At 42.0% G+C, this 144,179-nt stretch overlaps 7 protein-coding genes across 16 annotated transcripts in view; all 7 read right to left on the reverse strand.

Annotated features, from left to right (window-relative positions):
• Positions 1–4,957, reverse strand: part of LOC133599350 (uncharacterized) — a 10,721-nt gene extending 5,764 nt beyond the window's left edge. Inside the window, exons 1-2 of one of the 2 annotated variants that reach the window (XM_061952148.2) lie at positions 4,710–4,957; positions 3,852–3,977 (exon numbers count right to left, since the gene is read on the reverse strand). In XM_061952148.2, the coding sequence (XP_061808132.1) occupies positions 3,852–3,968 (117 nt within the window). In that variant the 5' untranslated portion in view covers positions 3,969–3,977; positions 4,710–4,957. Of the gene's footprint in view, positions 1–3,851; positions 3,978–4,649; positions 4,669–4,709 lie in introns of those variants that run through there. The other variant, XM_072912993.1, reaches the window with a different exon arrangement.
• A 712-nt stretch (positions 4,958–5,669) lies between these two features.
• On the reverse strand, positions 5,670–8,210 carry LOC133599394 (uncharacterized). Its single transcript, XM_061952185.1, has 2 exons — positions 7,977–8,210; positions 5,670–7,653 (listed from the first exon to the last, which is right to left on the reverse strand). Exon 2 carries the CDS (start codon positions 7,601–7,603, stop codon positions 6,116–6,118), a length of 1,488 nt encoding a protein of 495 aa, XP_061808169.1. The 5' UTR covers positions 7,604–7,653; positions 7,977–8,210; the 3' UTR covers positions 5,670–6,115.
• A 1,271-nt stretch (positions 8,211–9,481) lies between these two features.
• Positions 9,482–29,355, reverse strand: LOC133599363 (uncharacterized). The gene is made up of 2 exons (XM_061952156.1): positions 29,141–29,355; positions 9,482–13,192 (listed from the first exon to the last, which is right to left on the reverse strand). The coding sequence occupies exon 2, from the start codon at positions 13,154–13,156 to the stop codon at positions 9,812–9,814; it is 3,345 nt and encodes a 1,114-aa protein (XP_061808140.1). The 5' UTR covers positions 13,157–13,192; positions 29,141–29,355; the 3' UTR covers positions 9,482–9,811.
• Positions 29,356–46,843: 17,488 nt separating this feature from the next.
• znf1035 (zinc finger protein 1035) lies at positions 46,844–81,896 on the reverse strand. Of its 7 annotated transcripts, none has more exons than XM_072912996.1 (5): positions 81,450–81,896; positions 80,715–80,806; positions 75,866–75,975; positions 55,930–55,991; positions 46,844–55,855 (listed from the first exon to the last, which is right to left on the reverse strand). In XM_072912996.1, the coding sequence occupies exon 5, from the start codon at positions 55,818–55,820 to the stop codon at positions 47,298–47,300; it is 8,523 nt and encodes a 2,840-aa protein (XP_072769097.1). In that variant the 5' UTR covers positions 55,821–55,855; positions 55,930–55,991; positions 75,866–75,975; positions 80,715–80,806; positions 81,450–81,896; the 3' UTR covers positions 46,844–47,297. The 7 variants fall into 7 exon arrangements, with proteins under 7 accessions (XP_072769097.1, XP_061808125.1, XP_072769095.1 ...); XM_061952141.1 differs by having other exon boundaries at positions 80,711–80,806; XM_072912994.1 differs by having other exon boundaries at positions 80,715–80,822.
• Positions 81,897–103,314: 21,418 nt separating this feature from the next.
• On the reverse strand, positions 103,315–113,213 carry LOC133599374 (E3 SUMO-protein ligase ZBED1-like). The gene is made up of 2 exons (XM_061952165.2): positions 105,722–113,213; positions 103,315–105,223 (listed from the first exon to the last, which is right to left on the reverse strand). The coding sequence occupies exons 1-2, from the start codon at positions 106,204–106,206 to the stop codon at positions 103,573–103,575; spliced, it is 2,136 nt and encodes a 711-aa protein (XP_061808149.1). The 5' UTR covers positions 106,207–113,213; the 3' UTR covers positions 103,315–103,572.
• A 7,953-nt stretch (positions 113,214–121,166) lies between these two features.
• On the reverse strand, positions 121,167–126,731 carry LOC133599426 (chemerin-like receptor 1). 3 transcript variants are annotated; one of them, XM_061952236.1, is made up of 2 exons: positions 126,712–126,731; positions 121,167–122,503 (listed from the first exon to the last, which is right to left on the reverse strand). In XM_061952236.1, the coding sequence occupies exon 2, from the start codon at positions 122,488–122,490 to the stop codon at positions 121,378–121,380; it is 1,113 nt and encodes a 370-aa protein (XP_061808220.1). In that variant the 5' UTR covers positions 122,491–122,503; positions 126,712–126,731; the 3' UTR covers positions 121,167–121,377. The 3 variants fall into 3 exon arrangements, with proteins under 3 accessions (XP_061808220.1, XP_061808204.1, XP_061808212.1); XM_061952220.1 differs by lacking the exon at positions 126,712–126,731 and adding an exon at positions 124,414–124,454 and having other exon boundaries at positions 121,167–122,500; XM_061952228.1 differs by lacking the exon at positions 126,712–126,731 and adding an exon at positions 124,414–124,440.
• A 5,030-nt stretch (positions 126,732–131,761) lies between these two features.
• Positions 131,762–136,254, reverse strand: LOC133599416 (chemerin-like receptor 1). Its single transcript, XM_061952208.1, has 2 exons — positions 136,210–136,254; positions 131,762–133,196 (listed from the first exon to the last, which is right to left on the reverse strand). The coding sequence occupies exon 2, from the start codon at positions 133,183–133,185 to the stop codon at positions 132,043–132,045; it is 1,143 nt and encodes a 380-aa protein (XP_061808192.1). The 5' UTR covers positions 133,186–133,196; positions 136,210–136,254; the 3' UTR covers positions 131,762–132,042.
• Positions 136,255–144,179: the final 7,925 nt, after the last annotated feature.

Genomic DNA, 144,179 nt, shown 5'->3' on the forward strand with positions numbered 1-144,179 from the left:
TTTTTTTCGCTACACAGCAGAGCGTTCATTGTGACATAACAACATTCGTTTGACCCAAAATAACACTTCAGTTTGCATTGACTAAAGCAAGCAATAACAGACTACTTCAACAACCCCTATCACATCAGACCCTGACGACAATGCAATATAAAGTATAAACGATAAACCATTGAATATTAAAAGTATGTGAAAGTTTGACGCTTACCTTGTTTACTTCCCTGACGACCTCCGAATCATACCAAGCAGCTAAAATGCGCCACACATTGGGAAGTGCTGAAAGAGTGTTTAGCATCTCACCCATCATGCACTTTAATGGATGTATATATGTGTAGTTTTTAGATATACGTGTTTAATAATGTCTACAAAGTTCAATGAGCAGGAGGTGTGTTATATTATTTACTTTTTAAATTCGATCTCAACTCTGGACACTGCTGCTGGAATTTTAATTTTCCTGAGGGAACTCTCCTGAAGGAATCAATAAAGTACTATCCATCTATCTATCTATATGAGACCGTGTGTTGACTTTATTTGTTGGTTATAGTTCATTTACACCATGAGTGGGGAAAGTTGTTTGGATTGGGTCATACATATTGATGCTCTGTTCAAGTCACTTTAAAAGGAAATTTGTGGTCATTGACCATTGCTTCTATTTTCACCCTCAAGATGGCGGCAATGTCACTCCAATTCAATCCAGAGTGAACTAAATTTAAACAAAAACACGCCATGGGACAATCTTCATGTTGGGATGTCTCACGAGCAACACTAAAGACTCCGGCGGGCCGCACTTGCTCCGAAGGCCATAGTTTGGACACCCCTGGTCTAGGTGCATCGATTTAACCGTTGCAGATTACCGTAACCTGAGGACTATACAGACACATTTTTGTACTTTCTGACTCCAACAATAGTTTAATTAGATGCATAATTTGGAGTAATCCAAATACAAGGCAAATGAATTGTTCAATAATTAATCATTTAGTACAAAATAACAGAATCAATTTTTTTTTAACAGAAAACTTTCCTGCGTAATTTAACACTTTTTCTTTTTTTTTTTACATCTTTCTTAAACAGACATATGTCCTGCTTAAGTTAAAAAACAGTATCAATTCAGTGTCCAGTTTATTTATGATAGAGTAGGTCTCCAACTTTCATCACTTTGATAATAAAAAATACAATGTGTTTAATTTATACAATATGTAAGACTTGCAACATTTAAATAGTTTTTGTTTTATGAACTTTATAAAGCATTTCTTATATATTCTTATTTTTTCACCTTAATTTTAAGAGGTTACTGTTAAGGGTAGAATTGTGTTTACATTGATGGATTGTTTGTTCACATATACAGTGTCATGAAAATGTATTTGTTCCCTTCTCAAATTGTTGCAGTTTCCTCATTTTAATGTTTAAGATCATCAAATAAATGTAATTATCAAACAAAGATAACCCAAGTAAACATGAAATGCAGTTTTTAAATAGTGATTTTATCTAGCAAGGAAAAAAATGACTCAAAAGTAACTAGTCCTGTGTGAAAAAGTAATTGCCCCTTTAACCTAATAACTGGATGTCGTTCACATCTATCTTCGTAGAGATTTTTGGCCCACTCTTCCTTGCATTATTGTTTAAATTCAGCAACACTGGAGGGTTTTTGAGCATGAATACCAATTTTAAGGTCATGCCACACCATTTCAATGGGATTCGTGTCCGGACTTTGACTAGAGCACTCCAAAACCATCATTTTGGTTTTTTGAAGCCATTCAGAAGTTGACTTGCTGGTGTATTTTGAGTTATTGTTCTGCTGCACAATGTAGGTGTGCTTCAGCTTGACTTCACAAAATAATGGCCGAAAATTCTCCTTCAGGATTTTCTGGTAAAGAGCAGAATTCATGGTTCCATCGATCCCCGCAAGTGGCCCAGGTCCTGAAGCAACAAAGTAGCCCCAAACCATCACACTACCACCACCACGTTTGACTGTTGGTGCGATGTTATTGTTCTAAAATGTTGTTACATTTATGACAAACGTAACGAGACATGCACCTTCCAAAAAATTTAACTTTTTTCTCGTCAGTCCATAGAACATTTTCCCAAAATTTTTTTTTTTTTGCAAAAGTAAGACAAGCCTTTATGTTCTTTTTGGTCAGAAGTGGTTTTCGCCTTGGAACTCTGCCATAAATGGCATTTTTGCCCAGTCCCTTCTTTATGGTTGAGTTGAGATGCCCTGAGGGCCTTTGTGACCTTCTAATTGAGTCGTCACTGTGCTCTTGGGGTAATTTTTGTAGGCCGGCCACTTCTAAAAAGGTTTACCACTGTTCCATGTTTTCTCCATTTGTGGACAATGGCTCTCACCGTGGTTCGCTGGAGTCCTAAAGCTTTAAAAATGGTTCTGTAACACTTTCCAGACTAATAAGGCCAATTACTTTATTTCTCATCTGTTTTTGAATTTCTTTGGATCGTGACATTTTGTTGCAGCTTTTTAAAAACCTTTGGCCGACTTAAATTTTGTCAGAGTTTATTTTTTTATGTGATTTCTTGATTAAACAGGTCTGGAGGTAATTAAGTTTGACTGTAGTCAGTGAAAGTAAACTGAGATATGCAGAAAATTTAATTGGCCACAGTAAATTTATGATTTTACAAGAAGGGCAAATATTTTTACAGGTCGGGCCAGGTAGGTTTGGATAGCTTTTTTCCCTTACAACATTAAATAATTTAAAAACTGCACTTTGTGTTTGCTTTGGTTTTCTGTGCCTAATATTTAAATTTAAAACATTTAGTGGGGAATATTTTTATTTTTATTTTGAGTAAGGGAAAGGGGGTAAATATTTTTTTTACAGCAGTGTAGTAGCTCCCAAAAATGAGTACACACCTCACATTTCCGAAACTATTTCACAATTATAAATGTTTCCCTCTTAGTATTAGAGCAGTCAGTGTACAGTTTATGTAGCAGCATTGCATTATTGTCTACTGACAATGACTCAACACACCATTATTGTCTATATTGCTCGTAACACAAGTGAGTACCAAAATTATGTCCGATTGACAACGAAACATCACAGTGGTAGCATCAATATACAGGGTTATATGAGCGCTTTCAACACCGGGGACCTGCGAATCAGTTCATTGAAACTATGGAATTCTCTTTAAAATTAGATAAAAGACTGTAAAAATATATTGCAATTGAAAAAAATATATAAAGACAGAACAGTAAGATCATATGGACAGCCATAAGTGTTTACATTTTGCTTAATATTTATTAATTTACTTGTTTTTTTTGTCTGGTTTTGTATTTGTTTTGTATCATCCCGTGAGGTGTATATTGACTTTTTTTTGTTCGGTTTGTACTTCATGAAGTTTTGCACTTGTGTTTTTTTTGTTTGTTTTCATTATATTTGGATATATTTGTTTGGTTTGTATGATATCCATTGAATAAGACTATGTATTATGTTGAAGGGGCAGGAAAATATAAGATTTTTCTTCATCCTACTCCTTCTCAGGCATTGGTGTGTAAATGTGTGTTTAGTTTCTGTTCTGGGGTTTAATTGTCTATCGATCAAAGATGCACATCAATGAAGGAGATAAATAAAAAAATGAAATGAAAAATGAAATGTGAATTCTATTGTTATTGTTAATTCTGTTGTTAGTTTGTGCAGGCTTAGTATGATGGATTATTTCTTCGGCCAATGGTCAACAAAATAAACAAACAGTTTTACATAAACAAACAGTTGTACATTCATAAATTTAAAAATGTTGCAGACCGAAAGGGTTTAGGCTAAAGTTGAACACTTTTTAGGCTGAAGTTGAACACTTCAATGGATGGATAACAGGCGGACAAATGGACACATATCCTACACACTAGCTACCTGTTTGCTGTCTGTTGGTACTTGAAAGGAGCTTCGAGGACGCGATGTCACAGGTGTCAACTCAGAGACTGTGTATTGCTCACTGCTTCTTCTGCTGAAGGAAATTTTACTCCCCATGTCAGGAGTCTGTGAATTAGACAGTGTATATTACAAAGTTGCGCGTCATAAAAATATATACTGAACTAACTTTAGATATCATATAAAGATATGCCTTGCGGGTACCTGTTACAAATACAAAGATCGTTTAGTCATTTGGAAATAGGTTAACAATGATAGCAGTCTAATAAATTTGAACGTTTTATTTCAAAACATCCTTCACTGCGTTGATATTATACAGGACAAAAGGTAGCAACCCATGCTTGGCGGAGTGTTTGCACAATCTACTTGATTGATTGATTGAGACTTTTATTAGTAGATTGCACAGTACAGTACATATTCCGTACAATTGGCCACTAAATGGTAACACCCGAATACGTTTTTCAACTTGTTTAAGTCGGGGTCCACGTTAATCAATTCATGGTAAATTATTGGTACTGAAATGAATGCTAAAAGTATTTGTATTGACTATGTCAAATGGAGCTGGTTAAAGTATCGCGTTTGTTGACTTACTTTGGTCCACCTTACAACTTCATGCATTAACATAATAATTGCAGCCGTTTTTCTAACAATTGCAAGGTTTTGTTATGCATTTTTCCACCCTAAATTAGCATTAATAATGGCGTTCTCAACGTAGGCCAGCTAGCAAAAAATACGAACAATCGAAGTAAGCACAAAAACCGTCACGTTGAAAACGCTCACCATATTCGCTGATATTGTTTAACGACTGTAGATGAAACAGAAATAAATAAAAGTGCTTGCCTGAGCGGAAGAGAGTCAATATTTGTTCCTTCGTGCTAATGCTGCACTGACCACTGCTTAGCTAGCTAGTACTAGCTAGCTCAAAGCAACCATGAGAAATGTTGCATCGTGGCTGTTTTACTAACATGTAACCACGTTAATTACTCTGACAATTATGTTTACAGAGTAAACCACACTTTGTCATCTTTTACTGACTTTTAAGAAGCCGTGTGTAAAAAAATTTGATGGTACAAAGCACCACGGGAGACTGCCAATCACGACCCGCATTGAATGTGTGTACTTCACGTGCCGTTGGAATTTGCGATTGCGTTGAAACTTTTCGAAGCGTAACGAAGGAGCTTTATTAATCACATAAAAGTGATGTGTATACCAGTTATGTTCAAATATGTTTTAATTCAACTGCATGTGTCCGCTGGAGTATCTCTTGCACAGTACACTAAAACGTGGATTTGTGACTCTTTTGAATGACAACCTCCTTGTGGCGTAGTATTTGCTTAACTTCTAAATGGTGCGTTTGTAAACGACGCCCTCTGCTGCACAGATGAGACACCAACAATTACAACGGGGCAAGACTTGACCAGTTACTATTATTCTTTAATGACGTTAACGTGACACTGTAAAAAATAAAATGCCATTTGTTTAACGCTACTCTATATTGCAGGAAATATCTGCTGTTTTAAATACCTACTGCATAAAAGGCTGGTCAAAGATCCTCCCTTGCAATTTCGTTGTACAATGACAACAAAGATCTATTATATTCTAAATTTAATCTGATGCAAAAACGTATGTTGCTCCCAAGTTTAGAGTTAAACTCCCAAAACAGACTGTCAATCTGGTGCTGGATAGGTATATTTAAGAGTATCAAAGACCATTACACTTTAATGATAAACACATTGGATAACATGGAAAGTGTGTTGAAAAGCTTGATTGTTACAGTAAATATAAAAAAAAAAAACCTGAGAATTTGAAAATATATTTTAATACATGTTTATTTGAAATACAACAGAGGGAAGTAGTATGCCATGGAGGTGAATTCATACAACCTAACACATTCGGATAACGCTAAAACATATTTAGGAAAGAAAAGAACAAGAAAACTATTATACATTGCCTTGCTGCTGTATTGAAACATGGTGCAACCACACACATTTTGATCACATAATCCATCATCATCATAACTTGAAAGTATAAATACACTGGTAAATATACATAACTTTTTTTGGTGGATGTTTGTCTTAGTGTGGGTCCAGCAAATTTAAAATGCATATTTAGTTCTATCCAATCTACACGCATACAAGGATTTTTAAAAGTTCAAAAAGTGTCAGAAAACAGGATATTCCTTTGGAATGGACACAACCAGATGATATTTGGGCCAATAATAGCTCAATGTTGGACATGTATACTGGTCAAGTTTTAATTGGGACAGATGAGGTAACCTGGTAGATCACTTCAGCAGGTTTCTCTGGTTGGCTTTCCACAATGTAACAATCGTCTTCCAGATCCCCTCCTGCGTCCGCATCAGCAGCACCTTCCCCCTTGTCGGCGCTGACCTGTTCTTTCGTGCCGCCGACTGGGAACGTGCAATTTCTCTCACCGTTGACCTGAGTGACGTCAGGATTAGGAACCGGCATCACGTTGACGCGCCTGGGCTTGATGAGCTTGCCGAGCCGCCCGTGTTTGGCCATGAACTCCTTGGCTTTGGCACACTTGTGCCTCTGGAGCTGCATGGTGCTTTCGAAGGGGATGTAACACACTCGACATTTGAACTCATTTCCATCTGAGGGGGTTTGCATTGGTTGGCTGAGGAAGCTCATCGCTGCAGATGTGGAAGAATGCTTCCAATTGCTTTTGATGGACGCATATGTGTTATGAGGCGCGTTGACGAGAGAATTCTGCTTTTTCATCTGCTGGGACATAGAGGCGTGAGGTCCCTGAGCGGATCTGCTGTATGTTCGGACGTTTAGATTTTTCAACTGCAGAGCTGAAGTGACTTGAAGCACCTGGCTGCTTTTGTTCCTGTTGACGGCGGACGTCAGGTGATGCCTCGGCGACTCCTGAGTCAGGTCGATTGACGGAATAGGGCTCTTGTAATTGAGCGGCCTGGCCGTGACAAGTTTCAATTTGGTCTGAGTGATGGGGGAGTTACAATCATGGAAGCGAGGCACTAACTTTCTGCTGCAAAGCAGCATCCCACATCCAATACAGCCGGAAACTTTATCCGTGACGTGGATGCTAGCGTGAGAAATAAGCGTGCGCTTAGTGATGAAGCCCTCGCCGCATTTAGCGCAAGTGTACGGCTTCCACTTGTTAAACTTGCGGACTGTCTGCACCAACACCACAGGTTGGTATAGTGTCCAAAGATCCACTGTTGGTGAGCCTACCCCGGAAAACATGTTTTTCATGTCTATTCCTTTTTGGCGAGGCTTTGAGAACAAGGATGACGACGGATTCAAGGCAGGCACTTGGGAAATCTGCGCGGGGCGCTTGGGATTTGGAAGCAAGGAAGCGGATGCCCCAGGTGCTTGTAGTGATCGCTGCCCCAAAGAAGTTGTGGGACCACCATCCGCTTTTTGTGAATTCCAGACGACTTGACCTGACTTGAATCGTTTCAGCTTCTCCTCTTCTTCAATGTGCTTCTGAAATCTGCGCTTTCTTATCGTTTCGTGATCCAGCACCTGCTGTCCCGGTTCGTGAGTACTGTTGTGGATCAGCATATCGGCATATTTGCTGAACTCGGTCCCGCAGGAGCAGATGTGATTTGCAGAGGGGCAGATGTGCTCCTCCAAAAATGTCCGACTGGAAAAGATCTGCTCACAGCAAAAGCAGATCCCGCCAGTGCTTAAACCGACGCCCGGGCTGGATTTCAGAGGCTTTGGACGATATTTTTGATCCATAATGAAACCGAGAATGGATGTTCACTTCAGCGTGGACCCTTCTGTGGCACCTGTCAGAGACATTCAATATCAAAAATAGAATGATTTGAGCACTCTTACTTTCAGGGGGGGGGCTCAATAATTGTGATGTTCATATTAGCATAGCTAAGTACGCTAGTGAGCTGGGAGCAGCTAGTTCAACATAAACCACCATACGCACAAATCAAAACTTGCAATAAGAGGTAACAGTGGTTACACGATGATAATGCAAGGTAATACATTTTGAGCACATTAGTTTGATTGATAGGCGAGAACGTTATTCGGATGGACCGTCAGCATGCTAAAAATGCTAAGTAGAGCCGTGGCCGGCTAGCTCACAACAGCGCTGTCTTACCTTGCTTTGATATCGACAGTACCGCCGAGTTGAGACTTTACTTTGTCACCCTTTCCACGAATGGGGCACAAACGAACCGATGTCTTTTACGGGGCAAGCTGCAATGCCGTGCTTTTTGGCACAGATAGCGTCTGACCACACCATGAAAGAGGAGTTTCTGCTTCTTCGACGAATGGCGCGCTTTGGTCCCGCACATCCGGTGTTTACTGGCTTATACTGCCCCCTACTGACGGAAGGCTGCAAGTACCTTTGATGATCATTTTTACCTTCGGAAATACCGATGATTGTGTGCATGAGGAATGTTGTCTTATGTTTAAATTGATTTTATAGAAACGTTTATTTATTGATAGGTGTTTACTTGTGAGTAGAGCTGAATGTTATTGTAATTATTGATGTTATTTTCTTGTCAAACGCCTGTGTGACGATGCTTCTTAAAGACGCATGCATATCCAATTTGAGCAGGGATCTTCAAAGCGTGAGGTATGACGTGGGAGGGACCAGGAGACTTCCAGAGAAAATTAAAGCCAAACTTTTTGTATAAATGTATGAATGTTTAGCTCCGACAGCGAGAATACACAGAGTTATATGACCCTGAGATGACTGGCTGCAAAATTAACATTTAGCACACTAATATCAGCTGTCATATAAGTTAAAGTACCAATGATTGTCACACACACTAGGTGTGGTGAAATGTGTCCTCTGCATTTGACCCATCCCCTTGTTCACAGCAGCGGTGTCGCGCCCGGGAATCATTTTTGGTGATTTAATCCCAAATTCCAACCCTTGATGCTGAGTACCAAGCAGGGAGGTAATGGGTCCCATTTTTATAGTCTTTGGTATGACTCGGCCGGGGTTTGAACCACTAAGCCACTGAGTCGGTGACACGCACAAGTGTATGACTGAGGTGTATAAATGCAAAATTAGCTTTTAAAAAAAGTAAGCATGCTAATAGCTAACATATACACATGTTTCTAATGGCCTGACGCATCAAGACTTTATGGTGAATGGAAAACAAAATGGGGGATCGGGTAGGCCCTAATCATATAAATCCAACAGCGAGAATACAGTTATATAACCCTGAGGTGACTAGCTGCAAAATTAACAACATTTAGCACACTAATATCAGCTGTCATATGACACACACAAGTATATGCCTGCAAAATTAGCTTTAAAAAAAAGTAAGCATGCTAATAGCTAACATATACACGTTTCTAATGCCCTGACGCATCGTGCCTTTATTGTGATGGAAAACAAAATGGGGGATGGGGTAGGCCCTATCCATCCATCCATTTTCTACCGCTTGTGCCTTTCGGGGTTACGGGGGGTGCTGGAGCCTGTCTCAGCTGCATTCGGGCAAGGCGGGGTACACCCTGGACAAGTCGCCACCTCATCGCTGGGCCAACACAGAAGGCCCTAATCATATAATATTCTATGTGGTGTTGCTCACTATGCCACTCTTTGAAACCCCCCTGCTTCCAAGTAGTACATAAATAAATATGCAAAGCTTTAATCAATTGGTATATTTAATAACACCCAGAACAAGCTAGCTACATTACAACTATTGGATAAAATTTGATCTCTAATTATTTACAACCTTTAACCTGAAATACCGTACAGTACTTGACAAAATGGTTGTACACACATGGAACATTTCATTTTACGACAGAAATCTGCTATAAAGCCTAACATGTTTCTCCATTTCATTCTAAAAAAAACCCAACACAAACATCACCGTCAATGTTAATCTATTTACATTTGATACAAGTACAATGCAAAAAGTGGTATTTTCTGAAATACACCACATCCATGTTACAAATTAGTAGCAAAAAATTTAATTAAGTCAATAATTCTTGCGACTGGTGCGTAACGTTTGTAGCCATGATGCGATGGATCCTCCTGCGATGGTTTTTCAGTGATTTCAGACTTGGGTATGTTCCGTTACAAATATCACAGCGGTGTGATTCTGACTGTTTGTGAGTCAGGAGGTGCCTTTGCAGAGTGTCGACTGTTCCAAACCAGCGGAGGCAAACGGGGCAACGCACAGGCTTGATGGCAGGTTTGCAGGCGCCGCTCCTCTGGTGAAATAGAAGACTGACCATGTTGGGGAATTCAGAGCTGCAGCGGGAGCATCGATAGGTTTTGGGCACAGTTTGAGGCCGGCTGCCTTTGCATCGGTTCCATGCCAAGTGCCTTCGAAGGGAACATCTGGAGGCAAATGAATTCCCGCATCGCGCGCATACGGACCGTTGCTTTTTCCCCACACTCGCCCGCACAGGAACTGGTTGTTTTTGTGGGGGCTGATGCACAAGAGGAGTTGGGGGCTGATGCACAGGAGGAGTTGGGGGCTGTTGTTGAGGGGGCTGTTGTTGGATCCGTAATACAAGGGGCTGTGACCGCTGTGTATGTATCCCCTTCAGCAGTTGGTGGTGAGGATGCATGTGGATCTGCAGGTGAACTTCATAGTCGGACCAGGAATTGACAGTCTCGCCACAAGTTGGACAAGTGTAGGATTCCTGTGCATGCTTTTGTAGATGCTCCAGAAGCAATCTTGGAGATGTAAATCCGACCCCACACTCGCAGGTCACTCTCCTTGGCAGCACAGAGGGGAGGGACATGATGCCCCAGTTGTTTGCATCATTATCCGAGCTGTCTTTAGCACCACCTGACAAAATGGGCTGTACCAGCTGTTGGTTTGTGTGCTGTTGCAACTGACATTTTCGCCTGTGTGCCATCATATTGTCTTTTCGGTTGAAGGTTCTTCCGCAGACAAAACAAGGATACATTGGCTTGGTGCCACTGTTTTGTGAAGCCATCCACTGACCACCACCACTACTCGGTGATACAGTCCCAGGACCCTGAGGCCTCGACCCGCAGAGGAGTAAATGCCTTTCCAGGGTAGAAAGCCGACTGTAAGTTTTTTGACATCTGTGACACGGGTAACGTTGGACACCATCACTGACAATATAACTCTGATTAGCCATCGCATCAGACTCAGACTCCCCCGGATTAAGGTCGTTAAAAGCGTTCATTGAGGGACTAAGGAGTTCGGCTTCATCATCCAAAGGCATTGTCCACTGGCCTTCATTGCTGCTGTCATTATGAACTGACGCTGCATCCAAATGACTGTTTTCCATGACACTATGCTGATCCCTCATTGAATGCGTGGGCATAAACGGTGGGAAGCTTTTGGCAAAACCAGACCAGGCCATATCAGAAATATACGACTGTTCAGAAGTGGTAGACGTCACCTCTACTTTAATCGGACCGGGTACATCAGTGCTAACACACATGTTTCTGGAAAGTTGAAAGCGATCGTCCCTCAGTGGTACTGCTTTACTGCTTGATCTTAAGGCTAGCATTCTATCAGTGGTGCAGTTAGATACCTGGATTGGGGCTGTTTTCGGACCCTGACACTTATGCTTCTTCAGGTTGTACCTGCGGGCATAGTTGTGCTTGCACACCGGACAATAGAAGGATTTTTTTGTATTGTTTAAGCCATGGAATGGCATTATTTTTGGAGCTAGTGGCAACGTGCTGGACAACTGATCAGACTTTTTCCCAGATGGAGTGCATACATGATTGTCAGTGAAAGGCAGCTTCCCAATGATGAGTTGTTTGCAGCGACGACAACATTTAATCCTCTCCTTTTTGTGCAAGAAGTGATGCTCGGTTAGTCGGTCTGAGTTTGGAAATGTGCGACGACAGCGGCCGCATTGATATTTCCCAAAGAGGCCATTGTTGCTAGAATCTCTGAGCTTCTGACGGGTTTCTAGAACCACAACGGGTGAGAGCACTTTTGTCAGAGAGACTATCTTCTTCCTGCTGCAATCGATAATTTTGCTAATAGTTGGCGCTTTGGTCTTGATGCCTGGCTCTGCGAGCAATCGCCTCATTTTTGCCACAGAGAGATCATTGATAGGTTCAGGTTGGGGTCCAGGTATTTGGACTGGTGTGATATCAGTAATATCAACTGGGATGGCTTCTTGTTTGAGGGTTATAAACTCATTATTCTCATTTGGACATGGAGACACTGAGTTGCACTTCATGTATGCAGATGCTAGTAATTTCATTACTTTGTCTTTTGAGGCCAAATTCCCCTCGTCACCACTGACAACAGGCTTCTGCATGTCCTGGCTCTTCTCTTCTTCGACATTTTCGACTTTCGCATTGATTGGGTCACTTGTTGCCAATGTTTGGTCACATTGTTCACCAATTTCTGGCGCTGTTTGATATTCCTGTAGAGGATTTTCGACTTTCGCATTGATGGTGTCACTTTTTGCCAATGTTTGGTCACATTGTTCACCAATTGCTGGCGCTGTTTGATATTCCTGTAGAGGATTTTCAACTTTCGCATTGATTGAGTCACTTGTTGCCAATGTTTGGTAATATTGTTCACCAATTTCTGGCGCTGTTTGATATTCTAGTGGAGGATTTTCGACTTTCGTATTGATTGGGTCACTTGTTGCCAATGTTTGGTCACATTGTTCACCAATTTTTGGCGCTGTTTGATATTCCTGTGGAGGAGTTCCTGGAACTGCATCTCTTTCTTCCAGTCTTTCATTTGCTGTATGCTCTTCTTGAACAAGAGAGGAACCTAAAGTAGATGGACAGCTCGGGACAAATTCTTGTTGAACAAGAGAGGACCCTGAAGTAGACGAACAGCTCGGGACAAATTCTTCTTGAACAAGAGAGGACCCTATAGTAGATAGACAGCTTGAAACAGGTTCTCTTTGAACAAGTGAGGACTCAGAAGTAGACTGAGTGCTCGGGACAAAATCTATCTTTGGGCTTGGTGTTACATTCTCAGTAAGACCATTATCAGCCTCTAATGCACCTGGGAGGACTGTCCCGTCTGGCGTCTGGGGTCGCTGTGCTTGAGAGACATGCAATTGCTTATGTTCAAGCATAAGACTGAAGTCATGAAATTCCTTGCCACAATCACAGATATAGAGAGATACTGGTGGACTGTGCGCCTCACTGGAAGAGTTTTGGCTGGCCGTCAGAGTGTCGTGCGGGCTCATGTCAGGCTGTGTTGTAGTGGGAGTGTTGACCTTAGGGAGCGTGTTGGCATGGGTTGCTTGGTGCACGAGCAAAGAGGCCAGACCACTGAAGGAAGCCGAACATGCCACGCAATGGTAAATTTTGGACGGTGATGAATTTCCCTGGAGTCCAAGCATCATGGCAGTCAAGAGGGACTGTTCATGTACTGTAATTTCCTGTAGAAAACACAAAGTCATGTTAGTTATTGCATAGTCATAACACGTTGCTTAAAAAAATTATCTCTAAACTTGAATAAAACCAAATGTTGCTTGGAAATTGTAAATCAAAAATAATGTTAAGATGGAAATAAATAACACAGATTGACAGAACATATGAATGGAATTTTTTTAGGATGCTGTATTGGATCGCAAGTCTGCTGGACACCTCACATAAAGTATCTGATTGGTAAAATTGCAAAAAGCATTGACATTTTAGGCAAACAAACAAAACATTGCACACTATTTTTTATATTTTTATTGCCATATCCCAATTACTGCTTGGAAGTCCGAGGTGCACCCAAGGTTGTACAGTATACCGGTACTAACAAAATATGTAAGAAAGGCATAAACAGAAACAGTGTGGAGAGGAAGAATTGCAAAAAATGGTAATTCTCCTGGTTAATAAAGAGGGGGCGCAAAGGTCAATATGGAGGTGTTTTGGCTTAAAAACTAACGATAAAGGTGAAGCCATAAACAGGGAAGCGCCGCGCTGCAAGCAGTGCTTTAAAAAATGCCTTGCCTAAAGTGGCAATACTTTAAACCAGGGATGTCCAAACTTTTTGACGAGAGGACTTAAAGAATTTGGCCGGAGGCCGAAAGCCGACTGCATGCAAAGTAACTATATTTATGTATGTATCCGTTTTAGGATTATAATATGTAATATACACACATATACATACACACACACACACACACACACACACACACACACATAGATATATATAGATCTATATGTATATATATATATATATATAGATATATCTGTATAGATCTATGATTATATTATATATATATATATATATATATATATATATATATAGATGTATATATATATATCTACATATATATATATATATATATATAGATGTATATATATATCTACATATATATATACAAACACAAAACCAGTGAAGTTCGCACGTTGTCCATCTGTCCATCCATCCATCCATTTTCTACCGCTTGTCCCTTTTGGGGTTGCGGGGGGTGCTGGAGCCTATCCGTGTAAATTGTAAATAAAAACAGAACACATTGATTTGCAAATCCTTTTCAACCTATATTCAATTGAATAGACTGCAAAGGCAAGATACTTAAGTTCGAACCGGTAAACTTTGTTATTTTTTGCAAATATTAGCTCATTTGAAATTTGATGCCTGCAACATGTTTCAAAAAGCTGGCACAAGTGGCAAAAAAGACTGACAAAGTTGAGGAATGCTCATCAAACACTTATTTGGACCATACCACAGGCTAATTGGGAACAGGTGGGTGCCATGATTGGGTATAAAAGCAGCTTTCATGAAATGTTTAGTCATTCACCAACAAGGATTGGGCGAGGGTCGCCACTTTGTGAACAAATGCGTGACAAAATTGTCGAACAGTTTAAGACCAACATTTCTCAACGAGCTATTGCAAGGCATTTAGGGATTTCACCATCTACGGTCCGTAATATCAAAAGGTTCAGAGAATCTGGACAAATAACTGGACGTAAGCGGCAAGGCTGAAAACCAACATTGAATGCCCGTGATCTTCGATCCCTCAGGAACAAACTTTGCACCGTGCAGTTATTTGTTCCACACCTGTTGCCGCAAAACCAAAGTACTGACAACACTTTTCTTTGAAACAAACGTCTCCTTCTCGTTAGCAATGTTTTGCTATATGAGCCGCTAAGGAAGTAAGGGCACGGCGCAAGCTGGAGAAGCGCCTGAGGGGCAAAAAATATACTGGAGCAAGAGGAGAAAAAAATTGATTTAAATGTTTTTAAATCATCTGCATCACAAAACTCGAATATCTCAATAAAATCAATATATCAACCAGGTCTATTGTAATGGATTTAAATGGGTGGAGTTTAGATTTTTTAATGCTGATTTGATGTTTTTATAATATCCACAAAGTTCAATGAGCAGCATGTGTTATGTGTGACCATGTTGTGTTATGTGTGACCATGTTTGTAGAATTGTTGTGCTGGTTGAATTTTTTTTTTCTGCACCATGACTAGGGAAGGTTGTTTGGATTAGGTCATTCAAGTAAATGCTGTACACAAGTTTACACTGATGTACAATTAATGGCCACTGACTTGAGTTACTTAAGTTGGCCACCAGATAGTGACAAAATGGCAGCCATCAAACCACTGACTATTTGTATATTATATGAATATGGAAACGTCTGGCCAAATTGCTTATTGGACTTGTGCCGTCTTGCAGGCTTATTGAAGACGCCGGCGTGCTGCATTTGGCCCGCGGACTATAATTTGAACACCCCTGCTTTAAACTAAGGTAAATATATAAAGGACGTCCAGACATCCACAGAGAGTTTAAAAAGCGACAGGTAATGTGGTTAACATGCTCCCCTGTTGTGCCCATGTAGATACATAGATGTGCATACAGGTTGACCCGTTGCCAATTAGCAAATTCAAATTCCGACAATTTAATTTGTGTTTTATGTTCAACAATGTGTGTTTTACCTGCACCATGTCATACGTGTAGTTGTAGTGATAGTATTGTTCTTGGTATTTACTAATTATTGTATTTGTCTTAAAGTACAGACCAAGAGTGGCAACAATAAATCATGTAGCATTTAATGAAATGTCAATAAAACTGTCTATTCTAATCCATCCTAATTCTAGATTATGGCAGGCTATAGGTACAAACTCTGTTTCCATATGAGTTGGGAAATTGTGTTAGATGTAAATGTAAAAACGGAATACAATGATTTGCAAATCCTTTTCAACCCATATTCACGGCGTGGCGCAGTGGAAGAATGGCCGTGCGTGACTCGAGGGTCCCTGGTTCAATCCCCACCTAGTACAACCTCGTCATGTCCGTTGTGTCCTGAGCAAGACACTTCACCCTTGCTCCTGATGGGTGCTGGTTAGCGCCTTGCATGGCAGCTCCCTCCATCAGTGTGTGAATGTGTGTGTGAATGGGTAAATGTGGAAGTAGTGTCAAAGCGCTTTGAGTACCTTGAAGGTAGAAAAGCGCTATACAAGTACAACCCATATTCAATTGAATGCACTACAAAGACAAGATATTTGATGTTCAAACTCATAAACTTTATTTTTTTTGCAAATAATAATTAACTTAGAATTTCATGGCTACAACATGTGCCAAAGTAGTTGGGAAAGGTCATGTTCACCACTGTGTTACACCACCTTCACCTTTTCTTTTAACAACACCCAATAAACGATTGGGAACTGAGGAAACTAATTGTTGAAGCTTTGAAAGTGGAATTCTTTCCCATTCTTGTTTTATGTAGAGCTTTAGTCGTTCAACAGTCCGGGGTCTCCGCTGTCGTATTTTACGCTTCATAATGCGCCACACATTTTCGATGGGAGACTGCAGGTGGGCCAGGAAAGTACCCGCACTCTTTATTTACGAAGCCACGCTGTTGTAACACGTGCTGAATGTGGCTTGGCATTGCCTTGCTGAAATAAGCAGGGGTGTCCATGAAAAAGACGGCGCTTAGATGGCAGCATATGTTGTTCCAAAACCTGTATGTACCTTTCAGCATTGATGGTGCCTTCACAGATGTGTAAGTTACCCATGTCTTGGGCACTAATGCACCCCCATACCATCACAGATGCTGGCTTTTGAACTTTGCGTCGATAACAGTCTGGATGGTTCGCTTCCCCTTTGGTCCGGATGACACAATGTCGAATATTTCCAAAAACAATTTGAAATATGGACTCGTCAGACCACAGAACACTTTTCCACTTTGCATGAGTCCATCTTAGATGATCTCGGGCCCAGAGAAGCCTGCGGCGTTTCTGGATGTTGTTGATAAATGGCTTTTGCTTTGCATAATAGAGCTTTAACTTGTACTTACAGATGTAGCGACAAACTGTATTTAGTGACAGGGGTTTTCTGAAGTGTTCCTGAGCCCATGTGGTGATATCCTTTAGAGATTGATGTCGGTTTTTGATACAGTGCCGTCTGAGGGATCGAAGGTCACGGTCATTCAATGTTGGTTTCCAGCCATGCCGCTTATGTGGAGTGATTTCTCCAGATTCTCTGAACCTTTTGATGATATTATGGACCGTAGATGTTGAAATCCCTAAATGTCTTGCAATTGCACTTTGAGAAACGTTGTTCTTAAACTGTTTGACTATTTGCTCACGCAGTTGTGGACAAAGGGGTGTACCTCGCTCCATCCTTTCTTGTGAAAGACTGAGCATATTTTGGGAAGCTGTTTTTATACCCAATCATGGCACCAACCTGTTCCCAATTAGCCTGCACACCTGTGGGATGTTCCAAATAAGTGTTTGATGAGCATTCCTCAACTTTATCAGTATTTATTGCCACCTTTCCCAACTTCTTTGTCACGTGTTGCTGGCATCAAATTCTAAAGTTAATGATTATTTGCAACAAAAAAAAAAGTTTATCAGTTTGAACATCAAATATGTTGTCTTTGTAGCATATTCAACTAAATATGGGTTGAAAATGATTTGCAAATCATTGTATTCCGTTGATATTTACATCCAACACAATTTCCAAACTCATATGGAAACGGGGTTTGTAATATGTAAAATAAGTGCAATAAAAAAATCCCAAATAGTTCAATACCTGTTCATTTTCATTTCAATCTTCTAAAACTGTTTTTGAGCGCAATAAGAAACATGTTTCATGTACCGTAAGATTTTCTGTTAAAATAAAATCGATAGACATTTTTTGTGGTCCCCTTCATTTTGAAAAGTATCGAAATACTGTACATATTGGTACCAACACCGGTACCAAAATGTTTGTATCAGGACGACCCTAATTTTACAAAAGTAACACCCATTAAAAAATAGCACTGAGGACAGTAAACAAATGCACAGTTTATAAAATCACAAATTATCAAATTTAGGGATCTGGTGAAATTTAAAACCCAACAGGTAATATTTAAAGTCAGGCTGCAACGATTATTTTAATAGTCGGCTAGCAAGCGATTATTTTTTTTGATAGTCGATTATTGCTTACTGCTGTACGTGTTTGAGTTTGACGTTGAGTCCAGGACTTGATTTTACCTCCTTTTTATTACAGTAAATACTAAATAATACTAAAAACACTGACAACTGAATGCTTTACCTTATTCCACAAAGTTTATATAATCACAGTGAAACATAGAACAGACTTAAAGTGCAAGATATCCTGTAAACATGACATTCAGAGGAAACATTTTTATTCAATACTGTTAGGGTTATTTAGCTGCATTTTTTTTAACTAAAAGGAATAAAAGTGTAAACTTAAACATTCCTGGATCTCTATCAATTAAAATTGTATTAAGCAACTTAATACAATTAACAATAATAATAATTAATAACAATAACAAATCTTTGAATGGTAATAAGTGTCATTGTCGATTTTGTTGACCAATCATTGCAGCCCTAATTCCAAGCAATAAATAATCTGCTCCCACCAAACGTTCAAAAAATGTTGACAGAAATGGAAAATTTTATTCAGAGGTAAATATAATTTAGCCTAATGCACACACTACTCTTAAACGCATACATATCGGTAGGTAGGATGAGTGTGGAATCAATCTAACAAAGCAACATCATAAAACAGTTTTTTTTAAAGTAGGAGGGAAACATATCTTGTGTGTGTAGTTTATGTACTCCAATTTTTTAAATATTTGTGAAATAATGGGCGAGTATGTAAATGTGAGCAGATGACGATGAAACTAAATATGATTGTGTATCATGTCATACACAACACATTGTTATATATCAGGTAATTTAATCTTAATTGTAATTTAATTATGAGTCACATTATGTATAAAAACTAAGGTAAATATGTTTAAGATTGAGATCATTTTAATTCGAGCAATGCTTCTTCCTGCTCCTTTTTGGACACACTACTTGTTTTATTTTGTTTTGTTTATTATTATGGGTCAAGATATAAGTAATGTTTTGTTTGAATTTATCTTGATATAGCTCATTTTTGATAGTTATTTTCAAAACGAATGTATTAAATTGAAGAAGATAGCTTTCAGTCCCTTAGTGAACCTTCAAATGTATTACTACAATGTACAGTGTGTTTAGTTTTTTCTTATTAATTTTGGATGGGTGGGGGTGACAGAAAAGGAAAACCGTATAATAAACAGAATACAAAATGTACGTATTAATCACACCACTAGGTGACAGTATCACCCTGCAAACACCTTTCTGTATCATCACCACTGTGTCTGTCAGGCATCTTTAAATGGTGAGTAGTTTTATAATACAGTGATGAACTACTTTTTATACTTGTATGCCAGGAGTGTTATAATGTTACTTAAAACATTGTATTGTTAAAAAATGCCTCATGACAACAGTGCAATATATGATTTTTTATGGAAAAAAAAGTTTTTCTATTACGACAGTCAATCAGTATCACAGAGCAGATTGTGTTTGATTTTTAAGGTTCCATTCTAAAAAGCGTTATGTTCTTTTGGCTCATGTTGTGCTATTTATTAGAACTACAATCCAAAACATCGAAAACAGACCACCTTGAGGTCGTCACAATCATGCAGAACTGTAACAGTTTTGTAAAACGTAAAGATCTAAAAATGAATCCTGTTCGTTGCAGGTGTGATCTGAAACTACAGGAAACATTTGGTTGAATTAATTGCTTCCAAAGTAGGATCAACTAGTTCTTAAATACATGGTTTCACTTGCTTTACACCTCCCTGTCTTGTGTTTAAATAGATAGATAGATAGTACTTTATTGACTCCTTCAGGAGAGTTCCCTCAGGAAAATTAAAAATGTTACGGTCAATACAAATATGTAAACATAATTGTTTGTGTGGTATTAGTATAAGCAGATTGTGTTCATTCTTGTGATGTATACCATTTTGTACAAAAAATGTAAGACGTTTTAGAGGGTTCACATTAGGGATGGGCGATATCGCCTAAAATCTTTATCGCAATATACAGTATATTGAAGCCTCCTGGAATAACAATACATACCACAATATAATATTAGGTATGTAAATGATAGAGGTGGGGGAAATAATCGATTTTTATATGCATTGCAATTTGGACACGGACGATTATAAAATCAAAAAGTAAACGTTAATAATCGATTTATTTATTGTAAGTTAAGTATTGCAGGCAGTTCTAAAATTTGGCTGAATGCAGCGAGGTACCCCACCGAGAGATCCGACCAGCTCCTTTATTATAGGGCATTTAGGGTCCAGTTTTGCACATTTTCATTCATTTAATAAATGTGGGAATTAATTTAACTGTTTCTTATTACAAAATAATAGTTTTTTTTAAGTTGCAAGTACCGGTAGTAAATGCTTATTTAGTGAAACAAAAATAAATGTAAAACTGCATCAATATACATAAATTAAAGATGAATCGATAATCGATTTTTTTATCGAATCATAGCTCCTGAATCGTAATCGTCCTCGAATCATGAGGTGCCCAAAGATTACCACCTCTCGTAAATGATAATAGAACCATTTCAAAACGGGTTACAGAGGATCCTAATTTGGCTGCTGATATATGGTAATATATTGAGTCCTTTACAGTTGTATTATTTTGTCAGAACTATTATTAATCTACTTGCTAATTTACAATTAATTTCTTGTTTCTTTCACTTCAGGTAAAATGTAATAAAAACGTATTATTCTATTGCCTGGATACTTTACATTAGTTTTGGGTGATAATACAAATGCAGATATCGATCCAATACTAAGGTGCAGTATTGGTCATACTAATACTTAGAATTTTCAAGATCATTGAATGCTTAAATTTTTTATCTCAATTATATAATCAGACAAAAACGTAATATGTCGGTGTAAAAATATCTAAATATTTACATAATGCTCTACTATTGGCTCTGATTTAAATCCTTCCGTTTTTGCCCTTAAAGTCCTCCTGTGTCCACATACTTATTTCCTCAGTTTGTAAACAATAACAAAAACAACAAAATATTTTTAATAAAAAAATCCTGATCTGACCTTTGTAGTATGAAACATATACTGATAGTATACTTGGTGTCGTTACAGTCGATATTTATATCAATCCACCCACCTTTGTTTACTTTCAAGAGCTCTAGCTTAGCGGGCAGCATGGTTTATTGCAGGGGTCGGAAACCTTTTTGGCTGAGAGAGCCATGAAAGCCAAATATTTTAAAATGTATTTCCGTAAGAGCCATATAATATTTTTTTAACACTGAATACAACTAAGTGCGTTTATTTTTAAGTAAGACCAACATTTTTAGAGTATAATAAGTCTCTTTTTCTTTTTAATAACATTGTTATTCTTAAGCTAACCAATAATAGATAAAATACTTCTTACCATTAATGCGACTTCTTGAACAGGTGCAGTAGAAAACGGATGGATGGATTAAAATGCATGAGAATGTTTTATATTTTGAACGTTATTTTTAACACTGATTACCAGCGAAATTATTCATGACTTATCGTGTTACGCAATGTCAGCTAAGATTTATCTGAGAACCAGATGCAGCCATCAAAAGAGCCACATCTGGCTCGAGAGCCAAAGGTTCCCTACCCCTGGTTTATTGTATCCCACGGTTTGTAGTTTAGCACGTTTTGTTATTCTTCGTCATCCAGGGATAACATTTGGAAGAAATGTTGTTTTATTTGCCGCCATGGAGGCGAGTATTGCGGACTGAGAAGTGGCTTTTGTGTTGAGGATGCGTTTGTTCACTGTCAAATTTGGGGGATTTCATCAACATACATTATCATGAAATAATGATAGTATTAAAAGCTCTTTCGTCAAATTAACAGCATTTATATCATACATCATATGAACCAGAGTTTATACTTTTCCTCCCACTGTATAGTGTAGCTACCCTCATGGCACGTGTGACGTTAGTTCTGTTTAGTAAAACTTTGTGAAGCTGTGACCGTGTCAGGATGGGCCTGCTTGTGTGTGTTGACACCTGGCATTTTGACATTAACTGTACAAAACCCCCCAAAAAACAAGCAAATCAGTTGATTTAAAGTTATAGTTTTTCTATTATTCTGCTTGATACATTCTTGCTGATAATTGTGTTCAATAAGGCGATTGATGATCACCTCATCAATTTATAGCGTCTGATAAATAATACAGTATCTATGTATTTTCTATTAATATATTGAAGTGACAGGGAGCGGTCACATTTTAGGGTTGCTCCTTCCAGACCGCACATTTTAGATGAAGGCGAGTAGTGACAGACAGACATCTAGGGGAAGAATGCGGCCAGAATCCACGCAGCTTGCTCCCTCTTACGTGCATGGCTCCAGCCCAAGACTCAACCTCCACCACACGTACAATCACTTATTAAAAGTGAAAGGTTTTATTTTTTACATTTTATTTTTAAATTGTAATTACCGGTGAATAACTTATATTTACACTTATTTGAAGCCCTCACATTTATTAAAACCAGTGGTCATATTTACATGACAGAAATCCTAATGTCAACACTAATGTTGCCTGTACAGAAAATAAAAAAGGTGATTTCTACTAATATTACATCCTATGGGAAACATATTTTGAAATATAAACAAATCAGAGGCATGACCAGTGGCATGAAATAAATGATTACCTTTAAAGGGTAACTGAACTTTTTATGGAATTTTGCCTATCGTTATAAAAGACATGGCGACAGATGTTTTTTTAATGCATTATAAATAATAAATAAATGTAAATAAAAGTCTGCTTACAGCGGAGCCAATGGGAGCTCCACTATTTCGCCCATAAAATCCAATAAATAACTATTCAAAAACTGCCAACAATACTACATTTACATTTTGTGATCTGTATATTAACCAAGTATTAGTGATATTGTTGTTATAAGCGCTAACGCCGTGATCATCAAGTGGTCTGCTGCTTCCTTGCTTCTTGTAAGTTTATTCTAGATCATAAGTCATGCATCTCACCTGGACTGAAGAAGTCTGGATAGGTATTCCGACAAGTTGGTACCCTTTGACATCCATTTAGGACCCGAAAATGGCCAGAACGATACGAAAAAACGCTTGGTCCCCCCACCCAGCCCTGTTTCCTCGTGGGGATTATAAGACATTCTTTATTTTAATGGGAATATATGAGCATCCCAGCAGTCGCCATCCTAATGACAGCAGACCTACTACAGTAAGTGATATTTTGTTGTTAGTTTGTTAGCTCTCATGAAGTCTGCAGTTTGTAATAATCAGTGACGAAAAAAAAAAAACGTTTTCGAAATTAATGCGCCGCGTATGCTTAAAATTATCAAAATATGTGAATATTAAATGTTATTATAAACGTGCCCGTTACTACATTACATATATACTTATATCATGTGTATAAAACTTCAATGGAGGTGTTTGATGTTTAAAAGGCTTTGTAGGCGGAATTGCGCAGCTCCTTTAGGCTCCATTGTAAGCAGACTTTTGATTGCATTTATTTAATATTTAGAATGCAAAAAAAAACATACATCGTCATGTCTTTCATGATTGTGAATGATAGGCAAAATTCCAAAAACAGTGCAGTTCTCCTTTAAGGTTCCACTATGTGCAATGCCTCCTCTCTGAGCTGCCACCTTACCGTGGTAGAGGAGTTTGCGTGTCCCAATGATCCTAGGAGCTATGTTGTCCGGGGGTTTTTATGCCCCCTGGTAGGGTCTCCCAAGGCAAACTGGTCCTAGGTGAGGGATCAGACAAAGAGCAGCTCGAAGACCTCGATGAAGAACACAAACCAAGGACCCAGATTTCCCTCGCCCGGACGCGGGTCACCGGGGCCCCCCTCTGGAGCCAGGCCCGGAGGTGGGGCACGATGGCGAGCGCCTGGTGGCCGGGCCTGTCCCCATGGGGCCCGGCCGGGCACAGCCCGAAGAGGCAACGTGGGTCCCCCCTCCAATGGGCTCACCACCCATAGCAGGGGCCATAGAGGTCGGGTGCAGTGTGAGCTGGGCGGAAGCCGAGGGCAGGGCACTTGGCGGTCCGATCCTCGGCTACATAAGCTGGCTCTTGGGACGTGGAACGTCACTTCGCTGGGGGGGAAGGAGCCTGAGCTAGTGCGTGAGGTGGAGAAGTTCCGGCTAGATATAGTCGGACTCACTTCGACGCACAGCAAGGGCTCTGGAACCACTTCTCTTGAGAAGGGCTGGACTCTCTTCCACTCTGGCGTTGCCGGCAGTGAGAGGCGACGGGCTGGGGTGGCAATTCTTGTTGCCCCTCGGCTCAAAGCCTGCACGTTGGAGTTCAACCCGGTGGACGAGAGGGTAGCTTCCCTCCGCCTTCGGGTGGGGGGACGGGTCCTGACTGTTGTTTGCGTTTACGCGCCAAACAGCAGCTCAGAGTACCCACCCTTTTTGGATTCACTCGAGGGAGTACTGGAGAGTGCTCCCCCGGGTGATTCCCTCGTTCTACTGGGGGACTTCAACGCTCATGTTGGCAGCGACAGTGAAACCTGGAGAGGTGTGATTGGGAAGAATGGCCGCCCGGATCTGAACCCGAGTGGTGTTCTGTTATTGGACTTTTGTGCTCGTCACAGATTGTCGATAACAAACACCATGTTCAAACATAAGGGTGTCCATATGTGCACTTGGCACCAGGACACCCTAGGCCGCAGTTCCATGATCGACTTTGTAGTTGTGTCATCGGATTTGCGGCCTCATGTTTTGGACACTCGGGTGAAGAGAGGGGCGGAGCTTTCTACCGATCACCACCTGGTGGTGAGTTGGCTGCGATGGTGGGGGAGGATGCCGGACAGACCTGGCAGGCCCAAACGCATTGTGAGGGTTTGCTGGGAACGCCTGGCAGAGTCTCCTGTCAGAGAGAGTTTCAATTCCCACCTCCGGAAGAACTTTGAACATGTCACGAGGGAGGTGCTGGACATTGAGTCCGAGTGGACAATGTTCCGTACCTCTATTGTCGAGGCGGCCGATTGGAGCTGTGGCCGCAGGGTGGTTGGTGCCTGTCGTGGCGGTAATCCTAGAACCCGTTGGTGGACGCCGGCGGTGAGGGATGCCGTCAGGCTGAAGAAGGAGTCCTATCGGGTTCTTTTGGCTCATGGGACTCCTGAGGCAGCAGACAGGTACCGACAGGCCAAGCGGTGTGCGGCTTCAGCGGTCGCGGAGGCAAAAACTCGGACATGGGAGGAGTTCGGGGAGGCCATGGAAAAAGACTTCCGGACGGCTTCGAAGCAATTCTGGACCACCATCCGCCGCCTCAGGAAGGGGAAGCAGTGCAGTGTCAACACCGTGTATGGTGGGGATGGTGCTCTGCTGACCTCGACTGCGGATGTTGTGGATCGGTGGAGGGAATACTTCGAAGACCTCCTCAATCCTACCAGCAAGTCTTCCTATAAGGAAGCAGGGCCTGGGGAATCTGTGGTGGGCTCTCCTATTTCTGGGGCTGAGGTTGCCGAGGTAGTTAAAAATCTCCTCGGTGGCAAGGCCCCGGGGGTGGATGAGATCCGCCCGGAGTTCCTTAAGGCTCTGGATGTTGTGGGGCTGTCTTGGTTGACAAGACTCTGCAACATCGCGTGGACATCGGGGGCGGTACCTCTGGATTGGCAGACCGGGGTGGTGGTTCCTCTCTTTAAGAAGGGGAACCGGAGGGTGTGTTCCAACTATCGTGGGATCACACTCCTCAGCCTTCCCGGTAAGGTCTATTCAGGTGTACTGGAGAGGAGGCTACGCCGGATAGTCGAACCTCTGATTCAGGAGGAACAGTGTGGTTTTCGTTCTGGTCGTGGAACTGCGGACCAGCTCTATACTCTCGGCAGGGTCCTTGAGGGTGCATGGGAGTTTGCCCAACCAGTCTACATGTGCTTTGTGGACTTGGAGAAGGCATTCGACCGTGTACCCCGGGAAGTCCTGTGGGGAGTGCTCAGAGAGTATGGGGTAACGGACTGTCTTATTGTGGCAGTTCGCTCCCTGTATAATCAGTGTCAGAGCTTGGTCCGCATTGCCGGCAGTAAGTCGGACACGTTTCCAGTGAGGGTTGGACTCCGCCAAGGCTGCCCTTTGTCACCGATTCTGTTCATAACCTTTATGGACAGAATTTCTAGGCGCAGTCAGGGCGTTGAGGGGATCTGGTTTGGTGGCTGCAGGATTAGGTCACTGCTATTTGCAGATGATGTGGTCCTGATGGCTTCCTCCGGCCAAGATCTTCAGCTCTCACTGGATCGGTTCGCAGCCGAGTGTGAAGCGACTGGGATGGGAATCAGCACCTCCAAGTCCGAGTCCATGGTTCTCTCCCGGAAAAGGGTGGAGTGCCATCTCCGGGTTGGGGAGGAGATCTTGCCCCAAGTGGAGGAGTTCAAGTACCTCGGAGTCTTGTTCACGAGTGGGGGAAGAGTGGATCGTGAGATCGACAGGCGGATCGGTGCGGCGTCTTCAGTAATGCGGACGCTGTATCGATCCGTTGTGGTGAAGAAGGAGCTGAGCCGGAAGGCAAAGCTCTAGATTTACCGGTCGATTTACGTTCCCATCCTCACCTATGGTCATGAGCTTTGGGTCATGACCGAAAGGACAAGATCACGGGTACAAGCGGCCGAAATGAGTTTCCTCCGCCGAGTGGCGGGGCTCTCCCTTAGAGATAGGGTGAGAAGCTCTGTCATTCGGGGGGAGCTCAAAGTAAAGCCGCTGCTCCTCCACATCGAGAGGAGCCAGATGAGGTGGTTCGGGCATCTGGTCAGGATGCCACCCGAACGCCTCCCTAGGAAGGTGTTTCGGGCACGTCCGACCGGTAGGAGGCCACGGGGAAGACCCAGGACACGCTGGGAAGACTATCTCTCCCGGCTGGCCTGGGAACGCCTCGGGATCCCCCGGGAGGAGCTGGACGAAGTGGCTGGGGAGAGGGAAGTCTGGGCTTCCCTGCTTAAGCTGCTGCCCACGCGACCCGACCTCGGATAAGCGGAAGAAGATGGATGGATGGATGGATATGTGCAATGCATTTATTACAATTAATTCTTCTTTCCAGAATGCCATGGATAAAACATTTAACAAGTCACAAACCTGCATAAAAAACACAAATCCTAAAAAGGTGTTAAGGTGGAAATATGCATGATTGTTTTTAACTAGGTTTGATTCTCATTAACAAGTAGGTGTGTTTACTTTTGTTACGAGATGGCAAAGGTGTCCTTTTTCCGACCCATCAGTTCCATCCTTTACTTTGCTGTTGGCCTCCACCCCAGTGGGACTGCAGCTATTAAATATTTTAGTAATTGTGGCATGTATCAATTAATCAAATAAAATATACTTTATAGCCTCAATGAGTTTTTAATAGAACCTAGTTGAACTAAGATTTTTTTTGTTTGCCGTAACCTACATTCTTTTATCATCAATATTAAAATTGCACTTTTAACAAGGGGTACATTAATAAAATGTAAACTCTTCCCTGTTAGCCGTCACACATCACCGCTTTCATGTGCGCTCTATTACAGCGGCCGTGTGGAAACTACGTATGCGTATTTACAGTTCCGGGGACTCCATGCGGATCAGATTTTATACAGTTTACACTGAATTATTATTCGTAGTAGTGATGGGTCCGGCAACACCAATGCATCGGCGCATGCGTTGAGCTCGTAGAGCAAAACCCTGTGTCGGTGCGCGTACTGCTTTTAGAAAGTCACGTGACCGATCATGAGCTGTTTTGGTCACGTGACCGATACGCAAACTGTGTCGCACTGACGCCTCCTCTGTGCCCTGTGAGCGGGTCTTTTCTACAGCCGGAGAAATAATAACTAAGAAGAGAAATCGTCTAAAATTGAATACGTTGGAAAAACAGTTTTTTTTTAAATAAAAATTTGTAAAAAATAAAATAAAATAAAAAAAAATTCCCAGTCCACAAGCATCCTCATTCACAACACGTTCTCTTAAATTTCCATCTTATGATACATGTTCACATTATTTATTGACTGTATCTAAAAAATAAAAAAATATATTTTTATTTAAATGAAGATAGGAAATAATCCTAAATGAAATACAATGACTTGGTTTATATTATTGTATATACTGGGTCATAAAATCAGTGTCAGTTGAGTCGGTCCATAGGTTGCCAGTAGGGATTTTAAATGTCCAGCAGATATCAGTATTTAGTGACACAGTATCGACACAGTATCAATACAGTTTTGCAATGTGTCAAAACGCTTCATGACGCCTCATCGACCCATCACTAATTCGTAGCAACAGACCATAAATCAAAGTGTTTTTTAGTTAAGCTATTTGAATCACTTTTAGTCATTCTAACGCTTTATACTTATTGTTTTACTGCACAGGCCACTAAAGAACAATCAAAAGTATTGCAACCTCTCCAATGTCAACAATAAAACACAGCAGGTGGCATAAAATGCGCGATGTAAGTATTTTATGCATGTGGACTTGGCATGGTGCCTGGTGATCGCCTACCTTTGTTCTTCAAAAAAGGTTTGGTTTGCTGTTCTGCTTCTTAAATAATAATGCATTTAATGGATTGTAGGCTAGCATAACTTGCATTTGATTTGCATTTGTTTACTATCGGGGATTGTGTGATGGCGTTTGAAGTGCAAACACACACACATATATGCACGCTACTACACATATATGCACGCTACTGTACTATTATTGTTATTGCGCATTATTTGAATGCATTTCTTTAAGGGCGAAGTTTGGAAAGCACGACGTGCAAATATGCACGTGTGTAGACATCATATAGCTAAAAAAATGCCGGAAAAAAATATAATATGCACGCTAGGCTAACACCACTTAAGGCTGGTAAATGCTGCTAACATAGCAATGCTAGTGTTCAATGCTAAATTGAACGCACTGTACGTCGTGTCGAGCTTTAACCATTTAACAAGGATTTCGTATTTAAAACGTCTTTGTTAGCCAGTATAAGGTGCGCATGTGGAAGCTAAGCGAGGGGAGGTGGCTGGCAACCCTCCCGGGAGAGGCCACACACACAACGGATATTAGCACGGCGAGCTACCGCCATTTATTGCACCACAACCAGAAGACTCATTCACAGACTCACCCTTCACGCGAGCATGGAGGTTACAAGTCTTTTGACGATCGATTCACTCCACGCTGGTTCCGGAGACATCTGTTCGCGGAGACGTGCCTCTGCCGCCAACGATCGCAGAATACGTGCTAGCTAGCTACCAAGCAGAAGAAGAGGAGGAGGAAGAGGAGGAAGAGCAACGTCCAGCTGCGAGGTTGAAAAGCAAGGATCCGATACAGCGCATGCGCGACCGACGCGCTCCTGCAGTGCTGGCTGCCTGTCCTCTTGCTGCTGCTGTTCCTGTTCCTGGGCAGCTGGGGGAAGTCTTGCTCACGTGACTGCCTCAGCCCGCCTCCGGGTGTCCACTGTTCTGAACCGTTGACTGCATTGTCTTTGTATGGGAACACGACTCGGCCATTTTATTTCATAAATTACACCGTTTGGCGACCCCTGCGCCCACTTCACTATAAAAGTGGGTGACATTGTTATCACCAGGAAAGATGAGGTCACCTACCTAGGTTCCATTCTAGAGGCTAATCTTTCCTGTGATAAAATGGCAACCAAGGTAATCAAAAAGGTCAACCAACGAACAAGATTTCTCTACAGAATCTCCTCTCTGGTCAACAAAAGCACCATGAGGATTCTAGCTGGAACTCTCGTTCAACCCTTTATCGAATTCGTATGCACCTCCTGGTACCCTAGCACATCCAAAACCCTCAAATCTAAACTCCAAACATCCCAGAACAAGCTAGTCAGATTACTTCTAGACCTCCACTCCAGATCGCACCTCACTCCTACCCACTTCTCCAAAGTGGGCTGGCTCAGGGTGGAGGACAGAGTAAAACAACTTGCACTGAGCCTAGTCTATAAAATCCGCTACACCTCCCTGATACCGAAGTACATGTCAAACTACTTCCTTAACGTGACCGCCATAACCACAACACCAGGGGGAGCTCCACTAACCACGTTAAACCCAGATTCCGATCTAACAAAGGTCTTAACTCATTCTCTTTCTATGCCACATCAATGTGGAATGCGCTCCCAACAGGTATAAAAGAAAGGGCATCTCTACCCTCCTTCAAAACCGCAATAAAAGTACACCTCCAGGCAACTTCAACCCTAAACGAATACCCTCCCCGGATTGTTAACAATCAAATGTAGATTCTTGTTCTTATGCCCTCTGATCTCTCTCTATGTCCACTACTTGCTGTACATAAACAAGTTGAAAAACTTATTCGGGTGTTACCATTTAGTGGTCAATTGTACGGAATATGTACTTCACTGTGCAACCTACTAATAAAAGTCTCAATCAATCAATCAAAAACCCAACCCCACTCCGCCAGGCAGGAGGTTGGTTGTTTTTGCTTCACATGGCAATTGTCAAAATCACAGTCTTACCTACTTAGTGGCTTAGTGGCTAGAGTGTCCGCCCTGAGATCGGTAGGTTGTGAGTTCAAACCCCGGCCGAGTCATACCAAAGCCTATAAAAATGGTACCCATTACCTCCCTGCTTGGCACTCAGCATCAAGGGTTGGAATTGGGGGTTAAATCACCAAAAAGGATTCCCGGGCGTGGCACCGCTGCTGCCCACTGCTCCCCTCACCTCCCAGGGGGTGAACAAGGGGATGGGTCAAATGCAGAGGACACATTTCACCACACCTAGTGTGTGTGTGACAATCATTGGTACTTTAACTTTTAAACTTTTTATCATACACCTGGCTCACTTTCTAGCTGTTGGGCTAACTGACACAGTATGGTAGGTTGGTCAACAAATCATGATGTCTCCCTTGAAACAAACAGTATGTTAGGTTATCTAGTGTCCATGAAGTTTTAGGTCTGGGTTCTCTGTACTGTTGGATTCTACTCGCATTGGATTCTACAGGCACGTCTGCATCAACATGTATTTAAACAGGTTACAAATGAAAATTAAAGTATCGGTCTCATTGAGCAATCCGCTATGAAGAAGCCCCGATCGGTAATTATTCGCTCTTCTTATAGTCCATAGAGCAACAAGTCCTTTGGGTCCTGAAGGACAATGCAAGGCCAAAACGAGTATTCACAAAGGTGGGGGCGAGACCAAGGAATAATAGTCCAGGTGGCTTTGGCACAACAAGGCCATCAGGAAGCGCCTTAGTGAAGCCATTGAAAATCTATGGGATGTGTATTATTTAAATTAATATTAGTTTTAAGTTTACGAGACACAGAGAGTCAACATTCTTACAGTAGTAGGGATAGCCATAACAGCTTCATGGTGTTTTCACAACAAGATGGCCTTGCTAGGAGTTAGGCTGACACATGGAGTGTGTGCTCCAGGCAGAGCAAAGGTCGAATAGGAAGTTTGACAGAGTGAACCTACATATTGTGTATTGAAGTGTACATTTGCTACAATATTTTAACAGTACGCTATTAAGACCATCAACCTAACAGCTTGGCATCCCTAGGTGGAGAGGAAGCTGTCATCGTGCTCGTCGAACCTTCCATCTCTTACACTGCAGACTTCAGGAACAGTTCCACTCACTCACCTGTAAAAGCTCTCAGATGATGACTCTGTCATTGTTGGTCCCTTCTTATATGATAAACAAAGTACTGACCTATGTGGACTGCAGCCTAAAGAAACCATCTTCTGATCAGGGTAGCAAAGATTGTAGTGCCAACCACCCAACCATATCTCTTACACCCCCGCATTTCAGCAACCATTGTATTACTTTATATTTTCAAAGGACAATACTATAGAAATTAGTATAGATATACCATCCATCCATCCATTTTCTACCGCTTGTCCATCCATCCTTTATTTATATTCTACTTTACTCCTTAGGGCCTCAGCACAGGTGGTGTGCAGTTTGCACAGTCTCCCTGTGTGTGTGTTTGCTTTCTCCAGTTTACTCCCACATTTCAAAAATGTGCATGTTAGGTTGACTGGAGATTCTTAATTGGCCATTGATGTGAATGTGAGTGTGAATGATTGTTGTGCCATGCGATTGGCTGGCAACGAGTCTAGGGAGTAACTCGCCTCTCGCCCAAAGTCAACTGGGATAGGCTTTAAGGTAACCCCCACAACCCTAGCGAAAATAAGCGGTATAGAAAACGGATGGATAGATACCCGAGTTTGTGTCTTGCCTTCAGTCATCTGCATGAGTGCAGCTCACACTGGGGAGCTGGAGTCATACTTGCCAACCCTTCCGGATTTTCCGGGAGACTCACGAATTTCAGTGCCTCTCCCGAAAATCTCCCGGGACAACCATTCTCCCGAATTACTCCCGATTTCCAGCCGGACAACTATATTAGGGGCGTGCCTTAAAGGCACTGCCTTTAGCATAGTCTCTCACCTGAAAAGGAGACTATTATATATGTCTCCGTTATCCATAGGTTTATCTATAACCCATAAAGTAGGCAGGCACGGAGCTATTTCTCAGCGTGTGTTTATACCAGCCGGCACGTTAATACACTGACACACAACATCCGGATTCCCATCATGCATTGCTTCAAAACTACGGCAAGTAGTAATGTCCAAAATTTCCAGCCGGACAAACAATATTGGGGGCGTGCCTTAAAGGCACTGCCTTTAGCGTCCTCTCACCTGAAAAGGAGAGTATTATATATGTCTACGTTATCCATAGGTTTATCTATAACCCATAACACGGTATATATAGTCACTCATGAACGTTCAGAGAAGCACAGGGCGGCGACAACGCAGTATTATGGGCCACCTTGCAAGCAACATCCCGTTCTCATTTGCGGATGTTTTCAACAAATTCGTGAAGGATATGTTCCCGGATTCAGAGATCAGCTACTCAAATAATGAAAGGTAAGTGTTTGTTTTTTTAAGTAAGCAGCAAGTACAGTACAGTTAGTAGAACAACTGTGTTTTCATTACTGTGTACTGTACTATATATATATATATATATACTGTAAGAAATACTTTAATTTCAGTGAATTATAGCTATAAATATACTCCTCCCGCCTTAACCCTGCTCCCCGGCCCCACCAACCCCCCAATCTCCCGAATTCGGAGGTCTCAAGGTTGTCAAGTAGGGTTCGAGTTCATTAAAGGGCCCCTCTAATGTTGACAACATTGGCACTTATTTCATAGTTCTGGACCTAAAAATTATGGTTAGGCGTAAAATACTTCCCAAAATAGGCACAGTGGTGATTTTAGGCTTGTTTTCCCAATGAGTTTCAGCATATTTTGGAATGGCCGTTTTTAGATCCAAAATGGGGGTAGGCCTGCATCAGCCTGCTGATGTCTCCTAGAGAAGACTGCAGGAGGCAATATCAAATTGTCTAGTATGTGTTTTGGTAGCATCTTCAACCTGAATCACGATATTTTACCATAGAATTTGAAGAAATCATCAAATATGGTTGTTAAAGAATGGGTCAATCTGCATACCTTTCCAAATGATAGCATTATAAGGAAAGTATGAACCTCTCCAGTCAAATTGATTCACGCAAAATGGGACGGACCAAATGAGAGGAATGTGATATTCATTGTAATGATTCTGACTTCAAAGAAGAGTTTTGGTCAGTCTAGATGGAAAAAATGTAAAAGACTCAAGTCAAATGTGATCCGGAAAATCAAAAGTGAATCAGAACCTGGGGCCATATTGCCAGCTGTTTTAGGGAACTGTCTTTCACAGTAAACTGCTCTCTCTGTACTGAAGAGGTTGGAGTGGAGGGATTGATTACGTGAAGTCCCTACGCCTGGGCCCTCATTACACAGGAGAAATGGATGCAGACAGACATGGCCTTGCGGCAGCTCGTCAACCTTTGAGGTAACATGTTTAGCAACTTGATATTTTGCCAATAAATATCTAGCTTTGTGTGGATAGCCCAGTCTCCCTTGCTTCGTGATTGTCACAAAGTACATTTAAAACACTTCCTTGTGGTCTCCAGACAATGTAATGGTGGTTATATGGTCAAAATGTTGCAAAGATGATGTCTTACAGACCATTTTCAAGTCACTCTCGGACAGTCTCTTCAGGATGTGCCGTTTTGTAGGCGGTCTCATTTACGTGACTCCACTTCGATAACGTCTTCTCCCCCGCCATCCATGTTGTAGTTTTTAGCGCTTCCCTAGCAAGTCTACTGGCAGATTAAGTTCGAACTATACACTCTTTTTATTAGAAATGGCAACAGCGAAGGGTGCACAACTAGAGGCTAGAGAAAAAGAAGGAGCTTATTGACTGCAGTATCAGACTACAATGGTGGACCTGCGCAAAGCACTTTGGGTACATTTTTACCAAATATGGATCATTTGGTGACATCATCGGTGCAAAAAAGGTCACAGGTTTTGCAAATTCCAAACGGCTCGTTTGGCGAAAGGCAAGACTATTTTATAAATATCTCCACACTGCCTCCTTGTTATTTCTTTTATTTTTTTTATGCAGATCCCAAATACACAAGAGCAGGTACCAATGGGCAAGAAATGTTGGTTTTGCATAATAAGGTCCCTTTAACTCAAAAGACTTGTATCTCAAATCAACGCCGCCCCATTGAAATGAATTGAAATCAATTCATTAGGTGCTTGGTCCCCCCAAAGCAGCACCATTTTAACATGCAACATGCTTTAAAAAAACAACTTTTAGACAAGAAATATTGTTTCAAAATCAACACGTTAGAATGTACTACAAATAACTAGTCTTATGAATTAATATAATAAACTACAGCATTTACAAATACCTTAAGAGTATATTGAGATACGAGCGGTCTCTCTGCTTTTTGTTATGCTTTAAATTGCGAACATACTTTGAGTTACTGGTAGTAACTGTCAACAGCCACAGATCAACACACTCTTGCCATCTAACCACCACAAATGAGAATGAGTGTGATGGACGACACCCACTGAATTAGAAATACAAAGCATTAAAAACATGTCCTACTGTGTAGGAGACTCAACAAAGCAGCCTGATTGCAGCACTATCAGGCTGCATCACTCTGAAGCAGAATTTCCCTTCCATGCCAAAACATCCACACAGTTCTCAGTTCCTTATTTTCTTCTTACTCTACAACTGGACTAGCAATCATTATTAGCCTAGCTCACTGGGCCTAATGTGGACTATACATGTCTGTTATGTTTAACTCTGACTTCTCTGGTCCGTCACTCAAAAACATCAGTATGCAACATACCCACCAACCACTCCCGTCCCCAAGTTAAATGCTGTACAAAATGTGATTTTCATACGATAAATCTGCAACCTATCCCGTTATATTTTAAAATTGCAGTATTTTGGTAGGGCCAAGCACCGATTAAAGTGATTTCAATTCATTTCCATTTGAGATTCAAGTGGTTTTAGTAATGAGCTCGATAATGGAATCAATTTAGATCATAGATTGGGGTAGTACTGTATTTAACAATGTCCCTTTAAAAAAAAAAAGATTGTACCCACAAAATAACACAGGCATTAATGACCAAGCTGTTGGCAACAAGAGTACACACCCTTAAATGTAATGTTGTAATTGGACCCAATTAACCATTTTCCTGCCCAATGTAATGTGACTTGTTAGTGTTACAAATAGGGGTGTAACGGTACGTGTATTTGTATTGAACCGTTTCGGTACAGGGGTTTCGGTTCGGTTCGAAGGTGTACCGAACGAGTACACATGCTAGCAGCGACCGGGCTAGGACAACATGTTAAAGTCAGAGCTGGAAGACCCTCCTGCCTCGTTAAGATCTCCCGTTTGGGAACACTTTGGCTGAACGATACAACAATGGAGGACGAAGGTTTGCCGACATTGTTCAGCAGCTGCTTCTGACAACACGTCAAACATGTGTTGCACCTTTCCTGCTTCCGGCTCCCAGACCGTAGTCGAGGGCTGATGTATTCTCGGGGGCAACACCCTTAACTCTACCCGGCAGTGGGTCTCCACAGCTCCGGACTCCAGGGTAAATGACGAGTCCGGCGATTATTGAGGTCTTGCACACAGCCAATCCAACAAAACACTAGCCACTCCCCGCACTCATGCTACCTACCGCTCCCTCACCTCGCTCGCCCACACACTCACCTCACATATTAAAGGGCTACATACACACATACGCTACTCTCATAAAACATGCTAACCCATTTGAAGCGTCACCACCGCATTCAAGCAGCCTCTCCTCGGCGAGTCAGGCAGGGCTAAAGCAATAACAAATGTTTTTATAGCAGCAGATATAAGTCCATATTGCATTAAAAACTAGATTTTGACCCACTTCTATGGTGGAAGAACAATGAGCCCATATATCCTCTTACTGCCAAGTTAGCCAGGCTGGAGCGGGGGAAAGAAAAGTTAATCTGAGGCTGAGTTGACTTGAAACTGTTTAATGTTGCACTTTTTATATGTATAAGAAAAGTTTTGTAATTTTATTTAATCTGAGCAACAACTTCTATCCATCCATCCATCCATCTTCTTCCACTTATCCGAGGTTCGGGTCGCGGGGGCAGCAGCTAAAGCAGGGAAGCCCAGACTTCCCGCTCTCCAGCCACTTCGTCTAGCTCTTCCCGAGAAATCCCGAGGCGTTCCCAGGCTAGCCGGGAGACATAGTATTCCCAACGTGTTCTGGGTCTTCCCGTGGCCTCTTACCGGTCGGAGGTGCCCTATACACCTCCCTAGGGAGGCGTTCGGGTGGCATCCTGACCAGATGCCCGAACCAGCTCATCTGGCTCCTCTCGATGTGGAGGAGTAGCGGTTTTACTTTGAGCTCCTCCCGGAGGACAGAGCTTCTCACCCTATATCTAAGGGAGAGCCCCGCCACCCGGCGGAGGAAACTCATTTCGGCCGCTTGTACCTGTGATCTTGTCCTTTCGGTCATAACCCAAAGCTCATGACCATAGGTGAGGATGGGAACGTAGATCGACCGGTAAATTGAGAGCTTTGTCTTCCGGCTCAGCTCCTTCTCCCACAACGGATCGATACAGCGTCCGCATTACTGAAGACGCCGCACCGATCCGCCTGTCAATCTAACGATCCACTCTTCCCTCACTCGTGAACCATACTCCGAGGTACTTGAACTCCTCCACTTGGGACAGGGTCTCCTCCCCAACCCGGAGATGGCACTCCACCCTTTTCCGGGCGAGAACCATGGACTCGGACTTGGAGGTGCTGATTCTCAAGCAACAACTTGAGGCAGTTTAATGTTGATTAATGTCGACCCCGACTTAAACAAGTTGAAAAACTTATTGGGGTGTTACCATTTAGTGGTCAATTGTACGGAATATGTACTGTACTGTGCAATCTACTAATAAAAGTCTCAATCAATCAATCAAAAAAGCCCTTTATATGTACAAAGGTTTTGTTAAGAAACCATTCTGAGCCTTATCTTATTTAGTTTTTATTTTATATATGTTGACCACATTAACCCTGGAAATGGACCCTGTGTGTATATGTATGTTATGCCATTATTTACAAATTTGGTAAATAAATAACCAAAAAATGTACATTTTGTTGTTTTCTTACTGTACCGAAAATGAACCGAACCGTGACCTCTAAGCCGAGGTATGTACCGAACCGAAATTTTTGTGTACAGTTACACTCCTAGTTACAAAGTCTCAGGTAAATCTGGTGTTATCGCTCTCACACTCTCTCATACTGGTTACTGTAAGTTCAACATAGCACCTCGTGGCAAATAACTTTGTAATAAGACGATTGCCAACATAATGAAACCGAGATGTGGTGGCCAAGACTATGCAGCAGTTTAACAGGATAGTTTACACAGAACAGGCCTCACCTTGGTCCACCAAGTTGGTTGAGTGCACATGCTCAGTGTTAGATCTACAGGTTGTGTTTGGAAAATAGACGTATGAGGGGGGGTCAGCTAAGACCACATGCCACACACTGCATCAAACTGGTCTGCATGCCAAAATAAAGCTTCTAATAAATATGACACCGAAGAAAGCCTACAAACAGTTGGCTGAAAAAAGCAGACTAAGGACATGGATTACTGGAACCATGTCCTATGGTCTGATGGGACCTAGATAATTGTATTTTGTTCAGGCATTGTCAAGGGTATGAAGTGGAAACCAAGAATACAAAAACAAGTGTGTCTTAGCTACAGTTAAGCATGGTGGTGGTAGCTTCATGGTCTGGGACTGCATGAATGCTGCTTTCACTAGGGAGATACATTTAATTGCAGGATACATGAATGCCTACATGTACGGTGACATTCTGAAGTAGAACATTTCCTTCCGGAAACTGTATCGTGGGGCAGTATTTCAAAATGATTAGGAGCCCACACACAACTACAAGAAGACCACTGCCTTGCTAAAGGAACTAAGTATTAAGATGATGGACTAGCGAAGCATGTCCCCAGGCCTAAACCCTATTGATCATCTGTGGGGCATCCTCAAAAAAGAGGAAAGAGCACAAGGTCTCGAACAGCCACCAGCTTGATGGTGTCCTCATAGAGTGGAAGATGACTTTCACTTAGGGGTGTAATCACTTCTGTTTCCAGTGGTTTATACATTCATGGATGTGCATGAGGTGTTTCTGAATTTACACACACTTTCCAAGCTGTTTACCAGTGCTATCTGTTGGCCATCTGAGTAAAGAACAAAACTTGGGGGATACTAACATTTTTGCAGCAAATTCCTAAACACTAAAGCACTCCTTTGTAGAGAGAAACTTGGACAATGGTAAACACATTGACAGATCCTTGCATTGACATTTTAACCTTCGGAAAGTTTAGTGTCTCCTGCTGTGGACACTTGCATTATGAATATCAGGGATGCTTTTTGTGTAAATTGTATTTTTGACTAAACAAACTCCTTTCTGAGCTTCCACCTTATCGTGGTAGAGGAGTTTGCGTGTTCTAATGATCTTAGGAGCTATGTTGTCCAGGGCCTTCTATGCCCCCTGGTAGGGTCTCCCAAGACAAACAGGTCCTAGGTGAGGGATCAGACAAAGAGCAGCTCAAAGACCTTTATGAAAAGTAAAAATCGAGGACCTAGATTTTCCTTGCCTGGACGCAGGTCACAGGGGCTCCCCTCTGGAGCTAGCCCGGAGGTGCGGCACGATGGCGAGTGCCTGGTGGCCGGGCCTGTCCCCATGGGGCCCGGCTGGGCACAGCCTGAAGAGGCAACGTGGGTCCCCCCTCCAATGGGCTCACCATTCATAGGAGAGGCCATAAAGGTCGGGTGCGATGTGAGCTGGGCTGCAGCCAAAGGCAGGGCACTTGGCGGTCCAATCCCTGGCTACATAAGCTAGCTCTTGGGACGTGGAACGTCACCTCGTTGGGAGGGAAGGAACCAGAGCTGGTGCCCGAGGTGGGGAAGTTCCGGCTAGATATAGTCGGACTCACTTCGACGCACAGCAAGGGCTCTGAAACCAGTTCTCTCGAGAGGGGATGGACTCTCTTCCACTCTGATGTTGCATACAGTGAGACAGGCTGGGGTGGCAATTCTTGTTTACTCTCCGGTTCAAAGCCAGCACGTTGGACTTTAACCCAGTAGACGAGAGGGTAGCTTCCCCTCCGCCTTTTGGTGGGGGGGACGGATCCTGACTGTTGTTTGTGCTTACGCACCAACAATCAGCTCAGAGTACCTACTCTTTTTGGATTCCCTTGAGGGAGTACTGGAAGTGCTCCCTCGGGTGATTCCCTTGTTTTGCTGGGGAACTTCAACGCTCATGTTGGCAACGACAGTGAAACCTGGCGAGGCGTGATTGGGAAGAATGGCCGCTCAGATCTGAATCCGATTGGTGTTTTGTTATTGGACTTTTGTGCTCGGCATGGATTATCCATAAACACAATGTTCAAACATAAGGGTGTCCATATGTGCACTTGGCACCAGGACACCCTCGGCCCCAGTTCCATGATCGACTTTGTAGTTGTGTCATCGGATTTGCAGTCTCATGTTTTGGACACTCGGGTGAAGAGAGGGGCAGAGCTTTCGACCAATCACGACCTGGTGGTGAGCTGGCTCCGATGGTGGGGCAGGATGCCGGAGAGACCTGGCAGGCCCAAACGCATTGTGAGGGTCTGCTGAAAACGTCTAGCAGAGTCTTCTGTCAGAGAGAGTTTAAATTCCCACCTCCGGAAGAACTTTGAACATGTCACGAGGGAGGCACTGGATATTGAGTCCGAGTGGACCATGTTCCGTGCCTCTTTTGTCGAGGCGGCTGATTAGAGCTGTGGCCGCAAGGTGATTGGTGTCTGTTGTTGCGGTAATCCTAGAACCTGCTGGTGGACACCAGCAGTGAATATGCAGTCAAGCTAAAGAAAGAGTCCTATCGGGTTCTTTTGGCTCATGCGACTCCAGAGGCAGCTGACAGGCCAAGCGGTGTGCGGCTTCAGCGGTCGCGGAGGCAACAACTTGGACATGGGAGGAGTTCGGGGAAGCCATGGAAAACAACTTTCGGACATCTTTGAAGCGATTATGGACCAGCGTCCGCCGCCTCAGGGGGGGAAGCAGTGCACTGTCAATACCGTGTATGGTGACGATGGTGCTCTGCTGACCTCAACTGCGGATGTTGTGGATCGGTGGAGGGAATACTTCGAAGACCTCCTCAATCCCACCAACACGTCTTCCTCTGAGGAAGCAGTATCTGGCGAATCTGTGGTGGGCTCTCCTATTTCTGGGGCTGAGGTTGCAGAGGTAGTTAAACAGCTCCTTGTTGGCAAGGTCCAGGGGGTGGATGAGATCTGTCCGGAGTTTCTTAAGGCTCTGAATGCTGTGGGGCTGTCTTGGTTGACAAGACTCTGCAACATCGTGTGGACATCGGGGGCGGTACCTCTGGATTCGCAGACGAGGGTGGTGGTTCCTCTCTTTAAGAAAAGGAACCGGAGGGTGGGTTCCAACTATCGTGGGATCACACTCTTCAGCCTTCCCGGTAAGGTTTATTCAGGTGTACTGGAGAAGAGGCCACGCCGTATTGTTGAACCTCGGATTCAGGAGGAGCAGTGTGGTTTTGGTCCTGGTCGTGGAACAGTAGTGCAGCTCTATACTCTTGGCAGGGTCCTTGAGGGTGCATGGGAGTTTTCCCAACCAGTCTACATGTGCTTTGTGGACTTGGAGAAGGCATTCGACAGAGTCCCCCGGTAAGTCCTGTGGGGAGTGCTCAGAGAGTATGGGGTATCGGACTGTCTGGTTGTGGTGGTCCGCTCCCTGTATGATCAGTGTCAGAGCTTGGTCCGCTTCGCCGGCAGTAAGTTAGACCCGTTTCCAGTGAGGGTTGGACTCTGCCAAGGCTGCCCTTTGTCACCGATTCTGTTCAAAACTTTTATGGACAGAATTTCTAGGCGCAGTCAGGGCGTTGAGGGTATCCGGTTTGGTGGCTGCGGGATTAGGTCTCTGCTTTTTGCAGATGATGTGGTCTTGATGGCTTCATCTGGCCAAGATCTTCAGCTCTCACTGGATCGATTCGCAGCCGAGTGTGAAGCAACTGGGATGAGAATCAGCACCTCCAAGTCTGAGTCCATGGTTCTCGCCTGGGAAAGGGTGGAGTGCCATCTCCAAGTTGGGGAGGAGATCTTGCCCCATGTGGAGGAGTTCAAGTACCTCTGAGTCTTGTTCACGAGTGAGGGAAGAATGGATCGTGAGATCGACAGGCGGATCGGTGCGGCGTCTTCAGTAATGCGGACACTGTATCGATCCGTTGTGGTGAAGAAGGAGCTGAGTCGGAAAGCAAAGCTCTCAATTTACCGGTCGATCTACGTTCTCATACTCAACTATGGTCATGAGCTTTGGGTTATGACCGAAATGACAAGATCACGGGTACAAGCTGCCGAAATGAGTTTCCTCCGCCGGGTGGCGGGGCTCTCCCATAGAGATAGGGTGAGAAGCTCTGTCATTCTGGAGGAGTTCAAAGTAAAGTAGCTGCTCCTCCACACCGAGAGGAGCCAGATGAGGTGGTTCGGGCACCTGGTCAGGATGCCACCCAAATGCCCCCGTGACCCGACTTCGGATAAGCGGAAGAAAATGGATGGATGGACTAAACAAACTGACTAAAAACAAATGTCCACTGCATAAAATGCTGATTCTCAAAATAAGACTAATATCAATAAAAGCTTACTTATAAAGTCCTTATTTACAAATGTCTCAAAGGGCTGCACAAGCCACGACATCCTTGGCTCAAATCCCACATCAGAGCAAGAAAAAACTCAACCCAATGAGAACAACGTGAATAGTGAAGAAAAAAAGCCCAGCGCCCCCAGTCCTTAGTTATCTGAAAATGTGGCCCACAGAACAGTTTCGTTAAATAGCCTTGCTGTAAATGGACTACTTTACATTATACCAAAGTATCATTTCAACATTGTTGTCCCCTGAAGAGATACAAAAAAATATTTGTAAAAATGTGAGGGACGTGCTCACCTTTGTGAGGTACTGTACCTGCATATACAAACACTTGACAAACATTTGGCGATATTGTTTTCAATTTCCCATTGCTAGCTCATTACCGGGCTGTCGAGAACATTTATTTTTAAGCTGCACCCATGTAATTTTTTGAACAAATTTCTAGTCTGCAAATGTATTGGTCGCAGGTGTACACGATCAAACAATTATTTACACAGACACTTGACACACAAATTTAAGAAATTACGGTGTCTGTAACACGCGTACAGCCTTCCAGAGAGCGCCGTTTTTGTCCGCCCTTTTGGGGCCTGTTAGTGATGGATTTTTGTTCCGTGCGGCAGATTTTTCCTTTTTTCAATCGGCTTTAGGGTCTGCTGTGTGCTTTTTATTGAGGTTCCAGGGAAAAAAACTTATTTAATCAACCCGGAAGTGATGACACGGATTGGCTGGCAGGGAGAACACAGCGTGGCAGGTAAGCCACGCTGTGTTAGTTTTATTTAATAGTGAGATTGCGTAACTGGTGTTTCTAAAATAATGGCCTTGACTGCAGGGGAGACATGCGAGGGAATAAAAGTCACACGGGAAAATCTATAAATTAGCAGCAACGTTGTTCTAAAGCGCATGGTTTAAAAAGTTGGAAAAAAGTAACGGCTCATAAACAGTCGACCCGAGATTAAGGTAGATACCCCATTTTTTCAAAATAAAACAGCTAAACTTTTTAATTTGACCATTAAACTTAAACATATCCAAAAGGTTTCATAACTGCAGACTATATCTTACTATTGCAAGCCCAGGAATGCAACATTGGTTGACTTTGCCCAGCAGATCTGCTGTGGCAGCATTTGTTTTGCTGACATAAGAGCTCTGCAAAGACAGAAACTTTGTTTTTACGTCTTTTTAGACTTTAGTACAGCTATACAGTGGAAGAAATTAGTATTTGATCTTCTGTTGCTTTTGTATGTTTACCACCTTACAGTGATATGATCAATCCACAATTTTATTGTAGATAAACACAATGAGAAAATATAAACAAATAATTCAGAAAAAATCGTTTGTATTTGATCACAGGGAAATATGTATTAGATCCCCAACCAATCGGTAAACATTCTTACCCCCACAAACTGGTCATGTGGCCATGAAGCAGACTACATAGCCCTTCAGCAAGAAGCTTGTTGAGAAAGCAACCACTGTCTGGAGCGGCTTGCAAGATTTCCCTTCGCTCGGTATGTTTCTGAGAAAGGTTAGGGACCGGCCCAAATTTACACAGGAGGAGTTGGTTATTGAATTCAATTGAGATGGACCCACAGTCACCAAGCTCTTGGAACATCTTCTCCTGGCTCAGCTGGAACCAGTCATAGACACCCAACCTCCAGACGAACGGGCAGGATTCTGTTTTGGATGCAGTACTGTTAAGCAAATCGCAAAACTCAAACGACTTTTGACGACAGCTTTGAGAAATGCAAGAAGGCAGATGTAATCCTGGAGGACCTAACTGCAGCCTATGACGCTATGTGGAACCAGAGCTTGACCTTTAAACTACTTTTGGTCATACCTGATCGCCAACAAGTGCAGTTCATCTAAAACATCATAGTCAACCTCAATATCCTCCTCAAGGACACAGTCTACCAAGTCAAAGTTCTTCTGTGTTAAACTTACTTGACCAACAAAGCTGATTCTGATTCCGAAGACAAGCCATGGCCAATCTAGTCGGCCAAGATGCCTGAGGAACGGAGTCCCCCAAGGCTTCGTACTGGCCCCCATGCAAAATCTACAATAGTAACCTTCCTTTAACAACATCACATAAGTACGGCTACGCTGATAACCTGGCTCTTCTCTACTCTGAACAATGCTGGTCACAAGTAAAAGATGTGCTCGTCAAGGATATGGCACAATTGGCAACATACCTGCAGACACGGAGACTTAAGCGTAGTTGGTCAAAAACCACCAACACAGCCTTCCCCCGCAACATCAACGAAGCTCATCGTCAGCTCCCAGTACCACTCAACGGGTCACCCCTGCCTTAAAACCCCATCCCAACATACCTTGCGTTTAAACTGGATTGGCTACTGACATTCAAATACCATCTTGAGTCTCTAAGAGATGAAGGGTTATCCAGAAACAGCTTCCTTCAAAGCGAGCAGGGTCATCTTTAGTAGCCAACACATGCTCTGATCTACAATGCTGCAGAGCATGCTGTGCCAGTGTGTTGCAGAAATGTGCACACATGTAAGATTGACACCACATTTAATGACACACTGCGGAGTATCCCTGGCTGCCCGCTGCCTACCTCATCAGATTTTCTTCCCTGTACTATCCCATGTCTCACCCAAAGCCTTGTGAACAGAGCCTCACTGGACTCAAGACATCGCCTGCACAATCTTGTCCAGAACACCAAACCGGACCGCTGACGCCTACCTTCTCGCTGTCCTTTCTCCCATCACGCAGCCACTCTAGCGCCGACTTAAACATCCTTGAAGCTTGGAGAGATTGCTGTCAGAAAATCAAGCGCCCCACTAAACTCAGTGTACCCAAACACAATGTTGCCACCTGGCGCCAAGCTAGCCCGGAGGGAATGGCTCATCCGAAATTGAATACTAACTGGTGTTGGGCGCTTCAATCATGTGAGATACTGCGGTTGTGGCCACCAGCAGACCCTGAGGACCCACCGACAAGGCTGCACACAGCACATCATATTTGAGTGCCCCATTCTGAACACACCAGAAAACTCAAGTATCAACCTGAACAACCGAAACTCAGATAGTGTACTGATTGTGAGGACTGAACCAAGCTGTGTAGATGTCAATCAAGCAAGAAGAACCCTAGTTACACCATGCTATGCGCATGCGCAGAGGCTACGTTTTTTTTTTTTAACCTTTATTTATAAACTGCAACATTTACAAACAGCTGAGAAACAATAATCAAAATAATAGGGGTGTAACGGTACGTGTATTTGTATCGAACCGTTTCGGTACGGGGGTTTCGTTTCGGTGCGGAAGTGTACCGAACGAGTTTCCACACGGACATATTAAGTAGCGTACTGCACATTGTGTAAACAATACTCAAAACGCCAGACATTTGAGGCATTTAAGAAACTCCGCCCTGACAGCTACGCAAAAGAGGACATGTCCGGTGAAAAGAGGACGTATGGTCAGTCTATCCTAGCCCGGACGTGAAACCGATCGGGCTAGGTCCTGACCATACGTCCTCTTTTCCCCAGACATGTCCTCTTTTGCGGGGCTGTCGGGCGGTGTTTCTTAAATGCCTCAAATGTCCGGCATTTTGAGTTAGGGTTGCGTGTATATTCAATATACGTTCAGGGTTAAGAAGGTTAAAAACACAACAAATTGTGCGTGCAGCATCATTCGTGAGGGAGGGGCAAAGACAGAGAGAGCGAGAGAGTTATGATAAATGCGCATGCGTTGTCAGGCTCTGCTTTTTATCGATACATTAATCAGAATACATTTTTTATTATCTATGGCAGTGGTGTCAAAAGTGTGCATTTTTGTAACACTTTCCTTGTTTTATTAGGCAAGTTGAAAGAAAATGGCGCCAGTATGCTGTTTTTTTTCCAATAAAATACTGGAAAGGATAGAAATGTAGTTTGTCTCTTTTATCCGATTATTAATCGATTAATCGAAGTAATAATCGACAGATTAATCGACAGATTAATCGATTATCAAATTAATCGTTAGTTGCAGCCCTAAATAACACCATCCCTGCTTGTCAAACAGATCAAAACATTATTTTTGAGTCCTTTGTTGAAAGTACAGGAAGACTTCCATGCATCGAGGGGCTGATGAATGGGGCCATGTACTGTAGAGTCTTTGATGAGAACCTGGCTTCAAAACACCAAAGGGTTGTGGATGGGTCGATCCAGATGAAAATGACCAGAAGCTACAGAAGAAGCCCATTAGGTTTCTGGAGTGGCCTAGCAAGTCTCTAGACCTTAATCCAATAGAAAATATGTTGAGCGAGCTGAAACTTCAAGTTGCCAAGCAACAGCATCAAAACCTTTACAACTTGGGAGTGTATCTGTAAAGTAGACTAAATTCCTGTGCAACCCTGGTAACCAACTGTGGAAAAACATCTGACCTGTGTGCTTTTACTTAAATACTTACCAAAATCACTCAAATGCAAAATCATTTATAGGCTTTGTTTTTTTTAATTGTTGATTTTCTGTTCCTTGTTTTGTTCATCTAATAGTCATGATCTGGATGCATGCTCTGTGTTACGATGCTAAAATTAAATCCCTCTTTAATCTGGGATTAACAGAGTATTAATATTGTTTAACATCCACTATACATTGAACATTTGCATGTTTTATTTGTCATACACTGCAAAAAAGGTTACTTGCCTTCATATCCTCCGACTCACCTAAAAAGGGTCCAACAGCAATCGAAATGTGTATTGGTCAAATGAAACAAGAGTAACATTTATTTTTCCCACCCAAAAGGCAAAAACAAAACATAAGTAGCTTTTGTAATGGATTTAATCAAATGCATTAAAAATTGAATTTGACATCATCTACTGAACAATATGCAGTTTTTCAAATTTGTCAATAGTTTTTTACACTTAACAGAAATAACAAAACTGAAAATCACATGAACCATAAACAAAATACTTGTCATTACCATGTAAGAACAAAAGCAAATATATTTTTAGAACAAGAGGTCATGGTCATCAACGGGATAGACCAAAAACAGGCTCCAAAGTCTGCAAAATAAAGCTTGATCCAGGGCATGATTATTATATACAATTTTACAGTTCAAAAATATTGTACAAGATGTATATGAACAAATAACTTCAAGAACAATTGTGGCCAATATCCATATTTACAAAATCAGTAGACTGTCCCTAAGTGGGTATAACTTGTGGGGAGGTCTATTACAGTTTTTGAAAGGAAATGAGTAGATGTTATACATTTGCTATTGTTTTGAGGGCAGGTGTGTAAGTTGATGTTCCTCCAGTAAGTGAGGAAAAGCGAAAGCTTTGTCACATTCTGTGCATTCATACACAATTTGCCCAACATGACTCTCTTGATGCAGTTCAAGCTGAGCAATGCGTGCAAATGACTTGTAGCACATATCGCAGCGATGCAGCCCTACCTCTGTTTCAGCGTGCTTTCTCATGTGCTGCGACAACTCTTGTGGTGTGTTGAACTTTTGACTGCACTTGGAACATTTTAACAGTTTTGTGTCTGGTGGAGCCATGTTTTGGTCAGGCAGGTTTAAGTGCACCTTTCTCACGTGATTTCGAAGAGAATGCCTCCAAGCAAAGGTCTTCTCACAGTACGTGCATTTGAATTGCTTCTTATGTTGCACATTGCCGTGTTTTGTGTTCTGATGCTCTAATAAAGCACTTTTTGAAGAAAACGGCATTGCGCAGGCTGGGCAGTAGTAATTTTCCTCCACGGTGACGTCAACTTCCTCCTCCTCAACAGGTACCTTGTAGGTAGTTTCAGCACAAGACTGTTGCTGTTGATGGGTACATGGGTGCTGGTGGAGAGCATCACGTTCCAAAAATATCTGATCACAACCTGTGCATTCAAAATTTGCTGCGGATCCACTATGGCTTTGCTCATGTTCCTCAAGCTTACTTGCAGAAGAAAAGGTCATTTTGCACAATTTGCACTTCAGGGTCCCAACGGACTTATGAGAGCTCATGTTCTTGTCTGTTACAGGATGCTCATTTTCATGGGTTTTCAAATGGCTGAGCATTTGGTCAAAGGAGGAACAGGTGGTATTGCAGTGGTTACATACATGTGTATGATCAGGCTGCGACTGTTGATGGATGACTTTGTGCTTTTCCAGGTGAGATGCATGCAGAAAATGTTTATTACAATCTAAACATGGAAATAACCTCTCATTGGATATCCAGCATCCATGCTCTGAGAGATCCTCTGGGTCTTTGAAGCGCTCATTACACAAACCACAGCGATATTTTAGGTTGACTTGTCCCAGTGAACTTTCCGAAGGAGAAGCAGACCTTTTACTTTGCTGCAAAGCAGGTGAAGGTTGCTTGTTTGACACTGGGTGTGTTTTCCTGTGCTCAGCTCTACTACTCTTAGAGAGGAATACTTGATTGCATATGTCACATGGAAAGTTCTCTTCCCGGTGAGTAGACATGTGTTCTGCTAGCTGTGAGGGTCCTGCAAAGCTGAGCTGACACTTGGAGCAACGATGAGGACGACTCTTACCATGACTGTGTTTATGTTTCCGCAGGGCAAAGTGGGACACAAAGCCTCTTCCACACACCTGACACTGCAATTCAGACTTGTGCATTCGTTTATGCTGCTCCAACTGGGACGCCTGGAAAAAACATCTGCCGCATTCTGAACATTCATGAGGTTTTTCACCAAGATGACATTTTTGGTGATCCTCAAGGTTTTCCGAGGTTGGGAATGTCTTTCCACATACATGACATGGGAAGTATGGCGCAGAGTCACTGTTGTCACTATTGCTTCCATCGTTGTCGCTTTCACTGGTTACACTAGCTTTACTGCTGCCCTCAGTGTTCTGAATGTTATTCCGCTCTTTGGGATGACATTCTTTGTAGTGTCTTTGTAGAGACTTTTTGCTTAAGTATGCTTTCTTACAGCAATTACAAGAAAATGTATTTTTGTGATGGTCTTCACCGTAATGGTAGCAGAGGGACTGTTTTGACCAAAACCTCTGACCACAGAGTTTGCAAGGGAATGGTCTTACTGGGTCATGGAATGTTTTGTGGGTATCCAATTCAGATGAAGTGTAAAATGACTTGGGACAGTCAGAGCAGGAGAATTCCTTATGTAGACCATGCATCTTCATGTGTTTATCAAGAATTGCTTGGTTAGAAAACATTCGCCCACACTTTGGACAGGTGTTGAGCTTTTTTGTTTGCTCCTCCCTTCCATGGTCCTCTAGGTGACTGATGAGCATCAGGCCATCAGTGAAACTCAAATCACATTCAGAACATTGGTACTGAACCACTTTTTTCTCATTGTTTCCACTGCTTTGCACCGAAACTTCATTTGGGCTATGTGAGTCAACTTTGCAAGAAAACTTGGTCTGCAAAACGCCAGTCCCTGTTGTTTCTGAATGGTCTTTGAAAACTAGAATTGACTCAGGAACTTCCAGATCAAGATCTGCTTTTAGAGGGCTTTCTATATGCCTTGCAGCGCCATGTCCTTGCCGACATTTCCTGTTATGGTTTCGAAGTAGATTTTTATTCCAAAAGCCTTTCTTGCATATTTTACATTTAAAAAGGCTCTCCTTAGAATGTACACGAGAATGGCCTTTGAGTCCAGCTTTATTTTCAAAGGACATATTGCACACTTGGCAAACCAGTGATTCAGAAACATTGCCAACAATTGCTGTGTCCAGTTTACAAGTCAAATTAATGCCTTTACTGGACTGTTTGTCATCCAATAGCTCTTCGTCAATAATTGGTAGTTTTGACAGATGATGTTGAAGAGGAGTAGGAGACACTGTTGGATCCATTGTTTCCAGTTTGTGTGAACTCAAAAAATGCTCTTGAAGCTGAGAAAACAAAGAAAACTGTGAACTGCAGTATGCACAAGAAAAGCCCTTCAGGCTTTGACTGGTTGCTTCTTCGTTCTGTCCAACTGCTGACAAGTTGGACATTTTAGTGCAGTTCTTTTCATTATCCACAAGTTTGTTTGCGTTTCCCTGTTTCATGGAGCATTTTCGAAAATGACGCTGCAAATAGTCCCGTCTAATGAATCGCAAGCCACAATCACAAGCAAACGGCTTTTCTCCCGTGTGCAGCCGGGTGTGGACCAGCAGCTTTGTGTTGGAATCAAAAGCACGAGGGCAGTAGCTGCAAGTGAAGTTGTGCTTTTTGTTATAATAGGGCTGGAGTTTCTTCTGAAGTCTGCTCTCTTGGAGTGGCTTGATGGAATTTTCTGTTGCTGGAGTTTCCTGTGGAGTAATTGTTTCCTTTGAGAAGTTTCTGCATTTTCTCATCTTCCGATGACTTTTCAGAGATTTTTCATGAGAAAAACCTGCATCACAACATGTGCACTTGAATAATTTCACAGTATGGAACAGTGTCACATGGCGGGAGAGTTTAGATTGAGCTGGGAACCTCTTAGAACAGACGTCACAATCAAATGTGTCTTGTGTAGCCTCATTTTCACTGGGAAACTTGTTTTGCCAGCCCTTGCCAACATCATCTAAGCTTATTTTGGGGATGCAGACTGCTAACCGTAATCGTTTTCCTTTACAATGAGCCTGGTGTACTTTAAGATAATCATATCTTGAAAAGCAGCTGTCACAAGCTTTACATCGATAAGGATTTACCTCATTGTGTGTCAAAATGTGACGTCGCAGGCTCCGTGGCTTAACGAAGGTTTTTGTGCAGAATTTGCATTTCAACTGATTGCCGGCTTTTTCTGGGAATTGCTGCGCTTCCTCTTGGTGAGCCGGCATTTTCAACAGACTTGTCAGAGCAGCACTTTCAGCATTTGACTTTTCCTTCTTGGAAGCAACATTACAGTTCTCTTCATGTCCCAACTGCAAGTGCATTGCTGAAAACCGTTGGCCGCAATGCGTACATGGATACGGCTGAACACCAGTATGTGTCACACTATGTTTAAAAAGTACAGATCTGAACCTAAACCTCCGAGTACAGTAAGGACATCTAAATGGAAACATCCGGGATGCATGGGACTGGGATGCATTTTTATTTGCATTTAGGTTTTTCTCTGTGGCGATTTTGCTGGCGTTACCATTAGAACATGAGCCATTGTTGTGTTCTGACTTTTGTACACATGTCTTCTGATGTTCAATTAATTTGTTTCCTCCGAAGTATGTCCCACAATTTGAGCAGCAACGCAGAGTATTTAACTTGTGGCCCTGGTAATGAGCCAACAGGTATGATTTCTTAGTAAATGATCGGGAACATATGGAACACTGAAAAGTAGACCCCGTGGTAAGGTTTGGTATTTGTTTGAGACTTTGCGTACATTTTTTGATGTGATTTTTCAGGTTCACTTCTCGAATGAAACGTCTTCCACACATTGTACAGGAGTAAGGTTTATTTGCGTCGAAGTGTTTCTCTGGGATGCTTTGGTCGGCATTATCATTAGAAGATGAGCCATTGTTGAGTTCTGACTTCTGTACACATGTCCTTTGATGTTCACCATGTTTATTCAATCCAAAGTACATCCCACAATTTAAACAGGGACGCAGAGTATTCAACTTGTGGCCCTGGTAGTGAGTCAACAGGCGTAATTTCTTTGAAAATTTTCGGGAACAAATGGAACACTGATTAGTAGATCCCCTGACAAGGTTTGGTCTGGGTTTGGGACATAGCGCACACTTCTTGATATGATTTTTCAAGTACACTTCTCGAATGAAACGTCTTCCACAGCCTGTACATGAATAAGGTTTCTCTCCTGTATGTTTGTCCATGTGGTTTAACAAATATCGGCGGGCAATAAATGTCTTATTGCAAAAAGGACATTTACATGATGCCGTTATGTGTTTAAGGCAATGTTTTCTGAGTACATAGACATCGTCAAATTTTTCTTTGCAAAGGGAACACTGTAGATCTTGTTGGTCACTTGGTTCTTGTTGAGATTTCAAAGACTGCAGTGGTTCCTCTTTCAAGAGAGGTGCCTTGTCTTTTGCAGTTTTGTGTGCTTTTAGATGTCTAAGGAGTTCTGCAGCATTCTGAAACTGTTCTTGACAGTCTTCACATGGGAGACTTTTTCCTTTATGATATAAGTTAGCATGCTGGATAAGATGCCTGGAATTCGGAAGGACCTTTTTGCAAAGTGTGCACTCTATTGTCTGATGGACAATTTTGTGACCCAATAGGTGGACACGTTTTTTGAATCCTCTTGCACACTGCAAACAGCGGTATGGTCTTTCACCTCTGTGACAGCTTTCATGTTTCTTTAATGATTGTAATGTGTGGAAGTATTTTTCACAATACTTGCAGGTCAGTGAAAGATCAGCCATTTCTTCTTCTGATTTCACACCATTCTCTTTCTTGCTTTCGTCAGTCTTTGTGCTGCTGGAAGGTGTAAGTTTTGACTTTGTGGACAAAGCAGAAGACTTGTACTTGATAATTTTGCCAGTAATTGCAGACTCATGCCTCTTCATATGTTTGTAGAGTCCAGATACTTGCTGGAAAACTGCTGGACAAAGGTTACATTTGTAGGAGTGTTCATTTTCTAATGTTAAATTTGATTGCACTTTAGTTTGTTTGTTTTCCAAAGGTATTTTTTCCTTTTCATTGTCCTTTGACTTTTTTATTTCCTTAACATTGAGTTTCCCTTTGGATAAACGGGTAATACACTCTCTGAGGCAGAAGGATTTTATGTGCCTGTATCTGTTGCCTGAAGCAGAGAACGTAGCATCACACAGTGGACATCTGTATCTATTACCAATTCTGTTCTTTTTATGACCAACAGCCAATTTGACACAGTGCCGTAAATGTCTAGATCTGTTGTAAGAGTACATGAAAAGTCGTGGGCACAAAGGGCATTGATATTTTCTGTTTTTTGTTTCATTTTTGCAATTGGCTTTTACTATGTGTTTTTCAGTGGCGTTGTCACTGTATTTTACAGTAGGTTTCTCCATGCATTTTTTAGTGGATTTCATGGTACTATGATCTTGCCAAACAGCTGAACTTTTTCCTTTGTGTATCCTGTAAACATGCCTTTTGACTTTCTTTAAAGTTGAGAATATTTTGCCACATTGGACACAGACATGACCTTTGGAGACATCAACCATTTTCACGTGACATTCAGGCAGATTCTCATGTGGTGTCTTTTGTGTTACGACTTGTGGTGGTTGTAATGTAGCGTCATGTTTTTCTGGACTGATAACTTCATGGTCACTTGGTTTTTCATCTGGACTTACTGTTTTTGCAGCCTTGCATCTACCAGGTATGGTTTTGTGTTTTACCAAGCTAGAATTGTGTGAAAAATAAGTGCTACATGTGTTACACTTATAAGGTGTTCCGCCAGTGTGACGCCGCATGTGTTTCAAATACACAGACAATTGTGAAAATGTGAAGTTGCAAAAGCTGCAAAAATAACGCCCTTTCCTTTTAGGCATGTGAGAAGCTGAAACATGTTTAGTTTGTTTAGCTATCTCACCCAAATGTTTGTCTGATTTGTCAGTCATCAGGTATTGATCTGCTGTCCTGGAAAACTGAAAGTTCGGCACTGAATGTTGACAATGGTGATGTTCAATTAAATGATCGACAATATGGGTTTTGTGCTCACAAACTGCACAATGGTACAAAGTAGTCTTTGAAATGACAGGCTCAATTTTTTCAATGATTACAACAGGTTGCAAGCGTTTTCTCATTTGTAAAGAGGATTTTAGAGGAGTACCTTGTTTTTCTGACTCTGCCATGCTGTAACTGTTCAGTCTGAGAATACAGGTTTCCTCTTCTCGCTTTGAGTCACTTGAGACTTCTCTTGACAGATGCTCACTTCCCTTGAATGTGTCCATTCCTTCGAGTGACATATATCCTGCTAGCTTTTCTTGTTCTGTGGTCACAGAACTTTGATGAAGTGACATTTGCTGACATGTTGAGGAGTTTTCATTAGGTCTTCCCGAATCCTTATCCAGGCAGAATAAAGCATCATGGTTTGAGTCGTCTTTCTGTGAGCAGGTGTCTAAATCCTTTGGAATACCATCCTCATTGCACATATCCAGTCTGGAAAAGTTACTTGCAACACATTTGGAGGATGTGCTCACCTTCTCTTGGACACCTATACTTCCCTCTTTGACAAAAAAGTTTGTGTCTGTACTTGAGCAGGGTAGTTGTGGGAAGACGTCTTTACTTGAGTTATTGGAATTTAAAGAGAAATCTGAATTACTACAATAACTCTGCTCATCACTGGCATCATTCAGATGACCATCACTTATTGAGGCCGTGCTCTGAGCGTCATCCAGAACAACTGTTTTAGAATAGTGATTCTTAGATAACTGTAACCCAGAACCAACATATTGACTGTTGCTCTCAAACATACTTGTGCAGTGCGACCCAAGTGGATGTGAGATTTGAGGGCTTTTGGGCTGCAATTGATTATCCTGACCATCTGTCTCAGGCTGTGACAGCATGTTTTCCATTCCCATGTTTCTATCATGAACACTGGAAGATGTGATTTTTGTTTTTCTCTGTACATTGAAGCTTTCTTCACACAGGGACTCTAATTCTTTTTCTTTGTGTTGTAAATGACTTGTTGACTTGTCATCAAGTGTCAAAATTTCTTTTTTCTTATCAATGATTCTCGAATATTCAACTAATGACTGTATTTTTTTTTCTTCCCCTTGTAGGACATCACCACTTGGCTGGTCGCCAAGTGTCATATTTACTTTTTGGGGATCAATGTTACCAGGATTGTCACCCAATGAATCAGGTTCTTGGTCTTCCAGTTGGAGACTGTCACTTCCTGCCAGATCACTTTGTGTGGTATTTATTTTTTGCTGATCAATAGCATTAGGGTTGTCATACCCTTCATTTTCAGTTTTGCATGTCTCCTTGGTTACTGTCGCTAGTTCATCCATATGCTCTTCCATGTTTGCAAATAAGGTTTTTGTACATGCGGGTAGAGTTATCTGCTCATTCATATCATCTGGGTGATTCTCCATGCCAGTCAAGTATTCACTGTCGCTTACTGAGATGTCTGAATAGGGTCCTTCGTTGTGACCTTTCTCTGAATTTTTCGCTTGTTCTTCAATTTGACCTCCCAATTTGTCATCAGCGTCTTTAACTGACCCAATCTCTTTGGTTGAAAAATCAGTTTCTTGTACACATTCACCCATATTTTCTCCAACAGTAAGTTTTGATGAATCTGAGTCCATGGCATTAATTTCATTTGCAAATGTCACACTTTCAGTGTGAGTGAACAGCCATTCAGATGGACTTTGTTTTTTAGTAGAATCAGTTTCAGGCTGTTGAATTGGTATAGTTGAAGGAAACTTACATGAAGGCTGTGTTTCACTGACCTCTGTGTCTGAGCAACTACTAACGTCCGAATAGTCCTCAAGCAGGGATGTAGCTAAAAGTTCACAGTTTTGCTTGAGTCCTTGTAATTCAGTTGAAAACGATGAAGGGAGAGGTCCAGATGACGATAATCCATTTGTAGCTAAATTTTTAATGTCAGCATCTCCACATTTCAACAAGGGATTCTTTGACATGTGTTCTCCATCTGTTTGCCAAGAGGGTTCCTTAAATAAGGTTTCGTAAACACAGTCCGAACTGGAATTTCCAATATTGGAATTTGAGTAATAGTTTGTATCAAATGTCGACTGTTGTATAGGGTCAGCAAGTGAAGCTGTAGAGTTGGGAAACTCTTGCTGTCCAATGAAGTTCTGTATATGATGTGGAAGACTTTCTTCTGGTTCAGATGTCCTAAAAGTCTTTGGCTCTGATGATACAGGTGTAAAGTTTTGAAAATATGAGTCCCACTCATGAGCCATTATCCTCAAGGGTTTAGAGATTGTGTATATTCCCCCTAAAATTAAAAAAGCATGACATTAAAAAACATACAACAAAAATCCTAAAATTAATAAGATTATTAAGTCCCACCTTTTCTTGATTGAAGAAACAATTGGGCTCTTTAGGATAAGGGCGACATCTAATGTAGGGATCTGAAAATTAAAGAAACAACATTTGAAAGAACAACCCAGTAAATATTTAGCAGTCAATCACTTTCTTACACAGAATAGATGATTCCTGCCTAAAGCAGAGTTGTGAAAGACTTCCCCAGAATTGCCCTTGTCTACAGACATCCTGGCGGAAGCAAAAAAAATCTCCCGGAATTTGTCATTAAAACTGTAAAAATAAGAAATAGTGTGAATGATATGGCCCTATAAAATCAGTTTTATTTCTCTCCAAATTATGTTTAGTTATCCACCTTTTACACTTATTGTACTACCATAAAGTGTGTTCTTTTTAAAAATATATATAATAAATAACATTTAATAAAATATATGTTAATTAAATGCAAAAATACACATATGTATTGGTGAAATACCTCACTAAACAATTTTGTACTTTTAAGTCAAAGCATAATAATTTTTTAACACTTATGTACCAATGAGTGCTTATGTAGGGCACTTTTTGAAACCTTTATTTTGTTAGCGCAGTCTGACCGGACAATGTGTATCATAGAGCCCGAGAATTTATCATAACTGTCAGATTCCCAGTTTGTCTGTGTCTTATTTTACAAAAAGCAACATTCTCTTACAACGGGCTCAATCTCTGTGTCTCTCTTTCTTCTGGCAAAATTCAAAACTACTTTTCGCCTCCACAACAGACATCACTTTCCATACTTGTCCCTGAATTCATGCCCTCCAGTCAAGACACTAGCTAGAACCCAAAAGCGTCTATGACAAAAAAAACAAAAAAAAAAGGCATTCAACTGATCAGTAATGTTAAAAGACATTTAGCCTCTCGTCCGAGTAGTTTTCATCAGTTCATGCTCATAGACGTAGCTTGGACAGATCTCGCCTGGGAGCTTGCTGCCAAGGTTCTGACTATTTATCCTCTAACATGAGGAGGAGCGTATGCACAGGAAGGAATGCTTATGTTCTTTTGTAGTGTAAAACAGAATGTGTCCAACAAATGTTAACCATACAATCAAAACATTTATAAACTAAATCGAATCACATCGAATCGTTCATACACTAAATCGAATCACATCGAATAATTCATACACTAAAACGAATAAAATCAATTCATTCCATTTTATAAATACCTTTTTTTTTTGATCACATCTTAACTCATGAATTGTGATTCGAATTGAATCGTCCATCACAAAGAGATTTACATCCCTGATATCTAGATACATGCATCCATCCATCCATCCATCTATTTTCTACCGCTTTTCCTTCTTGGGGTCACAGGGGATGCTGGAGCCTCTCAGCTGCATTCGGGTGGAAGGCAGCTTATAGCCTGGACAAGTCGCCAGAACAATACAATTCAGAAACAATACATTTTAAAAAGATAACAATTGATTCGGTAGAATTTTATGTACCGTATTTTTCGGACTATGAGTCGCAGTTTTTTTTTTCATAGTTTGGCCGGGCTCCAGTGCGACTTATATATATGTTTTTTTCCTTTTTTATTATGCATTTTCGGCAGGCGCGACTTATACTCCGGTGCGACTTAATACTCCGAAAAATACAGTAATCTGATTTGATGCAATATGGTACAGTTCCTTGTTTAGAGTAGACATTCATTTTAAGTTACACATTATCCTAGGTCATTTTTATAAATGTGGCACTGTTTATATTCAAATAAGTATCCTTTGCAGAAAAACAGCTGGGTTTTTTTTACATGACATGCCATACCATGCAGTTGTGTTTATAACTGTAACACACTTCCATTCCAGCACCTTGGAATGCCCCCTCACAATGAAAACAGACTTAATGTTATTTTTACTATTGGAAGAAATTGGTAAAATACTGTCAATTTGGTATCTTGTACCAAGGCTCCAATGGCTATATCATGTCCCTCATTCTCCACAACACTGTACAGCTTCATGTCCTCACCAATGAAGCAGGCTATTGAAGAGGTTAATACCTTTGCTCAAGCGGAGTTCTGGCAAATTCTTGCTTGAAAAAAGCCCCGAATATTCATGTCTCTGAACTAACTGTACTGGCAATCTCACCTGTATGTCATATATGCACTTCTGAGACGTGAGAGTCTTGTTTAGAGTTCAAGTTAAACTAGCCAATTTACAAGATTGCACTTAAAATCTGTTTTTTACGATTAAGTAAAACAAAGAAGAACATTTCATATTTGTAATCAAAACATTTTCCTTAAGTTCAGATCGAATCGAATTTCATCATTATTCAAAAACTTTAAGAATCAAAATCAAAATCGATTTAGGAAATTGGCCATGATACCCAGCCCTAGTGTCAACTAGCTGCCATAAAAGACAGAGACAGAAAATACTCCAAATACCAAAAGTGTAAAACCGAAGTAGATAAACAACCCAATAATAACCTCCAATCACTCCTTTCAACACTCAAAAAGCAATGCAATAAATTAAGAAATAAGTCAACCAACCTAACTAAATCCTTAAAAAAAAATTACATTAACGACAAAATAGAGGAAAACACAAATAAGCCAAGTGAGCTCTGGAAAAAACTCAACAACCAGCTTCCTGGCTGCAGCCAGAAACTTAAAACCAGACTCACCAACATCAACGAGGGTGACTCCCTCATTACAGACAAAATGGAGGTAGTAAGCAGACCTAACACCTTTTTCACCAGCATAGCCACAACTCTAGTCAACAAGCTGTCCCACCACTCTGGTCGCTTTGGTGTAGAACACATTAAAGTCTTCTACAGAAAGCTAGGAGTATCCAACAACGATTTCAAATTAGAAATGGTCTCAGCTGACGAGGTGCTTAAAAATTGAGCGCGCTCCACCCAAACAAGGCCACCGGCCTTGACAATATCCCCTCCAGATTCCTCAGGGACTCTGCCACCACCATTGCCCCAATCATCACACACATAATAAACCTCTCAATTACACAAGGCGAAGTACCAAAAGATTTCAAAATAGCAAGAGTAACTCCCCTCTTTAAAAAAGGAAGCAAATTAGAACCTGGCAACTACCTTCCCGTTTCTATTCTCAGTTCCATTTCGAAAGTAATAGAACAAATAGTTTATGAACAGGTCGATAGTTACCTTACCACTAAAAAACTCATGTACAAATTCCAATCCGGCTTCAGAACTAACCACTCCCCTGACACATGCCTTCTCTATCTGACCGACCACATCAAACATGAGGTGAACGCGGGAAAATACTGCGTCATGGTCATGCTGGACCTTCAAAAGGCATTTGACACCGTTAACCACGCTATACTGTTGGATAAGCTCAGAGCAATCGGATTTGATAAAACCTCATCGAGCTGGATGCAATCTTACTTGGAGGGGAGGAAACAGGTGGTAGAGGTGAACGGCACCGTGTCCCCCCCCCTCTCAGTAAGCTATGGAGTCCCCCAAGGCAGTATATTAGGGCCTTTACTGTTCCTAATATACATAAACGACATGTCATCAGCATGCGACTGTGAATTGTTCCTGTTTGCGGATGACTCGGCCCTGCTGGTATCCGGCAAGGACAAGTCACAGGCGGCGAAAATCCTCAGTGCTGAACTCTGTAGAATTTGCACCTGGCTCGCTGACAACAAGCTATCCAGACACTTGGGTAAAACGGAATCCATCCTATTTGGGTCCCACATTAAGAAAGTCAGTGACTTCACTATAAAAGTGGGTGACATTGTTATCACCAGGAAAGATGAGGTCACCTACCTAGGTTCCATTCTAGAAGCCAATCTTTCCTGTGATAAAATGGCAACCAAGGTAATCAAAAAGGTCAACCAACGAATGAGATTTCTCTACAGAATCTCCTGTCTGGTCAACAAAAGCACCAGTGTAAGGGCGATATAGCTCGGTTGGTAGAGTGACCGTGCCAGCAACTTGAGGGTTCCAGGTTCGATCCCCGCTTCCGCCATCCTAGTCACTGGCGTTGTGTCCTTGGGCAAGACACTTTACCCACCTGCTCCCAGTGCCACCCACACTGGTTTAAATGTAACTTAGATATTGGGTTGCACTATGTAAAAGCGCTTTGAGTCACTAGAGAAAAGCGCTATACAAATATAATTCACTTCACTTCACTTCACCATGAAGATTCTAGCGGGAACTCTCATTCAAACCTTTTTCGATTACGCATGCACCTCCTGGTACCCCAGCTCCTCCAAAACCCTCAAATCTAGACTCCAAACATCCCAGAACAAGCTAGTCTGATTACTTCTAGACCTCCACCCCAGATGACACCTCACTCCTACTTCTCCAAAGTGGGCTGGCTTAGGGTGGAGGACAAAGTAAAACAACTTGCACTCAGCCTAGTCTATAAAATCCGCTACACCTCCCTGATACCGAAGTACATGTCAAACTACTTCCTTAACGTAAATGACCGCCATAACCACAAATGGTAAATGGTAAATGGGTTATACTTGTACAGCGCTTTTCTACCTTTTTAAGGAACTCAAAGCACTTTGACACTATTTCCACATTCACCCATACACACACACACACACACATTCACACACTGATGGCGGGAGCTGCCATGCAAGGCGCTAACCAGGACCCATCAGGAGCAAGGGTGAAGTGTCTTGCTCAAGGACACAACGGACGTGACTAGGATGGTAGAAGGTGGGGATTGAACCAGTAACTCTCAGATTGCTGGCACGGCCACTCTCCCAACTTCGCCACGCCATCCCCAACAACACCAGGGGGAGCTCCACTAACCGCGTTAAACCCAGATTCCGATCTAACAAAGGTCTTAACTCATTCTCCTTCTATGCCACATCAATATGGAATGCACTCCCAACAGGCGTAAAAGAAAGGGCATCTCTATCCTTCAAAATCGCACTAAAAGCACACCTCCAGGCAACTTCAACCCTTAACTAACACCCTCCCCCTTCCACATCCCACCTCCCCGAATTGTAAATAATCAAATATAGATACTTATTCTCATGTTTTCTGATCTTTCTCTCTATGTCCAATACTTGCAGTACATATCCTACAAAGTCAGACCTACACTGTTTCAATGTCCATTTCTCTGATGATACAATTGTTGATGACTGAAGTGTTGATATCAACCAAACCTACTCCCAACCCCTCCACATCCCACACCCCGGATTGTAAATAATGTAAATAAGTCAATGTATATACTCTGATGATTATCTTGTGTGATGACTGTATTATGATGATAGTATATATATATAGTATATATCTGTATCATGAATCAATTTAAGTGGGCCCCGACTTAAACAAGTTGAAAAACTTATTTCGGGTGTTACCATTTAGTGGTCAATTGTATGGTTATTACTAATAAAAGCTTCAATCTATCAATCAAAACAGTAAATAAAGCATTGACTAAATATATTACAGTCGACTAATTTGCATGACTCATTGTTAGGTTGACTAATCACGGAATAAATATATTTAAGTAATTTAAAGTACTCTTTCTATTTTTATGACGTGAGGATGTTGGTTAATTAGATCAGATAATCTACTGACAAATTGAAACAAGTAAACAAACAAGATACAAAGAGTGCCGAGAGACTTGGGTGAAAGAGGAGACATATAGGTAGGGATGATGTTCAAAAACCGGTTCTCCCGATTGTTCGATAAGAAAAGAACCGATTCCATGGATTCAAATCCCTTTTTGAGAAACGGTTCCCGTTATCGAAGCCACTATAGTAAAGAAAAAGATTTGGTTCTTTATTCGAATCCCCGGGAACTAATCCCGTGTCACAAGAAATGTCCTGTGACACGTCATTCATTCGGTGGCAGATACAGAAGCAGCAACAATGGACTGGAAAAAACGCTCCAAGTCATGGCTTCACTATACTAAGAAATATGACGAGAAGACGGCTATCTGCAAGATCCACAGATCCACAGCATCCAGGGTCAGATCTACAGCATCCAGGGTCTTGGAAAAATTCCGGCCAGATTTCATTCATCCCCAGGGTCCTGCCTCCAATGAGTCTTTTTACTACCTCGGCAGCCACAGTCACAGAGATAGGGGCGCCCATCATGGAGTCCCGTGGCACTACTTCCTTGTAGGAAAACATGAAGGCGGCATTGAAGAGGTCTTCAAAGTATTTTTCCACCGGTCAACAACATCCCAAGTCAAGGTCAGCAGCATACTATCGCCACCATACAATTTATGGTCGATCTACGTTTTCACCCTCACCTACGGTCATGAGCTTTGAGTAATGACCAAAAGGAAAAGGAAATGAATCTCTTCCGTAGGGTGGCGGGACTTTTCCCTTGATATAGGAAGCTCTGTTATTCAGCAGGAACTCGGAGTAAAGCCGCGTCTCCTCCACATCAAAAGAAGCAAGATGAGGTGTCTCGGATATCTGGTCAGGATGTTAAAGTGAATGCACAAACGTAAGTTGTTACAAAGACTGTCCTTAATGACCATAACATGAATTAAAGGGTGCAGAAAGGTAAGTAAAATGCTCACACACAAGGACTTAAAATACTCACTCCCATCGACTTATTTTATACCCTAAATGTGACCGTTGGCCAGACAAAGATGGCCACCACATAGACGCGCCGTGGCAGGCTACATCTGCAGTGGCGTGTTTGGGGAGTTCTGGTTTCTCATTGTCCATTGTGTTGCAATTTGTACAGTACAATTTTTGTTTTATGACGCGTTTGTTGTATATTATCCACCCCACAGCACAGCAGTAGTTAGTGTGTTTTACTTACCTTTGTTTTGTGTGTTGTGTTATAATTTTGTGTAAGCGTAATACGTTTAGACAGCCTGTTGTGCAGTCAATTCCTAACCTGTTTTCAACGGGTTGTCTATGGTTAATATTAAATGTGACTGTAAAGGACTCGCTTACTAGAGAGTGCACAGTGGTGTCAAGAAATTCTTGCACTGTCGTGTCACAAACTACCTTAGATATTATTTCACGGATGCTCAAACATGTTCTGGCCTGCTGTGTCGAGTTCCAAGTCTTCGATGGTAATATCAAGTCAATTCCAAAGTCATCAAATATGCAAGAGAGACTAAGTTGCGTGAGTCGAGAGAACACCTTTGGTTCGTAGTAGTTCAAATTATTTTTCTTGTTTCTCAGTCAGTAGAGATTGAAGTCCAATCGTATTGTATAGAGTGAGTCGCTTTGAGCAAGGCACTGTCACTACAACCACAAAAGTAGTTACACGGTGTTACCTCCTACAATAATTCCAGCCTTTAAGAAACTTTGTGATAACAGCACACAAACAGATAATGGCTCACTGTAGAGTTCTTTAGTACAGAAATGATGGGTGCTGTCTTCAAGCAGGTTGGAACATAGGATAGGAGCGGGTTGTTTGTCACATGCTCTGAGGGTCATTTGAAGTGAAGCGCAACCCTTTCATGCATAGTAGGCTTTAGCCGTCTTTATGTCCACATCTAGCTTTTTTTATTGCTGCCCTGAGTGCTGATGCTTTGCCTGCCATGAAGTCAGCATCTTTAGCCTTAGCAGCACTCTTATCTCTGCATCCAACCAGGGTTTCGTGATGGTGCACTTAATCCCTTCACACAGACACAGACTAAAACTGGCTGAACCTGTTATGAGGACCATTAAGTGTTTCACTGCCGAGGCTGTGGAGGAGCTGCGCGCATGTTTGAAGACGACAGACTTGGAGGCAATCGGAGCGGCCACGGACAATCTGGACGAGTATACAGACACTGTGACCTCATACATACAGTTCAATGAGGCGCGCATCATTCCAACGCGCACCAGAGCTTGTTATAACAACGGCAAGCCCTGGTTCACACCCAAGCTCAGACAGCTGCGCAAGAAAAAGGACACTACGTGGAGGAGCGGGGACCAGAGTACCTACAGAGAAGCAAAGTACCACTTCAACAGGGAAGTGGAGAAAGCTAAATCTAACCGTCTACAGGAACAGTTGAGCTCCAATGACTCTGCAGCTGTGTGGAGAGGATTAAGGGCCCTTACGAACTATAAGCCCAAAGCCCCCCAGGCCCTGAATGACCGGACTCTCGCTCAGGACCTCAACACACATTACTGTCGTCACGAACGGCCTTCAGCTCATCAAAGCTCTGGTCCCCCCACCATCACCCCCCCACCAACTCCAGCACTACTTTAAAGGACTTAAAGGACTCCAAGGACATTAAAGGATTCCAAGAACATCATAGGACTTCATCAAAGGCCCTCTCCATCCGAGAGGAGGATGTACGCCGGCAGTTCTTGAATCTGAACACGCGGAAGGCCCCCGGGCCGGATGGTGTCTCCCCCTCCACCTTGAGACACTGTGCAGATCCTGTCTTCAATGACATTTTTAACACCTCTCTGGAGCTATGCCGCGTGCCGTCCTGTTTCAAGACCTCCACCATCGTCCCTGTCCCCAAGAAAGCACGGATCACAGGACTTAAAGACTACAGGCCGGTGGCGCTGACGTCTGTGGTCATGAAGTCCTTTGAGCGCTTGGTCCTGCCCCACCTCAAGGACATCACCGCTTCCTCCTGGACCCACTGCAGTTCGCCTACAGAGCCAACAGGTCTGTGGATGATGCAGTGAACCTGGCCCTCCACTTCATCCTGGAGCATCTAGACTCCCCAGGAACCTACACCAGGATCCTATTTGTGAACTTCAGCTCTGTCTTCAATACCATCCTCCCTGGACTGCTACGAGACAAACTCTACCAGCTCAGCGTGCCCGACTCCCTCTTCAGTTGTATCAATGACTTCCTGACAGACCGAAGACAGCACGTGCAGCTGGGGAAGATTGTCTCGGACAGTCGAACCACGAACACTGGTACTGCTCAGGGCTGTGTACTTTCCCCCTGGCTCTTCTCCCTGTACACAAACTGCTGCACCTCCAGTCACCAGTCGGTAAAGCTGCTCAAGATTGCGGATGACACTACTCTCATCGGGCTCATCTCGGATGGTGACGAGTCTGCCTACAGGAGAGAGGTGGACCGGCTGGCGTCCTGGTGCAGCCTCAACAACCTGGAGCTGAACGCCCAGAAAACAGTGGAGATGATCTTGGACTTCAGGAAAGTAAAAGCCTCACCATCCCCCCTCACCCTGATTGACTCTCTCAATCCCGTCTCCATTGTGGACTCCATCCGTTTCTTGGGCACCACCATCACCCAGGACCTCAAGTGGGAGCCGACCATCAGCTCCCTCATCAAGAAGGCCCAGGAAGTACATCCTCTGCAGCAGCTGAAAAAACTGAAGGTGCCGACTAAGATGCTGGTGCAGTTCTACTCAGCAATCATCGAATCCATTCTCACCTCCTCCATCAACGTGTGGTTCTCCGGCGCTACAGTCCAGGACAAGCATCGACTGCAGCGCATGGTACGTGCTGCTGAAAAGGTGACTGGCTGCAAACTCCCACCCCTCCAGGACCTGTTCTCCTCCAGGACCACGAGGCGTGTGTGTCGGATCACAGCTGACTCTTCTCACCTTGGACACAAACTATTCTACCCTTTCTCCTCAGGCAGGAGACTACGGTCCATCCAGACCCATACCTCCCGCCACCTGAACAGTTTTTTCCCCTTGGCCATCAGACACATAAACAATAACAAGATATAATAGTTCAGTTACAGCTCATATTATTCTATTCTGTGTTATATGTGTTTTATGTTGCACGATTGCGCCAAGTAAAATTCCTAGTTTGTGAACCCGTTCTCAAACAATGGCAATAAAAACTCTTCTGATTCTGATCCTGCTTTGGATAGACTGTGATTATTTTGGTGGTGGAGACATTAACAGACTTTACATTAAATCAAGGACAGATGAGGTGTATTCTTCTAGGTCCACTTTTACATCCTTTGTTGCTGCTGCTGCTCTGAACATCTGCCAGGCTGTGCACTGTGGATGTGGACCATTTCACCAGAGGTTGATAGGCTGGAACCAACAGAATGGAGATGTGATCAGAGAAGCTGAGGTGGGGGTGAGGTAGGGCTCTTTATACGCCACGGTTATTCATGTACACACAGTCCAGTTTTTTTTTCCCACATGTAGGAATGGTGACATGCTAATGGAATCTAAAAAGGGTGTACATCAATTTAACGTTTTTAAAGTCTCCTGCAACCACATAAAATGTCTTCGGTGCTAAGTTTGCACAGAGCAAATGGTGTCATGTAGCTCCCGGAATGCCTAGCGAACATAAATATTAGCATTGGCACCAAGCGGGATGTAAAAAATGGCCAAACACGGCTTTGATTGGCCATTTCACAGTGAAATGCTCAAGATTTTCTAAGAGTAGTAGCTTCCTGCATGTCCACTGTTCGTACAACAACCTTTGTTGACACAAACACAGAGATCACCGATGCATTTTTTTCCTCGATTGGATGTTTCGGTTGCCCCAAAAAAGCTGTAGTACGTCAATTCAGTCAGCCAAGTTAAGCATGCTGCCTTTAAGTGATGTTTTGTTATCCAGGAAGCATACATTGGATTTTGGTTGAGCTCGTCAGGTGCACTCTTGTCCCTTTCATGCTTCTGCTAGCACTGCTTCCTTTTGCCACTGTGTTGTTTAGTGAGGTGCTCTGCAGTCATGCAGTGCCAAGAGGAGATCAAACTAGAAAAGCCGTAAAATGGAAAAGCCGTTGCGGACAAGTGGAAGGCTCATTACCTTTGCAAGCATAGAGCTACAGCTTCAGGGCGAGGCGCCTCACGTCATATCCAACTTCTGGAGAGTCCCACTGGAGCCGACAGCGAAATTCGCGTAGCCAGAGGCGAACAGTGTCACGTGAGCTCCATGTCTGACAGCATGTCCCGACAAACCTCATGTTCCCCATGTAGAAACATCCTCCCAACACTATTAGTAAAATATTATTGTGTGCAGACAAACTAGTTTTAATTGAGTAAGAGTTGTTGGAGGCCAAAACACAGCCAGCTGTCATACCATGAAGCAGCAATTGCTCTGTGGAAACGGCTTCAGTGACAGCCAAAATTGTAAGTAGGTAAAAGTGATCGCTTTTTCACATAAAAAATTGTCTACACACAATAATCTTTTACCAATATTTAAAGAAAACTGAGCACAGCTGGGATAGGCACCAGCCGTCCCGCGACACTTAAAGGGACAAGCGTTAGAAAATTGATGGTTGAATAGATGAACACATTTGCTCTGTCCTAACAAACCCGCTGTACGCAGTGGTGCCTCAGTTAAAACACAACTCGCCTCCCTACCACTGTGGGAGCAGAGGGGTTTAATGTCTGACGATTTTATTGCGATTGACAGTCGAATCAGACTCCTCCAAATGGAATCATTTATTTGAAGACAGCCCTAGCGATTTTGCTAAAATTCATCTATCACAGCGGGGTCTGGAACGTAATTCCTACAATGATCGAGGAAACACTGTGCCGGAATTGTTACTCGCTTTGAGCTAGCAGTTTTTCCACTATCTAGAACCAAAAAAACTTAAAATAAATCTTAAATAATGATATAGAATTTATAAAAGACAAAGGGGCTAACTAAAAATAGATATTTAATTGCAGAATTAAATCATAAAGATCAAACAAATGAATAAATAATGTAAAAAAGGCACATATGACAAGGAACACATTGTACCTTGGATGTTGTACCATGGTATTTATAAGAGGAGGGAGAGAGAATAAGAAGAAGAGAGCCTCCCCATTGCTAGCTGGCGCACGGAATTCCAGAGCGAACCTCACAAGATCCGACTCAAAACATCCGGTCTTAGAAGCAGAAGACACCTACAAAACTAAAGAAACAAAACAACCAACAGTGCAGCCGACACAGTTTGACTGCATTATCAGCAATCAGCTCCTACTGAACAGCATCCAGCTCCCGTGTCAACCAGACAATATCCAAAAGGCGTACATCCATCCACAAAAATATGTAGAAGCTACTGCTGGTTTATGCGATGGAAAAACAGACTGAAGGAGACGCCACAGAAGTCCGCTCTCCCAAGGAGAGACAACCAGTGTTCCCAGCTTCCTGCACACTAAAAAAGCAGTCCAGGCACAGTGAGGGTGAACTGCCACTCCAACTACGGAGGCAAATATCCACAACCACTGGGAAACCAAATTCAGCGCAATAGATCTCCCAGGTAAATGCTGTACATTACTACATTACTTCATAAAGCTACTGTTTTTCTGTTTAAAGGGCAGTTTACATGTTAAAATGTGGGTTTTTGGGGTGGCCAAGCACAGAATAAAACTGATGTCAATTAATTTCAATGGGATTTAATTGATTTAAGATATGAGTGATTTCATGCGTTCGTTACGTCTCGTCTTGATTACTGTAACGTGTTATTTCCGGGTCTCCCTATGTCTGCATTAAAAGATTACAGTTGGTACAAAATGCGGCTGCTAGACTTTTGACAAGAACAAGAAAGTTTGATCATATTACGCCTATACTGGCTAACCTTGCACTGGCTTCCTGTGCACTTAAGATGTGACTTTAAGGTTTTACTACTTACGTATAAAATATTACACGGTCTACCTCCAGCCTATCTTGCCGATAGTATTGTACCATATGTCCCGGCAAGAAATCTGCATTCAAAGAACTCCGGCTTATTAGTGATTCCCAGAGCCCAAAAAAAGTCTGCGGGCTATAGAGCGTTTTCTATTCGGGCTCCAGTACTATGGAATGCCCTCCCGGTAACAGTTAGAGATGCTACCTCAGTAGAACCATTTAAGCATCTTAAAACTCATTTGTATACTCTAGCCTTTAAATAGTCCCCCTTTTTAGACCAGTTGATCTGCCGTTTCTTTTCTTTTCTCCTCTGCCCCCCTCTCCTTTGTGGAGAGGGAGACCCACAGGTCCGGTGGCCATGGATGAAGTGCTGGCTGTCCAGAGTCGGACCCAGGGTGGGCCGCTCGCCTGTGTATCGGTTGGGGACATCTCTGCGCCGCTGACCCGTTTACGCTCGGGATGGTTTCCTGCTGGCCCCACTATGGACTGGACTTTCACTAATATGTTAGATCCACTATGGACTGGGTAGAGGGGTTACCCACATATGCGGTCCTCTCCAAGGTTTCTCATAGTCATTCACATGGACGTCCCACTGGGGTGAGTTTTTCCTTGCCCTTAGTGGGCTCTGTACCGAGGATGTCGTTGTGGCTTGTGCAGCCCTTTGAGACACTTGTGATTTAGGGCTACCCCAAAGGGAATAAGCGGTAGAAAATGGATGGATGGATGATTGATTGATTGATTGATTGATTTGAGTGACAAGCTCAGTCAAGGAACCAATTGTGATCAATCAATTTTAAATCGGAACATGTTTAAAAACTTCACAAGCACACATTTTTGCTCTGGTGATTAACCGTCAAAAAGGAGTGGAAGGAGCTGCACTTTTCTGGTCCCACCTCTCTGCCACAAACAGCATTCCAAAGGGGGAAAGAAAATACGGAAAGAAAGAAGGAACAAACTGAACCCCACATGAGCAAGCACTTAGCTGAGCACAAAGTTGAGATACCGCTGTACAGTCATTACCGTTGCAGCAATGTAACACATGTAAACATGTTCAAGCATGATTAACTGGTCCCTACAATTGATGGACATGGCTAGTAGATGTTTCGTAATTTGTGTGATTTGCAATTTAACCACATGTCAAAGTGGTAGGTAATTTATACAAATTAGGCTGAATCTCACGCTGGATTTCCACTGACGGCCTCGGAATGGCACACGCACGGCAGCGGACTCTTTCCGTTTTTATTTAAGTCAATGTGGAACGTCAACCACATGTAGGTGACGCTAAACATACGCAGAGCTTCTATTTTGACCGGTCGCCGCAACAAATTTGTTAAATTTAGCTCAAATCTGCTAGTGATGGACAGGATGTTATGCACAAACACAAAAAGTATCCGGTTTACTTTCAAAATAAAATATGTCTAAAAGGCAGATCGTATTTTACACTTTGAAATGTCTTCATGGGCATCGACGGACATTAAGTCAACTTGTCAAAAGTTTTCAGACTTGATTACAACTTTTTGACACAAATGGATGAGGACATGCTGATTCCGGAGGTCCAAAATTAAACAATCTCTTGACTGGTTCCTCGCTGCGAGGATCAAGGGATGGGGTGGTGTCCATCGGCCCGTTGATAGCCATAGAGGCCGATGTGCGAAGCGCAGACCCTGCTGCATCGCGGGCATACGTAAGTGTTGATGAGGGGTGAAGCCTGGCTGGTCTCTCTCTCTTTGCGTTTCCTCCTTTTGTCTGCTGCTGCATCTCTTCTGCTGCACTCGAAGCTGCGGCTTGCACTGCGCACGACATGGTGGCAGTTGTCACGGTCACTCGCCTCCTGCTGCCATTTCTGGTTTGGGATCTTGGCGAGGAACAGCTGCTGTGCACCACCACAGTGTTTGCCCTCTATCTCACCAAGGAAGACTGCTTTGGGTATCCTCAAGTCTTTCATTCTGGCCACGTGGCTGGTCCAGCTGAGTTGCTGTTGTAGCAACGTAGACTTGAAGCTGGGCAGCTGAGCTCGCTGCAAGACCTCCTCGTTGGTGACGTACTCCTACCACTTGATCCCCATGATGTAACGCAGACGGCCTTGATGGAATCGCTCCAGCAGCCTGGTCTGCTTGCGGTATAGAACCCAGGTCTCGCAGCCGTGCATTAGGGTAGAGATCACTACTGCGCGGTAGATCTGGATCTTTGTTGAAAGGAGGACTGAGTGGTTCTGCAAACTCTCTTGTGCAGGCGTCCGAATGTACTGCTGTCCCGGGCGAGTCTGTTGTCAAGGTTTTTGCTGACGGTTGCATTGTCAAAGATGATGCTGCCTGGGTATGTGAAGTGCTCCACCACGTTTAGGCTGGTGCCCTCAATGTTGATTTTGGGTCGGCTGTAGGCTCATCTAGGGGGCGGCTGGTACAGTACCTCCATCTTCCTCAGGCTGATGGTGAGGGCAAAGGCCATGGGAAAACAATGTATCGACAATGTATTGCAGGGCATGCTGGGTGTGGGCGAGAAGGGCACAGTCGTCTGCAAACAGCAGCTCGACGATCAGCCTCTCCATGGTCTTGGTGTAGGCAAGCAGACGGCGCAGATTGAAGAAGCTGCCACCTGTTCTGAAAAGGATGAAGTTGCCGTCCGCCAGGTCTTCCCTCGCCTCCCTCGGCATCATGCTGAAGACCTGGCCTGGCCCACCTGACATTCGTGCAGCTGACAGAGAATGGTGAGGAACTTTGGAGGGCAGCCCAGATGCTCAAGTATTTTCCATAGACCCTCCCTGCTCACTGTATCAAAGGCCTTGATCAGATCGATGAAAGCTGCAAATAGGCCCATGTTTTGCTCCCGGCACTTCTCCTGGATCTGCTTAAGAACAAAAATCATGTCTGTTTTCCCTCTGTTGGCCCGGAAGCCACATGGACTCTCTGGTGCGTTCTCCACGGCAATGGTGGAAATCAGCCTGTTGAGCAAGTGACACGCCAAGATCTTGCCTGCTATAGAGAGAAGGTTGATGCCATGATAGTTGGCACAGTCTGAATTCTCTCCTTTAATCTTGTAGAGACAGACTATGATGGCATCTCGGAAATCTTGAGGCACTAAGCCTAGCTCCCAGCACTTGGTGAAGAGGTCATGGAGACAGTCCGTAACCTTTTCGCCGCTGTGCTGGTAAACCTCTGGTGGTATGCCGTCGATTCCTGGGGACTTTCCCGGATTCATCTGTTGGACCACCTTCTTCACCTCCTTTATCGTCGGCAGATTGTCAAGCTCTGTCTTCACTTCTGCTTGGGGGATCTTAAGCAAGGAAGACTCTTGCACTTGCCGTTCGTCGCTGAAGAGGCCGCTTAAGTGCTCGGACCAGTGGTGCATGATGGCATTCTTGTCCGTCAGAAGGGTTGCGCAGTCTGGAGAACAAAGAGTGGCCTGGATCTGCTGAGAGGGTCTGTACACAGCCTTGAGAGCCTCATAGAAGGAGTGTGTGTCACCAAGGTCAGCATACAACTGCGTTTTCTTGGCGAGATATGACCACCAGTCGTAGTCTGTTTTGCAACGTGTTGCAAGCAGTTCTGTACGTGGTCCTAAAGCTGCTGTTGTCAGGGTTTGCCAGGAGGCGTTGATGGCAGTTGCGTTTCTTTTCGAGTAACTCCTGGATTTCTGTCTGATTCATCAAACCAGTCTGTGTTTTCTGGTTGAGAAACCCACTACTTCTGCAGTAGTCACTTGAAGGACCATCTTCAGTTGTGTCCACCGTCTATGTCAGCGTCAGGGTTAACTTATTTTCCAAGTTTCTCCCCCAGTCTGGCTTGGAAAGTCTCCTTGTAGAGCAGTTTCCAGAGTCTCTGAGCATTAAGTGTCTTTGTCTGAGGGCCTTTCTTTTTTAGTAGAGGTTTGAAGCTGAAGGTCACTTTGTACCGGACGAGACTGTGGTCAGTGTAGCAGTCAGCACTGGGCATGACTCTTGTGTGCTGCACATCTCTTGCGTCACGCTGTCGGGTCAGGATGTAGTCCAGCAGGTGCCAATGCTTGGACCGCTGGTGTCTCCAGGTGGCCCTGTACCTTTCTTTCTGCTGGAACATGGTGTTGGTGATGGTTAGCTCATGCTCTGAGCATAACTCCAGCAGCAAGCGACCGTTGTCATTGCAGTTTCCAATACCATGTCTGCCCAGAACCACTGTCTAGATGCTAAAGTGTCTTCCCACCTTCCAGTTAAAGTCGCCTAGTATGAGGACTGTATCTGCTGGGTTGACATGCCAGAGGAGGTTATGCAGGTCGCAGTAGAATGCCTCTTTCACATCCGTGTCGCCCTGCAAGGTTGGTGTGTAGACGCTGATGAGGGTAGCGAACCTGTTCCCTTGTATGGGGAGGCGAAGAGACATGAGTCGGTCACCCTGGCCGATAGCCAACAAACTACACAGTCTGCCTATCTTTACCCAACGGCAGAAAGGCGACGCTCTTTCTTCATCTTCCCAGACCAGTAGAATGTATAGCCAGTTCCATGCTTTGTCAGCGAACCTTGGTCTGCAAGGCATACCTTGCTGACAGCTGCAATGTCGGTATTCAGTTTGGCAAGTTCCTTGGCAACGAGTGCCGAACGTCTCTGGGGGCGGTCACTGTCTTCCGAATCCAGCATTGTGCGTACATTCCAGCACGCGGGTTTCAAAATCTTTGTGTTATTTGCAGCGCTTTGGAAGATGCCCTGCTGACCACTGCTAGACAAAACTATTTTAGACCACCTTTTCTAGGCCCCTCTCCATGTGGAGCAAGCAGAGCTATCCTAAAGAGGGCTGCTTGGTCACTCAGGGACCTGCCGGAAGATGCTGTTTGTCTCTTGTCAGCGTCTCCTGCTGCGCAGCCTCCGCCTTCTTTATCTCCTGCTGCGCAACGGGCGCCTTCTTCGTCTCCTGCTGTGCAGCCGCCGCCTTCTTCGTCTTCTGCTGTTTGGCGACCCTCCGCCATTCCTCCCTCCACCCTCCCTTGGTTTTGGACTTTTTGTTAAACTTAAAGTCTGGAATCTGTTATACTGTCAGAAGTGCTACTGACAGTTTGGTTATGTTTGGGTTTTCTTGTGTTTGGAATCACTTCCTGTCCTGATGCTCTTGTTTTGTCAGTGTTTTCTGTTTGGTACCTGTGTTTTGCAGCACCTTTACTTTCTGTTTCATGTCCTGTCAACACACCTGTTCCTTGTTTAGTTCGTTCTATTTAGTTCCACATGGGTCCCTCCTTCAGTGTTGGATCATTCTTGCTCTTCCTTTCGAGACCGATGCTTCATGTGCTGTTTTGGTCCTCTGTTGCACTCATTATACTCTCTTTAAAAACATCCAGGATACTGGATCATTGTTTTTCCAAAAGTAATTGTTGGCTCTCACAAAGTCTGCTTGATTTGTATTGTTATTGACAGCGAAAGGCTCTGTAGTTTCTAACGCAACGTCACACGATCACGTCTTCATGAGTTTGATACTATTTTGATCATATTTATTTATCCACAAACTTTGGAAGTTTTGTGGTGTCATTAATCAGATGTATATGATAATAGCTTCAATATAGAGGCAACTCGTTTTTCTACTCTATTTGTACTTTAATCAATGTTCGGTTCTGAATGAATGTTGGTAATTTCCCAACCAATATTTTACAACATAAATACAATGTTTAAACAACATGCTTTTTGACCGCATTTATTCAATGTCAGGTTGTGACGTTGATTTGACTATTGAAATTTGGTAATTTCCCAACCAAAAATGTGGATCCAACATTAGACATTAACATTGCCTCAATTTACATATACAAACTATTTTGCAACATTTTTTCCAAGTCAGTTTTAAAGGGCAACTGCACTTTTTTATTTTATTTTGCCTATTACTCACAATCATGAAGACAGATGTATTTTTTTTTTAATGCATTCCAAATAGTAAATAAAGGCGATTAAATGTCTGCATACAATGGAGCCTGTGGGAGCTGCTCTATTCTGCCTATGAAGCCTGTAAAAAACATCCAAACACCTCCATGAAGGTTTAATATTGGGCATTCTACCGAATTGAAGCAAAGTGCTGTCCCTTAACCAAAAAAAGGGTTAAATAAAACACTTGTTTTCAAACATGCATTTTTACTTACTTTATAATATCCATCCATCCATTTTCTACCGCTTGTCCCTTTCGGGGTCGTGATTTGTTTAAACCCAGAGCATTAATTGAGATAGTGATAAGAAAAATAAATACAATATCATCTTTAATAGGGCACATTGGGGGACAGCTATGTGTTTTTATGGATTTTACTGTGAAAAACCTCAATAAATATTAAAATAAATCTTTACACAAGTTAAGTAAGCATGGTATTAACAGAGTAACATATAATTTCATATTCATATTTGAGGGCTATGATTCAGTAGTGACAAATTTGGGGGGAGGACAAACATTCCCAAATATTCTGAAAATACAAGTTCGCTGTTCTTTTATAGAAATGTGTACTTCAGATTTTGTACAATATATACAGGGACAAAGTTTTGAGAATATAACTTACAAAATTTTAAAATATTTTCGACTTCACTGTGAAGCAATTCGAATGGTCCATATACATGATGTAAGTATATATGTAATGTAGTAAAAAGCACATGTTTTGATAATAACCATTAATATTCATGTATTTTGCTCATTTTAAGCATACGCAGCGCATTGATTTAAAAGACGCATCCCAGCCTTCGCTTTTTTAACCCCACTACATTGCTGATTAGTACTCACTGCAGACTTCATGAGAGCCAACAAACATAACAAAACATCAGGGGGGTGGAACCAAGCTATCTTTTCATGTCGTTCTCGCCAGTTCCGGGTCTACATTAGTTGTCAAAGTGTACCAACTTGTCCAAATACGTCCTCGTTCTTCTACTATCCAGGTGAGAGGCATAATTTAAGATCTACAAAAAAGTTTGATGAGCAAGGACACAAGGAAACAGCAACCCGTTGATCATTACTACAATGGCACGCAAGCTTGTGATCATGACGTCGCTATTAATAGATTGTCTGCATTAGCGCTTATAATAACAATATGACTAATACTTGGTTAAGATTGTTGCTGCTTTTTGGATGTTTTTTCTTGGGTTTTATGGTCGGAATAGAGGACCTCCCATTGGCTCCGCTGTAAGCAGACTTTTATTTACGAGTTAAAATGTATTTAAAAAAAATATCCTTTGTCATGTCTTTCATTATGATTGTGAACGAAAGCCAAAATTCCCAAAAAAGTCCATTTCCCCTTTAAAGGACATGTATGTATAATCAACGTTGTAGCAATGTCAAGTGCCTGATGGGTAACAAAGACATTTGATTTGTCAACCAATTTATTATACTGTATAGTCTACCTCCACCACAATATCCTGGAAGCTGGAGTTACTATTAGCCACTAACACTTGCTCAGCACCAACTGACACGGTCAATTGTTTTTTGTTCATGTGTTGGCCCAAGAACATTCAACATGTCCCCCGACTGGTGCAAAGAAAAATCTCAAAGGGCATTTTCACACTTCACACGTGTCCCCCAAAGTCCTGTATTTTTCAAAACACAAGCCTACCATGCTCGGGTGCCGAGTCCGGGACTGCTGATAAAGGTGGTCTCAGTTCAGAAAGACCTTGGTACCATTCAGTTGTGGTGAGAAAGCAATCCAACGTTGATACTCTCCAACTGCCAAATGAACAAACACATTAACTTATCCATACAAGACAAAGTGAAAGTACCCAAGTGATCATGCAAATATAAGAGCCCAGTATGTCCCCAAGGTCGCAAGAGTGAACGGGCCCCTCTTTGACCACTCTGATGCGGCTCAGCTGCATACTTGCCGACCCTCCCGATTTTCCCGGGAGACTTCCGGATTTCAGTGCCTCTCCCAGGGGTTTGGTGATAGCTGGGGTGTATAATGTAGCCCGGAAGAGTTAGGGCTGCATGGGATTCTGGGTATTTGTTCTGTTGTGTTTATGTTGTGTTACGGTGCAGATGTTCTCCCGAAATGTGTTTGTCATTCTTGTTTGGTTTTGGTTCACAGTGTGGCGCATATTAGTAAGAGTGTTAAAGTTGTTTTATACGGCCACCGTCAGTGAAACCTGTGTGGCTGTTGACCAAGTATGCATTGCTGTCACTTACGTGCGCAAGCAGAAGCTGCATACAACGTGTGGCTGGGCTGACACGCTGTTTGTACAGGTTGTAGAGGGCGTTAAATGCTGTGCCATCACGGCACGCCCTTATTATTGTTGTTTGGGTGAAAATCAGCAGACGTTTGAGAGAATAGTTGCCCCGAAATTCGGGAGTCTCCCGGAAAAATCGGGAGGGTTGGCAAGTATGATGCTGTCAAGCGCCATTCAAATAAAACTTGCGGGCCGCACTAACATTACATTTTCATATTACGGTGCGGGCCGCGTGTCTGAGACCCCTGGTTTATACATAGCACAAAGCAAAAAAAACCCTTGTATGCAGTGTTATTTCATTTTAAATTTCAAAAGAGTTTTGTGGCTCCCATTGTTTTCTTTAATTTGTGAAAGTGGTCAAAATGGCTCTTTGAGTGGTAAAGGTTGCCTACCCCTGACCTAGGACCAGAGATGCGGGTATGGCTACGCGACACCGAGTTGGACATCTGACGTTACACGAAAGAAGAACTAGACGCAATGCTCTCGATCAATTGGTGGCCCACGGCCCGACATACATTTTCAAAATAAATTTACTGAATTCAGGATTGACTGCTGTGACACTTTACCCAAGGCTCTTCTTGGGGGGGGTAAAGTTGATCCCTTTAAAAAGGCCTTAATTTCAAATTTAGGCTCGAACTAATTAACCGAACGATAAATTAAAAGTTGGTCTGTAACTTTACCAGTGTCGGTAATCACCATATGCACACATTATTATGGCTGCAAGAAGCAGACGGTAGGGCTGGGTGACGGTATGATCGTGATCGTTGATGGTGATTAATTTGAGTTTGATCACGGTGATCAGCTGTTGGCATATTTCCTCGATCAAACATGGCGGAAATGTCTGTTATAAGTTACCGCAGTAGTAAACCGTAGGTAAGCAACAATGCTCGGTATAATCCTGCAGGAGACAATTCACATTTACTGAACGTGATCCTGTGCGTGTCTGTGAAAGTGTGTGTGTTTGTGTACGTTTGCGTGCGTTTGTGTATGCGACAATCTCGTACCACCGTCGCAAAAGTCAGTCTCCTCACGACGCAATTAATGTTCAATCGCGTTGTGGCTCGTCCCCTGACACAGCTAAAAGTGCAGCCCAGAAGAACAAAATAAAGCAATATGACTAAAACTGGCATAGAAGTTGAAACACAACATTTGAAAGGATCAGTGACTTTAGTTTCACTATCTGCTGCAGCTCACTAGTAATCCTGCCCCGTGCGCAGACTTGCAGGCACAGAGAACGTCAATGTGACTGTTTTGGTCCCGACTGGGAGAATCAAAACATCCACTAATCTAATCAGAAAAGGCATTTTTTATATCTAAATATTTTTAATCAGACTTTTTGTTTATATGTCTGCAAAGATTCCACTCCTCTGATATAACATGTACTAAAAAATGTGTCCCTGCTGTTGGAGTAACTAGCACAATAGTACCGGTGTAGCTGGGTTGCAATCATGTGACCCAGAGGCACATCCGGGTTTCAGTTGATGGTCCGTAGTCACATTAGGCTTCTGTTTATTTACCCAAATCAGTGCAGATTTGGGCATATTTTGAAAGGTTTAAAGTAGGGCTGGGCGATATATCGGTATACGCGTTATATCGCGGGTTTGTCTCTGTGCGATATAGAAAATGACTATATCGTGATATTCGAGTATACGTTCTCACGCAGTTGCTTTTAGCTGCTGGCATTACACTACAGGCTCTTCCCACTCTGTCTTGTCTCTCCTTCTCACAGACAGACAAGCGCACCTTCTTACATACGTCACATACGGTCACGTCATACGTCACATACATATACGCCCTCGCGCAGCAGAGAGGTAGCGACATGTGTAACGTTAACTGTGATGCGAGTGGTAATACGAGAGAAAGAAGGTGCGAATCTGGTAACAAATGAAGGAAGAATTAATTCCCAAGAAAAACAAGAATGTTTTAATGTAGACACATAGAATCATCATACTGCTGTGATTATATGCATCAAGTGTTCATTCAAGGCTAAAGCAAAAGATCGAGATATTAAAAAAAGGCCATATCATATTTTGTCACATTATTTAGCTATAAATGTTGTTAAGCAATGTTTGCTAACGATATCAAGATTCAGTATATGCTGTTGAGGCTTCGAGAGATTTGAGAATATATTGTCTTATTACTATTAAGGATATTTTATTGATGCCAACAATTATCACCAAAGACGCTATAATGTGGTCATCCGTGTCGAATAAAACACTTGTCTTACCTGCAAAACAACAACAACAAAGCTTTTTGTTTCTGTTAAGAAAATGGACAATAAAAATACAGTTGATTGCACCACCAATCACAATACGATTTTACAGGACGTTAGTTTATTTGCACAACCAGGTCTTCGTAGTTATATTAAGGCACAGCAAACACAAAAGAACATAAACAACAATATTTAAACGACAGTGAAATACTTACTGTAGAATAAGCACAAACTTTGTAAGAAAAGTTTCATAAGCATAAAAAACAACCTAGAGACAGCTGGTATCCTCAAAAACTTGTGAGATGGGGAACCTGTCAGCCTAGGTGTCACTGTATTCTACAAACACTGTTTCCATATGAGTTGGGAAATTGTGTTAGATGTAATTATAATTGGAATACAATGATTTGCAAATCATTTACAACCCATACTTAGTTGAATATGCTACAAAGACAATATATTTGATGTTCAAACTGATAAACATTTTTTTTGCAAATAATCATTAACTTTAGAATTTGATGCCAGCAACATGTGACAAAGAAGTTGGGAAAGGTGGCAATACATACTGATAAAGTTGAGGATTGCTCATCAAACACTTATTTGGAACATCCCACAGGTGAACAGGCAAATTGGGAACAGGTGGGTGCCATGATTGGGTATAAAAGTAGATTCCATGAAATGCTCAGTCATTCACAAACAAGGATGGGGCGAGGGTCACCACTTTGTAAACAAATGCGTGAGCAAATTGTTGAACAGTTTAAGAAAAACCTTTCTCAACCAGCTATTGCAAGAAATTTAGGGATTTCACCATCTACGGTCCGTAATATCATCAAAGGGTTCGGAAAATCTGGAGAAATCACTGCACGTAAGCAGCTAAGCCCGTGACCTTCGATCCCTCAGGCTGTACTGCATCAACAAGCGACATCAGTGTGTAAAGGATATCACCACACAGGCTCAGGAACACTTCAGAAACCCACTGTCAGTAACTACAGTTGGTCGCTGCATCTGTAAGTGCAAGTTAAAACTCTCCTATCAAGGCGAAAACCGTTTATCAACAACACCCAGAAACGCCGTCGGCTTTGCTGGGCCTGAGCCCATCTAAGATGGACTGATACAAAGTGGAAAAGTGTTCTGTGGTCTGACGAGTCCACATTTCAAATTGTTTTTGGAAACTGTGGACGTCGTGTCCTCCGGACCAAAGAAGAAAAGAACCATCCGGATTGTTATAGGCGCAAAGTGGAAAAGCCAGCATCTGTGATGGTATGGGGGTGTATTAGTGCCGAAGACATGGGTAACTTACACATCTGTGAAGGCGCCATTAATGCTGAAAGGTACATACAGGTTTTGGAGCAACATATGTTGCCATCCAAGCAACGTTACCATGGACGCCCCTGCTTATTTCAGCAAGACAATGCCAAGCCACGTGTTACATCAACGTGGCTTCATAGTAAAAGAGTGCGGGTACTAGACTGGCCTGCCTGTAGTCCAGACCTGTCTCCCATTGAAAATGTGTGGCGCATTATGAAGCCTAAAATACAACGGAGACCCCCGGACTGTTGAACAACTTAAGCTGTACATCAAGCAAGAATGGGAAAGAATTCCATCTGAGAAGCTTAAAAAATGTGTCTCCTCCTAAACGTTTACTGAGTGTTGTTAAAAGGAAAGGCCATGTAACACAGTGGTGAACATGCCCTTTCCCAACTACTTTGGCATGTGTTGCAGCCATGAAATTCTAAGTTATTTATTATTTGCAAAAAAAAAAAAAGTTTATGAGTTTGAACATCAAATATCTTGTCTTTGTAGTGCATTCAATTGAATATGGGTTGAAAAGGATTTGCAAATCATTGTATTCCGTTTATATTTACATCCAACACAATTTCCCAACTCATATGGAAACGGGGTTTGTACTTTCAAGCCATGTTTTGTGCCTGCTCAATTTTGTATAAATGAAGCACCTGATTATTGACAAGTGGGGCGATTTTGAATGTGTGAAATTGGAATGCAAGACACGCAACAATTTAAATATTACCTGCCTGGAGAGTGAATAAAGAAGTTCCTTGAATTCACCAACGTGCTGGAATGGACTGGAGTCAGTTTGCAGCTGGAATTCTGTGTCGTTTTCTTCCTTCAGTGAATAGAACCTGTGCATCAATAAACAGTTGTTTTAAGATTCTCAATTTCTAAAATGACTTTCTTTGGTGAACCCCCAAGCTTCCCAAACACACACACACAAAAACAGAGCAAATTACATGGAAAGTAACTTTTCAGCAAAAACACAAAATATTATGACTGCATTTCCAATGCAGAGAGTGTTCCTGTTATATAGCATAAACATAACTAAACCGTCACAACTATGAATTTATGCACACCTGCTGTAGGTATATCCATATAAAATTGAAGAAATAAACACGTTTTTTATAATATGATGCTCGCAAATATGGATTGTGGGGCGAAAGTGGGTCATAATTGATACAGATAATTTCCAAAGTGGACTGCCCAGATGTGTACTATAAATAGATAAACAAATGCGACCTGTGTTGTTAGTAGTTATGGCCTACAGCCGGTGACATTATAGGATAGCAGACAGGTTAAACACGCCCCTCCAAAACAATGATGTATCAGGAGTGGCATGACTAGTTCCTTCTATTTCTCTTTCAGTATGTCGTTGGTGTCTGTCCTGGGTGTCTTTAGTGGGCTAACACGCACTAGCTTGCTAGCACGTTAGCTTAGCCACCTCGGATAACAAACAGCTAGCATTCAGACCTCACCGTTCAAGTGGCCCGTCGTCTTCTCAAGTGCTTTGTCGTCTTGCGCGGCAATAGTCCGTTTTTTCTTCGCCGTTCTTCTTAGTCGACGGGGGCTTCTGGGTTATCAACGCCACAAGGAGGTGACAGTGGTCGCAGAATCCTTTTGGATGTTCTCCGCAAAAAGTCTAGCATGGCCGTCGTGCGAATACCCGCACCACATCACCACCAGCCTCCATTTTCTTCCTTTGCGGATTTCCAGACAATGTGGCTCAATGTGCCGCAATTCGTTTTGCTTTGGACCAATAACAAATTGCAGAGACCCGATAAGATCCCGCCCCTTTTCGCTCTGTGGCTGCCGCTGCCTGAGTCGGATCATGCTCGACTGCTTCCGGTCGGAGCAGCCATAAGAGGCTCCTTGCAGTTGCAGTCAGTCCTACCCTCCCCGGTGTTCTGCTGCTACTGTGCGCGTTTGCCAGACTCTGCGCTGCAGGGTAAAGTCATCATTGAGGTTTAAATGTGCCCACATTCTGTTTCCATACTTCAGTGTTGGTCTTTCATCAGCAGAATCTCTGTTAGTGGGGCTGCTCCTGCTCAGGACTCTGTGCCCTGGTTGATACCTAAAGGGTTAATCCGTCACAGACAACCATTTTGTCAGCAGGATTGCTACAAAATGGCTGCAGTGCTTCAGACTTAGAGAAGGTTTCCTTGGGGACCAGACCCTAGTGGTTTAACAGTAACTGAACGCCATTCGCTCCTGGAAGTGTAGAAAAAAAGGCTTTCATCATGAAATTGTAGTTTCTTTATTATGTTGGTATACATTTTTAAATTGCTACATTGTGGCATTTAAGTTAGTGTGGCAATAAAATGAGTAGACCTGCCTTTTAGAGACAGGTATCTAGTTTAACATGTATTAATGACTGATGTTTGTGGAACTAGCAAAAAAAAAAACTTGAGATACCTCCCTGCTGCATCTGCTCATGTGGAGTGTGTGTGGGGGGAGAGCTGAAAGGAAGCAAGGGAAGTGGTTACATAATCGACTTTGAGGTAAGGTATACTGTACCAGGTCGTTTTTTAATTAGGGCAGGCGCGATAGTTTCTCCCTAGGTTCAGAAGATGGCGCTGTGGTGAAAAAAATACTATATGTTGTATTGCTATTGGGAGCAGCACTAGCACAATCTAGGTCACAGCAGGAGTCCGGCTGCAGGCAAGATCGGTCGCGGATAGATGTCAGAACGAAGACTGTGGACCATCAGCTGTGGCAAGCCTAATCTATCTTTATACTTGCTTTGAATGTGGTCATTATTGGTGAATCCATTTGTGATACTGTTTTAAGTAAAGGGATCACAATCTTTGACTGTGCCTGTGTCCCTGCAGAATACTTTCATGAGCTGTGATGTAACCCAGTAAAATAATTTTCTGTTTATGTTGATTGTCCTTTTAGCGAACCAAACCTTTATTTCAGTTGGTGTTTATAAAGAATGACACGGCGTAGTTTCCGTTGCAAGATAAATTGAAAGTGAAACTTTAGGGCATTGTAAGCACTGTTTTACGGTTGGCGTCCCACCATTTTTCAAATAAAAGGACCATCTAGTATCTCTTTATTCAGCCTTGAATTATAAGAACCACTGCAATGTACAGATGAGACTATGCAAACTTTACTTACTTTGAGACCAGAAAATCTGACTAACGCATTCTACCATCAATTTCCCTAATCATTGAGGGCTGAAGAGGAAGCTGGGGGCAATTCCAGATGACTTACGGAATACGTCATACTACACCCTGGCCAATAAGTCACACAGCGTTGTGAATGGGACACTAACCGGGAATTGAGCCTGCAAAAGCTGCGTTTCAGGTCAGCAATGACAACTTCTACACTACCAAGGGCTGCAAACTAATGGTTCACCATTGAACAAAACCTGACAAATATATTGTTTGTTAACAAATAGGACAAGTATGTACTTGAAAGAGTTGACATCTCTGATTGGGGACTCCCAGTGATACAAAAGCATAGCCTATGGGAATAGGACTAGACAAATCATATGCAACATGCAGATTGGGAAGAAATTTTAAAACCCTGCGATTGACTGGCCAACAGCCCAAATGTACCCAGCCTACTGTTATAAGACAGCTGGGATTGGCTACAGCTTCCCCATCACCATCAACAGGACGAACAGGGATTTTCAAAGTTAGGTGGTCCTACTCTGGGAAGATCCAGAAGACTCCAGAAGAGGCGCAACAGCTTCACACATTTTTCAATACCACAACATGCTGCAAGTATGTTCAAACTCAAACCAGGAGAAAGTAGTATACAGTACAATGTGACAACCTTTAGTCCTTTATGCCAGCTTGATCACCAGACTGAAACTTTTAGGAAATTTCAGAAATGGGATAAAGAACAAGTCAATAGATTTTGGTGGTGATCCAGATTATTGTCACCATGTTGTACTGCAATTGTGTATCACTCTACGCCGTTCTTTGCAGCCATTGTGGGTATGTGTGTCGCCCGCTCAGCATTGGAGACAGTCACTAACATTGCTCAGTGATTTATTGTGTGTCTTTGGGTGGCTCAATATGACTCCAAAAATTATTTACGGACAAGTTGAAAATCTGTTAAAAGCAGTTAACATTTCCATGGCTATCATTTGGAAGGTGAGGCATGTAAGGCTGACTTGTCAGCTGTGGGTAAATTGACCGATTCAAAAAGGGAACCAGCATCAAGAGTGGTAAGAAATGTTGAGGTTCATAGCTCCCGCAAGGCTGTAGCACTTACAAGGCCTTGTTAATAAAGACATTTTTGATCAAGGTATATAGTCGCTGGGGTTTGCCTGTCTGTTATTTAGCAGCATAGCTCAAAAAGTTATAGGTGGGTTTTGATGACACCTTCAAGAAAAATCCGAAATGGAGCAAGTGATTCGATTTTGGGAGTGATTCGGATCACTGTCTGGATTCGAGATTTTTTTAAATTGATTCTTTACCAATGGTAGATAGGGCTTAGCGGAGGTCTGCGCTCTCAAAGTGCTTTTCCATTTGGTCATTGGTCATTGATCCAAAGTAAGGACAACTAACCCAGTTGGTTTACATGACTGTGACCTCAAAATAATATGTTGAAGATACCATGTGTCAAAAGTGGGCCCACATATTCTTTTGTTTGCTGTGACAAAAAACAAAACAGCATTTGCCCAGAAACTAAGTCCACTGTTCAAGAATCGGTGACCGAATCAAACCTGTCCAATGACCTACTTTGGGTCCAGACCTTTAGTCAGAAAAACTCATTGTTCAGTGATGACAAATAGTGTTAAAGGAACCCTATCATGCAAAAACAACTTTTAATACGTATTGGAACCCGTTTTGTGTATTTGGGATCTGCATAAGCCCCAAAAAGTTGAAATCAAACCATGGAGGCATGGCGAGATATTTATAAGACAATTTTGCCTTCTTTCATACTTCCTTTAAACGAACCGTTTGGAATTAGCCTCTTTGGTGACGTTTTTCCCATTAGTGATTTCAGCAGATATCTCTATATATGGTAAAGTTATACCCGAAATGCTTTGCGCAAGTCCGCCATTATCGTTCCTTCTTTTTTCCATCCTCTTTTTGGGGGCAGACTGGCTCGTACATGCACATGCATTCTCTGCTGTTGCCATTTCTAATACAAAGTAGTGTATATTTCTAACTTATATCTGTCAGTAGACTCTATATGGAAGTGCTAAAAACCAAAACATGGCTGACTAAGAGAAAACACAGTCAAAGTGGAGGCACGTAAATAAGACCGCCCACAAAATGACGCATCCTGAAGAGACAGAGAGTAGCTTGAAGATGGTCTGTAAAACAATTTATGCAAACATTTGGACCAAAGAAGCACCATTTTTAATATGTAGATAAAATATACTAATATGACACCTTTTAAAGTCTAAATTCCTAGCTTTGTGGTTAGTGTAATAGAGTATTTAGTGATAAAATATCTAAAACAGAAAAGTTGTTCCACTGAAAACAAATCACCAAAATGTGTAATTTGTCATACCCATTAAGTGTTTCATTGGTGGTAAATTGGTAAGTTAACAACTGCCAAACACATAATAGTCATTCATCTCCCATGGAATTTTAACTGTAGTTATATTTTACCAATACAAAAATAATTATAATATTGAATCAGTGTTTTTATCTGCACCAAATGTTTAATAACGTAAAAACATACACCACAACCAAAAACATTACAGCTTTGGCAGAGGTTATGAGTATGAAGTAGTGCCAGACAACCTTCAAGGGCATGTCCATATCGAGACTCTTTCGATGAAAGAAAATACCTTTGTCCCTGATAACTGATACAACTGTTATAATTGTGCACCCACTGCAAATAACAGTAAATTGTGTATGCACATGAATATAGAAGAAAAACAACATTTGAAGCTTAGAATAAGGAAACAAAGTATCTAGGAGGAGCCAGACGATTTCAGGAGCGGCAGAGCAGCTAACTTCAGTTACATAAATTTATAAAACATGCTTAGTTTTTTTTTTGCGAGTAAGGCGGGCTCCAAACACATTCTCTGAAGGAAAGCTCACTGTGCCACTCTCGGCCATAGAGCAGATAAGCAAAGTAGTAACTATATGTTTAGCCACAGAATGCATGCCAAGGGATTTCTAATACTACTGGAGATTTGTTTGGTGAATGTGGCCAAACATTAAAAATATACTTGCATTTTTTGTAACCAATTAGTGTAAGACACTGCCAAAAGAAACATGAGTTACTTGAAGTGTATACTGTCATACCATGACCATGAGGAATAAGAAAAACAGGTGGCCAGGAATATCCAGGAATATCGATACACATTTAATGGAAACATTTAAAAAAACAACCTAAAAAACGAAATGATACATACAAATTAAACATTAAAATCACAAAGCTAGGTTATCATTGCAACACTTTTTAACATTTGTAATGTCTCCAGTCAGTTGGTGATATTTTTTGATATAAAAAAATCAGAAAGCTTTGTTACTCATGTTGAATGCCACAGAAAATCGTATAAAACCATTTTATTATCATGACAAACTTCATATCAAAATGAAATGGTATGCATTGTTTGCAAATTATATTTTGAGGTTAATAAAAAAGCATCTATCTAAAGAAATTGCGCAACTCCTGACCAATAACATCAAATTTAACTATTATTTTTGGATACATGAGAAGTCTGGTGTTGAAGAAAGGTTTCAGAGCATGAGAATGTCTCTGTGCACTCAGTACATTCATAAAGAACCTCTGAATTGTCTTTGTTGTTTGGGGTACGGTCAACCATGTCATTATCTTCTATATTGTCCACATGACTCTTGTCGTTTGGGCTGTGGTCGACCAAGTCATCCTCCTCTATATTGTCCACAGGACCCTTTTCATTTGGGTTATCGTCGACCAAGTCATCCTTCTTTATATTGTCCACAGGACCCTTTTCATTTGGGGTATGGTCGACCAAGTCATCATTCTCTATATTGTCCAAATGACTCTTGTCGTTTTGGCTACAGTCGGCCAAGTCATCCTCGTCCATATTGTCCACATGGCTTTTGTCATTTGGTGTATGGCCAACCATGTTCTCCTTTTTATTGTCTGCATGACTCATGTCATTTGGACTACAGTCAACCAAGTCATCCTCCTCCATATTGTCCACATGCCTTTTGTCATTTGGGGTATGGTCAACCATGTCCTCCTCTTCTATGTTTTCTGCATTACTCTTCGTGACCAGGGCAGAATTGACATTTGTGTCACTGACCGGAGATGACAGGTCCACATCACATTTTGATTCACCGTTTGGGTGATTCTGGAGGTGAACTCCAAGTGCTGAAGCCGTCATGAAATGAGCTGAACATAAGTGACACTTATTACGACCTTTTTTGTGATATGTCAAGTGTCGCTGGTAAACATACATCAGCCCAAATGTCTTCCCACATTCTAGACACTTGTAATTGGCCCGGCCTTGTTTCCCTGATTGTTGTTTTCCATCCTGTGCTGTTCGTTCATTGTCTTTGTGAAACCGAGCTACATGGTGTGTGAGATCACAGCGCTGAGGGAAACGTCTACCACAAAGTGTACATTGATGCATTGTTCCTTTATGGTACCTCATGTGCCTTGACAAACTACTCGAATGATTGAAAACTCTTGGACAGAGTTTGCAGGAGAACAGCTTTCCATTTTGACTTGCCCTTCTACGTCTAGATCTAGGCTTTATTTTTCGTTTAGGGATTAAGGAGTCTTGATCCAGCAGATCTATTTCCTCCTGCGTCTGATGCGTCAGACGATGCTTCTTAAGGGCTGTTAGTTTTTGGAAATGGTCCCCACAAAAACCACATTTGTACGATATGTCGATCTGACTCGTATTATCACCAACATCTTCATTACCATTCTCAATGTCAAAAAGTGTGCCATTACTGTAGCAGTTTTCCAAAGGTATGTCACTGATGTTTGTGTTAAGCTCTCTACCTTTGCAGTGATTCAGTGTATGGGTTTGAAAATCTGATATCCAAAAGAAATGTAACTTGCACATCCGACAAGGATACGTTTTTTTCAAAGGCTTTTCTCCATTATTCTCAGCATTACCAGTATTGGTAATGAGGTGATTTTCTTTTTCATGAGCAACCAAAGCATACGCTTTAACAAATCGCTTTCCACAATGACTGCAGCAGTGAAACGGTTGCCTTGCATGGTCTTGGAAGTGTGCTTTCAGTTGTAGTCTACTCACAAAAGCCTTGCAGCACAAAGTACACTTGTAACCTTCCTCTGTGTTATTATACTGCTGGTGACGACGTAAACTCTGCAGGGTGTTGAATGATTTACTACATATTTCGCAGCGATAATGGCCTTTCTGAGGCTTTTCAACATTCAACGGTGATGGCTTTGGTATATTGACATCTGCATTGGACAACTGTGGTTTTTGGATTTGAACTTGGGGATTTGGAGACGGTGGTTTAGGAAGAGCAGATGGGAAGTGAGGCAAAGCTTCAGGAGATGCTGGTTTTGGAGAAGATTGTGACACTGAAAAGCCATTTACAACTGCCAATGTGCCATTTTCTTGGAGCACATATTCCCGAGGGACTTCAAACCCGTTGGATGAGCCATCAAAGGAAAAGGATTCTAAAGGTCCATGGATGGTCATGTGAGCGATAACTTGAGTGTAATGAGGGAACCCATCGCCACACTCTGTGCAGATGAAGGTACATGCTTCTCCACCAAGTGGTGCTGGAGAGAAACTACTTGATTTCTGCCTTTCCATGATGAAATTATGTGGTCCATGTGCTGAAGGCATCACTTTTCAAAATGAGACACCAAGTGAAATTTTTTCAGACTCTCACAAAAAAAGATTTCCATGGGTGGGATAAAAAGTCCACAGTATTTCAACAAACTTGGCCTCAAAATGTGTCCCTCCAGGTAGCACGTTCACTTCCGTTTTGGTTTTCCTTTATCTGAAAGACAAAAATGGGATACAAATCATTTAAGGTTTAAATAACTATTGTGATTATATTGCTTTAGGGCAGGGGTCGCTAACACGTCAATGGAGATTGACCAGTCGGTCTTTTGAATTTTACCGGCAGACCTGTAAAATATTAGGACTAACCATTCATCCATTTTGTACACCGCTTATCTTCACTAGGGCCGCGAGAAAGCCAATTGCAGGGCACTTATAGACAAGCAACCATTCATACTTACATTCATATTAATGGACAATTTAAAGTCTTCAATTGCACAAACATGTAGGAGGAAGCCAGAATACCTGTAGAAAACCCACAGGGAGAACATTGAAACTCCACACAGAGATGCCAAAACTGAGATTTTAACTCCTTACTGTGTAGCCTACATGCTAGTAAGTGAAATAGTTATATAATAATACCCCTGTGTAGAGGCACCAGCGTACGGGTTGTTGGCTCGCCATGCACACTTGTTGCGTGACTTCCAGTGTACCTTCAAACAACCCTTGAACTGACAGCATAAAATTGTTGGTATAAGTACAAGAAGTAGCATTGTTATGGTTGATGTCGTGACTGAAAAAAGAAACCGTAAAAAAAAGGACAGGCAATAATCAAGAGTTACTTACACATGCAACACTCCCATATCCATGTTTTACCTATTTGTTTTTTGATAACATGTCCAGTGTATACATGATTCCCTCAGAGGGCTTACAACTAATTTTCGAGAAGACCTTCTGCTCTGGCTGTGCAATTCCAGGAGGGTGCTGCTTGTTTTGCATGAACACCAGGTAGAATTTGAGAACAATCTGCAACTAATGCGACGACGTCTCAGTGCGACGAATGTCTATCAACAGTGCAGTGCCACTTCCACTATGAATACTCGCCTTTATTTCAGGAAAATAAACCGTTTCTTATAAGTAAGTAAGAAATAGAGAACAAGGAATGGCTAGGCATGCTAAACATTTCGCAGAACACAAAAAACATGCTAACCGCTTAAGCTTCAATGTAAAGTAGGAGTGATCGAGGCAAATATCAATACCTAATATAGTATCAGGTATATAAGCCATAATAAAGTCTTTATATTGATATATTTATTTTTCTCATTATTAAAACATTTTTGTTTTAATGGTGCAGTGTGCACAGAGTGCAGGCCCCAAAGTACCACAGGGAACGTAGGAGCCAGTTCTGCCAATATGCCAGGAATAACCTCAACCAAGACAGCTAGGAGCAAGCAAACCCAACCCAGGAAGAACACGGAAGCCAAGTAAATGGTAAATGGGTTACACTTGTATCACGCATTTCTACCTTCAAGGTATTCAAAGAGCTTTGACACTATTTCCACATTCACACATGCATTCACACTGATGGTGAGAGCTGTCATGCAAGGCCCTAACCACAACCCATCAGGAGCAAGGGAGAAGTGTCTTGCTCAAGGACACAACGGACGTGACTAGGGGATCGAACCAGGAACCCTCAAGTTGCTGGCACGGCCGCTCTACCAACCGAGCCACGCAGTCTATGAATGAGTCAGGTTACATGTGCTGAACCCCCCCCATGCCTACCACAACCATACAAACCCTGTGTGATACGAGGGGTGCAACAATTACTCAACGTTGTTGAAGAATATCGATAATATAATTTGTCGCAGACAAATTATTTTGTCGATAACTGTAGTCGGTGACATCTATCCATCCATCCATTTTGCTGGAGCCTATCTCTGCTACATTCGGCCGGAAGGCGGGGTACACCCTAGACAAGTCGCGACCTCATCATTGGTTGTATTTTTCCGAGCAGAAAAGGACCTTGCTTCCCACAGCTATATGTCTGTGATGCGGGAGCATTTGAATGGAAGGCATGTCAGGCATAAAGAGAATGCAGTCTCCGACTCTCCTTTACCTAGATAGCCAATGAACAATGAAGAGGCACAGTTGTGTGGAAAATAGCTTTCACTATCATTTCAACAAAATTCCTCCAGCTCAACTTTGTTTATACAGTCCCTGACAAAAGTCGTCACTTATCCATTTTGTAGAAACAACAGCTTATAACCTAAATTTGAATTAATCCATTGGTTTCAGAAATGGCTCATATGAAAGTTAAAACCCTCCCAAATTATGTTTAATAGAATGTTGTCTGTCTATCTATGTTGGCCCTGCAATTAGTTGGCGACTTGTCCAGGGTATACACAGCCTTCCGCCCGAATGCAGCTGGAATAGCCTCCAGCACCCCCCGGCCCTGAGAGGGACAAGCGGTAGGAAATGTATGGATGAAGTGATACAAAATACATTTGCTTCACTGAAACATGAGTAATCATTTAGTGAACACAAAGATCAGATTTTGGTAAGACAAAAAAAATTGTCGCCTACAGAGACTAATGTAAAAATTGAACAAATAATTTACTTCAAATACAGAAATATGTTGCATAACATCAGGGAACTAAAGTAGTGGTGCTGTGAGATCCATATTTACTATCTTGTATGACTTCCATGAGCTTAAATGACTGCATCCATACGGTTCAACAATGATTCATACAATTTATTGATGAAGTGATCAGGAATAGCAAAGAAAACAGTCTTACATGCCTCCCACAGTTCATAAAATTATTTGGTTTCGTCTTCCATGCTTTCTATTACATTATACCCCAGACATGCTCAATTATGTTCATGTCTGGTGACTGGACTGGTCGTCCTGGAGCACCTTAATCTTCTTTGCCTTGAGGAACTTTGATGTAGAGATTGGAGTATGTGATCAAGCACCATTCTGCTGCAAAATTTGACCCCCTTTGTGGTTGGGTACGTAAGAAGAAGCTAATACTTCTTGATATTTTAGGCCATTGATATTGCCTTACACCTTGCTATTCTCTCCCACACTTCCATACTGGATGTAACCACAAACCATGATTTTCCGCCATCAAACTTAACTGTTTTTTGGGTGCATCTCGGATCCGTGCGGGCCCCAGTAGATCTCCTGTAATATTTGCCGCGGCTGTGATGTAATTCCACCGAAAGATTAATCTAACAATTTCACCTTCTGCCACTTTTCCATGGTCCATCCTTTTAGCAGGCAAATGCCACACATTTTTTTGAATTGCCTTTTGTTTAGTGCTGGTTTCTGGACACTGATTCGACAATGGAGGCCATTTCGAGACAGATTTCTACAAACTGTTCTTGTTGACACTGGGAGCTGAGGTGACCAGGCCTGATGGAGCTCTGCTGAAGTGGAAAAGGGGCTGGCCTTGTATTTTCGAGAAAAACAGATGGTCCTCCAGAGCAGTTGTCTTGCGGGGTCTGAGGGACCTGGGCTTTTCAAAAACATCTCCGGCCTCTTCCAATCTTTTTCTTATTCTTTGTACTTGACGCTGAGACACATTGAAGGTGTCAGCCACCTCAGCAGGGGACCTGGTCTTCAGTCCCTGGATAATCAATACTTTGGTCTCAGGGTGAATCTTAGGCATGTTGTCAGAGGTCAAGTTGCAGTTGATGTGAAAGTCTGGTGTGCTGGGGTTCTTTTTATACACGCCCACTAATTGACCGGTCAATTATGATCACAGATGAGGCTGTAATTTAGGATTGGGTGTATCATGACAAGGCGACAAGACTTTTGTCTATGCAAAAAGTGACTCAGTGGGCTTTACTAAGCTGTCAATGTTAGAATGCTTTTCAGCAGTTTTGTTTGGCAACAAAACATTATTTAAAAAGCTGTTGGGATTGAAATGAGCAATTTCTTGTACAAAACAATTGATTAGCGATATATTTGAGGGGCACTTAAGATCAACTTGTACCCAAGCGACAATACTTTTGTCAGGAACTGTATGCCTATGTGCAGGTTTCTACAATCAAGATAATTAACAATGCTTGGATGAGGATTATTTTTAATGAAATATTTAAACGTAGAAGAGTAATTGTTACTTTTTGCCTGACGAATGACTGATTGCCTCCGTCAGGAGGTTATGTGATTGACAGGGTTTGTCTGTCCATCAGTGAGTCAGTTAGTTAGTTGACAACATAACCCAAAGTGTTAAGGGCAGAGTTTCATGAAACTTTCAGGATGGAATAAGCAACAAGCGTATAGAAGAGAAAAGGTGCAGACATTGTACACCTAAAGTAAAGACAACGACCTCCTCCTTTTATACAAATAAAAATGATAATTGACATAAGGAAGAGCAAAAATCCACAGGCGAGGAAGTGTAAGTGACAAGTTTAAAGTTTCTGGGGTTGCACATCGATGACCTGACCTGGAGCTTGAACACATAATCAGAGGCCAGAAGAGGCTCTTTTTCTGAGGACTCTGAAAAAGAACAGGCTTCCTGGGAAACGTTTGACCAGCTTGCTCCCACTGCACATACTGTATGAGAGCATTCTCACATTCTGCTGTACTGTGTGATACAACAGATGCAGAGAAAAAGGACCTGCAGCATGTAGTCAGGACAGCCAAAGGGATTATCAGCTCCCCCCTACTAAACCTGGGCGACATCCACTCAGAACGTCTCCTCACACGGACTTCAAAAATAAGGCAGGGTCCCTCACACCTTCTCATCCCTTCCCTAGGGTAGAGTGAGAACCCCACGCACGCACACAAACAGACTCAAATTCGGCTTTTTCCCCAGAGCTGAGGACCGACTGCAGAGATAACCCACATACCGAAGATTGACTGAGCAATAATGGACTAACTGTTTTTAACTTCTGTGTCTTTTATTGTTTTTAACCCGTCTTACCATATATATTTTTTAACTCATTAAAACATTTACAACATACGGAATATAAGGTGCATTAAAGGGGTCATATTATGATTTTTTTTCTGAATTTAAAACACTTTCTTGTAGTCTACATAACATCTAATGGCGGTTCTTTGGTCAAAATGTTGCATAGATTATGTTTTACAGACAAGTCGCTTTCTGACAGTCGCTTCAGGATGCGCCGTTTGGCGGTCTTATTTTCGTGGCTCACCTTCGACAGCGTCTTCTCTAGTGCAACAACAAGCCAGAAATGTGTCTCAAGAAAAAACGTCCGACCGGAACGCTCTAATAACTAAAGTTCCGTGGTTGAATTATGTAAACCCACTACACCGGTAGTTTTTAGCGCTTTCATAGCGAGTCTACTGACAGATATAATTTAGAACTTTGCTCTACTTTATATTAGAAATGGCAACAGCGGAGGACTAATGCCCCATAACAAGAAGATAGAGAAACAGAAGATAATCAAGTGCTGCGGCTTCAAAGTCGTACTAAAACATACTGACAGGTTTTTGAGCGCAATGTGTAATGTTCTACATTCTAAATGGAACATTTAAAGTTTTGTTGTAGTTTACTGGTGTCATTTTGCAGTCTACACGTATCTCTTATGTGTGACTACCCTCTACTGGTCACACTTATCATTACACCATGTACCAAATAAAATTGCATATTCTGTACATTAAGCGCACCGGGTCATAAGGCTCACTGTAGATTTTTGAAAGCACATAGTATTGGTGATGGGCACAGTATAGCTTCTACATCATGATAAGAAGGCAGATAAGTGTAGGGCATGATGAAATTAATACATTTACACAAAATGTTTTAGAATTTTTCCTTTCACACTTATTTTACCATCATTGACTTTGTGCTTTTTGTGTAATAAATAACATGTTATGTGTTAAAGGGGAACTGCACTTTTTTTTTTTTAATTTTGCCTATCGTTCACAATCCTTATGGGAGACAAAAAGACAAAAGTAGTTTTTTCCTACATTCCAATTTGTATTAATCTGCAATCCATTTTGCCTCAAAATCACTTTCAAATGCATCCAAAATACGCCATCCATCCATCTTCAACCGCTTAGCCGGAATCGGGTCGCAGGGACAACCCTGCGACCCTGCGACCCGTTGCTCTGGAGTTCCCTCTCCAGAGCAACATTAGCAACTTCCTCCTCGGGAATCCAAAAGCATTCCCAGGCCAGAGAGGAGATGTAATCCCCCCATCTGGTCCTTGGCCTGCCCCGGGGTCTCCTCCCAGTGGGACGTGCAATCTCTAAGGAAACGCTCGTGAGACAACTGCACGAGATGCCCCAACCACCTAAGCTGGCTCCTTTTCAAGCAAAGGAGCAGCGGCTCCAATCAGAGTCTCTCTCGGGTGACTGAACTTCTCACCCTATCTCTCAGGGAGATGCCAGCCACCCTTCTGAGGAAACTCATTTTGTATCCGCGATCTTATTCTTTCGGTCATGACCCACACTTCATGACCATAGGTGAGAGTAGGAATGTAGTTAGCTCGGTAGGCCGAGAGCTTTGCCTTCTGGCTCAGATCTCAGTGCGGTAGAGAGACTGCAATACTGCCCCAGCTGCTCCGATTCTTCGGCAGATTTACTTCTCCATCGTTCCCTCACTCGTGAACAAGACCCCGAGATACTTCAACTCCTCCACCTGGGACAGAGTCTCGTTCTCTACCTGGACTGTGCAAAACATGCCAACAATACTTAATTTACGTTCCATAATCTGTATAATAACCAAGGTGTAACAACATTGTTATTGTAAAAGCGAACACTGACAAACTATTTATTTAGTGTAGGAACACATCGCCTTGCGACGGCATGCAATGGCATTAGCCGTAAGCTACCATGTGCGTCATCAGCTGAATGGCTTTTGAGTTTGTAATGCACAACACAATGCAATAGGACACACATTTGTACTGACTGAAAACATGAACAATCATATTGCAGTTGTAAAGTTGTAACCCCCATTTAATGTTTTTGTACACAGCTCGCGCAACAGTCTATGTACTGTAGTTGTAATAACAAGCACGATGTGCTGCATGTATCAAGGTCAATATTACAGTGACTCACTCTATGGACATTTGTCTGTTTGGTCAAGCTGGCCGGTAACGTTTTTTGCAGTTGATTTTGTGTAAGCACGACATTTATGTCGGCATAGCTTAACTCAGAGCTCTGCATTTGCAGCGTCAAGTCACATCGGTCCTCACTCTCTCGGCTTCCGTCTGCTCCAATGTTTCACCCTCTCTGTGCTCGCTTCTATAACGAGCAGTTCATCCTCCATATATTCAGGTTCAAAAAGATAAGGTTGTCCAAAAATAGCCATCTCAGTCATCTATTACCAAGTTTGCGATGATTAGTACACACTCGTGTTTATTTCCGGACGTAAGCACATATTTGTCGCCGGAAGTGCGCTTCTATGGGAACGGAAATAAATGCGCTGAGGAAATAACTTCCGGTAATGTTTAAAATGACCAAAATACGGCAACTATTGTCATATTACATATTGTTATGAACGTGTCTGTTACTACATTATATACAGTTGTGGTCAAAAGTTGACATACACTTGTAAAGAACATAATGTCATGGCTGTCTTGAGTTTCCAATAATATCGACAACTCTAATTTTTTTGTGATAGAGTGATTGGAGCACATACTTGTTTGTCACAAAAAACATTCATGAAGTTTCGTTCTATTATGAATTTATTATGGGTCTACTGAAAATGTGACCAAATCTGCTTGGTCAAAAGTATACATCAATCCATCTTCTTCCGCTTATCTGAGGTCGGGTCGCGTGGGCAGCAGCCAAAGCAGGGAAGTTCAGACTTCCCTCTCCCCAGGCACTTCGTCCAGCTCTTCCTGGGGGATCCTGAGGCAATCCCAGGCCAGCCGGGAGATTGGGTCTTCCCCGTGGCCTCCTACCGGTCGGACGTGCCCTAAACACCTCCCTAGGGAGACGTTCGGGTGGCATCCTGACCAGATGCCCGAACCACCTCATCTGGCTCCTCTTGATGTGGCGGGGCCTATTTCTAAGGGAGAGCCCCGCCACTCGGCAGGGGAAACTCATTTAGGCCGCTTGTACCCGGGATCTTGTTCTTTCGGTCATAACCCAAAGCTCATGACCATAGGTGAGGATGGGAACGTAGATTGACCGGTAAATTGAGAGCTTTGCCTTCCGGCTCAGCTCCTTCTTCACCACAACGGATCGATACAGCGTCCGCATTACTGAAGACGCCGTACCGATCCGCCTGTCGATGTCACGATCCACTCTTCCCTCACTCGTGAACAAGACTCTGAGGTACTTGAACTCCTCCCCTTGGGGCAGGGTCTCCTCCCCAACCCGGAGATGGTACTCCACCCTTTTCCGGGCGAGAACCATGGACTCGGACTTGGAGGTGCTGATTCTCATCCCAGTCGCTTCACACTCGGCTGCGAACCGATCCAGTGAGAGCTGAAGTTCCTGGCCAGATGAAGCCATCAGGACCACATCATCTGCAAAAAGCAGAGACCTAATCCTGCAGCCATAAAACCAAATCCCTTTAACGCCTTGATTGTGCCTAGAAATTCTGTCTATAAAAGTTATGAACAGAATCGGTGACAAAGGGCAGCCTTGGCGGGGTCCAACCCTCACTGGAAATGTGCCCGACTTACTGCCGGCAATGCGAACCAAGCTCTGACACTGATCGTACAGGATGCGGACCGCCACGATCAGACAGTCCGAAACCCCATACTCTCTGAGCACTCCCCACAGGACTTCCCGAGGGACACGGTAGAATGCCTTCTCAAAGTCCACAAAGCACATGTAGACTGGTTGGGCAAACTCCCATGCACCCTCAAGGACCCTGCCGAGAGTATAGAGCTGGTCCACAGTTCCACGACCAGGACGAAAACCACACTGTTCCTCCTGAATCCGAGGTTCGACTGTCCTGCGTAGCCTCCTCTCCAGTGCACCTGAATAGACCTTACCGGTAAGGCTGAGAAGTGTGATCCCACGATAGTTGGAACACACCTTCCGAACGGTTCCTCTTCTTAAAGAGGAACCACCACCCCGGTCTGCCAATCCATAGGTACCGCCCCCGATACCCATGCGATGCTGCAGAGTCTTGTCAACCAAGACACCCCCACAGCATCCAGAGCCTTAAGGAACTCCGGGCACATCTCATCCGCCCCCGGGGCCTTGCCACCAAGGAGCTTTTTAACTACCTCTGCAACCTCATCCCCAGAAATAGGAGAGCCCACCACAGATTCCCCAGGCACTGCTTCCTCATAGGAAGACGTGTTGGTGGGATTGAGGAGGTCTTCGAAGTATTCCCTCCACCGATCCACAACATCCGCAGTCGAAGTCAGCAGAACACCATCCTCACCATACACGGTGTTGACAGTGCACTGCTTCCCCTTCCTGAGGCGGCGGATGGTGGTCCAGAATCACTTCGAAGCAGTTTTCCATGGCTTCCCCGAGCTCCTCCAATGTCCGAGTGTTTTCCTCCGCAACTGCTGAAGCCGCACACCGCTTGGCCTGTCGGTACCTGTCCGCTGCCTCCGGAGTCCTATGAGCCAAAAGAACCCGATAGGACTCTTTCTTCAGCTTGACGGCATCCCTCACCGCCGGTGTCCACCAACGGGTTCTAGGATTACCGCCACGACAGGCACCAACTACCTTGCGGCCACAGCTCCAATCAGCCGCCTCGACAATAGAGGTGCGGAACATGGTCCACTCGGACTCAATGTCCAGCACCTCCCTCGTGACATGTTCAAAGTTCTTCCGGAGGTGGAAATTGAAACTCTCTCTGACAGGAGACTCTGCTAGACGTTCCCAGCAGACCCTCACAATGCGTTTGGGCCTGCCAGGTCTGTCCGGCATCCTCCCCCACCATCGCAGCCAACTCACTACCAAGTGGTGATCGGTGGAAGGCTGCGCCCCTCTCTTCACCCGAGTGTCCAAAACATGAGGCCGCAAATCCGATGACACAACTACAAAGTCGTTCATGGAACTGCGGCCAAGTGCACATATGGACACCCTTATGTTTGAACATGCTGTTTGTTATGGACAATCTGTGACGAGCACAAAAGTCCAATAACAAAACACCACTCGGGTTTAGATCTGGGCGGCCATTCTTCCCAATCACGCCACTCCAGGTTTCACTGTCGTTGCCAACATGAGCGTTGAAGTCCCCCAGTAGGACAAGGGAATCACCCGGGGGAGCACTTTCCAGTACTCCCTCGAGTGTATCCAAAAAGGGTGGGTACTCTGAACTGCTGTTTGGTGCGTAAGCACAAACAACAGTCAGGACCCGTCCCCCCACCCGAAGGCGGAGGGAAGCTACCCTCTCGTCCACTGGGTTGAACTTCAACGTGCAGGCTTTGAGCCGGGGAGCAACAAAAATTGCTACCCCAGCCCGTCGCCTCTCACCTCATGCATCGCCAGTGTGGAAGAGAGTCCAGCCCCTCTCGAGAGAACTGGTTTCAGAGCCCTTGCTGTGCATCGAAGTGAGTTCGACTATATCCAGCCGGAACTTCTCCACCTCGCGCACTAGCTCAGGCTCCTTCCCCCCCCAGCGAGGTGACATTCCACGCCCCAAGAGCTAACTTATGTAGCCAAGGATCGGACCGCCAAGTGCCCTGCCTTCGGCTTCCGCCCAGCTCATAACGCACCCGACCTCTATGGCCCCTCCCATGAGTGGTGAGCCCATTGGAGGGGGGACCCACGTAGCCTCTTCGGGCTGTGCCCGGCCGGGCCCCATGGAGACAGGCGCTCACCATCGTGCCCCAACTCCGGGCCTGGCTCCAGAGGGGGGCCCCGGTGACCCGCGTCCGGGTGAGGGAAATCTGAGTCTCGGTTTTTGCATTTCCATAGAAGTCTTCGAGCTGCTCTTTGTCTGATCCCTCACCTAGGACCTGTTTGCCTTGGGAGACCCTACCAGGGGGCATGGAAGCCCCCGGACAACATAGCTCCCAGGATCATTAGGACACGCAAACACCTCTACCACGATAAGGTGGCAACTCAGAGAGGAGAGTATACATACAGCAATGTTAATATTTGGTTACATGTCCCTTGGCAAGTTTCACTGCAATAAGGCGCTTTTGGTAGCCATCCACAAGCTTCTGGCAAGCTTCCGGTTTAATTTTTGACCACTCCTTTTGACAAAATTGGTGCAGTTCAGCTAAATTTGTTGGTTTTCTGACAAGGACTTGTTTCTTCAGCATTGTCCACATGTTCTAAATGGGGTTTAAGTCATGACTTGGGGATGGCCATTCTAAAACCTTAATTCTAGCCTGATTTAGCCATTCCTTTACCACTTTTGATGTGTGTTTGGGGTCATTGTCCTGTTGGAACACCCAACTGCGCCCAAGACCCAACCTACGGGCTGATGATTTTAGGTTGTCCTGAAGAATTTGGAGGTAATCATCCTTTTTCATTGTCCCATTTACTCTCTGTAAAGCACCAGTTCGATTGGCAGCAAATCAGGTCCAGGGCATAATACTACCACCACCATGCTTGACGGTAGGAATAGTGTTACTGGGATTAAAGGCCTCACCTTTTCTCCTCCAAACATATTGCTGGGTATTGTGGCCAAACAGCTAAATTTTTGTTTCATCTGACCACAGAACTTTCCTCCAGAAGGTCTTATCTTTGCCCATGTGATCAGCAGCAAACTTTAGATGAGCTTTAAGGTGTCACTTCTGGAGCAAGGGCTTCCTTCTTGCATGATAGCCTCTCAGTCCATGGCGATGCAAAACACTGACACCTGTGTTCTAGTAGCTTCCAATTCATTACAGACCTGCTTTTTGGTGGTTCTTGGTTGACTCTTGATCATCCTGACCAATTTTCTATCAGCAGCAGGTGATAGCTTGCGTTTTCTTCCTGATTGTGGCAGTGGCAAAACTGTGCCATGCACTTTATACTTACGAACAATTGTCTGTACTGTTGCTCTTCGGACCTTAAGCTGCTTTGAAATGGCTCCAAATGACTTTACTGACTTGTTCAAGTCAATGATTCGTTTTTTCAGATCTGTGCTGAGTTCCTTTGACTTTCCCATTGTCATGTTTGTAACCGAGTCTAAAGACTGCATCACATGAGCTCTATTTAAATGAGCTCAGAGAAGTCAACAGATGTCGTCAATCATAATCACTCAAATGAAGTTAAGAAAGAGGCCATGCCATGAAGCTAATTGGATTTGATTGTAACTTTTCTACATCACCAAAATTGATAATGTATGTTGCTGTATGTATACTTTTGACCCAGCAGTTTTGGTCACATTTTCAGTAGACCCATAATACATTCATAAAAGAACCAAACTTCATGAATGTTTTTTGTGACAAACAAGTATGTGCTCCAATCAGTCTATCACAAAAAAATAAGAGTTGTAGGAATTATTGGAAACTCAAGACAGCCATGACATTATTTCCTTCACAATTGTATGTTAACTTTTGACCACGAATGTACAAACTTCCAGTGTGTAGTGGTGGAGGATTTTGAAGTTGTTTAGAGGGCTTTGAAGGCTATAATGGTGACACACATTAGCCACATCTTGAAACCATCTTTACAATCCTAAAAAAACCATACATGTATGTGTTCTTGTCTCTCATAATTTATGTGAACAATAGGCAAAAAAAAAAAAAAAAAGTGCAGTTCCCCTTTAAGTTAAAGCATAATCATTATCTACATAAATGTACCAACGAGTGCTTCAAATACAACATGCTTACATACATAAGCTACTTTTCTGCAACCTTTATTTTGTTAGAACAGTCGGACAGGATTTTGCGCAAAGCTGTTATTTTGAAGGATGGAAGTGTGCTTCTTTGTTTTAGGGCTCTTGACAGCTGCTATGTATCGAGACTGTTTTAAGAAAAAAACAAAAAACCTAAAAAAACAAAGAAAGAGTGCCTCTCAAGTTACGACTGTCATGAATTTAGAAATGACAATGTTGGAGACCCTGGGGCGGCGTGGCTCAGCTGGTAGAGTGGCTGTCCAGCAACTTAGGGGTTTCTAGTACAAATCCAGCTACCGCCGTCCATGTCACTGCCGTTGCGTTCTTGCGCAAGACACTTCACTCACCTTGCTCCCAATGCTGCTCACACTGGTGTATGAATGAATGTTTTGTGGTGGTTGGAGAGGCCATAGGCGCAAATTGGCAACAAAGTTTGCATCAGTCTATCCCACGGCTTACGTGACTACAAATGTAGCTTAGCACAATCAATGTGTGAATGAATTATGTGTTTTCAGTTCTCACTGTAAAAGTGCTTTGAGTGTCTCGAAAAGTTGTATATAAATCTAATTCATCATCATTATTAGTATTATTATTACTACAATCCTTGGCATCTGTGGTCTTGTCAACAACAACACAAGCAGAGAAGATGTGTTGCGGATATGCAGATTGTCAAGACTAGCAGCACAGTGTTTTCGACATGGCTTTTGGACAACATGTGGTCATCACACATATGCCTTGGCCAATAATCAATTAATTGTACGATTAATATAAAGAACTCAATAATTTTTCCCGCATTGATGACCACGTCTGTTTGTTTTCTTTGTCTCTCACTTCCTCACAGGGTGAAAGAGGGTTCAGAAAGTGACGGTATAAGACTTAAGCTCTGCTTTAATTTTCCCCAAACACAGGTTTGCCTTGATTCTCCCATGTAATTTAAGCCTCATCTTAGTGTAAAAGAGGCCAGCCAGTGTGGCTGTGGAAGTGTACATTGTTAAACCTCTCTCCCTGACGCCTAAGAGTTTGCATTAGAAATCGTGTTTAGCTTGGTGCCGAGCAACTCTCATTCGAAGGACCCAGGTTTCAAGCCCTCGGTTGGTCCAGGTTACAGTGGTGCTGTCACCCGGATGAGAGTAAGGTTTGGAGGGGCGAGTGTAACGGAGACCAGCCAGTGTGGCTGTGCCAGTGTGCATTGGTACACCTCACTCTCTGATACCTGAAGAGTTTGCGCTAGAAATCAAGTTGACAACTTGGGATTTTAGCTTGGTGCCTAGTTCCCTTGACTCTCACTGGAGAACCCAGGTTTGAGCCCCAGGCAGAACGGATGCAGGGGCTGGAACAGGCAGGTTATATCAACTGTCTGTATCCATGCGACAACCCTCCTGACTCGAACAAGAGAAATACATTTTTCCAAACATTCCACAAGCCTGCATACTTTTCAACCACTGGCTCAACTTTCTTATCCTTGTCGTTCAATGTCTCCTTAATCTTTTTTATCTTTATCCACAAGCTGTAACAGTCGACCACAAATAATATACTCAAGGGCTTTAACACTAATAACTGTGAGCAAAATGAAACCTTAAAAATTGTTATGTTTACAGCTTGGTTAAGACCATAACATCTGTTTTTGCAAGGACAAAAGTATTGTCATGTTTAAAAATGATTCAATCAATCACAGATTAAAGCTCAACCTGTGAGAAACACTGAAATTAAAACACTCCCAGGTATATATAAAAGTAACCTCAGCACACCCAGCCTTCATGTGAAGTGCAACCTGACCTCTGACAATATGCCAAAGATTCAACCACAACCCAAAGTGCTGAGCATCAAGAGCTTGAAGACCAAGTATGCTGATGAGATAGGTGGCAGTAGGGCTGCAGCTAACGATTATTTTTCTATCGATTAATCTATAGATTATTTTTCGATTAATCGGTTAATCCATAGATTATTTTTTCGATTAATCTATAGATTATTTTTCCTTTTACCGATTATTTTTTTTATTTAAAATTAAGATGAAAAAAATAAATTTAGGCCAGTTTTTTCAAAAGGCATGGCTTTTATTTCCAAAAAAAAAAAGTATGGCCACTCAGTCAACATTGAAAACATGGCAAAACATTCTGTAACACTGTAAACATTTGTGCCAATCTAAATATTCTGGAGCACTGTAAACATTAAGTATTGCTTTTAAAATGTGCAAAATAAACATCCAGTCCAACACAGTACACTATAACCAATTCTACTCATTCCAGTGAGTGACTAACAGTTGTAATGAAGAAAGGTTAGCATGTCTACATGCTCTGGGGTGAGGCTGGTTCTTTTCTTGTTTACAATATTCCCAGCAGCTGAAAATAGGCGCTCAGAAGGGGTCGATGTGGCTGGAACTGAGAGGTAAGACCGAGCCAGCATTGCCAGATTTGGAAACCTTGCCTGATGTTCTTTCCACCATTTTAATGGGTTTTCATCCTTGGAAATGGGGGATTCTCCAAAATAAGACACTAACTCGTTTCTGACCATTTCAGCATCATTACTGTCATTGTTGTCTTCCTCATTGTTGCTGAGTTCATCTGAATCTGAGCCAAGAAGTGTGTCTAGTAAAGATACAGGCCGCCTGTCAGCATCTGGTCTTTCCACTTGCATTGCTGTGCCCTGTTGAGCGTGTGTCTCCTTTTCCCTTCTTTTCTCCTCCAGAACTATTGCATGCAGCTTGTATTGAACTTTTAAACACTCATCTGCAGTCAGGAATTTCAGCTTCCTGAATCGTGGGTCAAGTGCAGCTGCTAATATGCACACATTTGGTCCATCATCTTTGAATGTGGTCTCGGCTTCCCACCTGGATGTTATCTCACGTGCAGCAGTGACCTGGAAACACTTGATTGATGCATTTTCAAAAGCAGTTTGTGTAGCCTTCCGAAGCCCTTTGACCAGCAGAGGGACAGCGGAAACTGTTACATAAGATTCTCCACTCAGGTACACAGTTGCACATTCAAAAGGTTTCAGAACTTGTTCAAGTTCTTCAAGCAAGCTCCACTGGTCAGCCTTAAGATCCAGAAAATGCTTCCCTCTTTGAGTGACCTCCGGATCTGACAGAGTTGCTGTTATTGGCCACCTCTGCTCAAGCAGGCGACTAATCATGTAAAAGGAACTGTTCCATCTCACAGACACATCTTGTATGAGGCTGTGGTCTGGAGAACCCATTTGTTTTTGCTTAACCTTTAGTTTTGTACTGGATAGCTCACTTTTTCTGAAGTGCTCGACCAAACTTCTTGCTGCTCCTAAAGCTCTGCTGATGTGGTTGTCCTTTAGAGCATGGTTAACTACAAGCTGTAGAGTATGGCCAACACATCTGAGGGATGAAACACCATGTCTTTCCTCAAGAACTCTTAAAGCTGCAACAACATTTGCAGCATTGTCATGTACAATGACTTGTACTAGTTTTATGTTTATTTCAAACTTATTGACAACATCCTCAATCCAAGAGGCAATGTTTTCTGCAGTGTGCTTTTCATTGAGGGGCATTGTTGTCAAGTTAATTGAGGTAAGCTCCCACTCATCATTAACAAAGTGAATGGTGACACCAAGGTAAGCTTCAGTGGCCATACTTGTCCATGCATCAGTTGTGAGTGTCAGTTTTCCTTTCACATTTTTCAGGATTGCTTTGACTTCATTCATTTTCTTTGTGTATTTTTGCTCCATAAGCTTAGTGAAGTGGGTTCTTGATGGTAGTGTGTAGCCAGAGTGAAACCGTTTGATCATTTTTTGAAACCCTTCCCCTTCTACCATATTTAATGGCCTCATGTCTATGACCATCATTTCCAGGACACCATCAGTCAGGTCAGCGGCCACTTGGGGTGTGCATTCAGTCCCATGCCTCTTTGGAAAAAAATCCTGGACACTGCTTTGTCGTTTGCTGCAACATAAGAGACAACAATTAATTTTCATTTTAAATATACCCAAATACAGCTTACTTTAATACAAAAGGTTAATTAAACTACACACATTATCTTGTTAAATTGGTTTAATAACACAACAATGATAGTATGATTAAAGTGAAGTTAATTGTTCGTTTGTACATAGTATATGTAACTGTTAATGTTGTAAAAGGTATTTGCACAACTTATTAACGTTAGCGTTAAAGATAGTATAAGTAACTGTTAATGTTGTAAAAGGTATTTGCACAACTTATTAACGTTAGCGTTAAAGATAGTATATGTAACTGTTAATGTTGTAAAAGGTATTTGTACAACTTATTAACGTTAGCGTTAAAGAGGAGCGCGTCTTTGTAAACACTGAACAGGCACGCCAAACGCGCCTCTCAGAGCGAAACGGTGCTTTAGTTTATGAATTTACAACGCAGATACAAATGACACATTCATGTTTTTTTGTAATGATGACAACGTATACTCACGCGGATGATTGACTCGTTGATGGTGATGGGAAGAACGCTGTCGGATGTTTTCTTTTTAGATGCTCGTTCATAGCCGTTGTGCTGCTGTGATACGCCATTTCCGCTCGACACAGTGTGCATAAAACAACATTATTAGGCCGTTTATTAAAATACTCCCACACTTTTGACGACTTTTGGCGTGTTTTTTTCCCCTCGCTCGCATCGTTTGCTCTGCGCTCCGCCATGACAGTGGTGTGACGTAAATATGCGACGCGCCGACGCACAAAAATGACGTCGACGTATTTACGTAACCGATGACGTCGACGCGTCGTTTCAGCCTTAGGTGGCAGACATCTATAATATATCCAAACGCCAGGATGATGAAAACAAATTTGAAGAATGTGATGTTCAGAACAAGCCCAGGTCAGGCAGATCCTGTAAAACAACTGTCCGATGGCCAGGCTTTTTTCCGAAACCTCTGTATCTCCAACAACAGTTTGATACATTTTCTCACGCAGTGGTCTCTATGGCCTAATTAGAGCTTACAAATTAAACTTGTGAAGGCTCACAGTTCACATAGAAAAGATTGACAGTGAAAAAGTGGCAGAAGGTGAATTTTCCCAATGAATCATCCACTGAACCACATCCCAATTGCCGCAAATACAGAAGACCTGTTGGAACCTGCGTGGACCCAAGAATGACCCACAAAGCAGTCAAAGTCGGCGGCGGGAAAATCAAAGTTTGGGGGTTACATCCAGTATGGGTGTGCGAGAGATCTGCAGAGTGGATGGCAACATCAACAGCTGGAAGTATCAAGAACCTTTTGCTGTCCATTACTTCAAATTGCAATAGAATGGAACTTTACTGTCATTGTACTTAAGAAGTACAATCACAAGAAATGGCAAGTTCTTTAGCATCATTTCAGACTTCTGCCTGCACATCAAAGTTCCTGAAAGCAAAACAAGGTCAGACATGTTTTTGAGCATGCCTGAGGTGAGATGAAGGAGAAGGTCATACAACTAAATAATCTTGATGAACTCTGGGAGTCCTGCAAGACGTCACAGTTGAAATGTATCAAAAGTGAACTGAACGTGGAAATGTTTGGTGCCTCACGCCAACTTCATGGCTCACATACACACATTTCTACATGCTGTGGATAGTTTGGCAACGCATAGAGGTGATGTTGGGTAACTGTTTAAATAAAAAACATGTGCAAACCATTACTCCTCAGACTCATTGATGTGCACATCAGAAACATATGAACAAGTGTATATGCAATTACACTAATGGCTATAAAAGCAGAGACAAAATGGAGCAAAAAACTACATTAAAACATTGACTGCTTTAGCAGTATTAGAATAAATTGTTAATGGTGCACTGCGAAGAGAGTGTGTTTTCCAAGACAGACTGTATTTATTCGCAAATGATGACACCTGGCTCATGAGCCACTTCAGGTTCCCTCGAGCGCTCCTCCTGGAAAATGTACGCAGAGCTGAGGCCTCTTGTAAAGCACAACACAGCGAAGGGCCATGCGTTGCCTGTGCCCACACAGGTGCTGACCACACTAGGATTCTTTGCAACCAGTGCATTTCAGAGGGAGCTAGCCGACCGATCGGGATTGTGCCAGTCGGCCCTGAGCTGAGCCATGCCAGCCGTGTGGTAAGAATTTATAGGCATGTTAGCGAGGTATATTCATTTCCCATACAATGCAGCAGAACAGGCCAACATTAAAGGGCAATTTGCAGCGACAGCTGATGTTTCTAATAATGCAGAACTATCGACTTCACACACATTGCTCTAAAAGCACAATCACATATGTATATGTCAACAGGAAACATTTTGATTCGATCAATGCACAGATCTTATATGATACACAAATACAATTAACCAACATTGCAACAATGTGGCCTGGTTTGACGCATGATTCGTACACTGTAAATAACAGCATGGTTGGGAAGAGACTACAAGCTGTCATTGTGCACGAGTGGTGGCTTCTTGGTGAGTACATTTATATATGTAATTGTCCTAAAATTAATCGCTGTGATGCACATGATGTGCCCCCGAATTTGTACAGTATATCCCTTTGTACAGCATCATTACGAGTCAGTGGTTTAAGTTGTTGACTCTTAAGATCTTAAAAACAAGCCCCTGATTGTCTCTGTTTGCACATTATACTCATGTTAAAAACCCGAGCGTAAAGTGTTCCCGTTTGCCAGGCGCATGCACTGCTGCACTAACATTTTTACACTCCAGTAAGACCTCCAACTCATTGCCGGTGAAATTCTTAATTTTTGCCATTTTGATTATTATCTTTATGTCTTCTGACTGTGAGTGGAAAATCTCAGGCACATTGCTAATTTGAATATAAGATTTGCATTAGAGATGTCCGATAATATCGGCCTGCCGATATTATCGGCCGATAAATGCTTTAAAATGTAATATCGGAAATTATCGGTATCGTTTTTTATTATCGGTATCGTTAAAAAAAAAAAGTTTTATTAAATCAACATAAAAAACACAAGATGCACTTACAATTAGTGCACCAACCCAATAAACCTCCCTCACCCATTTACACTCATTCACACAAAAGGGTTGTTTCTTTCTGTTATTAATATTCTGGTTCCTACATTATACATCAATATATCAATACAGTCTGCAAGGGATACAGTCCGTAAGCACACATGATTGTGCGTGCTGCTGGTCCACTAATAGTACTAACCTTTAACAGTTAATTTGACTAATTTTCATTAATTACTAGTTTCTATGTAACTGTTTTTATATTGTTTTACTTTCTTTTTTATTCAAGAAAATGTTTTTAATTTATTTATCTTATTTTTATTTTTTATTTTTTAAAGGACCTTATCTTCACCATACCTGGTTGTCCAAATTAGGCATAATAATGTGTTGATTCCACGACTGTATATATCGGTATCGGTTGATATCGGTATCGGTAATTAAAGAGTTGGACAATATCGAAATATTGGATATCGGCAAAAAGCCATTATCGGACATCCCTAATTTGCATATCTTAAAGGAGGTGTGACCAGGGAATGGCCTGGTCGTGGCCAGCGACTCCAACATGTGTGCTCAATTCCATGTTAATCGGGATGCATTAAAGAAATGTGCTTGGATTAATGTGTGTGCAGTTGTGCACACTTAAATACATCTGACCTGATCGTACACCATTTTTAGTAGGAAATTACACAAGTTTTATTAATAAATGAGGCCTCAGGACTTTATGTTCCGATGTTAAAGGGGAACTGCACTTTTGCCTATCGATCACAATCATTATGAGACAAAAAGACAAAAGGTTGTTTTTTTCTCGCTTTCTAACATGAAAATCGTCTAGTTCTCGGTGGCTAGCAATGCAGCTAATGGGAGCATCAATTCTACCTCTAAATTACTTTAAAAATGCATTCAAAAACCGTCAATACTGCATTTATGTTCCGTAACCCGTATAATAACCAAGCTGTGGTGAAATTGTTATTGTAAGAGCGAACACTCTTTTTCTATCGTAGTGACACATTGACGTGCTTCGGTATTAGCCGTAAAAAACAACTACGGCAAGAGGTAAGCAAGCTTCTACAACAACACGAAAAGCGTTTGAGTTTGCAATGCACAACACTGCGAGACTACACCAATTTGTGCTGACTGAAAAATATAAACAATAATATTACAGTATCTGTAAAGTATTAGCCCACATTTCATCTTTTGTTTGTACACTGCTGAGCTAGCCAGACAGGGTATATACTGTACTACAAACAGGCATGACGTGCTGCGTGTATCATGATCGATATTAGAGTGACTCACTCGATGCACAGTCCTCTGTCTGGTCCAGCTGGCCAGGGACATTTTCTGTTGATTTTGGGTCAGCAATCTATTTTAGCCAAAATAGCTTGGCTCTAAGTTCCATCTTTATAGCGTGAAAAACGCTTTTATCCCCCTCTTCCGTCTTCCATCTGCTCTAAAGTCTCACTCTTCTTTTTTGCTTGCTTCTATAAGCAGTAGTATATTTACTTTCAAAAGTATAAGGTTGTAAATCCTCATTTGTCTAAAAATAGTCGTCTTCGTTGTCTATTACCAAGTCTGCCATGGTTAGAAAACACACTCGTAGTAGTAGTAGAAGTAGGAACACACATGTTGCCAGAAGTCAGACGTATGCTTCTATGGAAACAGAAATCAACGCATGTAATACATCAATTCCGGAAATGATTAAAATGATCACAATACAGTATATAATGAACATATTACATATTGTTATGAACGTGTCCGTTACTAAATTATATATAGACTAGCACTGTGTATATAAAACGTTGCTGGAGGGTTCTGAAGTTGTTTTAGAGGGCTGTGAAGGCTACAACAGTGACTCCCATTACCCGCATCTTTCAAGCGTTGTTTATCATCTTTAAAATCGTAAAAAAAAAAAAAAAAAAAAGACAGGTGTGTTCTTGTCTCTCATAATGCTTGTGAACAATAGACAAAAAAAGAAGTGCAGTTCACCTTCAATGTCTTCAATTAAGTACTGTACATTATCTTTGTATGCAACAAGACTTTTGTCTAAGTACAATCTGACCTTTTTGTCTTAATTAATTGATAAAACTATTAACAATACAATAATTTATTTGGATAAAATGTTCATAATCTAAAGGAAGGATATTCAACTAGAAGGGAACTGCACTTTTTTTTCATATTTGTCTATCATTCATAAAATGTAAGACAACACATGTTTTTTAAGCATTCTAAATCGTAAATAAACACAAACAGAAGTCAGCTAGCAATAGAGCCAATGGGAGTCGCTTTATTCCGCCTGTGAAGCCCTCTAAAAAAACATCCAAAAAGCCTATCGATCGCGTATTGATTGATCCGTCTGTATAAGAGAGCACAGCCTGTAGGTTTAATGTGCACGATTAAATATCTTAGTTGCTCAAATAATAATGTGTTTATACAAGTTTAGATTGTTGAAATACATTAACAATGTCTCTTGCGTTTAAGTTAGTACTTCAGCTATCTAGCGGTAGCATGCTTCTCCAGTAAATGAAGTTACGACAAATAACCAATAACAACAACACAGTTATTGTAAGAGCGGACACTGAGGCACTCTTTCTTGCGTCCTAACACATCGGCGTGCTACAGTATGAGCTGTAGAAGCTAACTACGGAAAGAGATATGCTAGCTTTTAAGTCAGCACAAAGCGCGTTTGAGTTTGTAATGCACAACACAGTAGGACGCTGTGTTATAAAATTAAAACATCTCCTCCATGGTATACTTTTAGCGTGGGACAAATGCGTCTGTCTTGTCCACACCTGTAGTCATCTAATAGCAGCAGTGCGCTCTTGAACGCACGCCGAGACTCCACGGAAACAAAGCGAGGGGAAAGGAAGTTAATTGAAGTGCTTGGCTACGTTTAGTCTGAGAAGAACTCTATGAAGCAAAGTCTTTGTAGTTGATTTCCGCAATGTTTCAAGCCAAAGGACGTTAGTGTGCATGCGCCGGCGCTGCTGTGACTCTGTTTCCAGGAATTAAGCAGTGTTGCCTGAAATGCATTAATAAATTAAGTTGGTTCGGTAATTAAAAACTTAAGCGCTATTACTAACCATCTGAAATTTTACCGTGGTTTATCATTATACCGTTTACCGTTACATCCCTATTTACATTATACATGCATCATTAGGGTTTTGAAGTTGTTTTGGAGGCCGTTGAAGGCAACAACGACTCCAATTAGCCGCATCTTGTAAGCATTCTTGTCTCTCATAATGATTGTGAATGATAGGCAAAATTCCAAAAAAAGTGCAGTTCCCCTTCAAATTTTTTAAACTTAATATTTGCTTATAACAGTGGATGTTCCTGCACTATTGTTTGCACTTAAAGGGCAATTTATTTATTTATTTATTTTATTTTGCTTATCGTTCACAATCACAATGAAAGACAGGATATTGGATGTATTTTTTTTAATGCATTCTAACTATTAAATACATTCGATCAAAAGCCTGCTTACAATGGAGCCTATGGGAGCTGCTCTATTCCGCCTCTAAAGCTCTTTAAAAAACATTCAAAGACATCCATTAAGGTTTTATATACATGATTAAAGTATATATGTAATGTAGTAACAGGCCAATTTCTAATAACAAATAATATTTAGGTATTTTGCTTTACTTTAAGCATACGCGGCGCATAAAGTAAAAAATCGCATCACGTTTGCTTTTTTTTTTTCCTTCATCACTGATTATTACTCACTGCCGACTTCATGAGAGCCAACAAACATAATAAAAGATCACTTAGTGTACAAGCTATGCTATCTTTAGAAAACTGACTGCTACAATGTTCATACGTTCTCATTTAGATGAAGAATGACTCAAAATCCTCGCAAAGAAAAGGGGGTTGGAACCAAGCGTCTTTTTGTGTCGCTCTCGCCATTTCCTTGTCTAAATTGGCTGTCAAAGTGTACCAACTTGTCGGAATACGTCCTCATCCTTCTACTATCTAGGTGAGAAGCATGGTTTGTGATCTACAATAAAGTTTGACGAAAAAGGAAACGAGGAAGCAGCTCATCAGCCGATGATGTCAGCATTGGCACACAAGCTTGTGATTACTATAGTGCAGGGGTCACCAACGCGGTGCCCGTGGGCACCAGGTAGCCCGCAAGGACCAGATGAGTCGCCCGCTGGCCTGTTCTAAAAATAGCTCAAATAGCAGCACTTACCAGCAGTGTTCGGTTAGTTACTGAAAACCAGTAACTAGTTACAGTTACTAGTTACTTTATTTCAAAAGTAACTCAGTTACTAACTCAGTTACTTACACCAAAAAGTAATGCGTTACTGTGAAAAGTAACTATTTAGTTACTTCTTTTCCCCCCCCTTTTTTTTAAGGCTCCCATTAATGCCCTTTTAGCCTTCATTTCAGTACTGTTGGAGAATAATACAATGTGTTGATCAACTTGACATGTATTTGCATCACTAAACTCAGAAAGCAATGTGGTCTACATACAACACACAAAGACAAAGACATGTTTCAAAGGGCCAATTTATTTCAGGCCAGAACAAATTGACAAAACTATTTTAAATAGCTGCAACATAATGGCACTTTAACTTTGAGTAGATAGGATCTTTGATCCAAGACACAACTTACATTTAACTAAAATGTTATTTTCTTTGTGCTCGACAAAAGAAAAGTATTGAGAATGTCTCCATGTTTAAAAAACTCGACTTCTGGCTTCGCCATGATGTCTTGTTAGTTGTTATGAGAGTAGCGTATGTGTGTGTGTGTGTGTGTGTGTGTGTGTGTGTGTGTGTGTGGCCCTTTAAGATATGACAGCATGTGAGGTGAGTGACGTCAGTGAGTGAGTGGGCGAGAAAGGTGAGCGAGCGGTGACAGTGAGTGCGTGCAGGTGCTCTAGCTTGGTGGATGGCTGCGTCCAATAAAGTCACAACGTTGCAACAAACCGCCGGCCTCGTCATTCGCCCTCAGCTGTAAAGACCCACTTCCGGGTAAAGTGAAGGTTGTTAGCCCCGGAGTACATAGGCCCTGGAGGAACGTCTCCCCTGCGCCCCTCAACTACGGTCTGGGAGTCCCCCCCGCCCCCACCCACAGAAAGCATGCCTTTTCTTTTCCACCGCAGCGCTCCAATAAAACACACTCAGATCTTCTGTTTCTAGCCGATACTACATAAAAAATAACGTAAAATAACGCAGTAATGCATCATGTCGTAACGGTAACTGAGTTACTAAATATAAAAAATAACGCGTTAGATTACTAGTTACCGCCGAAACTAACGGCGTTACTTTGTAACGCGTTAGTCCCAACACTGCTTACCAGTGAGCTGGCATTTACAGAGAAAAAAAGTGCTGCACTTTCCCTCTGTGCAGATGGTGCTGACAGACAATGCTTCTGCATCTGAGGCTTTTGACAAAGTTGCAGAAAAGTACTCTCAGGTCATAAACAGAGTTGGGCAAGAGTTAGAGAACAGGTTTTGTGACCTGGATCAGCTTGAGCCATGTGTGTCGTTCATTTCTAATCCTTTCATGAACGTGGACATATCATGCATTGCTGAGCAGTTAAGTACAACATTCAGCCTGGATGCTGAACAGGTGGAGATTGAAATTGTAACACTGCAAAATGACCTCCACCTCAAAGCCCACCAGGCTGCACCAAACTTTTGGTGCCTTGTTGACAGAAAAGTACAGTGGTGTATGCACAGCAGCTATGAAGGTTGCAAGCCTGATTGGTTCAACTTATCTTTGTGAATCAGCCTTTTCTGACATGAACTTCATCAAGAACAAACACAGAACACGCCTCACTGATGCACATCTGCAAGACTCACTCAGAGTTGCAGTGTCAAGTTACACACCAGAGTACAACACATTAGTTAACAGCATGCAATGCCAGGCTTCCCACTAATTGACAAGGAAACAGATAACAGATTTGGTGTCCAGTTCAAAGTGTGACATGATTTTTTAAAAATTTGAGAGTTGACTTTTGTATTTTACATGAGTTATTATTTGTACAAACATGGTGCAAAGTAATTCATGATTTGTTAAAAATTGTTAGTGGCTAGCTAGTTAAAATGGGATATTGTGATTTCACAAGACTGTCTTAGAAGTGATCATTTGAAAATGTTCAATTTGAAAAATGTGCACTTAGAGAAAATATAAAAATAAAGTGTTGCATATTGATATTTATCTGTTTTTATATATATTTATTGTGATAAATCATTAAGATGATCAGTGTTTCCACAAAGATAAATATCATTAATTATTAATAATAACATTGAGTTAAAGGTTAATTGAGCAAATTGACTATTTCTGAAAATGTATTTAAGTGTGTATCAAACTGGTAGCCCTTTGCATTAATCAGTACCCAAGAAGTAGCTCTTGGTTTCTAAAAGGTTGGTGACCCCTGCTATAGTGTGTCTGCGTTAGAGCTTAGAACAACAATATCACTATTACTTGGTTAATATTTAAGTCACAAAATGTAAATCGAGTAATGTTGGTGGGTATTGAATGGTTATTTATTGGGTTTTATGGGCGGAATAGAGGACCTCCCATTGGCTCCACTGTGAGCAAACAAGTTAGAATGCATTAAAAAAAATACATCCGTCGTCATAACTTTCATAATGATTGTAAATGATAGAAAAAATAAAAAAGGGCAGTTCACCTTTAAACGTACATGTTAATATAGTAATAAGTATGATTACAACATTTGAGCATTATGTTTGTTTTCAATTACAGTAAGTTTGTTTATCCTAAACATTCCTGGCACTTCATTTTGCACATTATAACATTTTTGCAAAGCCTTTTTTTTGGACAATACCATGACAATATCGTACCGTAATATTTTGATATCGTTACATCCCTAATATTCAAGGGTCAAAATGTGTGACAATTATGAAAACTGCTTATTGTACATGCAGGTTGCATAGTGTACTACTACTGTTGGTAAACAAGCATCGTACAACACAGATTTTGAAAGTATACATGTGAAGTGAATTGTATTTATATAGCGCTTTTCTCTCGTGACTCAAAGCGCTTTACATAGTGAAACCCATTATCTAAGTTATATTTTTTTAAACCAGTGTGGGTGGCACAGGGTTCAAGTGGGTGAAGTGTCCTGCCCAAGGACACAACAGCTGTGACTAGGATGGCAGAAGCGGGAATCGAACCTAGAACCCTCAGGTTGTTGGCACGGCCGCTCTACCAAGCCAGCTACGCTGCCTCAATATGAACACAAAAGTTGCTTGAACTGAATTTGACATCCATCCATTTTCTACCACTTGTCCCTCTCCATATCACAGGGGGTGCTGGAGCCTATCAAAGCTGCATTCGGGCAGAAGGCGGCGTACACACTGGACAAGTCGCCACCTCATCGCAGGGCCAACACGGATAGACAGACAACCCTCACACACTTGGGCCAATTTAGTGTTGCCAATCAACCTATCCCCAGGTGCATGTCTTTGGAGGTGGAGTACCCGGAGGGAACCCACGCAGTCACCACCCATCCATCCATTTTCTACCGCTTGTCCCTTTTTGGGGTAGCGGGGGTTGCTGCATTCGGGCGGAAGGTGGGGTACACCCTGAACAAGTCTCCACCTCATCACAGGGCCAACACAGATAGACAGACAACATTCACACTCACATTCACACACTAGGGCCAATTTAGTGTTGCCAATCAACCCATCCCCAGGTGCATGTTTTTGGCGGTGGGAGGAAGCCGTTTTACCCGGAGGGAACCCACGCAGTCACGGGGAGAACATGCAAACTCCACACAGAAAAACCCCTAGGACCTTCGTTCCTCATAATACGAGGGTCCTGGGTACGATCTGACATGTTTAATTTAAAGCTGCAAGAAGCTGTATGTCACATTTTCTTATATACTGTCAACGTGAGACCCAAAACAACGTACTTATGCAACCCAAATACAATAACCTACACGTCAACCGAGGTCCTGCCCAAGGACACAACAGCTGTGACTAGGATGGCAGAAGCGGGAATCGAACCTAGAACCCTCAGGTTGTTGGCACGGCCGCTCTACCAAGCCATCTACGCTGCCCCAATGTGAACACAAAAGTTGCTTGAACTGAATTTGACATCCATCCATTTTCTACCACTTGTTCCTCTCCATATCACAGGGGGTGCTGGAGCCTATCAAAGCTGCATTCGGGCAGAAGGCGGGGTACAAACTGGACAAGTCCTCACCTTATCGCAGGGCCAACATGGATAGACAGACTACCCTCACACACTTGGGCCAATTTAGTGTTGCCAATCAACCTATCCCCAGGTGCATGTCTTTGGAGGTGGAGTACCCGGAGGGAACCCACGCAGTCACCACCCATCCATCCATTTTCTACCGCTTGTCCCTTTTTGGGGTCGCTGGAGCTCAGCTGCATTCGGGCGGAAGGTGGGGTACACCCTGGACAAGTCGCCACCTCATCACAGGGCCAACACAGATAGACAGACAACATTCACACTCACATTCACACACTAGGGCCAATTTAGTGTTGTCAACCAACCTATCCCCAGGTGCATGTTTTTGGCGGTGGGAGGAAGCCGGAGTACCCGAAGGGAATATGCAAACTCCACACAGAAAAACCCCTAGGACCTTCGTTCCTCACAATACGAGGGTCCTGGGTACGATCTGACATGTTTAATTTAAAGCTGCATGTCACATTTTCTTATATACTGTCAACGTGAGACCCAAAACAACGTACTTATGCAACCCAAATACAATAACCTACACGTCAACCGTGCCTAACATTTGACAAATAAAACACATATGGGACGTACATGTAAATACATTTTAGGCTTCAGCTCGCTCCACCAACTAGTAGAACATTTAGCAATACATCATCACCGCTGTCCTATACATGCACAAGATGTACTGAAAAATAATGCCAGCGGCAGCGCAAATTTAAACATGTAGATATTAAATCGTCACGCCGCCAGATGGAGACTGGAGCCCACCCTTTGAAAAAGGTCTACTGCTATAACAGCGTGTACAGTGTTGCAAATTACTTTCAGATAGAACATAAATTATATATAGATGATATATAGTCAACAGTATATGAGTAATGAAAAGCAATGTGGCATTTTACTTCGAGTATTTCGCCTCATTTGTTCTCCTGTGGTAGCCATGTTAGCCACCGCTAGCTTACCGCCATAGAGCAGGGACATATTAAATCAACGACATAACTGTCAGCCAGCATATCAGCACAGTTGAATGATACATCACTTACCGAGATATTGGTCGTATTTGTTGACAGCAAAAACGGCAGAATGCAGAGTCACAGTTATTGCACTCGTTGCTAGCAGATCGCTTCCTGCTCCTGCAGGCCAAAGCAAGCCATCCAAAGATCTTCTTCAGCCGAAAGAAAGCCGATAGCGGAATGACGAGAAGACTAGCACAGCACGCTTTTTTTGGTCAGACAAAGTATTTGTTAGGTAATACTAGCATGATACGACTATGTATCGTGTATTAAAACTAGTCGTTGATCGTTGCAATTCTGCGTGCCAGTCTCTATAAAAAATTATAAAGCGGCCGTACGGCACAGTTGATAAAACTTTGTCGGATAATCTTCTCCTACCGAACATCTCTTTCACTGGAGTTTTCTCAACATGGCGACGCGTGCAAATCTAATGCTTTTGTTTGACTCACTGATGACTGAGCAGATGCGAAAAAAAATCTAAACTGTTTTAAATCTATTTTCTAAACAAAGTTATTTGGTTGGACTTGTCTAATTTCTTATTCAATATTACAAAGTTTAACAATATCAACATTATGCTCAGACAAGAAAAGGGGTGAAAGGTGCAGTCCTTTGACGGCAAGTACAGTTCGTTTAAGTGACAACAACATACAATATCAGAATGATGACCGAGAACAGTGGTGTCCAACGTGTGGCACCACGGGACATTTTCGTCCCGCAGCTGTACTTTTGCTGGCCCGCAGAACATTTCTGAAATAAAAACAAAACAAAAAAACAACTGTAACATTGTAAAAAAAAAAAAATATTGCAAGAAGATTGATGCGTTCATTACATCTCGTCTCGATTACTGTAACGTATTATTTTCGGGCCTCCCTATGTCTACCATTAAAAGATTACAGTTAGTACAAGAGCGACTGCTAGACTTTTGACAAGAACATATACTGGCTCACCTGCACTGGCTTCCTGTGCACTTAAGATGCGACTTTGGCTTCCTGTGCACTTAAGATGCGACTTTAAGGTTTTACTACTTACGTAATAAATACTAAACGGTCTAGCTCCATCATATCTTGCTGATTGTATTGTACCATATGTCCCAGCAAGAAATCTGCGTTCAAAGAACTCCGGCTTATTAGTGATTCCCAGAGCCCAAAAAAAGTCTGTGGGCTGTAGAGCGTTTTCTCTTCTGGCTCCAGTACTCTGGAATGCCCTACCGGTAACAGTTAGAGATGCTACCTCAGTAGAAGCATTCAAGTACTATCTTAAAACTAATTTGTATACACTAGCCTTTAAATAGACCCCTGTTTTGGACCAGTTGATCTGTCGTCTCTTTTCTGCTCTGCCCCCCTCTACTGCGTGGAGAGGTTATTAGGTGACCACAGATGAAGCGCCAGCTGTTCAAAGTCGGAACCCGGGGTGGTCTACTCATCTGTGCATCAGTTGATGACGTCTCTGCGCTGCTGACTTGTCTCCACTCAAGATCATCCCCTGCTGGCCCCACTATGGACTGGACTCTCACACTATTAACTAGATCAGTGGTTCTTAACCTTGTTGGAGCTACCGAACCCCACCAGTTTCATATGCACATTCACCGAACCCTTCTTTAGTGAAAAATATTTTTTTTTTTTTTCAAATTCAAGACAAAGTTATATGTTTTTGGTAACACTTTAGTATGGGGAACATATTCTAAGTAACAAAGACTTAATTTAGAGTTATTTGGTTAGGGTTAGGCTCAGGGTTAGAGGGTTAGGGTTATAATAAGGCCATACTGAATAAGGCATTAATAAGTACTTAATAATGACTAGTTAAGAGCCAATATGTTACTAATTTATAATAAATGGGTTGTACTTGTATAGCGCTTTTCTACCTTCAAGGTACTCAAAGCGCTTTGACACTACTTCCACATTTACCCATTCACACACACATTCACACACTGATGGACGGAGCTGCCATGCAAGGCGCTAACCAGCACCCATCAGGAGCAAGGGTGAAGTGTTTTGCTCAGGACACAACGGACATGACGAGGTTGGTACTAGGTGGGGATTGAACCAGGGACCCTCGGGTTGCGCACGGCCACTCTGCCACTGCGCCATGCCGTCCCTAATGGTGAATATGTTCCCCATACTAAAGTGTTACCATGTTTTTTTACTGGTGCACAAAATGAACCGTGCATGAACATCACCTTGTTCAAAGAACAAAACCAACACAGTGCATAAACTCACAACAAATTACACACCTGCAAATCAGTGTGACTTCTACTGTTGCCGTATCCGTAATACGCCGATAGGGTGAAGTTTTTATTTACCGGTACATGATGAGTCGGGTGTGTCTTGACCTCCGCCGAACCCCTAGGGTTCGATCAAACCCAGGTTAAGAACCACTGAACTAGATCCAATCGACGTTCATTTCACCGGTCGCCCAGGGGGGATCCCCACGTCTGTGGTCCCATCCAAGATTTCTCATTGTATCCAATTGGGTTGAGTTTTTTCTTGCCCTGGTGTGGGATCTGAGGTGAGGATATCGTTGTGGCTTGTGCAACCCTTTGAGACACCCGTGATTTAGGGCTATATAAATAAACTTTGATTGATTGATTGATTGAAGGCTATGTAATGAGAAAAGGGTAAAATATTGATATTGATATTTAATTACAATATTCTTTGTCATTATAACAGACAAAATTTAGAAATTTTTACTCTTTTTTTTTTTTTTTTTTTTTTACAAAATAAAAACATGAAAAATGGACTGCATCTGTTTTGACTTTTCAATATGTGGCCCCTTGATGTAAAAAGTTCGGACACTCCTTAGAACAACATTAATCAGGCATCCCAGACGCCCGCTATTTAGCGGAATTCCACTGTTCTTCTGGCTCAGTGACTCTCAAAATAGAGTTATGCAGAAAATTACTTAAATATAAGAATGTTCCGACGCCGATACAGCAATTTTTGAAGGTATTGGTACCAGAGAGTACTTCTAACTAAATATCCAATACCATACTAATATTTATTTTGTAGAAAACTTCAGGTCTATGACCTAAATAGAGCGCACACATCCTAATAAGTCTGTTAGTATGCTGATGTTGCTACACAGAAATTACTTCTTCTTTGCCTCTTTTCCCCGGAAATGGAAGACCTTTGCACCAATGACAGACTGTTGCTACCAAAGCATAGATCATGAGTGTGGCAATATTACAAACTCGAGCAGCCAACAAGTCACACAACAACATGCAAACATTGCAATATCTCTGTTTCAAGGGGTGAGACATATCTAGGACATTTCAATACAAACAACTTAATAAAGAAAAAAAAGAAAATATAAACTACTTCCTTATTCTCTTCCTCTGTGTACAATATGCTGAGCCTCGTCTGCCGGTGATAATGCTACTTGATAATAAAATTTAAAATACAAAGAATTGCAGTTTATTTGCGGGAATGAAAGTAGAGCGGCTCCACACTGTATGGATACACATATTTAGCTGGTAGCTGCTTGTCAGCCAGGGGATTGAAATTAAAAACCGTGTCAGCCAGAGGGGATCAGCATTTGTGATCTGTGATAAAATGCAGTAATCGGCAATGGCGATCACATACTTTTCACAAAAATCATACGATACTGATCAGTGGCTGATCAATTGGCACATCCCTACTAGTTTACCCATGTTATGGTTTTGTCTTGTGTTTAGTGGTGTTTGGTTCCTAGCTCCCCGCAACCCTGAAAGGGATAAGCGGTAGTTTAGTTTTCACAAACAGGCTTTAGGGACACATTAGATTTATAACAAGTCAGTTTTGTTGAGAGGGTATCTTTAATGCACTACACCTGCTTAATTCGGAAAGTGTTACAGGAATTTTTGCAGTGAATTAATGCTGTAGAAATGACTGTTTGGTGAGTGTCCACAACAAAGTGAATGCATCTTAAAAAATACAAACTATACAGGGACACTAATAACATTTATATTTGCACTGAAATAGTTCAATATTTGTTCACAATTCATCACTCATATTTCAGTATTTTCATTGCCTTGACTGGTTTCAACTGTCTTTGACTCTGCATGAGAGCTCTCTTCCTGAAAAGCATTCTCCAGTACTTTCAGGATGGATTTACAAACTCTATCCTTGAAATCTTGGCCCATGAACACATATAGCAGTGGATTAAGACAACTGTTGATAAAGGCCAGGCTAGTGGCTATGGGGAGCCCAATAGTTATGACATTTTGGAATACTTCACTTGAATAGCTGTAGCTGACTATCTCCATTAAAACAAGAGTGTGAAAGGGAGCCCAGCAGAAAAAAAAGACAATGATAACTGCGGCAATGATCTTAAAAGTCCGACTTGCTTGACTGGCAAGGTTGCGATTCTTTCTAAGACGGTGGATTATGGCAGCATAACAGGAGATGATGGCTGTGAAGGGGATAGCAAAACCCAGAAAGAAGCGGGTCACGGTCAGAGCCTGAAGACGAAGCAGTCGGAGGTCATTCAGATGTGGTGTGAAAAAGTCATCAGAAAAGACAAAATTGTTGAAACAGTTGATAACGTCTTCACTAAAAAACGACGGTCCCGTGTCCCTGAAGACGAAGTACGGAGTGCTCAAAATCAGAGCCAGCACCCAAACCACCACACTGACACGGGACGCCTTCTGGACACTTCGGTGGTTTTGAGCCCAAACGGGCCACACCACGGAGACACATCTGTCAATGCTGATCACCATCAGGATGTAGACACTGGCAAACATGTTGAGAGCGCTAACTGCACTACTCATCTTGCACATGAACTTGCCGAAGGGCCAGTGGAAATTTAGAGCCGTGTACGTCACACTCAAAGGAAGGAATGCTGTGAAGAGGAAATCGGCCACGGCGAGGTTGAGAAACCAGACTGTGTTGACCGTTTTCTTCATCTTGAATCCAGTTACCCAGATAACCACGCCGTTGCCCAGCACTCCGAGGACAAAGGCGAATGAGTAAACGATGAGAGACATGGTGTTTAGAGACCGCCTCAACTCAGTGTATGGATCGGTTGTATGATTCCCATAAATGTTGTCATACTCTGAGAAATCTTCCCCTGTTACACCTGTTTCATTGACGCGAGAGATAGGTGTAGACATAATCTCCATTGTCTTGAACCTGCTGGAAAGAAACAAATTTTCTTTTAGTGCAATAGCCTTAAATCATAGCTTACGATGTTGCTGTTCACAGAGTAGCAATTACGCAACATTGCTGCAAGTTCCTCTGTCAACAGTATAGATGTTACTTCATCATTTCATTATTTCTGTATGCTAACCAGCAGAGTGACCACAATAATGCTCTAATCACTATAGTTTGTTATGACTTCAAACTGTATTCCTGTCCATGAATAAAAGAGTGCCTCAGGGTCTGGTTGTCAGCACTCTCACTCCTGTACTATGATAATAACATTTTATTGGAGACTTTTATCTATCAATTAATACCGCTTTTCCTCATTATGGTTGTGGGTGAGCTGGAGCCTATACCAGCTGGCTTTGGGGAGGGAGGCAGTGTACACCCTAGACTGGTCACCAGTCAATCAAAGGACACATATAGACAAAAAAACATTCATACTCAGTCACACTTATATTGTAAGCGAGTGAATTAATTTAAACAATTCCGGTTCCAAGTCCAGTACCTCGTTTCGATTCAGATTCCCAATGAGTCTCGATTCTCTTAAGAGGCAGGGTAAAAAATGTACTATCGTCACAGGCCTAATTTCAAGCAGTATATAAATACAGTATAAATCCTTTGAACTTGAATATAAATGTTATTACGGTTTCTTTCCACAGGAGTACACTTTCACAAAACGTTCACTTTATATTTGAAAACATCATAAAAAAAACATGTACACATATCATTTTGTTGATATGTTGGGAATAGAGAAGTTCCGATCAGAGTTTCATGCTGCAGATTCCGATAATGAAATAAAGTAAAGATACCGATCTAATCACTCCATCCATCCATCCATGTTGTACCGTTTGTTAATGTCAATCATATAATGATACTATTCATGGTATCAACACTGTCAATTTATGGATCAATCTGTCTTCCTCTTATGCGTACGTATACCTGAGAGTGGTTGCCAAAAAACAACAAAACAGCTGAACAGTTGTTGTTATATTATGCTCTCTAGACTCCTATTAATCTATCTGTAAATTTCCTGTAAATAATTGCTTATTTTCTGATGTAACATGCTTCCATTTGCAATTCTTAAAGTTTACTAAGCAGTTATATTTTGTGTTGTTTCAAGGTAGTTTGGCGGCTTGCTTAGCTATTAGCATGCATGCTGCTGTTTGCTCTTCCCCTGTCTATAACATGTTGAGCTTCGTCCTTCGGTTTATGAAGAACTGGAGATAAACAGTTTACTGCTTAGCCAGCTCTTTGAGCATATAAACTTGGAATCGACATTTAAAAAATTGAATGCACGATGCCCCAATTATAGACAATATAGAGCAGTGTTTCTTAGCCCAATTTTATTTATAGAGCACAATTTGTACACAAGGCAATTCAAAGTGCTTTACAGAAAATTAAAAAAAGGCAAAAATAAAGATTTAAAATAACAATTCAAATTAAAATCAGAAAATATAATCATCTTAATCAATTAAATTAAATTCCTTAATTAAAATCAATCAAATACTGTCTAAGGTGTACAACTTTCAGGCAAGTCACTGGAACATTTTGTGCAAAAATAATCTTAAATCCAATTTAAATCTTACAATTGCCTAACAGGGTTATTTTTTCCTTCACAAAGGCCAAAAAACTGTTAAATACTTTTACCTGCAAAATGATCTTTTTTCCATGTCGTCTCTCCACACTTGTATTTCAATACAACTTTTTGATATATTTTAAACGTGTACATAGTTTGATGTGATGTTTAACAAGTGTTATTTTCTTAAAAACAACCAATTTTTTTAGATTTGTACTAGTAAACTACAGACAACATTAATCATTTCACACAGACGGGATCTATGTTTCCCTCCTAATAAAATATATAATTCCATCGGTATAAAAAAACCCCAAATGCACTGTACCTTTCTTTGAGCTCTCCGGTTGGGTTAGGACATGTCCAAAGAGGAAGTAGCCCCATTTAAATCTATTGCGCTTATAAAGCAACAGTAGTGTGATGACACTTCTCACTCGGAGGTGATCAAATCATGATTTGCAGAACATTAAAATTCTTGACTTTTTAGTTTTCATATATTGTAATTCTAAAAACAGCTTTCTATTAAATGCATTCATTGATAAGCAAATCAATAAATATCTTGTACTATGATTTTATAACAGCTTGTTGTGTTTAATGTTTTACTTTGAAACAGACACTTCCTGCCTATCCTTGTATTACTCTCCACATATGTTTTCAATTACTCACAAGTCTCCGGTTTTGCCATCATCATTTTGCATTCCTTATAAACTCCCACCAACCTTTTCACTTTCCTTGTGTCCTCGTGTTCCGGAGACTCTTGTGTCCGTCAATTCAATCTTGCAATAAAAGTCAATAAAAATGTGGAAGTTGTATCTATTTCTAAGATGGCATCAGGTGTCATTTTTACAATGTTTGAAATGCACACATTGCTTGGCACTATTAATGTAATATTAGGCTCTTGTTGCTTTACATACCGCCCATTTCAGGAGCTTTTTGAAGTGTATTGGATCCCAAGTTTATTTCAATAAATGTATTCTACTCTAACCCAAATCGAGCCGACTCTGAAGGGTGGCCTCCGTTTAGCGTATATGGATCGCGGTCTCAATCACCTCGGTCCATTGACGACTCTGACACAGCTTCCTCAGAGTGTCCTGTTATTACTTATTTTGTCGTTTCTGCTAACCTTGTCACAAGCTCTTGATATTTAATGTAAGTATAGTGTAACATCCATCCATCCATCCATCCAACCATTTTCTAACATATTGGAACAAAATAGTTTAAGACCAGCTTCATTATAACACTGTTCACTTATGGGCCTATTCTCCCATGTGATTTGAGGGGACCTATGAGGATTTTCGTAATTTCTGACTTAAACATTTTTGAAACAATGTTGGATACTCGTGTTAAAGCATCAAAACATAAGGTTTCTGAATTTTGGTGTGAGCTTGCACACAGTTTTGGTGCCTCTGTTCGCAGGGTTTTGTATTCTGGCTACGTCATGACATCACAGCAAGGTGGACGTACTTATTTGGATATTTGCTTTAGCTCTCAGCTAGAGGGCTAGGAGCCTTCAAAATTAGCATGCGCATAATAACACAGACGTGTGACATGTAGTGACATAAATGCATTTCTTTATAAAGACTCAGAGGCCCTGTCTATCTTAAGCGGCATAGCTCCTTAAACTAATAACTATTTAGCCTAAACCATGTGTCAGCCATTGTTTAAGGTTCCCCTCTTTGGGAATTTTGTTACACGGGTAAGTGCGCCGTCTTTTTCTTGAATCTCCGGCTCTTAGTTCAGTATGGACTCATTGATTGTTTATAAACTGAGTTCGGAGAGAAAGTGACGTCAGAAACAACGCACCACAGCCAGTTTCATAACAACCGGTTTCCACTCAGAGGTAAACACTAAAAAGATGGAGGCGAATCATCCAGACATGCCCGTGTTTCTCCTGCCTCTACATGTACAAGCGCTTGTAGAAATCACGCATGAATACCTTAAGAGAAGGAAACGCTCGATTGCAGCTATTTCGGATACACCACATCTCAGACGGCAACATAGCAATGTTGAGCGACGGTTTTGGATAAGGCCTGGAATAACGGCAGCCTGGTGGAATATGTTTGTCAACGAGTGTGTTGGGCCAGAGGAATGGCAGCCAAAGAGAACTTTCGAATGTCCAGGCCAGCTGTGATTCGACTTCGCAAAAGAATTCGTCCATTTGTCAAAGGGGAGACAATGAGAATGCGGGATTCCGTGGATGTGAGATAAAAAATGTAGCATGTACTTTGTATTACTTGGCCGACGAGGGAAGACCTCGGAAAACAGCGCATACATTTGTCATGATCCGTAGCCCGGATCATGTTTTGTTTAGTCATGTTCTGTTAGTTTTGGACTCCCTTAGTTCCTGTTTTGTGCACTCCTGGGTTTGTTTTGGTCACAATGGATACTGATTGGTTTCACTTGCCTCTGGTTAGTGTTTGGCACGTTCACCTGCTGCCGGGCTCTGTCTGGCTTCATTGTTTGCCGAATGCAACAGTTACGTTGGGTAAATTCCTTGTCTTCTATGTTTCTTGATTCCTATGCTAAGTCTCGCCTTAGCTTCTCATGCGATCGGCACATGTCTTGTTTGTTTTGTGTCTGTTTTGATTGACTGTGTATAATTTATGGAGAATAAATCATTTCCTACCTTCACGCTTTGTCCGGAGTTGTTCTTCTGCATCCTGGAAGAACGACCCGCAGTAAGATGCGAACCCCGCGTGACAGAATGAAGCCAGCCACCAATTCTTTCGCAACGGGCTCCGAGGAGGGTGTTGAGAGCGATGGAGGCGGAGACGCTCTGCTTTTCCCCCGTGGAACTCGAAGAAATGGTGTAGGGCCCTGGTGGTTCACTGGTGCCCATCCACTCCCTTTGGCCTGAGGACATCGCCACACCGCCGTACTGGACGCGTCAACAAGCGAAGACGGAAGCCATCAGAGAAGGCTTTGGCTCGCCGTCAGGACGCGCTAATCCCGCAAACTCTTCCTCCGGACAGAAGCAGGTCACACACAGCCCAGTCATCCTGGCCGCCGATATTTGGTAATCCCCTCACTCATTTTGTCAAACACTTCACCGACTGGGCTATGAGCCAGATGGTCACCGGCACCGATGACGTCACCCCGCCCACTGGGAATGACGTCGGAGAGCAATACTTTTTTTTATGGACTCGCTCACCAGGTCTGTCCCTGTCATCCAAGACTCAAGCTCCTCCCCCAAGGACTCTAGCCCCGCCCACGTCACAGACTTTTTCCTCCTGTCCTCCCACACAATCTCAGGTGGGGGGTGGACAGAAAATTTTTGGACAATTTAGAAAGGAGGAGGAGTCCACCCCCCTCATAACCCCCCACCCACCCCCAAAGACAGTTCCAGATCACACAGGAAGCGTTTAGTATCCGCTTCCTGAGGAGGGGGCTAGAGCTGATAGCTTGGCTAGTGGGGTGGCACAGCTGCGCCCGACCAAGCGGCAACCTCCTGCTCGGCCACCACCACCTGTTCTTCGGCGTGCCAAGCCACAACCTCCAGCCAGGCCAGCTCCACCAAGGTCACAGCTAACCTCAGCTCAGGTGGGCCTGAAGACACCATCCTCTTGAGAAGGTGGACGCGAGTGACCACCTTTAATGGTCTCGGAATGAAGGGATTGTCTTGCTGCTGTCTACCCCCATTCAGCATGTAAGTAGGGTTGTATGTTGCATTTGTTGCTCTAAAATTGAGACTAGCAAAAACAAAAGTATGGTCTGGAGTGTCATGTGTCGATGTAACAATAAAAGGAGTGATCCAGTTGTCGTCTCAACGAGCTGTTTTATTCACTCCAAGTGCTAACTGCTCGCCTCAGGCAGGTAACATGAAGACACGCCCTGATGACGTCACGACTGTGACTACAGAAACTATGGCAACCCGTACATATCATTAAATGGAGGGCACAGAAAAAGCGCCATTTCAGAAAAAGAGGTAAAACAAAAGTAGCGAACAGAAGTAAAAATGGATTAATAAATAAGGTGATGATGTCGGACAAGCATGGATAGAGCCATGTTTGTGTACAGCGGAAGTCACTGCTTTTTCTTCTTCTACTTCCGTTTACGGTATGGGCTGCGCATGTCAAAATAAAGTATTCCACTTTAAGGTGTGAGGCATGAAAACGAATGTCACAACAGGATAATTTTTTTTCAGGGTCCATGTACCCAGTAACATTGTAATCTGAATTATGATCAGATTAAATAAATTTTGCTCATGTACACGTGGTTTATGACTTTGGCTTCAGTCAAATCTGTCACAAGATGCGCACTCTGGGTATAGCAACCCTTAAATGTAGACGTTCCCAGTCAAATTGGGGTTTGCACACATTTTCTCCCATCGCCTTAAGTACTTTTGCTCCTACAGACTTCTGAGGCTGCAATAAGTCTGCCGCCGCTGGGAAGGTGATCACACTTGAAACTTGAATCTGCACTAAATCACAATGACAACATACGTACACATGACAAGTACTGCCTGGACTGATAAGGCCTTTTCAAATTTAAAGTGTTATCTTCTACATGGATTTCAGTGACATTCACAAGTTTTAGTAAAACTCCATGTTCCATAATTTCACTCAGCCAAAAAAAGGCATCATGGCAAAGTCCTTCAGATTAGTAATATTCTCGCCTTCATTCACGATTTATGCGCTTGTCTCTCTTTTATGTAGGCTGGGAATACGAATAAGAGAAACTTCAAGCGCTCAAGCAGAAACGTGAGAATGAGGCTCTTAGCCATTCTTTAACCAGACTGCAATGTACCAGTCACAATTATAGGTTAAGGGCTTCCCGACATGTTAGAATATCATGTCATGTATTGGTATTAGCCCATAAAAGAGACTAAAAATCAGCAAAGATGAACAGAGCCAGACATAGACGAAACACACACAAAAAAATACACAGCCAAACCCAAATGATGCCCGAAAGCTCATGACCCTTTATGAGATTAGGGACGGTTTTCAAAAACAATATTTACACGACAGACATACAATTTCGGGATCCTTAAACGTGGCCAGCACATACTGGAAATATGATCTTCACGAATGGAACAACGCAGTGTACTGCCATCTTGACTTTTGGTGGAATAGCAGCAGACTTCATGATGCATTAGATCATAGGGTATCTAATGACCTGAGAGCCACACAAGACATTTTCAGAGTGTGAAAAACATTCTTAATCAGCATTTTATGAAACAAGAACCCAAGACCAGACAAGAAATGACACTGAGAAATAACCCAGTGACAGTTTTTCAGGAAACCTATAAAGGCAGGAAATAACACTTATACACACACTCACCTCCAAAATAAACATACAATAAACATTATAATATCCACACGATATTAATGATTGGACCATTCCGTCAAACGCAACACAAAAATCGCTATTTTGCTCTTAATCAAAATCGACATAATTTAGAGTTTAGGACTTACACTAATATGCATAATTATATATTGCAATCTGTCAATTTAAAAACAACAATGTGATCCAGGGTTTCTTCTAGTTGCCCTTGGCTGGTTGTAATCTGACAATGAAAAGTAATGCAAAACACCCCCTGCTGGTTAAATGAAGAACACAACAAAATTGCAGCAATTACACTGCAAACAGTTCACATGAGAGACAAACATTGTATTAATATACTGTACATATAGTGAGTGATGTCAAAGAATGCATTCAGCCAACTTGTATCCAAGGGTCTTTTCTGCCAGGTTTAGGTATATTATGGAATGTAAATGTTGAAAAAAAAACCCCATAAATTAAAACTATAAAAACTTGCAATTTTTTTTATTATTGTGTATATATTTTGAAATATAAATCATGTAAATATTCTTATCAGATAAATATGCAACACAATACCACAAATGACCCTTTAAAAATATGTAGTTGTTTGTAACTATACATGGCCTTATTTAGACAAACTGTACTGTATAGCTTCGCATTAGTCATAACCAACATGTATATGTTTTCTACCCTGAAGCTTAACTATACTGCATAGCTTTATCATATTATTTTTGTTTTGGGATAGGCTCCGGTTTACCTGACCCTATTGAAAATAGATGGATGGATGGATATTTGTTCAACCTAAAATGGAAACAAACCAACTTCTGGTAATATATTTTTACTGATGGAAAAAAGAAAAGAAAAGTGAATAATATGTACATTTGGTATGCCACTTCGGTCACAAGAGAGAACTTGCAACACACTAGCTTCAGATCATGAATCTTTTAACAAACACTTTTATTGTACATACATACTGTATTTATCATTTACACTTTTTTACATTAGAAATAAGCTTTAATATACAAGTAAAAAAACAAAAATAAAGCAGATCTAATGCTCATAGATAAACTAAAAAAGGGGTCAATGGATTAAATTAAATTTATCTTGCAGCCTTTCACAAAGGAACATAACTAACATGCACATATATTAGTCTGTTTACATTAAGCCATGAAATGCCAATAACAAAACCCTGTATTTAACAAACTAAGGCATATACATGTACATAAAGGAGTCTATATTGGAATCAATACATATTTTGAGGGTAAGGAATAAAGACATTCATTTTTGTATGTGGCACTTTTTCATAATTTATTAACCCTTAACACATTTGGACATTTCATGGTATAAACTACCTTCAAAAATAAAAGTTAAAAGTTAAAGTTAAAGTACCAATGATTGTCACACACACACTAGTTGTGGCGAAATTATTCTGTGCATTTGACCCATCACCCTTGATCACCCCCTGGGAGGTGAGGGGAGCACTGGGCAGCAGCGGTTGCCGCGCCCGGGAATCATTTTTGGTGATTTAACCCCCAATTCCAACCCTTGATGCTGAGTGCCAAGCAGGGAGGTAATGGGTCCCATTTTTTTAGTCTTTGGTATGACTCGGCCGGGGTTTGAACTCACAACCTACCGATCTCAGGGCGGACACTCTAACCACTAGGCCACTGAGTAGTAAAAGCCTGCTTTTTCACTGAGGTCATGTCAAGTGACAAATATTGTTTTACAGTAAGTGTTTTTACAAACTATATATCATTTTTCCCGATGTGTAAATAAATATCTATCAAATACTGTGAAATCCTGTAGTGAACACATCCAACTGAACCTTGTTTCTACTGTCAGAATAAATTGAGTTAGAACCTGAGTCAAAGCTTAATCAAAACTTAAAGAAGACCTGACCCGGTGATCAAAAACAAAAAGGAAAAAAAATTAAGCCGCTAGTATTCTATTTTGCGTCCTCTTCTACTGAAGTTTTCCTTAAGATGCTTGACGAGCATGAGGAAATAGGCTATGGTGTCTATGGAAAAGCAGAGAAGTATGTAAATGGTTATTTCTTTTTTGCACATAATGTTAACCACATCAGTTTTGAAAACATGCAATTAAGAGATCAAAACAATAGTTTTACACATCTTTATCCACACTGTCTATGCGGTACAATGGGCTCCAGTTCTGTAGATGATGTCACACCAAGAGGGTGCGACATAACAAATCTGGCAATGGAAAGGGAGAATTCCAAGTACAGTTAGTTGTCTACCCATTACTCAAAAACGAATTGATATTATGGGAAATGATGGCCAGATTCATTTCCAGGAAGAAATATATTGAGAACTAAATAGTGAAATGTTGGCCATTTTGAAGGATATCTATCATATAAAATGTAAAACTCTACCACCGGACCCGGACAAATCCCACAATCCTTTGCGACCTGCGCAGTGAGCATGTGCAATACTGGTAATATGACCAATTTATGTGTTTCAAATTAATGCAGACATGTGCCAGGGTCCAAACTGTTTTTTACTCATCGTAAAATGACCTTACATCTGAAAAAGTGCTTACATGTATTCCAGTTAATACAGGAATATTTTGTGCATGTAAACGTAGTCATGGAAACAGAACAGAATACAATGTTTATTTTGTCATATACAATTTCACTGGCTATGTACAATTGGAGTCTTTAGCATGAGCATGGACAGCTTTACATCTCGGCTTCAGAGACTGACTTTTCTTTGCTTCGACTGGTGACCATTGAGTTTGTGTAAGTGTACGAGCGGGACATCTCTTCCTGGAAGGCAGTTTCAAGTACTTTCAGGATGGATTTACGCACTTTGTCCTTAAAATCTTGACCCATGAACACGTACAGCAGCGGATTGAGGCAGCTGTTGAGAAAAGCCAGGCTGGTTGCTATGGGGACCCCGATAGTGATGACGTGGTCGAGTATGTCGCTCTCATAGAAAGACATGTTATTCACCAGCTCAATCAGAGCCAGGATATGATAGGGAGCCCAACATAGGAAAAAAGTGGCGATAACGGCGGCGATGATCTTAAAGGGGCGACTTGATTGGCTGGCGAGGGTTCGATTCCTGCGGAGACGATGGATTATCACAGCGTAGCAGGAGACGATGACGGTGAATGGGAGAACAAAACCCAGAAAGAAGCGGGTCATGGTCATGGCCTGATGGCGGAAGAACCGCAGCTGGGTCACGTGAGGTGTCACATAGTCGTCCGAGAATGCAAAGTTGTTGAAGCAGTTGATGATTTCTTCATTGTTATACGAGGGTCCCGTGTCCCTAAAGAGGAAGTATGGAGTGCTTAGGATCAGAGCCAGCATCCAAACGCCAAGACTCACACAGGACGCCTTCTGGACACTTCTGTAGTTTTGAGCCCAAACGGGCCACACCACCGACACGCACCTGTCGATGCTGATCACCATCAGGATGTAGACGCTGGCGAACATGTTGAGGAAGCTGATGGTACTGTTTAGCTTGCACATGAACTTGCCGAACGGCCAGTGGAAATCCATAGCCGTGTAAGTCACGCTCAAAGGAAGGAACGCCGTGAAGAGGAAGTCAGCCACGGCGAGGTTGAGGAACCAGACCGTGTTGACCGTCTTCTTCATCTTGAATCCCGTCACCCAGATAACCACGCCGTTGCCCAGCACGCCGAGGACAAAAGCCAGGCAGTAAACAATGAGAGACATGATGTTGAGGGACTGCCTCAGCTCGACGTGGTCGTCCTTGTAGTCATACTCGTCCTCGTCCTCGTACAACGTGCCGTTCGCAAAGGTGGGCTCTGAACTGTTGATGTCGTAGAAAGGCGTCACGCTCATTAGCTCCATCATTGTCCTGAGACCTGCACCAACAACAAATACATTACTTATTTTAAAATGGTGATGGCCGATACCCCAAATCTTCTTACCAATGCGATATCCAGTAAAACAGAGCTTGTCCTCCTTGATACCAATCTATTACCTTATAAATAGGGATGATCCAATTAGGGATTTATGCTATCTCCATAAGTGAGATCGGCTGATACCACTACTGTTACCGATCACATGTATTATGCAACTTTTTCAATGTATTATTCAGTTAAGTGCGATTCACAGTCTAACAATATCCACACACTATTTTAACTAGTTACCGTACTTATTCTCCTTTATTACATACATTTGTTTGAGCAAAACAAATTCAATAGTCTACAATAACTAAATAAAATAAACAATTAGTATCTATTACTCGTTGAAATACGTTTTGCTCCCAAAGTCCTCCTGTGTCCAAAGGCGTACTCTCTGAATGTGTACACATGAACAAAAACAATAAAAAAATGATTTCAAGGAAATAAAAATATAAATCTAATCACTTTAGTATCATTAATATACTGACATTACCTTTAATGTTGACACCACCAATTAATGGATCAAGCTGCCCTCCTCCTACAGTACATGTCGTGTACTGACTGTGACAATGCTGACGCACCAACGATTGTTGGTATATTATCCTCTATGTTGACTCTTATTCATCTATTTGTTCATTTCCTGTTGATAGCTGCTCACTTTTTACTGTAACATAGTTCCATCTACACTTCTTCAACTTGACTAAGTACTTATTTCCTGGGTTGTTTCTAGCTAGTTTAAGTTAAAAGTTAAAGTACCACTGATAGTCACACACACTAGGTGTGGTGAAATTACCCTCTGCATTTGACCCATTCCTTTGTTTCACACCCTGGGAGGTGAGGAGAGCAGTGAGCAGTGTGGCTGCACTTGGAAAATCATTTTGGTGGAGTTATGTACTTAACAAAAAAGATGCAATAACTGAAAACATGTTTTATATTCTAGTTTCTTCAAAATAGCCACCCTTTGCTCTGATTACTGCTTTGCACACTCTTGGCATTCTCTCGATGAGCTTCAAGCACACCTGTGAAGTGAAAACCATTTCAGGTTACTACCTCTTGAAGCTCATCGAGAGAATGCCAAAAGTGTGCGAAAAAGTAAACCGAGCAAAGGGTGGCTATTTTGAAGAAATCAGAATATAAAACATGTTTTCAGTTATTTCAGCTTTTTTTGTTAAGTACATAACTCCACATGTGTTCATTCATAATTGTGATGCCTTCAGTGACAATCTACACTGTAAATAGTCATGAAAATAAAGAAAACACATGGAAAAAGAAGGTGTGTCCAAACTTTTGGCCTGTACTGTATAGAGTATCCAGTAACAAACGTGTCCACATCATTAAATTTTATGCGTCGTGAGCTCAACTTCATGAATTATTGTGGCCACATGGTGTCGCCAAAACACAATTATCACTCCACTTTGACCTAAGGACAATATACGTCCATTCCAGACAGTGAAGAATAAATAGTTTACTGTTGTTCATACCTACTATTGTTCTCTGTTTGACCAATTGCATTTGATAAAAACCTTTTCTAATATTCTAAACTACGAAATAATATAAGTATGTGGGATTCCAGCTTGATATTGTATCGGATCAATATCGGTCTTGGCCAATACTCAAGGCTCCAATATTGGTATCATATCGGAAGTGAAAAAGATGCATTGGGACACCCCTATCTTAAATTATAGAGATGGAACAAAACGTATGTTTCCTGCCAACGTGATTATCAAGATGCCATATTTAAACAGTGTTAATTATCAACACAGTATAGCTGGAATTAAGTCATTTCATGTGATCAATTCCAACTTCACATCTCCCACAAAGTAGCAATATATGAGAATAATATATGAGAATCGATAACAGCAAAGGCTTGCTACCAGAGTATTGATATTTTGATATTGATATATGAAGGTAATAATGTTGTAATTTTATGAGAAATATAATTGTTTTGACTCTAAAGTTATGGAGGTTGTTTTCAAGTTACACTTAAGTATCATTGTCTAAATTTTCCACATTCCCATCTATAGACACAAGTGTTGCTAGTAGTAGTGCAGTAAATTATCAAAGACTGTTGATGCTGTGTTTAGGATGGGTCACGTGGGATTTTTTTACATTCACTCAGTAAAACTTTTATTACTGAACAGTAATCTGACCGTTATTCGTAAAATAACTGCTTCATTCCATTATTGTTTTCCTTTAAAAATGTAATTAACCGTCCTAAGTAATCAATAAACATAAAATGGACGTATAGTGTAAAGTAAAATTGCATTTCTTCTTACCCCTTTTCAGATACAAAAATAAACAGATACTTTGTTATATTTCACAATGTTTTCCGTATTGCTTTATGTCTCTCCCACAAAATATGCAGATTTAGCTGTTTTTCTTTATATGCTCATGCTCAAAATATACTGCTACAAAAATGTTCAAATGGAGTTGATTAATCTAAGTGCACTTTCTTATATCCAATGGTAAATTGTGTTAGCAGGACTTGACATAGAAGAGTTAATGCAATGTCCTGTCAAAGGTCCTTTTAACATCCTACTAGTACACAAATCATAATTCTAACTTCTAACCTAACCAATATTATTTTAATGAACGTTTGACTACGTATTGGCTATGTCACAACCAATTTTAATTTTAATTGGCCTATTATCATTTGATGTCACTTTACTTGCATTTTGTTTGTTCTTAGCATCTGTCTTGTGCGGCAATTTTGTAGCCTTGTTTTTTGTTTTGTTTTTACTGTGGAAAGTGCTACACAAATAAAGTTTATTTCCAAAACGTAAAAAAGGCATGAATTAAAAAGCAGATTGCATGTATCGTAAAAGTGTTTTCCTCAGTTAACAGAATTGAAGCACAAAACTCAGTTGCCTAATTAATGCTTCGCAATTATTACACTAATTGCAAGTTTCAAATGCATCAAAAAGTACATTAACTTCTGATCTAGATGTGTCCAGCAAAGAAAAGACAGTACCTTTGTCCGGTGGCGATGTGCAGCTCTGACCAAACTGACTTGACTGATCCGTGGAAGCCGCACACCCCAGTCGCTCTCGCAGCGTGACGTCATTGACCACATTGAGGCGGGACCACAAGCACCTCTTAGCCCCGCCCATCCTCCCTCCTCCACATGACAATCAAACTTTCTTGCACTCCTCATCTTGTTGAATACTTTCTGACTTTAAGTAAACACAAGTTTGTCCTTCTTTGTTTTTGATGAACGATAACACACACCCACGCACACGCACGCATAAAGTAAAGGAATTAAGCCTTGCCACAACATGTCTGACTTTATAGGATGCATATCACTCTGTTTTTGTCCTGGGGAAAGTCCACAAGTGAAAAACAGAAGAGGAATCAAACAAAAATGAATCATCAATTGTGGTTTGTGGAGAAAACAACCTGTGCTATAAAGAGAGGATCTGCGTCTTTTCGCCTCCATCAATCACAATGTGTTGTTCTCAGCGTGGGCCGAGCTACTTGTTGCATGAGGTTATGTCTAATTGCTAAGTGTGTTGACTTTGAAATGACATCTGGGCATGTAGGTGACATGCTTGCAATGTACCCTCCCTCTGCGTGCAGGGAGAAAAGTCACAGTCGCAGCATCTGTCAATAATTAGGCTACTCCCGACTCTCCCCTTTGCAGCTGTCCACTCCACTTTGACCACTGCTGCTGGAAGGCAAAACAGGCCGAGAGGGACAAATTATGACTTACACACACGCCCCTGGTTTTAATATAGCGCAGTAGAGATAGTCAGTGAACTGTGTATAGCTCCGACCTTTCATAAAGCACATTAATGGATGGGTGTTGATGAATGGATGGACAAAATTACTTTTTACAACATTTGTTCTCTGTCTCTGTTTTGTATGAATGGCAATGACACAGAATGAAGTCCCCATATGACCCAAAGCAGATGACCGAAATTTCACTTTGTTCTATGCATGAGTTTTTTGCACATGAAAATGAATCTGGCTGTCATTTCAAAATTCCAAAAATGTGCAATTCTCCTTTAAGTCTTTTCCTCATTGCTCATTAGTGATTCCTCTACACCAGTGTTTTTCAACCACTGTGCCGCGGCACACTAGTGTGCCGTGAGATACGGTCTGGTGTGCCGTGGGAGATTATGTAATTTCACCTATTTGGGTTAAAAATATTTTTTTGCAAACCAGCAATTATAGTCTGCAAATGATGTGTTGTTGTTGAGCTTCGCAGAGTAACCGTGTAATACTCTTCCATACCAGTAGGTGGCAGCCGGTAGCTAATTGCTTTGTAGATGTTGCAAACAGCGGGAGGCAGTGTGCAGGTAAAAAGGTGTCTAATGCTTAAACCAAAAATAAACAAAAGGTGAGTGCCTCTAAAAAAAGCATTGAAGGTTAGGGAAGGCTATGCAGAATGAAACTTCAACTGAACTGGCTACAAAGTAAACAAAAACAGAATGCTGGACGACAGCAAAGACTTACTGCGGAGCAGAGACGGCGTCCACAATGTACATCCGAACATGACATGGCAATCTATAATGTCCCCACGAAGAAGGATAAAAACAACTGAAATATTCTTGATTGCTAAAACAAAGTAGATGCGGGGAATATCGCTCAAAGGAAGACATGAAACTGCTACAGGAAAATACCAAAAAAAAAGAGAAAAAGCCACCAAAATAGGAGCGCAAGACAAGAACTAAAACACTACACACAGGAAAACTGCAAAAAAGTCCAAATAAGTCAGGGGGTTATGTGACAGGTGGTGACAGTACACCTACTTTGAGACAACAGCTATATTGATGCATGCTTGGTTATGCTTTAAAGTCATATCCAACAATTGCGACAACGACTTTTTACTGTCAACTGAGTTTCCTTTTTTAATGATTTCTGCTGGTGGTGTGCCTCCGGATTTTTGTCATTGCAAAAATTGTGCCTTGGCTCAAAAAAGGTTGAAAAACACTGCTCTACACCAAGTGTATATTAACCATAGGGCCTAGAGGGCCACCAAAAAGATATGTTTCTCAGCTCTGGTACGTATAGGCTGTTGCCCATGCTCAGTTGCATTACCGGTACATTTTTCCTCTGCTTCTGGCAGTACATTATTTGCCATTTGCCCTGATTTAAAATTGTATTTCCAGAAGTGTACCGAACTTTAAGTGCTTCCCTTAATATTAATTCGTTTTTGAGTAATGGGTCGATAACTAACAGTTATTGGAACGCCCCCTTTCCATCGCCAGACTGGATTATGTTATTTTGATCACTGAATTAAATGTTTTTGTCACCCTGGTCCATGATCATTTCAAAACTAATATGGTTATGCCAAAAAATAAATATAAATTATAATAATGCATACACACAATATTCAGTGCCTGCCTGTCATTAGGCTTTTAATAACAATTGTAATGCTTTTTCTTGCGAAACCCCTGAGTGTTCCCACCCTATGTGAAGTATTTCAGCATTTTCTGAAGCACAACTTGATAAACATCAGTAGAAGAGGACGTCAAATAGAATCGCAGCGTCTTACCTTCTTTTTCTCTTCTTTTTGAGCGCCGATATCCACGGCGTAGCTTGTGTCCCCTGCTGCGAGCGTGAAGTGTACACTTCTGTGTTGAATACTATAAAATTACGCCTAATATTAGTGAAACCACTACATCCATGGAGGCAAAAAAACATTGGTGTCTGCTTTACAAAAAGCTGCTTGTAGCGTTCTTATTATTCATCCCAGCTCAGTGACATTTTCAACAGCTGTTTAACTCAGTTTATGTAAAGTGTAAGAATGTTATTATTCTTAATTGACTTGAAATACTATGTAGCATACTCACACAGATTAATAAGCAGACACACAGATGATGGTTTAAAGGGGTCCTGTTTTGCAAAACTAACTTTTCTTACCTGTAGGTACCTGTTTTTGTGTATTTGGGATGCCCATAAATCCCACGGATTTGAAGTCAAACCATTGAGGCATGGCGAAGATATTTATAAAACAATCCTACCTTCTTCAAAACATGCTCCAAACGTTCCGTTTGGAATTTGAGACTTGAGTGACGCATTTTTCCTCAGTTATATCAGCGGATATCTCCATATATGGTAGAGGTTTACCCAAAAAGCTTTGCTGGATTTGTATTCAGCTGTAGTCCAAAGTTGTAATCAACAAGTTCTTTATTTTTCTATATCCTTTTGTGAGGCAGACTATTTCGCACATGCACGTGCATGCTAAATTCCTCAGCTGTTGCTATTTCTAAACAAATTTAGCGTTTAGTTCTAACTTATATCTGCCAGCAAACTCCATATGGAAGTGCTAAAAACTACAACATAGCTGACGGGGTGGAGACACAATCGAAGGGGGCTTGGCCTGTAGAAGGGCTTCGACAAGTAAATAAGACCGCTCACAAAACAACGCATCCTGAAGAGACAATCAAAAAGAGCTTAAAGATGGTCTGTAAAACAAAATCTATGCAACATTTTGACCAAAAAAACACTATTACATGTTATGTAGACCACAAGAAAATATTTGCATGTTCTCCCGTGTCTGTGTGGGTTGCCTCCGGGTCGTACTTGCCAACCTAGAGACCTCCATATTCGGAAGTTTTTTGGGGCTGGGGGGGGCAGGGCCGGGGAGCGGGGTTAAGGGGGAGGAGTATATTTATGGCTAGAATTCACTGAAATTCAAATATTTCTTATATATATATATATATATATATATATATATATATATATATATATATATAAAATAAATACTTGACTTTCAGTGAATTCTAGCTATATATATATATATATATATATATATATATATATATATATATATATATATATATATATATATATATATATATGTATTTTATTACATATATATAGATATAAATAAAATAAATACTTGAATTTCAGTGTTCATTTATTTACACATATACACACATAACACTCCTCTCTACTCATTGTTGTATTTGAAAGTGCAATGCTTTGCAGCCAGTAGCACAGCCTTTGAAGGAGCGTAGATATGGGCAGAGTAATATTCTGGGTTGGAGTCAATAACCAGGCGAGGTGACGAAGTTACGTCTCTTTACTTCATACTTCAGAACCGACTCCCACACTTGCCGTCAGGGTGCGCAATACAACGTAAACCGTTGGCCAACCAAGCGGATGTGACGACAGGCTGTCCTCACTCAGGTCCGTTCGGACCTGGAGGGGGCGTGCCTTGTTGTCTGACTGGAAATCGGGAGAAATTCGGGAGATGGGTTGTCCCGGGAGATTTTCGGGAAAGGCACTGAAATTCGGGAGTCTCCCGGAAAATTCGGGAGGGTTGGCAAGTATGCTCCGGGTACTCCGGCTTCCTCCCACCTCCAATGACATGCGCCTGGGGATAGAGTGATTGGCAACACTAAATGGTCCCTAGTGTGTGAATGTGAGTGTGAATGTTGTCTGTCTATCTGTGTCGACCCTGTGATGAGGTACAGACTTGTCCAGGCCCCCCCCACCCCCACCCCACCCCCACCCCTCGACCCCAAAAAGGGACAAGCGGTAGAAATGGATGGATTTCTAATTAGATTTGACAAGAATTTCCTTTATTGATAGCCCACCTTTGTGATCACTTGTTGACCATGGACTCTAAACCAGTGGATTTGTCTGCTCTTTTAACTATAAAGACAGAGACAAATTCTTCATCGGGGCTCACTCTTGGCAGAAAATTGCTTGTGGAGCCTCCCACTCATGGTGCATGTGTATAGGCAATTGACAATGCTTTTGCGGGAGTGAAACCAACATTGTAACATTTACCTGTGACCTGCTTTAATTCATGCTTGTGAAAACTTCCAGAAGACCCGACCTCTGACTGTTCAACAAAAGAACGTGGGTAAAGTCCATGACAACCAGCGATAAAGCCTATTTTTTGGGAAAAGCACTGCCAGTATGGGCTGACATGAAAAGATAATAATTTATTAATTAATTATATGACAACATAACATACAGTTCCCATGTATGTTCTTTTACATCAATTATGTTGAATTAAGCCTTTGTCAGTACTTACTGTATATTCTGAAAACGCCATCGATGTGATATTTTCATACTACGGACTCTTTTAGCGGCTAAAAGTGAACATTAAGAACTGATTCCCAACTACATACATACTATTGTGCGAATTAGTACTTACTTCACCTTAAAGAGCCATTTAAAATTTCTGTTTGTTTGGCCATTGTTAGGTAGCTATGCATAATAGTGCGTGACATTTCTAGAACCCTCTGTCCAGCTACTTGGAAAGGTGAGGAAAGCTCTTGGTAGCTCACGAGTGATCGTTTGGAGACCCCTGTGGAGAATAACCCTGCACATGAATTTTAAAGTTAAAAAAAGGTCTTCTGAGAACAGGTTGGCATATTTCTGGTCTTGTGGGAATGCTTTTTCTCTTCTTCCACATAACCCTACATTCCAGAAACATTTGGCAGTCAAAGTACATGCCCAAAAAGATGCATGTTGGAATCTTGTGGAAGTTCAAACCAGCACATCCCAAGTGCAATCCACAAAACATGCAGATATATCTGTATGTCTCACAGCTGCATGGTGAACTCAAACTGACATGTGTAGCCAGGGGGGGGGGTTCAAAATAAAGAGATTTGCTGTAGCCTAATTTTTTTAAAAGCATATGGAGCCTTTGTGACAACACTTTGAAAGGTTGCACTGCCTTTTTAATTTAGTGTTTCGATGTGGCGACGTAAAACCAGTAAAGGCAAACCAGAATTCAAACCCCATGCGGCAGAATTAAAAATCATCGAGGCAAAAGGAAGAAATGTAAAAATATACCCCAACACGAGCAAGTGGAATGCATTGAGCTCTGTGGGAGTGTTGTCTGCAGAGAATCAAAGTCAATCTTGCTGCTGTCCCTAAAGTATAGACCTATACCTTGCAGTTAACCCTGTGACCACATTTCCTCCCGCATGGTTAGTCTTCTTGGTTTCTGCAGCCCAACTGGCCACACATTCATACATCTGTTTGACATGATATTGTTTTTTTTCCCTTTTTTTGAGTTTTCGGAAGAATATGGCAAATCATGTCAAATAGTCTGTTTCCTTCCCTTGCTTGATTTCAATGTGTTCATTTATCAGAAAGTTGTAGCTTGGTTGTAGTACATTTAAGTATTTTACATCTCAGGGAAAAACTTAAATGAGCCAAGTAACTTCATCCAATATTGTTTAATTTGAACAGGAGAAATGTGCAACACTTGAAATTCTATACAGAGTGCAGCCTCAAAGACTGAACATAATCTTTGGGTGGCTTCCAGTTTTTTGGATTAAAAATAACAATAATAAATTGTCAATAACGTAAAACAGATGCAAGTTCATCAGTTAAACTGTTTTTCAAGTGTAAAAATAAGTGTACCGGTACTGTAAATATTACGGGGCATCGCTAATGCTGACAACATTGGGACTTATTTCATAGTTCTGGACCTAAAACAATTAAAATTCCACTGTAGGGATTTTAGGCTTGTTTTCTTACAAATGTCAGCACCTTTTGGAACACCCACTTTTAGCTCCAAAATGTGGGCGGTCCTGCATCAGCCTGCTGACGTCACCTACAGAAACCTGGAGTCAATTTCATATTGCGTAGTACAGCATGGGCCTGGTTTATGAAAGGTTTGCGTGTACTAAAGCACATGCAAGGCTGATCTTGACAACCTTACAGTGACAACCTTACCGTCAAGTTTGCCGACGATACCACAGTGGTCGGGCTCATCTCCAGGGGTGACGAGGCTGCCTACAGAGAGGAGGTCCTGAAGCTGACGGCCTGGTCTTCGGAGAACAACCTCGCTCTCAACACCAGCAAGACCAGAGAGATCATCGTCGACTTCAGGAGGAGCAGCACCGACCCTGCCCCCCTCTACATCAACGGCGAGCGTGTAGAGAGGGTCCACACCTTCAGGTACCTTGGAGTCCACATCTCTAATGACTTCTCCTGGACAGTCAACACCACATCAATCATCAAGAAGGCTCAGCAGCGGCTACACTTCCTTAGAGTCCTCGGGAAGTACAACCTGAAGCCTGACCTGCTGCTGACCTTCTACCGCTCGTCCATCGAGAGCCTGCTGACCTACTGTATTACGGTATGGTACGGCAGCTGCACTGCAGCAGACAGGGAGAGGCTGCAAAGAGTGGTCAAGACGGCTCAGAAGATCATCGGCCGCCCTCTCCCCTCTCTGACGGACATCTACACCTCCCGCTGCCTCAACAGAGCCAGTGCCATCATCAAAGACAGCACGCACCCTGGCTCTGACCTGTTCCACCTGCTGCCCTCTGGGAAGCGCTACAGGTGCATTAAAACCAAAACAAACAGGCTAAAGAATAGCTTCTTCCCCAGGGCCATAACCATCCTGAACGGACTGCCCCATTGTCCCTCATAACTGCCTTCTCTTCGGTGCAATAACCCATTCCACCAACCACCCTGTTTTTGTTTTGTTTTTTCATGTATATATTCATTTCACACCATATTCATTGCACTTCTACATTTTTTAAATTTTTATATATTTGCACATTGTTTTTCTAGCATGCACACATCGCACTGTATGGAATGGCCTCAATCTCGTTACCTTGCGTAATGACAATAAAGCTGATTCTGATTCTGATCTACTAAATATTTGAAAAGTGGATTGCGTCTTTTAAGTGAGCTGAATAAGGCATGCAATCTATTTTGCATCTCTGTCTTCTCTAATATGCAAAAGATATGCTGATCATCAAAACGTCCATAATACTGGGAGGTGAAGATGCAAATATATTATTTAGCACGCGGAATGTCATTTATCAACACTTACCACTGTTTTGGGAGAACTATTTTGCGTTTTATTTATCACATGACAGTTCCAAACATGACTGTGGTTGGTCAGAAATAAAAAATATTAGATACATCGTCTATTCAGCAACGTCCTTTTATCATTTCATAGCTGCTGGATGACTCAAGGGGTTGATTCAAACAAATTCAATTGATGTGTTT

This window comes from Nerophis lumbriciformis, linkage group LG04 (genome assembly GCF_033978685.3).
Source record: "Nerophis lumbriciformis linkage group LG04, RoL_Nlum_v2.1, whole genome shotgun sequence".
Taxonomy (NCBI): Eukaryota; Metazoa; Chordata; class Actinopteri; order Syngnathiformes; family Syngnathidae; genus Nerophis; species Nerophis lumbriciformis.

What these genes read in the sequence shown, in the direction of transcription:
- LOC133599394 (XM_061952185.1), bottom strand. Translation starts at nt 7,603, where the DNA reads ATGGATCAAAAATATCGTCCAAAGCCTCTGAAATCCAGCCCGGGCGTC.
- LOC133599363 (XM_061952156.1), bottom strand. Translation starts at nt 13,156, where the DNA reads ATGATGCTTGGACTCCAGGGAAATTCATCACCGTCCAAAATTTACCAT.
- znf1035 (XM_072912996.1), bottom strand. Translation starts at nt 55,820, where the DNA reads ATGGCTCATGAGTGGGACTCATATTTTCAAAACTTTACACCTGTATCA.
- LOC133599374 (XM_061952165.2), bottom strand. Translation starts at nt 106,206, where the DNA reads ATGTATCAAACTGTTGTTGGAGATACAGAGGTTTCGGAAAAAAGCCTG. An exon ending in TCAACGAGTCAATCATCCGC is followed by an intron (nt 105,224 to 105,721) that starts GTGAGTATACGT and finishes CTTATGTTGCAG; the next exon opens with CAAACGACAAAGCAGTGTCC.
- LOC133599426 (XM_061952236.1), bottom strand. Translation starts at nt 122,490, where the DNA reads ATGGAGATTATGTCTACACCTATCTCTCGCGTCAATGAAACAGGTGTA.
- LOC133599416 (XM_061952208.1), bottom strand. Translation starts at nt 133,185, where the DNA reads ATGATGGAGCTAATGAGCGTGACGCCTTTCTACGACATCAACAGTTCA.